Source organism: Ailuropoda melanoleuca, chromosome 14 (assembly GCF_002007445.2).
Source record: "Ailuropoda melanoleuca isolate Jingjing chromosome 14, ASM200744v2, whole genome shotgun sequence".
NCBI classification, from domain to species: Eukaryota; Metazoa; Chordata; class Mammalia; order Carnivora; family Ursidae; genus Ailuropoda; species Ailuropoda melanoleuca.
The window spans coordinates 23,121,856-23,255,890 of NC_048231.1; the positions used below are offsets into that span (position 1 = coordinate 23,121,856).

At 35.1% G+C, this 134,035-nt stretch overlaps 2 pseudogenes; both read right to left on the bottom strand.

Moving 5' to 3' along the window:
• Nucleotides 1-47,256: 47,256 nt before the first annotated feature.
• Nucleotides 47,257-69,492, bottom strand: LOC109489901 (annotated as a pseudogene).
• Nucleotides 68,974-121,546, bottom strand: LOC100464997 (annotated as a pseudogene).
• Between the last annotated feature and the right edge of the window lie 12,489 nt (nucleotides 121,547-134,035).

The window sequence follows — 134,035 nt, forward strand, 5'->3', positions numbered from 1 at the left end:
CACTATGGGCTATTTATCCCTCAAACACAAAAACACTAATTCAAAGGAATACATGCACATATTTACAATAGTCAAATATGGAAACAGCCCAAGTGTTCATCCATAGATGAATAGATAAAGAAGATCTGGTATGTATGTATGTATGTATGTATATATGTGTATATGTGTGTATATATATATATATGTATACATATGTATAATATGAATATTATATTATATTCAGCCAATAAAAGGAATGAAATCTTGCCATTTGCAACAACATGGTTGAATTTAGAGGGTATAATGCTAAGTGAAGTAAATCAGCGCTAAGTGAAGTAAATCAGTTAGAGAAAGACAAATACCATATGATTTCACTCATGTGGAATTTAAGAAAAAAAACAAATGGAAAAAAAAAAGGGAAACCAAGAAACAGACTCTTAACTGTAGGGAACAAACTGATGGCTACGAGAGGGGAGATGGGTGGGGGGATGGGTGAAATAGGGGATTAAAGAGTCCACTTAGCACGATGAGCACTGAGTAATGTTTAGAATTGTTGAGTCAGTATATTGTATACCCGAAACTAATATAACACTATGTTAAGTATACTGAAATTGAAATAAAAGTACTTAAAAAGAAAGAAAATAAGTAAAATGTTGCAAGAAAGTTTTAATGAATGGACAGATGAATGTTGAGAAACTGAGATGAGAAATGTTGAGATGAATGGTTGATGGAGTGTTTTTTCTAGTTCTATCCATGTGGACATCTTATTCTTCCCAGTAGGCAATATTTGCGGGAGGTGGTTATGTCTAAAGGCAGTATGTTGTAGTATTGCCTGGATTCATATCTCATCTCTACCTTGGACATCTTAGTCATTCGCTGATGGCCTTAGTTCTCATCTATAAAAGAGGTGTTTTGTAAGTAAAAAGTGAGTTAAAAATACCTGCAATGCATAAAACTGTGTCTTATAAGTAAAATGTGATGTATAAATGTTTCTAGTTATAGGTGTGTTTCAGGCTATCACTGAAGGAGATAGGTTATCTATAGTCCCAGATACGCTCACAAAAAAATAAAAATACAAATTTTATCCTAGAGGCATTGATATTATGGAAAATGGCAAAATTAACTAGCCTGCATAACAGAAGCCTGTTACCTCAGAAGAAATCAATATATTTCACGTCATAAGGTGAATTTCACATCTAGAAACAAAAGATGTTTTTAGCTGCCTTAAAGAGAAAATAGTGAATATGCTTGGGATTAGTTGTCTCTCCCAATCCTAAGAAAATGACTTAGAAGAAGCAAATTTGAAATATTACTGCAAATGTTAATTGTAAGAAACATGAAAATTTTACATTTTTGAATTTGTGAAGTAACTGTCTATTAAAAGTCACAGTTGAAGTTAAAACTTAACAAGCCCTGACATACGATAAATTTTCAATGATTTTTAGTGAAATGAAAGATTATACTTGTCCATGAAGTTCGAAAGCACACACACAAAAAATAAATAAAAACCAAAAAACTTTTAGCACTGTTACTTCATTCAGGAAAGAAATTTGGGAAGTATGGTGGAAAGTCTGAAATTAAGATGCAACATTAAGTGCTTTCCTGACAACTTTGAGCCCCAAGGCCAAATCACAATTGTCAGCTCTCACCAGGTATGATCCTCACTCTGGGGGAAACACTCCCCACTCTGCTTATTCCCTTCAGCTGGGAACTGAGCCTAACTTCCCTTCCAGCCTTGAAGAATTATCCAAACAGGCCAATCACATCCTCTAATGGGAACCTGGAGTCACTCCCCCCCCTTGTTACTGCGCAAGAGCCTGCCTCCCACAGCCTCTGCACATTTGTTCTGTTCCCAAGTGCAACGTCTTGTGACTCTGCGTGGTGTGGTGTGCTCTTCTCCCCCAGAGTATGAGCTTATGTGACTGATGAACTGCTGTCAGACTCTGCTCAGTGCCCGGTGTCTTGTGTTCAGCCATCTCCAGAACCCTATGGTGGGCCTTAATGCCTCACCAATGCACGAAAAGGATGCAGACTAAACAGGAAAATAATTTGTGTCATTGTTTTATTAACTTGTTTAATGTTGTTATTGTTATATGATGAAACAGGAAAATCCCCTCTTATTCCATAATCTTCTTCATTCATTAATCAGTGAGGATTTTTTCCCATATTTTCACTCTCACCAAATAGTGAAGAAACAAGCATCCTTATGCATTGTATTAGTTTTCTATTGCTGCCTATCAAATTCTCACAAATGCAGTTCCTTAGAAGAGTATGCATTTATGAGTGCACGGTTCTGTAGGTCTGTGTACACTGCATCATTGGATTTTCTGCTCAGAGTCTCACAACGCTGAAATCGACATATTGGCTTGGTTGCATTCTTATCTGAAGACCAAGACCCTTCTTCAAGGTTGCTGGTTGTCTGGAGAGTTTATTTTCTTGAGGTTGGAGGACCAGCATCCTTGTTTTTATGCAGGCTGTTGGCTGGGGAACCACTCTTACCTAGAGACCTCCCACAACTCCTTGCCATGTCACCCCCTGCCCCCTAAGCAATTCACAGCATTAATATTTGCTTTCTTCCAGGCCAGCCAAAGCACATCTCTCAAACTTCATTTTCTGCCATCATCCAGAAAAATCTCTCTGCTTTTAAGGGTTCACATGATGAAGTCAGGCCCACCTAGAATGATTTTCCACTTAAAGGTAAACTATGATTGTGTTCTCTCTCTCTCTCTCTCTCTCTCTCTCTCTATATATATATATATATATATATATATGTGATTTATTGTAAACTATTGTCCTAGATCATTATGAACTTCCTGAGCTTTATTCTGTTCATGAGCAAAATGAGGATATTGTCAGCTGCTCTGACTTTTGTCAGTTATTTTGAAGACCAAATGCACTAAAGTTTTAAAAAAGATTTTGTATTGTGTTAAGCACTCTGTAAAGATAACACTACTTATAAATATCACTTACTTAGTGGTTACTCTAAGTTACATTCTATTGTCAGCACTTCAAAAGAATTATTGCATTTCATCTTCATACTATCATTACTGTAGTCATTTTATATGTAGATAAACGAGCACAGATGCAACCAAAATTTAAAACCAAACACACTCCAGAGGCCACATTACTAATCAAGTTTTATTTTGGTATATGTAAAGGTTTTATTTGATTTTTGTCTTATTTTTCTCATGTTTTCTTCACTTATCACTCACATTCTACTCAGGTCATACCCAAATCTTGATTTTTGCCTCTTATCCTTTAATAATTTATCAATAATTTTTTTCCTATCTGAAATCTTGCTTCAGTTGGCATCAAACTGTTTCCCGTTGATGATATTTTCTGTTTTTGCATGGTGCTTTTTCTTTCTGCTTTCCTAGGCTTATCCGTGGGGGTGGGGGTGGGGGAGGAATATATATAATAAGAACTATGCTTTTCTGTTTATACATCTGTCTTTTTTCATTGATGGCACTTACCATCAATATCATGTTACTATGAGGAAAAATAAAGCAGAATACATATCTAATGTTTTAAACTCCCAATTTCTATCAAGCAAAGTCTTTAATAGACTATGGGACATAGCCTTAGATCTTGAGCAAGTAAATTATGTAGAGAAACATTGAGTCCTTGTCCTTAGTGAATAAAAATTGTATTACCGTTGGGTTTTAGTTGTATCTGGACTTTATTCAATTTGCTTTCAATGGATTTATTGGAAAAAGAGGAATCTTTGTTTTAGTGACTCAATTATAACATTCTCTTAGAATTTGTTAATTTTATTATTAACAGGGATCCTAATATAACTATCAACCCACTGGACTGGACCAGGTATTATTATTGTGAAACTTAATACAGATAGTTGGGTCTTTTTTAATTGTCTACTAGAATTCACTCTCAGGTATGCATCTAAGATAAAAACGGTCTGCAACATTGGCTTGAATCTATTGTATAAATCATAGCTGAAATGGCTGAAGGAAGTTTCTAGGTGTCAGAGTAGATTTAGTAAAGCTATGCCAGATTGAACAAGGAAATGGAATTCCAATTAGGTCTTGACTATTTTGGCCATATTATGGAAATATTTGGGATATAGGACATGAATTGCCTGTGTTTTTAAACATTTTCTTCAAGGAGCACCTGGGTGGCTTAGTCAGGTAAGTGTCTGACTTTGGCTCAGGTCCTGATCCCAAGGTACTGGGATGGAGCCCTGTGTCATATTCTGTGCTCAGAGGGGAGTCTGCTTTCCCTCTCACTCTACTCCTTCCCCCATTCATGCTCTCTTTCTCCCTCTCTCTCAAATAAATAAATAAAATCTTAAATAAAGAAATCTCTTCAAATGTTAGTAAAATTGACCAAGCAGAGTGCAGCAGTTCTATATAATCTAAAGTACAAAGTAAGAGACACTCAGGATATATACTTATAGCTGGTCATGGGTGTCACAAATTGAATTATAATTTATTTTACAGTGATTGTGAGACTGAAATAAAAGCATAGACTTAAAATTTTATATTATACTTTGCTACTTTTTTTTAAAAAAAGATTCATTTATTAATGTTAGAGAGAGACAGGGGGGACAGGGGCAGAAGGAGAGGAAGAGAGAGAATCTCAAGCAGACTCCCTGCTGAGCACAGAGCCCAATGTAGGGCTCTATCCCAGGACCCTGAGATCATGATCGGAGCCAAAATCAAGAATTGACCACTTAACCCACTGAGCCACTCAGGTGCCCCAAGATTACTTTTAGTTTATTTTATTGTAGATTTTATTTATTTATTTGAGAGAGTGAGAGTGAGATGCTCAACATTATCATCAAATGTTAAAATAAATAAATAAATAAAATAACATAAAATAAAAATACTGGTGAGGATGTGGATAAAGGGGACCCTTGCATTTAAATTAGTATAGCCATTATGGAAAAAAATATGTTTTCAGAAAAGTAAAACTAGAGCCACCTTATGATCCAGCAATTCCACATCTGGATATATATCCTAAGGAAAATGAAAACTGGATATCAAATAAGTATCTGCACTCCCATATTCATTGCAGCATCATTCACAATATCCAAGGTATGGAAACAATCTGAGTCTCCCGATAGATGAATGTATTAAAAATGTGAGATAGCTATATCTATACCTATATACCATATAACAATATCAGATATTATTCCACCATAAGAAGGAAGGAAATTCTGCCATTTGTAACAACATGGATGAACCTAGAGGACATTATGCTGAATGAAATAAGCCAGACAGAGCAAGACAAGTACTGTATGATTTCATTTACATATAGAATCTAAAAAGATAGAACTCACAGAAGCAGGGAGTAGAATGGTAGTTGCCAGGAGCTGAAGGACAGGGAAAATGTGGAGATAGTGGTCAGAAGATACAAAATTCTGGTTATACAATTAATAAGTTCTAGCAATTTAACATGTTGACTCTAATAAGTAATATGTATTTTATACTCAAAATATTTAATTTTAAATTAGAACTATATGTACACATGATTTCCAGGAATGGTGATATTTAAAAGATATTTTCAAATAATGATATTTTGTGAAGCAATTTATTCATTGGTTTATTGCTTAATTGATTCATAGACTCAACAAACAGTAGCACCAACAGTGAACCAGGTATTATGTGCCATGTGGCTTAGAGATTAAAAAAATCACTTCTTTCCCCAAAGGGTTTATAGTTTATTGGGCATGTTGGTGAAGTTGATATTTACATTGTTTTTTAAATATATGTGATTTAAATAGCCTAAGCCTTCCTTTACCACCTGTAGATTTATGAGTATCACTTTCATGATAAAAGTGAAGTAAAATATAAATAAAATATTTAAGTTGCTTCTGTGAAAATTTAATTATTTTGTAAATAAACAGTTTTACTTGTTTAACAATTTTTGGTTTAAGAAAAATTGCTTCTCAGAATTTTTCCTTATTATCTTTACTTTCATCAATAGAATATCAGGTAAGTTTAAAATAAATCCTTTAGAGATTAGTTTTGTATAAGACATAGAAAGAAAAATACAGCAAATAAGCTAAGGTGGATAAAAGAATAAATGTACCTATTTTCCCTATCTTAACATTACATATAGTACAAACAATACTTTTCAATTTTAATATAACTGATTTATTTTTATTCTGTATATAATATTTTGTCTATTCAAATTCATTATTTTGAAAAGCAGTCCATGTCCTTCACCTTATTTTGAGAAAGGTCCATGGCACAGACAAGGTTAAGAATTCCTGATAAAGGATAGACCAGGAGAAGAATTGGAAGACTTTCATATCATAATATGTTGAAGAATAGTTCTATGTCAGACAAAGAAAGTCATGCAGAAGGACCATTTTAGGGAACAACATATGCTAAACATAGATGATTGCAAAGTACCAAGGTGTTCAAACTACAGTCTCTTAGGTTTATTTCTTATCCTTTTTGAAAATGTTAATTGTTATCATTAGTTCATTGTCATACTGAATTTCACCATAAAATATCAAGTCACGTGTAAATTCTTCTGCTATTTTAATCCAGACTTTACCAAGGAAACAAATTTGGGGAAAAATGACTTCTTCCATGAAAATGTTTTGTCTAGTATTGTTAGGATGAATTTCATGCTGTTTCACAGCTTTAGAATTTTCTTCACATACCTCCACGTCAGTTGCTAGATTAGTTGGTAGGTATTTCAGCTTCTATTTCTTTCTTGCTGTTTTAATTGTAAAACAATTAGATCCATTTAGATTTTAATTTTCCACCTGTTGATTTTTGTGTTTAGGAAAGCTATGTGAAAACTTTTTATCTTTGATAAAATTTTTTTATTGTTACTAGTTTTAAGAATCTCATCAATATAAATAGTTATTTTTTTCTGTGTCTAAATCTCATACTTACACACTTTCTCTCTCCATTTCCTTTTCTCTCTTCTCTATCAATCTCTCTCTTTCTTCCTCTCTCTCATTTTTCATTATGCACTGCTGGGATCTACAGTGAAATATACTAAATAGTCATAGTAGTTTTAGATATATTGCCTTTTCCTTGAAGTTAAAGAAAAAAATATTTTATAGTATATATATATATATTTTTAAAGATTTTTATTTATTTACTTGACAGAGAGAGAGACAGCCAGCGAGAGAGGGAACACAAGCAGGGGGAGTGGAAGAGGAAGAAGGAGGCTCCCAGCGGAGGAGCCTGATGTGGGGTTCGATGCCAGGACTCTGGGATCACGCCCTGAGCCGAAGGCAGATGCTTAACGACTGAGCCACTCAGCCACCCCTATAGTATATTTTTGATAAAAATTCTTTATATGGTGAAAGAGTTCTACTACTACCTTTCTATGAGTTACTATAAAATTAATGGATATTTTATCAAATTCTTTTTCTAAAACTATTGAGATGATAATATGTTCTTTCTTCCTCTTTTATTTTTTTAATCCAAAGAGTTAAGACATTTTTTAAATGTTGGAACTTTCTTTCACTTCTAAGAGAAATTCTTAATTAAGATTTGTTTCCAATACATTCGTAAGAGATAGTGGTTGCACTGCTGGTGGAAAGTGACAGAAGAGCATGTTAGAAATTTTATAAGAAAAAAAATACGTTCAGAAACTTTTTAAAAAGCTGAAATTAAAAATATTACAGATTTTAAATAAAAGCAATTAAACATGTATGGTTATTACATCTGAGTTTTCTGGCTCTCTTACTTTCTTCATTTCAATTAGCCTCGAGGATGTGAAAGATGAGAACTTGAGGTAGCTAGGAACTTAGATTTTTTTCAGTATTGTTCCATCATGCCAACTCTCATGATGAGAGTTTAGAAGAATTAAACTTTTGGCCCATGTCTCTTTATCTTAGGTTCATCTCTTCCTTTTCACCAAGGGAATGATGTACCAGCTACAGTAGCTTTTCTAATGAGGTTCATTCCCAGTATTTGTGGGGAGATTAGTGAAAGTGGAATTAAAAATTAATATAGAAGTGCTAATAAGCATACTTTTCATAAATAGTAAGTGCTCGGTATAATTATAATTATTATTATTTTTTTATAGTGGAGATGAACATGACTTTTCTAAAAGAGAAATTAAGGACTTCCTACTTACCTGGCATTATGGTTTCTAATTGTCTTTATTTTATATTTATATTTTATTTTATGTATTCACCTATATCTCTCTGATTACTATGCTCAAGTTTAGTGTATGAAAGTGTTTTTCACTTTCTCATAGTTGACTTCCTAAAAAGTTCTTTTTTTACCACATTTTCCAGGAAAGGTCATGTCTTTTATTTCTCTTAAAAAATAAAAGTCAATTGACACATCTGAATTTATGAGGAGATCTCCATCCAATATTGCCTGTATTCCAAGGGACCCACAATCATGTTTTTGTTTGTTTATTTGTTTTTGTTTTTATACGGTTGGTGGTTTAAATAGAGTCTCAATAGTCAGGGTCTCCAAACAGTATGCAAATTTTTACAAACACCATTAGCTTGTATTTACTATCTTCACTTTAGTATCTCTTCATTTCTGGCACTTGGACAATTACTTTCTTTCTAACTTTAATGCTCTTTTTATTTGTGGTAGGTTTTATGTAGCATTTCTGTATATTTATAACAGCCTTAATTCACCATCTTACTGAAATTCTTACAAATTTCTTTATCATTCATTCCTCACATCCAACCCATCAATAAACCGTTGTTGATTTAAATTCCATAGACTTCTTAAATTCATTCATATTCTTCAACGTGAATGTAAACCATTAAAATCTAATTCACTAGTATCTCTTGCTTGGTCAGACAAAATAATCTGTCTGGAATATAGGAAATGATTTTGTTTTCTTATCACTCAGAATTGGCCAAACTGCAAAGTTTTGAGTCAACTATCAAGTTCAGATTGCACGTAGTCTTCCAGAAGATCATTCTCACTTTGACACAAACTACACGCTTGAGGAGTACCCAAAAATCATCCTCAGACTCCATAATCTGCTAGAAAGATGCATAAAAATCAGTGAAAAGCTGTTATACTCATGGTTATGGTTTATCACAGGGTATTGATACAAATTAAAATCAGTCAAAGAATCCTATGAATATAGGACAAAGACCCAAAAAATTTCAAATGCAAAACTTCTGTTTTTGGTTTTTTCTCAGAAGATATTACCCTCTTGAAATCAATGTGCGACATTCCCATAGAATATTGCCAACAAAATTCAGCTTGCTGGAGTTCTATTGTCCAATTTTTCTATTGGGGTTCCATTATGTAGGCATGATCCACTGATTGATTTCCCATATGGTTGACCTCAGTCTCCAGGTAAACTGATACTTTGTGACCCAAAGCCCCTACCTGAAATCACATGGTTGGTCTTTCTGGTTTGGCCAGTCCCAAACTAAAACCATTGAGTAAAACTGAATTCACCCTAAAATTCAGTATGGCCAGCGCCTGCCCTAAACAAAGATAATCTTATCATGTGTGACATAGATTACTTTTGAGAAGCTAAGGGCAATGGCCAGATACCTCCTTAGGCAAAACCAAATTCCTTATTACATACCTTTGAATTTTTTCTCTAAACTGGATTCAGAGTGAAATGTTTTAAATGCAAACATATTGATGACTGTCTGTACTTAAAACAGTCTCTTCATTAGCTTTCCCATTACACTGAGGATAAACTCCAAATACATAAGCATGGCCCTATAAGGCTCTAAACATTCCTAAATTTGTCTATATTAATCATAATTCATTCAATTATATATTGAGCATCTATACCAGACTTCTCAATGTAAGAAGTATTTTTGGATTCTCAAGAACCTTACAAAAAGAACCATACAAATAAATAAATCATAAGGTAACTTTAGATCATAACTGAGACTTCATTTAGATTTACTGATGTTAAGAAGTTACTTATGAAGAGACATGAATGTGTTGAATGAGGGGCCATGCTAAGTTCTAGAGAAAACACATTCTCCACCATGGGGGATATTTAGTGAAAAGGCATTGACATGGAGATTATTTTTTCGTGGTTATGAAATAGGAAGTGACCTAGTATGCATGAAGTATACAAGTGTGAAGTGTGTATGAGATAAAAGTAGAGATGTATTCAGGGGCCAAGTTATAACCTCGCACAGAAGATCAAGCAGTCTAAATTTTATTGCAATGTGATAAAAAGATATTCAAAGGTTTTAAGTATAACATTTATATTTAAATTTAAAAAAATACCCAGGTTTCTGTGTCCAGAATGGATTATATTAGAGAAAGATTCAAAGCAGGTGACATAATTGGAGAGTGGGAATATTTATGTATATATAAGTGGCTTGGAATATGGAGAAACTGGAGATAGCATTACATAGAAAGCAATGGATTTAGAATATTTTTGAGAAACATGATTTTATCATTGGAAATTGTATATCATTCTTGGATATGGGGTTTGCTGAGATGTTGAAGCCTGAATAAAAAAGCATTTTGGGGGGATGGGAATCAAGATTTATGTTTTAGTAATATTAGATTTATAATATTTCTCAGACATTAGTAGAAATTTAAACATAGAAGTTGTATTTCTAACCATGAACAAAGGTTTACATTTTTCAAATATATTTATAGATAATGCTTAAGTCTAGTAATTTTAGCAAGTCAAAAAAAACTGTGGAGAAGCAGTTGAGACATCCGAGTTGAGATATTGAGACAACCAAACTAACAAAGAAAAAGATTTGGAAAAAGAGACTGAAGAGAACCAATCATAAAATAGGATGAAAAACAGAATCCAAGAAAATTCAAGTAAGAAACCATAAGCAATGATCAACTATAAAAATGGTACATTGTGGATAAGAAATAACACAGGAAAGCAGCCATTGTGAGGGCAACAGAGAGGTCATTGCTGGCCATAACAACAGTAAAAAGATAGATTACTGACTTACAGAATAACATAGTTAAACCTCAACACATTCTAAGTAAAAGACTAGCACACAAGAAACTATATATTATATGGCTACATTTATAAAGAATATCTACAAAAGTTAAATTTTTTAGTGAGGCCACATTTGTAGAAAAGGCAAAACTAGAGAGACAAAATGTGTTTGCCTGAGCCTGAGAGTGGGACAGGGATCCACTGCAGACAAGCAGGAGAAACCTTTGTTAGGGAATTGTTCTAGAATTGTGCTAATGGTTGTATGTACTAAAACAAACAAAAGTTTACTAAACAAACAAGCAAAAGTTTACTAAACAAACAAACAAATAAAAACCCATTGCATTCTACATTTTTCAATGGGTGACTTTTATGGTATGTGAATCATGCTCCAGTAAAATTTTTAAGTATATGTAAATAAACACACAAACATGGGAACTGCTGAATGGTATTCCATCGTATGAATATACTGCATTTTGTTTTTTCATTAAACAGTTGATGAGCATTAGGATGTTTTGTGGGTTTGGTCTATTGCAAATGAATCTGCCACAAACATTCACTCTTAAGCCTTTGTATGAATACCTGCTTTCTGATGTCTTGGGTATACACCCATGCCTAAAAAGGAATCAATCATATGGAATGTATATATTTGAAGGTTTAGGAAAATGCCACATTATTTTCCAAAGCGGTTGTAGCATTTTACATTGAAAACAGGTGGCACTTGGTACAATCAGATTGTTACTGTTTTTCATTGCATCCATTTTTTAAATGTGTGGTATAGCATCTTATTGGGATTTTAATTTACATTTCCCAAATGATTTCCCAGATAAGCATCTATTCATGTGCTTATTTTCTATCTATATGTCTTCCCCGTTGAAGTGCCTGCTCAAATAATTTCTCCTTTTATATATTGGAGATATTTTTTTGTTAGTTTTGAGTTCTGAGAGTTTTTAAATACATTTTGGACAGAAGTCATTTATAAGATATATAATCTGAAAATATTTTCTTGTCTGTAGCTGGTCTTCTAATTCTTTTCACTGTACATTTTGAAGAGAAGTTTATAGTTTTGACAAATTTAATTGAATTATGGTCATGACTTGAATCCTTTTGAATTTAACAAGAAATGTTTTATGGCCAGACGGTAATATGGTTCCATGTGTACTTCTGCTGCTTTTGAGTGGAATGTTTTATAAATGTGTATTAAGTCCAGTTGATTGATGGTGCTGCTTAGGTTTTCTACGTCCTTGCTGATGTTTTTGTCTACTCATTATATCGATTACTGAGCAAGGAACATTGAAATTTCTGACTATAACTCTGAATTTTTCTAAGTTCTTTTGGCTTCTGAGTTGTTTTTTTTTTAATAGCTATGTTGTTAGGTGCATAAATGTTCAGAATTGTTAGTGTTCTTGGTGAATTAACCCTTTATTATTATAATATGTTTCTCTGAATTCTACTTTGTTTTGCATTTAATTATAGCCACTCCAGCTTTCTTTTAACTAATGGTATATAATTTTCCATATTTTGACTTTCAATTTATTTATTTATCTATTTGTATTTAAATGTATTTCTTGTAGGCTTCTGTTTTGGATTGAATTCTGTACCCAAAATTATATGTTGAAGTCTGAACCACTGGACCTATGAGTATACCTTATTTGAAAATAGGATTTGCAGATGTGATCAATTTAAGATGAAATCCTATTAGGTTAGGATGGACCTTAATCCAGTAAAAAGTGTCATTTAAGAAGAGAAAATTTGAACACCAAGGTACACATGTAGAGCGGGAACACCATGTGAAGATGGAGGCAGAGATTGAAATAATGCATCTGCAAGCTAAGGAACAAGGACCAGCAGAAGTTAGGAAGAGACATGGAAGTTTCTGTGGCTCTGTGGACACCTTGATTTAGGACTTCTAGCCTCCAGGTCCGTGAGATAATAAATTTTCTGTTGTTTTAAACTCTCTAGTTTGTGGTACTTTGTTACAGCAGTCCTAGGAATCTAACACAACAGTATATAGATCGTGTTTTTTATTCAATCAGATAGTGATCCCTTTATTGGTTGAGGATTTTCTTTAAATCTTTCTCATCCTGCAGGTCTGCTAGTGAAGAATTATTCCAGAGCTATCCGTCTATCATCTACCGTCTAGCTATCTATCTATCATCTATCATATACCTATCACCTGTCTATCTATCATCATCTATCATCTAGCTATCATCTGTCTATTTCTATCACCTATCAGTTATCATCATCTATCTATATAACTTTCAATCTACCATCTGTTTGTCTATTTTAATGCATTTTATATTATTTTTGTTGATTTTCTTTTTTCTATTTATTTTTGAGAGATATTTTCACTGTATGTAGAATGTTGTTTTACTAACCTCTCTTACAGTCTCTCTGTTGAAAAATCTGTTGCCATTCTTATCTTTGTTTCTCTTTATATATGTGTCCTTCTCTACCTGCTTTTTAGATTTTCTTTCTATTATTTGTTTTGAGCAATAGCTTATAATGTGTCTTGGCATGGTTTTCATAGTATTTCTTTATCTCAATGTTTGCTGAGCTAATAGATTTTGTGGTGAAAAAACGTTTTCTTGTCATTGTGTATCTACTAGTATTTTTCTCATGAAGTATGAGGCCCAGCCTTCTGTTCAGAAATATTAAGAGAAAGATGATGTCAAAGGAGATTTATGTTCAGTTTGAGTATGTAAGAGATGATGTAAATTGTGGTCTTTAAAAATTAGAGCACAGGTGTGCAAAGTAATTTTGATATTTCAAACAACAACTTTATCCTTTTTTTAAAAAGATTTTATTTATTTATTTGAGCGAGAGAGAGGGAGAACACAGAGGGAGAGTGAAATGGAAGAAGCAGACTCCTCACTGAGCAGAGAGTCCTATGTGGGACTTGATCTCAGGACGCTAGGATCATGACCCAAGCCTAAGGCAGACACTTAACTGATTGAGCCACCTAGGCTCCCAAACAACTTTATCCTTTATTACCCTTCAGGGATGCCAGATTTCCTCCACCTTATTTCAGACATTTCTTCATTTCAGCTTCAATGTTACTTCCTTAGAAGTTGCCCTCTACTTCCAATCTAAACCTGAGCTATTATTATTTGTCATATTCATTTATGATATTTTATAACATATGTGTCCATATGTATCTAGTGTTTTTCTTTTCAACTTAACTGTAGTCTCCATGAAATCAGAACTTTGTCAGTTTTGTTCTCAGTGCCTAGCATAGTACCTACTCCAAAGAAGAAATCATACAAAGGTATGTAGAGTTTTGAAGAATGTACATGAATTTTCTAATTCACCCTTCCTCAAAAAGAGAATCATTGAAGCTAAGGCTCTGACAGCAGAGAAATACATACACAAAAATGTGAAATAATAAAATAATGCAAATACTTAGAAATTTACAAGACATTCTTTATAGACCAGCATTTGAGCAAATATGGGAAAAACATGTTTGAAAATGGAAAGTATTATCCTAGTCATGAATATTAAGGGATCTGCTATTGATTGGGGTTTTTCAAAATCCAGTGTTCTGCAAAATGTCAATAGATTTTCTTGTGCAACAAATCATTTTGTTATCAAACATTTTTGGGAAACTCCAGTTAAATACATTCCTTTATTGAAGGATGTATCCAAACAATTAGTGAATATCGTGAATTACCAAATGGGATGTGATGGTATAAAGCATTCTTGTTTAGCTCTTGAACTCTTTCTTACTGAACACATATTAACTGGTTAGTAAGCAATACTGGTTCTAACATTCTGAAATAGTAAAAAAAAAAAAAAAAAAAAAAAGGCATGGTAATTATCAAGGTTATTTACTTTTCATTGAAAATAAAGGCCTAATTTTTAGCTGTTACCTTGTTAATTTCCTTCTTCCTTTTTTTCCACTAACTTTTGATTCACTTTTAAAAAGCATAAATCACTATAATTACAAACCAACCATCATCCCTAAAAACTTTTCAAGGTTAAATTAAAACTTTTAAGTAAATACTTTTGTTGGAAATGGAATTTCTACTCTCAAGCCTATTTAAGAACACATAATTTTAAGTAAGCTAAGTACTTGAAGTCAAGTGTGGATCAAATTAAAGTACTACATCAATGGTATGATAACAACAGTCCAAAAATCAAGGATATCTTTAAATCAGTTATCTGCACCCATTCTTATCTGACATTCCAAATTTCAGCCATTGACTTCATTTGAAAAAATAAAAATAAAAATAACAATACTCTTTAAGGAAAGCACAGATAGTCATTCCATCTCAAGTAACCAACTGGTAAATAAGCTTAATCTGGAACAAATTCACCAAAGTTTCTGTTAAAAACACAAAATATGTCTAGGTTCCTGCCAGTGATGTTTAGGATAAATGTAGCTGTGCTTCTGTTTTTTGGTTTTGTTTTGTTTTAAACCCACATCCTCTTCGGTTATTGGAGCTAAAATTACCATGTCATGGTTTCCTATTGAGCTGGCACTGTTACATGTCATCTTGGTTGTTTGCATAGTCCATTTTTCCAATAAAACTTTAAACCCTAGGGCTATTTTTAAGATAAATAAAAGCTTTGAACCAGGAATTAGTAAGACTTTTTCCACAACCTTAAACTAAGAATCCACGAGTGGTATACTTAGATCCAATTATAGACTCTACAGCCTTATATATTTGATTACTTAGGCAGTTGATATTTCTAATACCCTTATCTCTCACTTTTAACCACACTAGGATTCCTTGGTGGTGGTATGTGTGGATTTCTTAGAACAAATGTTGAATTTATTTCGTTGAAATCTGGCAGAGTAGTCATTTCGAAATATCCAAATCTATTAAATCAGCCTTCACTCAGATATCAATCTCTTGGCAAATGTGTTCACTGCTAAGCAGAAAAGGAGCTCTCTCTGGAGATTATTCCACTTGATGGTTTAAAATGATGTCTCTACCACAAAGGGACATGCTGGGAGCTCAGTCAGAAGGTATTATGCAAGTAAGCATTGGGTTGGATAAATAAGCTGTATTTTAATTTTAGATAGCTAATATTGAGAGTTCTTTTGTATATTTTGTACTTTAATTCTGTTAATTTATTCATAAATATATATTATATAAAATATGTACTTATTAATTTAGAGACCATTCTAGTTAGTATATGACAATTTAGGATTGCACATGGAAGTGTCGATTTTACTCAACTCTATTGAATTAAGTGTGGCTATGTGATTTTTTTGGGTCAAAAAATGTAAGTGTAATTGATATGTGTCCCTTCAGGTCAGAAGTTCTAAGAGACAGTGCATTGTGCTTCATTTGCCATGTTCTTTTCACTACTGCAGCAATAGTGGAAACAAGTGTTGAGAGGAGTCCTCCCTCAACCTGGTTTTCTTAGTAACCGTGAGGTGCTGAGCTCTCTGTTGAACTGATAAGACATACAGCAGGAAAGAGAAATTTTTCTTTGTCTTGAATGCCACTGAATTCTTGGAATAGCAAATAATCTAGCCTCTCTTGTTTTATATTTTACCTGTTTTTACTAGGTTAATATAGCTACATTATTTTAAAGATTCATTTATTTATTTTAGACAGAGAGAGAGAGAGAGAGAAAGCACAAGTGGGAGGGCCCGAGGGAGAAGAAGAGAGAATCTCAAGCAGACTCTGAGCTCAGTGTCGATTCCAATGTGGGGCTGGGTCTCACGACCTGGAGATCACGACTGCCAAAAACCGAGTCAGTTGTTTAACTGACTGTATCACCCAGGCACCCCAATATAGCTACATTTTTTTTTTTTACAAACTTCATATATTCTAACATTTTTGATGTATCTCTAGTAAAGATCATAACGATAAGATAAGATAAGATAGGATAAGATAAGATAAAAAACAGGGTGACACCATATTAACTAGTCATTAATATTTGATATTATGGATAAATTAAAATGTTTATCATTATCTCATGTTATGCCTTTTACTTTTCTCATTTGTTCTTTGGTTCTTTACTCTCTTGACTTCTTTAATTATATATATTGATAAATATAAATATATAAATACATGTATTTATATATGTGTGTATGTATGGATGTACATACACATATATATAAAACAATCTATTTTCTCCTCTATTATTTTGGAATTTATTCATTCCTTCAAAATCTTTGTCATTGGCCTAAGTATTTAAAAGCTGAATCATCAAATTATCAAAGGATAATGTTTTGTATAATTCTATCTTACTTCCAGATAGCACAAGAACATTAAAAAACATAACCTCTATTGTGTCCTTTCACAAATTTAGATGCTGTTGTTTATCATGTCATAAACACACAAACATACACACACACACACACACAGAACCATAGGACATTCTTGTTATTATTTTATTGAGTCACTATTCATTTTGAATGTGTAAAGTTTTGCTTTTTTTCACCTGTTAATTTTTCTTATTTATTTGGCTTCCTACCTGGAATCATTTTTATTCTGCCTTAAGAACACCCTTGGAAATTTGCTTTACCATGTGTCTGCTGTAGTGACTTTTCTGGTGTGTGTGTGTGTGTATGCGTGTTGTAAAAATGACTTCATTCTGAAAGATATTTTTCTCAAATTGGCAATAGTTTTCCTTTAGGAGAATCAATATGTTCCTTTAATATATTCTGGCCTCCCATTATTTTAAGTTGAAAAACTTTCTCTAAGGATAATCTGGATTTTCCTCTGCTTTTTTTTTTTTAAAGAATTTCCTTTTGTCTTTGATTTCTAGAGTTTACTACAATGTGTCTACTTATTTTGTTTTACTTTCTGTCCTTGGAATTACTTGATTTATTCAATCTGTGGACTGATTTCTTCAGTCTGTGGATTGTTGTCTGTCTTGAATACTATTTCATCCAATTTTCCCCTTCTGCTCCCTCTGGAACTCCAATTACACTTATATTTGAACTTCTCCTTGTATCCTATATGTCTCTCATATTCTTTTCCTTTTCTTCCATAATTTTTCACTTTTGTGCCACATTCTATACAATTATTTTGACCATATTTTCCACTTATTTAGTTACTTAAAAAATACGTCAAATATCCAGTTAAAACCCATGTATTGATTAAGTATTGTTATTTTTTATGTATAATTTTATTTTATTATATTTACTATATTACCTTTATAGTTTCTAATTACCTAATAAGTTTTTTGCTCAGCTTTAACTTCTTTGAATTAATACTCATAGTTGTTCTGCCTTCTTGGTCTAATAATCCCAATATATCCAGATGTATGAACTGTTTCTATTTGTTTCATCCACTGACTCTCATTTATTGTGTCATATAGTCTACTATCTCTTTCTTTCATACTTTTTAATAAAAAATAATTATAGGGATGCCTGAGTGGCTCAGTCAGTTAAGCGTCTGCCTGAGGCTCAGGTCATGATTCCAGGGTCCTGGGATTGAGTCCTGCATCAGACTGCCTGCTCAGTGGGGAGTCCACTTCTCCCTTTGCCTGCTGCTCCCCCTGCTTGTGCTCTCTCTCTCTCTGACAAATAGATAAACTCTTTAAAAAATTATTTAATATAATTAAAATTATTTAATATAATTATTTAATATAAATAAAAATTATTTAATATAATTTAAAAATTATATTAAAAATATAATACAAATCCTGAGATAATGATATTATCCTATGAGAAAATTTTTGGTTACTTCTCCTGAGTAATTTAAGTACAATCAGTGGAAGATCATCTTAGTCTAAATACAAAGCTTTCAGTACTCTATACAGCCAAAATTATTGGAAGTTAAGCCTCAAGTTCACTCAAGGGCTGTTTTATCTCCCTTTGACTCATCATTTGGATTTTACCCTTGATATCCTAGTTTTATTGAAAGTTGTTTAATGGGTATTTGACTTTGATTTGTCTCCTTGTTCTGTGCTGCTTTCCAAGTCAGTTTAGCCACGAACTCTTTCCTTCATCATCTTCTTCTTCTTCTCATCCTTCTTCTCATCAGCAAGTGACTTCAGGGCAAAGAGAGTTCTGAGTGTTAGTGTTATTTTTCTGAGTTCTAGTCTGATATACTGAATTTTTCCTAGCTATGCCTAGTATCTTGCTAATATTTTTGCACCTTGAAGATAATTGTAAACGTATTTTGTTCAGATGTTTTAGCCATCTTCAGCAGGACAACTGTTCTGAATTACCTACAATTATTATTTGACAATATATTTCTGACTTTTTATTCATGATTTTATTACATCTTTCACTATAGTCAATCTTATCTCAGATGTACTACATATTTTAAAGAGGATAATAATGAAGGTGACATTATTTATCATACTGAGATGTTTATGGTGTAGGGGCAATGGAAATTTTTGAGGGCTCTCAGGAAGATAACAAGAGATAAAGGTCATAGTTTCAGAATTCTGCTGCTTTCCTCTTGTGGAGATCAGCCTTCCACTGGGTGCCATGGAAAATCATGATTTTAAGTGTAGTAGAAAAGGCAATTTTAAGTTGTCAGAAACTCCACAACATTCTCTTCCCACAATGATTCAAGAATATTATTATTTTCCTATCTCTTTCATGTCCCAATCTACACTCTTAGAGTTTAGGGAAAGACCTGAAAAGTTATTTCTCCTCACATACATATTTGAGAAATGTATAGCAGGCCAAATAAATGTCAGAGTTAGAAACTTGAATCACAAGATTTTGTGTTTTTAAATAATTTCTACTACTTGAAAAGTGTCAACTCTAACCACAATTTAGGTTATGGGTATACAGAAGAGAATTTAATATAAATATGGAGTGATTAGAAATAAAATACCTATATTCTTGTAAATATAGCTTTCAATTTAAAAAGGCCTGCCTGGGGCGCCTGGGTGGCACAGCGGTTCAGCGTCTGCCTTCAGCTCAGGGCGTGATCCCGGCGTTATGGGATCGAGCCCCACATCAGGCCTCCGCTATGAGCCTGCTTCTTCCTCTCCTACTCCCCTTGCTTGTGTTCCCTCTCTCGCTGGCTGTCTCTATCTCTGTTAAATAAATAAATAAAATCTTTAAAAAAAAAAAAAAAACTTTAAAAAGGCCTGCTTGCATACATTGGTATATCTATAATTTCTATAATTTTTTTATTTTATTAAGAAGTTATGATGATAACATAAAAATAAAATTATTTAGTTGGTTATTAACAATGTGACATAATTCCATAATTATTATTGGAAAAGTTGAAGAGAGAAAAGGATGGTTGCTAAGGACAGAATTTGGTATTCTTAAAATTTATAATAAAACTTCTATCCTTGATGATGCATTTTTTAAAAGTTAAGGCTGATCTAGCGCTTTTGTATAGATATAATCTGTCAATCCCTCAATCTTCCCCACACCCCCAAGCCTTTCTTCAGAATTGACAAGAACTTTTCTGATTATCATGCAGAAAGGAGAGCTACAATTCAAGCAATCTATATTTTAAAACTGTGTTAGAACCACGAGGAATAAAAATGACAATGGAAAAGAAAGCCTGAAATTTTTCAGTTCTCCTGTATAAGAATAAAATGTGAGATAAAGATTGCAATTAGGAGAAAATACTAGATATCTATGGAACTAAAAATATTCAAGAAAGCCTGCTACTCTGCAAATGGCTCTCTGAAAAATGTGCAGTACCCAACCATCTCAACCATGTGTGACAGCTGTGGTTGTGGGAAACTTATCTTAAAAAAAAAAAAACCCAATCTTTAAGATCAGTTCCAAATCCTCAAGCAAAGAGACTGAGTAGAATACACAGGACATGGGGCCCTGTTTGGGTTTGGGTAAATGCTCTAGAACAAGGATCAAAAATGATATTGACATTTAAATCTTTTGTGGGATGTTGATCATTAAATACAACTCCATTGTGTCCTATTGACAGTCTCTATTCATAATATTTTGAAAAGGAAAAGGAATGAATGAATTAAAAATAGTTGGGAGGCAGAGTATTGGTGATACAAGACAATTGTGATGAAATGCATCATTAGTTTCAAAATAGATTTATATGGGGGAAGATTTCTTTCAGACATAAAGGAAGCTATTTTGAAAAGCATGGGTTAAAAGATGAAGAAAAAGAAGTGAATATCAGAGGGAAAAGAATCTTTAATTCCATACCACATAATGAGAAGAATTGACTGGGTAACACACAACTAATTAAGGAGATACAAGAAATGAAACATTTGTTAACATATACTAGACAATGATCACACAGTCATCCCATTCCAAATTTAGAGTAGTTATATGTGAGAATAATTGCTAGTCTGTAAGGCTGCTATTGGGATTTATTAGCTGTCAGTCAGAATATTGGCATGACTTTCTTAAGAAAACTTAATATAAACTTGAGGGGGGAAAGGAGTATTGTATTTCCTAACAAATAAGTGATTATTTACATTGTTTTAAGACTTTCCACTTCAGTAGAAAATGATTGTGCTTAGAAAGTAAAAGAAGGAAGACATGAAGAAATTCAAGTATTACCTGTACTGAAGTAAATAGTATATTCTGTTTCTATGTTGTCTTTTTTAAACCAAGAGACTCTTTCTCTTTCCTCCCTATCTACTCCTTACAAAACAAATCTACACCTTTGAATACCCCTATCATGGTTTGGCTTTTTCTATTATCTAACCTTCAAAAGTATGTGTACTCTCATTTCTAAAATCAGTATTAATGCTTAACCCAGAGGATCATAATGGGAATTAAATGCCATAATGTGTTTAAAAGATTTTTTAAATATCATGTCATTCCAACATTTATTTCCCAATATTTTCCTCTAAGAACTCTGTTAGAATTACATGTGATATAATTTTATTCTCATATTATTCTATATGTGCAAATTGCTTGATAAATCTTATGTTGTTGAGAGCTCAGTTTTTGTCTTTTATTTATCATCTATGACACATAAGGCTCATTAGCTTGTTCTATTGATTTTGTGAAGGAATTCTGGTATTTTTATACTCATACTGTACATGCAGCAGATTATTGAAAATTTTTTATTAAGTGCTATTAAAAAGTATAGAGAACTTAAAAATAAGGCTAAAAGTTAGTGTAGCTTTAGAAGATCCTATGGGGAGGAAGAATTTCCTCTACCCTTCAAGGTCCTCCAGCCTAAGAATCAAGTCAACATGAGATAGATTAACAGGAGAAAATCAAATGTAATTTTGTATGTAAGGGGAATCCACACAGACATTGAAATTCCAAAGACAATCAGGCATATAAATGCCATTCTGAACTAAAGAAAAGGAAGTAAGGGTCTGGGACTTCAAAGGGAAGGAATGAAAGGAAGCTGAAAAAAAAAGTAAATATTTGGTAACCAAATATTTGAGGGCCACTCAGAAACAATGGGACATAGAAGACTTTGATCAAGCAGACCTTGCCACATTCCACCCTGTCTACCATACCTAGTTCATTTCATAATGTCATTATCTATAATGATAGCTGTCTTCCTGGAGCAGGTCCTTTATCTAAATTCTTTTAGGTAGTTGTAGGGAAGGTAAAGAGCTTTTCCTGAATCTGCTAGGTTTTGATTGCTTTTAACTCAAAAAGAATCTTCAGCACAATGTGACCCATCTTGGGGCAGCCTGCCCTTGGCCCCTAGAGTCCTATGGGGCCAAACTCACAGGAGGATTGGCTAAGAAGACATACGTTGCTCTAATTACTCTTTACCATTGATTCAAGGTGTGAAACTTGGTAAAATTACGTTTTAACTTGTAAATTTTTATCTATATTAAGGTTGGTACCTTCGCTCCAGTAGAAAAGATAACTACAAAGGTTACATTTTATTGCCTTGTAGGACAACCAGGAACAAATTTGTATCTCACCCAACAATTTTATTCTAATATTAACACATGAATTGCCTATAAATATATAGGTCTTCAAATGCTCTTTGAATCAGCCTTAACATTTTATTTCTTCACTCACTAACTAATGAGTTGAATAAAATATTTAATATATGCTCTATTATTTATAAGAAAGTCATAAAAAAAGTCATCAGTCATACTTTTTGAAAATTGTACTTTACCAGTGCTATGGCCCTGTGTTGAACTACATGCAGATTTTTAGGTTTGTAAGGTTCTTTTGCCCAGTACTATGGATAGCAATAGAACATGTTCTAAATCCCAAGACAGAAAAAAATATATTTCTTGGCTCAGGGAGGGTAGAGATCATGAAAATTGAGTAAGAAAAATATAATTTTGGCGAAATAGATAGTAAGGATGATTAGAAGCTATTTGTTAGGTTGCTGAGCTCTTTTTTTTTTTTTTAAGATTTTATTTATTTATTTCACAGAGAGAGAGATAGCCAGCGAGAAAGGGAACGAACACAAGCAGGGGGAGTGTGAAAGGAAGAAGCAGGCTCCCAGCACAGCATGGAGCCCGAAGTGGGGCTAGATCTCAGGACCCTGGGATCACGCCCTGAGCCAAAGGCAGAAGTTTAATGACTGAGCCACCCAGGCGCCCCAGCCACTGAACTCTTAATAGTAACACAGAAACAGGACATAATGAAACTATGCGATAGGAAATTGGTAAAATATTTATATATGCACCAAAATATCTCATTTAGTTAATATCTGATAATGACAAATTATTTTTGACCAAAGGAATCCCATATGCTGCTTTAGGAGGGGAAAAAATGCATAAACACTTCAAGGTCTTGTTTTAGTTTTACTTCCCTTAAATAAAAAAACAAACTCAAAAGAAGTTGGAAGATCTCGTCAGATCCAATACCTTCTTCCCTACTTCCTTTTATCTATCATTCTTGATAATGGCAGTCTGGGATACGGAAATTGAGACTATCTTTTCCCAGACATGCTGCTTTCCCAGGGTGGGGCTGTGAGAAACACAGTAGCATGCCCACTGAATGCCAAGGATGAAGAGAAGAGCAACTTCAAGTCATTTTGATTATGATTATCTGCTTAATTTCAGGTTCTGGTTGGGTTTAAAAGGAGAGATAAAATGTACATAATCATACAGGAAGAATTAGTCCCAATATTCCCTGTTAATTTATTCCTCTTTTTAATAGATTGCATTCATTAATTATAAATGGTCCTATAACCTAAAGCAACCTGAGCATCTGGAGAAAAGTTTTGGCAATAGAGACAGGTTCTGCTCCCACTCAGGAAACTGTAAGCACAGTTATTTGAAAATAATTCTTTACTTCAGCACAGGGAATTATTCTTTGGTAGTCAGTAAAATGAATGTAACATCTCAAGGCAATATTATACCATGTGAAAAACTGTAGAGGATAATCATACTAGAAGCAAAACTATCAAGTGCTTTAGCATTTCTCCAGACATAAAACTAACAAGGAAGGGTTAACTAATTAAACCGTGCTCCATTTCTTCTGTCTCAGGTTCTCTGTTTGGTGTCTCATGTTGTTTAAAAAAAGTCTGCACATAAATTTAATATCAAGTAATTTTTGCGACTTTCAAGAAGATAAAATAATCTTGTAGTAACACATTTACGTTGATAAAACATAACAGTTCATTTTCTTTATAAAACACAATGCCACCTTGAATTACTTTTCACAAAGTACATTTATTTCCATCTTAGGAAAGAAAACACTTATGATGAAGTGTATATTTTAAACTAGAGGTTTCTAGTACTCCGGCAGATACCATTATTTCTGGTTAATCTCCATATTTTATCTTCTGTAACTAAATGTGTGACTTGCAGTCACATTCGAAGTTTATTGAGAGTTATCTTTATTTGTGAAAATTATTTTTAAGAAAAGATAACCATGTTTTTGATGTGATTTAGCCATTAACATCCCTGAAGGCAAATGACTAAACTAGTTGATTTCTCAAAGTCCCTTTCAAATAGTTGGTAATACCATCTTTTAAGTCTGTCACTGCAATATAGAACAGATGCTCATCTTTGTTTCTATCAGGTTAAAACTTAGTAGGGCAGCTTAGAGGGTACCCAACAACACACTATAGCAATCTGCCACCCTGTTCACATGTCATTCAGCCTTCCTTGTGTCCCTTCCCACCTCACTTTAAATATCGCTCAGTTCCAACTGCAAATATAGAACTAACTTTCTTAAATCATGTTTATCATATAGACAGCCAATCATAGTTGTGAAATCATACCCATAGAGAATAAATCCTTTGAGACCTCCGTTGATTAAAAAATTTTGTCAAAACAGTTTTATTGGGTCTCTATTTTAGATTTAGTTTAAATATTATGATGATTTATATCTAAAGCTGTTATTTAATTTGAAGGGATAAAGAAAAGTCCATTGACAAAGTCCTCAGGATTTTTTTTTTTTTTTACTGATAAGGAACTAAAAAAAAAAAGTTTGATGATTGCAGAGAGGGGAACAGAGTTATGATAATTGTTCAGTAATTATAAATCTATTAGGACCAATCTGAAAAGTACATTAGAAAGGTAAGATTTGATAGGACAATGGATAGTAACAACTAACATTCAGTCTCCTCATTCAATGAAAGAACTGAATATACACAATATGTCAGGCATTAGTCATTTATAAATTCATTAAAAAATATGTACTGACTAAGTACAATATAGTAGACAATGCTTGCTGCCAGGAAAACATCAAGTTGCTTACAAACCTGACAGACTAGCAGAAAGCCCAGATGATTATACAGGTCACTATAGTGAATTGTAAAGATTGTCTTGATAAAAGTGTCTCATGGGAGCATGGGGCTAAACTGGGGGCTCTTAGCACAGAGATAAGGTCAGGAAAGGCCTCCATGGTCAGAAGACTCTGACTCTCAAGGTTGAAGAACATGTAAGTTAAATCCACGAAAAAGGAAGAGGTACATGTATTCTAGAGATAGAAAATCATAAGGGGAATTGTACAGAAACTAAGAGATACATTTTTTTTTTCTCTCACTGGTACAATGAATGTTTAGAATACACTAGCAAGAGGGGATAGAAATTAATTCAAGACCAGACTGTTAACAAATCTTAAGGGTCGTATTTGTATTAGCACTTTATCTTATATCACAGTAGGGTGTTAACTAGACAGTAAGATGTTCATATTCATGTCAGAAAGGTCTCTTTCCTAAAATTGTGATGAATGAATTCGATGAGGACCAGAATAAAGGTGAGAACACAAATTAGAAGGTTATTGCAGTGGGATGTGAAGGAAATAAGAATGAAAGCCAAATAGATAGAGTGGGAGGGGGAGATTTGAGATATAATTAAATGCAGGAATGACAGGACATGGTTATTCACTGAATGCTGATGATAAAGGAGGAGTTAAGGATTCTACTCACATTACTGAGTTGGATAACTGAAAAGATGGTTGTATTATTTATTGAAAATGTAAGCAGGTGAGATGAAGGGGAAGTAAGTTGAGTATGATAGGTACTGAGTTTGAGATATCTGTTTGATAGTCATTTGAAGTGAGCAAGAAACAAATGTATATATTGCTGTGCATTTAAAAAAAAAAACATTTTTGAGCAAGAGAGTGACGTTGGAGACAACCACCTCTAACATTGGTAATTGAACCTGGGGAAGTGAATTAAATTGACCACATGGAATATAGAAAATAAGAAGAAAGAGGATTTAGGACAGAAGGCTGAGGTATGTTATAACTTAATTACAAGTAAGAGAGAATGAGTTGTGTAAAGTGAGAATGAGAACATAAGTAGTGTGGTGTTAAGAAAGTTAAAGAAAGAAAACTTCAAGGGAGGCATCCAACTGTCAAATGTTGCCACAGCAAGACAAAATAAGGATAAAACTGTCCATGGTGCAAGTGAATAACAGCAGTGCTAAGAGAAGTTTAGTGAATGGATGATGTCAAAATCAAAATTGTAGTGAATTTAGGAATGAGTAGGAAGTTGAAAAAGCAAAAAGAATAAAAATAAATGATATACTTTGATTTGCTCATAAAAAGTTGGAAATGGCATTATGATATCTAGAAGCAAGGGTGTATATATATATGTATGTACATATATTCATATATAAGTATGAATGCACTTATTTATTTTTATTAAAAATAAGAAAAATGAACATGCATGAATAGAGTTGTAAAGAATGAACTAGAAAGTCTTGAACACTTAAGTCAGCTGGGATAATTATTATTAGAACATGTCTCATTAGAAAATGGAAAACAATGTAATAATACAGACAGGAGATAATTAGAAATAATAATATCCCCATCTTGCTGTGGGTATGCACTGGAAGGATTTCAGCAGGATAAAGAAATAATCATATGTGTATTTTAGACATACCATTCTGGCCTCGCTGTGAATATGAATTGCCAAGGGGATAGCCTGGAGGCAAGGAAGCCAGGTAAGACTGTAATGCAAAACTTCAACTAACAAGTGATCAAGACATAAGCAGAGGAGGTCCTAATAGAGGAAGGGATAAGGGGAATAATGCTGAAGTTATTGAGGAAGTAAATGGAATCTATGGGACTTAGTTTCTGACTAGATATGGTGAGTGATAAGAAGATGAAGGTAAATGATTAGACGGAAACTTCTGCAATTTACCAAATTTGATGACTAGATAATCAGAAAACAAGTATTTATAAAGTGCCGTATTTATTTGAGTGTTATATATTTATTGTGTACTCTATCTATTCTAGGGCTGGCGGGCCAAAGCTTAACAGAGAGAGAATGCACAAACACATTAGGTAGTGTCTTAAAGATAGGAACAGTGAGTAAGAAAACTACTAGAAACAATGTTGTAACTTGCGGCGAGTAAACACAAGAAGGAAAAGTTTAAGACAAATGGAAAAAAGAGGGAAGTGTGTGTATACGGCCACTTGCCAAGAACATTGACCTTTGGTGGAAGAACCAATCAACTGAAGCAAGGGTTTCAAGAGGTGGAGGGAAAGGATCTCTCGACCTTACCTTCTTACTTCCTTTATTATTTATTTTTCTAGTGGTTCCCTCATAGGCTGAACTCAACAGAAGCAAGAAGAGCCTACTGACACTCATTGAAGAGTAGAGGGTGGGTCTGGTGAATGAGTAGCATGTCTAGCATAGAACAGTCAATATTGGGTATACTAAATTTGAGATAATTATGAGACTGTAAGAGGAACTGTCATATATTAGAATCATGGAAGTCAACCAAGGCATTTGAGCTAGAAACTACACCTGTACACTGCTAGTTTTCAAGAGATGACTTTGCAGGTAGTAATTGCCAGGATGTCCCTTACCGGACTTGATATAGCTTCAAATATTTATATATTTATATAACTTCTTTCTATCATAAAAACTCTACATTTACATCTGAAAAAAACGAGTTTAAAAAATTGCTTAAAATTCATGCAAATAAGCAGCATAACTAGATGTGTTTAACACCAAAGTCTTTCTCTGCTCTCACTTAATCCCTTCAAGACCCATGTGATACTTAATATTATTTTTCTCCCAGATTAGAAATTTAGTCGTCCAGGGAAAATCTGAACAGGATGATATTTTTGTCTCTTTTTTCAACTAAAATATCTTGAGAGTTTGGCATATAATAGGAACTTCATAAGTATTTTCTGAATGAACTAAATAAATTGGCTAAGATTTTATACCCAGCAAGCAGCCAGGCCAGATTGCTACCTCACATTCTTTCCCTTTGTGTTACACCTAACTACCAATGCCATGATGAAAATTCTTGGAAAATAATGGTTTTTAAAAGGATATGAATTACAGTGGAGGAATATAATGTGAAAAGATTTATATCATCTGAGCAGCCAGAGAAAATGATACATCACATATATTGAGGGCAAGGAAATCTAAGCACTTATATTGTGGGAGAAGCAATGTCTTTATTAATCTAGCAATTAGTCATCATGCTATAGACAGGTTCCCAGCTAAATCCTCTGAAAGCAGGTGGAGCTGGCATTATAAAGAATTTTTGTTCTTAAAGTCAAGAAATTATGATCTGGAAATAAGTCAGCAAGAGTAAAAATACAAAGTTATACTGGCATTCTCTCTCTCTAATATTCCTAATGACTTAAGTTTGTCTTATCTCTTTGACAACTCATAATTGTAATAATGTGAGAAAATAATGTGAGAGTCAACTGTCATAGCTAAATTTTCCTTGGTCAACTTTTGTGTATCAGCGATTATTCTCTGAAATATGTCAAGGTCTGGCAAATACTGTATCTTCTCTCTAAATTTGTAGGTGTTTTTTTAATTGTCAACTATGGGCAAAAGTTTAATCTTATTATCTAACAACGTGTGCTTGTGCATAAATCTGTGCATGAAACAGTGTCTGCTATCCTTCTGGTGACATACATGTACATGATCTAGAATGTATTCTCAAATGTTTTCTTTTTCGTTTTTAAAACATATTTTTATTTTATTATTTGAGAGAGAGCGAGGGAGTGTGAGCACAAGCAAGGAACTCTGGGGTCATGACCTGAGCTGAAGGCAGACACTAACGCAGGTATCCCTCTCAAATGTTTTCTTAACCAAATTACCTAAAACAGTACTTCTTGGCAAGGTCTTTCTCTCTTCTGTCTCTGCCTCTTTTACTCTTCAGAGAACTTTTCCTTGTTTGACATTATATATAATGAATTTATTGGTTTATTGTTTATTTACTATTAGTCTTCAAACTAGAATGCGAAATCTTTGAGGGATAAACGTTTGGTCTCTTTTTTACCAGCTTTTAGGTGTTCATTAATACTTGTTGAATGAATATTTAAGAACCCAAAATGCCTTCACTAATCTTCATTAAGTCAGTTTGAGTCATTATTATGGTAATTGTGATCTAAGGTAAGTTTTTAGAACATCAGGATTGAAAAGTGAATTTGGGCTTATAGTCAAAATTCACATCTTTGAAATAGGAATTCAACATCCAGATTTTTAGACTAAAATTTCCCCCTACCCCCACCCTTACCATTCCCTGTTATAAATGAGATAGTTCAAATACTGTATGGAGAATTTACTAGTTGAGGCATACTTACTGTGGCTTGGGTACAGAGTCCCATCCAGTTCTATTACTATTCCTTGTGATTGCCAAGAGACAACTGAGAATCAAGCCTATATTAGTCATCATTTACTGGGGTATATAGTGTGGTTTAGGGCATGTTGAATGTGATTATGAAATTGTGCCTGAAAATATGAACCCTGACTGCTTGATGATCGTCAAACTATGAAGATATAGTAAGTAATAATGAATCATCATATATTGAGGACTCATTGTGTACCATGTACACGGGTGTTTTGACATAGACTATATAACCTCAACTTCACAATAATCCTACTAGAGTTGAAATATTATTATCTTCATCTGTAAACTAGAAAGGTTGTTTTGAGAGGCTAATTATCTACTCACTGTGTGAAATTACTCAGTTAAACTAAACATATATGTATCTCTTGTTCCAAAAAATTCCATTCTTAAGTATATGCCAAATAATTATGTACAACTGTTTCTCTCTATATATGAATATTCATGTTATTACTGTTAGCAATAGTCCCAAAATACAAATAAACTTATGTTCACTATTGCCAAAATAGGAAAATATCTTCTGATCTATTCATGTAATGGAATAGGGTACTCCCATGAGAATAAATTAATTGTAACCGTACACAAGAACAGGGATGACTCTCATGAAAGTTGACATTGAGCAAAAGGAACCAGACACAAATGTACATGTTATGAGTCCATTCACATAAAGTACACACAGGCAAACACAATCTCTGTTAGAGGTTAGCATAGTGGTTACCCACAGGAGGTGTCGTGACTGGATGGGGCTATGGGCCAAGTGGGTAGGGGGATCATCCGAGATACTCATTTGTTGGATTGTATCAGGTTAACTTGATTAACCCATGTAATTATAATTCCATCCCCTTTCCGTATGGTTCCAAGTTAATATGAAACAAAAGAGGAAGTTGAACACCAGCGAATGCCATTGTTCTTGGAAAGTTGTCACAGTTAGATCTGGGGATGGACAGACACAGTGGTGCCTACAGGTCCTAAACTATCTTTTCTCTCATCTACTCTACATTCAGCTCATCTTTCTGACTGCTAGCCCAAATGACCAACAGAGACCCTGCGCCCACCACCAGATACCTGGCTGTAGAGCATCTGGCAGTCGCTGCATCAGAGCAACAGTATCTCAGAAGCCCCTTTATGCGATTCCCACTCATAGTCACATTTTGGCAGCAGCAGACATTGATTTTTTTTTTTTTAATCTTACTAGTGTCTCAGGTTGACTAATAACTTTTTCTATTATCCTCTGAATTTTCATTCCAAACCTTCATTTTCCCAACTCCTCCCACATTTGTAAAGTATAACCTCACAATAAGTTCTTTATTTACTTATTTCTGATAGTAAGTCTACTTCCTTAAGGGAGCCCTTACTGATTCATGGTAAGGTTCCTGATCCATGGTAACCTTCCATTTCTTGACCAGGGTTTTTGTTACATGGATTTGTTCACTTTTGGAAAAATTCAGTAAGCCCAACACTTACATTTTTTTGTACATTTCCAATTATATTTTATGCTTTAGCTAAATGTTTATTTACAAAGCTGCTTCCAGAAATGAGAAAAGCATTTATCACAGAATTCAATTTTATTGTCACAACAGAGAAGCCCAAACTTCTCTGTTGAGAGTACATTCTTCCAAAGGAATAACACTGTTTGCCTTTTCATCTAAGACATCCCTGTATCATTTATCAAAAATTCTAAAGTAAGAAATTATTGTGTAGTATTGCCTAATGTGGTTATCCCAAACCTCATTAAATGCCTTCTGCAATGCCAGCTGTAGAAAATTGTCCTCGGTTTCAAAAGATGCATTGCCTGAAAGTACTAGGTGTTTTATTTTTTTTTTTAAGATTTTATTTATTTATTTGACAGAGATAGAGACAGCCAGCGAGAGAGGGAACACAAGCAGGGGGAGTGGGAGAGGAAGAAGCAGGCTCATAGCAGAGGAGCCTGATGTGGGGCTCGATCCCATAACGCTGGGATCACGCCCTGAGCCGAAGGCAGACGCTTAACCGCTGTGCCACCCAGGCGCCCCGAGTACTAGGTATTTTAAAAACTCAGGTACATTCATGTGTTATCATCAATAAAACTGAGCTGGTTGGACACCTAATAATTGAATCCCAGGCTCTGCACCTAGCAGTTTACTAAGCACCAAGGAAATATAAAGATGAAGCATGATGTGTTTTTTGAATAACAGTTATTGAAAGGCCTCAAGGAGTTAAATACTAACATTCATGAGGAATAAATGTACCTGTAAACAGAGAGGAAAAGAAGGGGGAAAAAAAAAACCTCAAACAGAAATAATGGTAGATACTATGCACTCTACTAACTTAAACAGAGATGGGATCCAGACAGATGGTGAGGTGGTTTTTTTTTTTTTTTTAAGATTTTATTTATTTATTTGACAGAGAGAGACAGTGAGAGAGGGAACACAAGCAAGGGGAGTGTGAGAGGGAGAAGCAGGCTTCCTACCAAGCAGGGAGCCTGATGCGGGGCTCAATGCCAGGACCCTAGCTAGGATCATGACCTAAGCCGAAGGCAGATGCTTAACGGCTGAGCCACCCAGGTGTCAGATGGTGAGATTTTAACTTTACAGAATTAGTAGTCTTAATCTTGGTTACATCTTTCATATGAGTCCAGGTAACCTTGGTCACAGGATACTTCTCCCACCGGTGACAATGATATTACAATGAAAAATCCAGGGGCACCTGGGTGGCTTAGACTGTTAAGCATCTGCCTTCAGCTCAGGTCATGAGCTCAGGGTCCTGGGACTGAGCCCTGGCCAGGATTGAGCCCCATGTCAGTCTCTCTGCTCAGCAGGAAGTCTCCTTCTCCCTCTCCTTTGTCTCTCTCCACCACTCTTGCTCTCTCTCTCTCAGATAAATAAATAAAATCTTAAAAAACAAACAAAGAATCCAAATATAATTTAACTAAGCCACAAGTAGATACAAGGTCACATTTGACATTGTAACTTCTCCGTGAGAAAGTTTAAAGGTGAAATTTGCTAATTATTTGAATCACTGAACAAGAATGAAATCAATGTGAGAAATATTTTAAATAGTATATACTTATATATCATAAATTTGGTGTGTCTGAATATCTATCTATGCTCAGAGATCTAGATTTGAGCCTGTTCATTTTAGGTTAGAGATATTGTTGTAAACCATTAGAGGTTTGTTCTAAAAATTATTTGCATTGTTAGGTGATTCCTATAAGCCATTTCACACATTCCTAAAGTCCTACAACTGGTATCAGGTAATAAGGGTCTTTAGAATATTCTCATTTTTTTATTCCTTCATTAAGACTTTCTTTGCTGGATTTTTGCTATGCTCCTAGTTTTTCAGTCTCCGACTTTTGTTTTTATGTATAGACTTGACTCAGTCTTCTAAATTATTCACCTCATTCACTTTTCCCGATTCACACTGAATAATAGCTAGGACTGCCACTTGGATTTATTCTCTGAAATACGCCTCAGGCCACTCTGGTGCAGGAAAGGGTTAACTCAGCAGGACCATGTTGCTCTACCTAAGTTTCCCAGAAAGGCTTACTTTAATGACTATAACTGAGCTCTTTGAATGTTCTGTTTCATAAGGTTGTTTGTGTATGCCTGAGGCCTTGTGACATACTGTACCAGTTTATCCAAATAGTTTATACTAATAATGTTATTTATGGTGAACACCTGCTTTCAATCTGGGGGTCTGGGGCTTCAGTAACTAGAGTCAGTCACACAAGCACTGTAAGACTACATGATTGGGACTGACCCCAGTAATTTCTGGAAAACCAGGCTCAGTTGAACTTCTCTGGTTGGTGACACTTTGTGCTTGTTGCCATACATCATTGCTGGAGGAATTAAGCTCATTCTGTGTTACTCCACTGGGAGGGACACCTAGAAGCTTCCGCCTGGTTTTCTCTGGACTTTGCCCCATGAGCCTTTCCCTTTGCTCATTTTCTCTGTATTCTTTCATTGTAATAAACTGTAACTATGAATGTAAAAATGTTTGAGTTCTGTGCATGCTTGTAGTGAATCATCAAGATTGAAGGCAGTTTTAGCAACTCCTTATACACCTTTTGCCCAGATATACATCAGCAAAGTTTTTCTCGTACACTCCCACGGATGATGCTACATTCTTGCTCATTTCTCCAACAAAGTACTGAACTGAATGTGATTAGAACAAAGAGAAAATGATTGAGCAGAGGGTTATTCATTAATAGGAAAAAGAAAACCTGTGAGTTATCCCTGCACCTCTCTTAATATCTTTCATTGGTTTTACCTTATTATGTAACTGAGAAAAAGCTCTTACAAGGAAGGGATTAGTCAACCGACTTTTTTTGTTTCTACTTAAGTTTGCATTATATTCTTATTTGTATTCCATGGTTTCTTTGCAATAATTGTTTTAGCCTAGTTTCCTTTTTGTGAAGATAAATTAAAGTAAGATAACATAGTCTCTGTAAATGTTCTTTAGAAAGCATAGGTAGAGATATCTTAATAGGCAGGATTTGTGGCTAAATTTTGTCCACCCGCAAAAAATTCACATTTTGATGTCCTAACCCTCAGTACCTCAGAATGTGACTGCATTTGGAGAAGGGGTCTTTAAAGAAGTAATTAAGGTTGCATGAGGTCATTAGAGTGGGCCTAATCCAGTTTGATTTGGGCCCTTGTAAGAGGAGATTGGGACAGTCAGAGGAAAGACCGTGTGAAGATAGCATGACAAGACAGCCATTTATAAGTCAAAAAGAGAGAACTCAAAAAAAAAAAAAAAAACCTGACTCTGCCCATGCTTTGATCTTGAACTTCTAGCCTCCAGAATTGTGAAAAAAAAAGTTTTGTTGTTGTTCAGCCATTCAGTCTGCTACTTTGTTATGGTGGCCCTAGGAAACAACTACATCCTCCAGACTATTAAACTACTGATGGACCTTTAGAATAAAGTGCAAATGATATGTGATTATCTGGTATACCCACTCAGTGAGGGTGCAATTATCATTCTGATATTACATATTAAATACTGAGAAACAATTCATTTCTTAGCATTTTATTTATTTATTTTTTTAAAGATTTTATTTGACAGAGAGAGACAGCCAGCGAGAGAGGGAACACAAGCAGGGGGAGTGGGAGAGGAAGAAGCAGGCTCCCAGTGGAGAAGCCTGATGTGGGGCTCGATCCCAGAATGCCGAGATCACGCCCTGAGCCGAAGGCAGACGCTTAATGACTGAGCCACCCAGGTGCCCCAATTTCTTAGGATTTTAGAAAAAAAAAAATGATACATCTGCTATAGAGTTTTTATAACCCAATTTCTGTATCAGTGATTCCTAACCTGTAAGCCACTGCCCAGGTGACTGAAGATTGAATACAGTGAATTTATGAATTCATTTCTATATCAAACAATAATTTTTGAGTGAATAAAACCTATGTAGATCAATATTTTAAACTTTCAAATAAATGTAGATGACATTCTGAATTCAAGATACAAAATCTTTTATAAGTATTTCTGAATGCATTGTAGTGCTGGGTCATTAATCAGTGAATTCTAAGAGAAAAGTCATGTAGGAGACCATATGTTTTTCATGTTATAAAAAAAATAGTCAGGGGCGCCTGGGGGGCTCAGTTGCCTGAGCATCAGACTCTTGGTTTCAGCTGATGTACCGATCTGGTGGTGATTGAGCCCTGCATTAGGCTCTGCACTCAGACTGCTTCAGATTCTTCCTCTCTTTCCCTCCCCCTCCACTCCTCCCACTCTTGCTCTTTCCCTGTCCAAAATGAGTAACATCTTAAAAAAAACTAGTTATATTGAGCATACAGAATCTACATAAGGATATCATCTTCGATTTTAAGTAAGCCTGGAAAATGTGTTTTTTTCCTTTTGAAAAATAGCACAGGACATGACCTAGAATCCTAGAAGAAAAAGGTATCTTCTGTATTACTGATTTTAAAATCCTTATTTTGCACATGAAGGAAAAAAAAGCCAAAAGACTTTTATTGTTTCTCAGAGTCAAAGACTTAGTTCTTGCTTAACTGAGCTACTTACTACCTGGGTCATTTAATCCAGTAAAGGCAGTATAGAATAATTGTTGGTTTAAATATGTTCAAATTCCAGCTTTACAACTCTAGCTGTACGATATTGGGAAAATTAAATTAACATCTACATCTCGATTTTCAAACCTATAAAAATGGGGATGATGAGTTCTCCTCACATGACAACTCAGAATTGAAGGAGAAAAACACACAAAATGTTTGGCACAGGGTCTACTAACACATACTGAGCAAAAGCTAGTCTGCCACGTTTTCCTAGCATTATGCTGACTTTTCTAAGCCCTGTTAACTGCACCCACTCACCCAGTCAGCTTCCTCACTTACCGCCGAAGACAGACTCAGTGATACTGAGAATGTTCTTGAGACTTAGGAAAGGAAAAGTCATAGCTTTCTGGCAGGAAGCAAATCAATTTAAACCCTGCTAATTTCCCTGAACCTAGGTACTTGGATTTATAGCTACAGGATATCTTCTTTCTGTGATGCACTTCAATGACTCTTGTGAAATTCCTAATTTTTTACTGAACCCTAAGTCTTTCATGAAGTCAAAACATGACAATTGAAAAGGATTTTGGCATTGACTTCAAAATCTCTCTCTCCGTGCCTTTATTCCAACAATGCTTTGTGATCGTTTTCTTTTTGAAAACACAAGTGGTAAATATCAAAGAGAAAGAATTAATGTGTATAAACCTCCTTTTAAAAAAGCACTCATCTTTGCCATCCTTAAATGAGACATACTACTGTTGGGAGAGAGGATAATGTCACCAGGTTAACAATTTAATTTATGAGAGGACATATGCAATTGTGTATTGCAAAGGAGGCTGTGCTTTCTCTAATCTTCAACTAAATCAACACAGAATGATATGGAAATCAGCCCTTTCAAAACTATCAGGCAAATTATTACCCAATCCATCAGATGCAGAACATTTCTTACTCATTCTCACTGCTAAAGTTCAACAGAATACTTTAAATGACTAATAATCAGTTACTTACTAATATATTTGGAATTATTTTCTTTCATTTTACACTAGTGTATCTTACCATATTAGATTGTTTCTACCTTTCTTCACTCCAACTAAAATATTTTGGAATAAAAATTTTTACATTTTTATGGTCTTATGACATTTCCAATTACAGACTATTCTCATTCGTGAGAACAATGGCTGGTAAATTCATAAAACAAGACAGAAGCCCATAAATTGAGTAAGATATTTATAGAACATTATTTCAACTGTGTATTGCAGAACATTTGAGTGTATAACTAAAATTCTACTGAGTACAAAGACATTGATATATCTTTAAAAGCAAGCAATGGAAACTGGCAATGTAATAAATGTTTTCTTTCTTTCCTTCCTTCTTTCTTTTCCTTCCTTCCTTCCTTTCCTTCTTTTCATTTACTTTTTATAAGGAGGAAATTATGTAATAACAGTAGTGCAGGTACTAAGAAAAATCATCAAAAACTTGAAAATAAGACCAAAGGAAACCTGTATGATTTTCAGCCTCCTCTTGGTGCATTGTTCAAAAGGCCTATATATTGGCACAATATATATATATATTTGTTTGACCTTCTATTTCTTATTCATCAGGAACCCCACATTCTGTGAAGTTAACATGTTAACATGAAGATGAAAATTACTTTTGATGGGTAGTAAAGCCACCCAAGAGGTTATAATTTTCTTGCCCTTCAGGACCATAACTTATTTTATATGTAATTTAGTAATCTTATTTCATCATTATTTAAAGTGCCTACTCACTTCTCAGTTCTGCTTCTTTATCAGTTTCCTTCATTAAGGAGTTTAATCTTTGACATAAATTCACTTTATAATGGGAAGTATGTTACAAACACTTTGAAAATGATACCTTTATTACTCTTATTTTTATTAGGAATAGTTTGAATTTAAATTTTGAATTATAATTATAGCTTGAATTTATATTTTTATTTAGGAAAACAGTAATCGTGTGTAAAGTAAGGTAGTTCCTATCTCTAATGAGTAAAAGCAGTTAAAAGAGAGTAAGAGACACTTATATCAAAAGAATCAATTGGGGGTTCCTGGGTGGCACAGCGGTTGAGCGTCTGCCTTCGGCTCAGGGCATGATCCTGGCGTTATGGGATCGAGCCCCACATCAGGCTCTTCTGCTATGAGCCTGCTTCTTCCTCTCCCATTCCCCTGCTTGTGTTCCCTCTCTCGCTGGCTGTCTCTATCTCTGTCAAATAAATAAATAAAATCTTTAAAAAAAAAAAAAAGAATCAATTGGGCTTAAGATATACTAACCTTCTTTGTAGCTTTATATTTGCAAAGAACCAAGCATCCTAACATTGTCCTGAAATAGCTCCATCGACTCTAAACTTCATCTAAATTTCCTGTTAGGGTTTTCAGATTTTTCTAATTTAATCTGTTTTCTTCTACTTAAAAGAAACTCCTTGATAACTTTTTGTTTTGGAGCCATTCTCCTAAACCTTCAAGTGGCAGGTAATGGTATAAGTAAGTTAAGTACAAGTTAAGTTGTGCCCCTTCAAAAGGGGCATAAAGAGGGAAAAGAGAGGACATTATCAAGACTTGGTGGGACTGGCCCTTTGGACTCTGACCTTCCTGAGAAATGTCTCCCAGAAGTAGTATGAGAGAGTCTATCACTGAAGAATGATGAAGAAGATGGTTGGGAAGGTGATCAAGATGCTCATGAGGGGCTCACAGTTCTGCTTAGAGACCTCCATGTCTTCAATTTCATCATCAAATGGAGCTTAGCTGGATTAAGTGGAAGCTTAACCACAAGAGAATATTTTCATCGGATTCCGTTCTGCTTTAGTTGGACTTCCTCCAGCATTTGTTAGAGTGCTGGGTCCAGTTTCAGTCATGACGGGGGAGAGTACAGGCACATCTAAGTGAAGAAAAGTTGGTCCACAAATAACTGTTTTAGGAGCTGTTTGGGGGTTTGGTTTGGTTTTGTTTGTTCATTCTTGGTTTTTAGCCTATTAGAAAGTTTCAGAAATAATTACTGTCAGCATGTAATTGGTATAGAGTCATTTCGAACATTGTTATTTGTCCCTGTACCAATGAAAGAGCACTCAAGAAGTTGTGTTGAAAGAGGAATCCTTAGAGCTTCGCGTCGTTCAGATCCGAAATGGCATTTTTTTTTTAATTTTATTTTATTATATTGTGTTAATCACCATACAGTACATCCCCAGATTCCGATGTAAAGTTTGATGCTTCATTAGTTGCGTATAACACCCAGTGCACCATGCAATACGTGCCCTCCNCCTCAATGTGAGACAGGAATCCATCAAAATTCTAGAGGAGAACATAGGCAACAACTTCTATGACATCGGCCAGAGCAACCTTTTTCACGACACATCTCCAAAGGCAAGAGAAATAAAAGATAAAATGAACTTATGGGACTTTATCAGGATAAAGAGCTTCTGCACAGCCAAGGAAACAGTCAAAAAAACTAAGAGACAGCCCACGGAATGGGAGAATATATTTGCAAAGGACACCACAGATAAAGGACTGGTATCCAAGATCTACAAAGAACTTCTCAAACTCAATACACGAGAAACAAATAAACAAATCATAAAATGGGCAGAAGATATGAACAGACACTTTTCCAATGAAGACATACAAATGGCTAACAGACACATGAAAAAATGTTCAAAATCATTAGCCATCAGGGAAATTCAAATCAAAACCACACTGAGATACCACCTTACGCCAGTTAGAATGGCAAAGATAGACAAGGCAAGAAACAACAATTGTTGGAGAGGATGTGGAGAAAGGGGATCCCTCCTACATTGTTGGTGGGAATGCAAGTTGGTACAGCCACTCTGGAAAACAGTGTGGAGGTCCCTTAAAAAGTTAAAAATTGAACTACCCTATGACCCAGCCATTGCACTACTGGGTGTTTACCCCAAAGATACAGACGTAGTAAAGAGAAGGGCCATATGCACCCCAATGTTCATAGCTGCATTGTCCACAATAGCCAAATCATGGAAGGAGCCGAGATGCCCTTCAACAGATGACTGGATTAAGAAGCTGTGGTCCATATATACAATGGAATATTACTCAGCTATCAGAAAGAACGAATTCTCAACATTTGCTGCAACATGGACGGCACTGGAGGAGATAATGCTAAGTGAAATAAGTCAAGCAGAGAAAGACAATTATCATATGATTTCTCTCATCTATGGAACATAAGAACTAGGAAGATCGGTAGGGGAAGAAAGGGATAAAGAAAGGGGAGGTAATCAGAAGGGGGAATGAAGCATGAGAGACTGTGGACTCTGAGAAACAAACTGAGGGCTTCAGAGTGGAGGGGGGTGGAGGAATGGGATAGACTGGTGACAGATAGTAAGGAGAGCATGTATTGCATGGTGCACTGGGTGTTATACGCAACTAATGAATCATCGAACTTTACATCGGAAACCAGGGATGTACTGTATGGTGACTAACATGATATAATAAAAAAACATTAAAAAAAAAAAAAGAAGTACAGCTGAAAATGTCTGCACGTCTGGAGTCTAGAAGCAGTCCAATCCAGTGAAAGGGAGATCCTGTTTCTCATTGAAGTATTAGCTCACCTATAGAATTCCCAATTTTTTTCTCCAAGGTCTACCTCTTTCCAGGCTTTCCAAAAATGAGAACATTAATCTGACATTTGGGATGAGAGCATTTTTAGGCTATAACCAAAATGTCACGATTTTTGGAGTTTTAGCAAGATGTACTTTTACAGGACCTGGGTCATAGTAGGTATTCAATAAATATGTGATGATTGAATAAATGAATGACTAAAATAGATATACTATTAAGCATAATGACTCATAATTATATTAATTAGATGATTGCTTACATGATTAACTGTGTAAAGTGTATTTTTCATACTAGCGTATAAGCTCTAGGAGGTTGGAGAATATATATGCCCTGTTCGTAACTGTATCCCCAGTTCCTGGCATATGGTAGGACTTTAATTTTTATTTGTTGATTGAAGACTTAACCTCATACCTTATAANAGACTTATCCTCATACCTTGTAACAGATTTGACTCAGTTTAGATTAATCCTCAGACTGAGGAAGGGGTACATTACTAATTTCTACAAGATTAAATCAGATGATATACACCCTAAATTCTACAAAGTTCCCCTAATTTTAAAGCTATTATTTTAAAATTGCTTCAAGTTTGACAACTTCAGCTTTCAGGCAGATGTTCAAATGGTGGCACAAAATATCTTTCTTTTTTTTTTTTTACTGATCTCTATTATTAATAACTTAATACCCTGGATTTTTTTTCTTAAACTTTGAATTCATGTAAAATCTGCTTGAAAGAGGCTTGCTTTTACAAGGCTTGAGAAAAGTTGAATGTATAAGTCTTTCTCCTCTACTGCCCCCCAATGAAACATTTAAATCAGAATTTTGTTTCTATTTTTTTATCACTATATATTTTTGGATTCCCTACCTAAGTTCAGTGAAGTCTACCCATTGCAGTTTTGGTACCTATTACTGAATGCTAACAGTTGTTTTAATTTTCTACTAAAAATAGCTAGAGTTTAGTCACCAGACGTTTTATCTAAGTGGCTTTAATTATGTGTCTGATAATCTTTTCTCTCTTTCTAGCAAAAAAAAAAAAATAGATCTTATTATTTAGGTGAATATAAACAATATCATTAAAATGCTTTTTGAAATAAAAATTAAACATAAGATTAAAATATAACAATGACAAATATGAACAAGTGAATTAAAACAATTTTAAAAACTTTTGCTGAAATACAATTTGCAAATCAAAATATTCACCCACTTCAAATGTGAAATTCAATGACTTTTAATAAAGTTAGAGAACTATACAACCATCTTCACAATTTTAGAATAATCTCCTTATTCCATAAACACTCCTCATGTCTATTTACATTGTCTTGGCATCCTTGTAGAAAACTGGTTGAACATAAATGTAGGGGTTTGTATGTGATCTCTCAGTTCTGCTTCTTTGGTCTGTATGTCTGTCCTCAGGGCAGTACCACAGTCTTGATTACAGTAGCTTTGTAGTAGGTTTTGAAATCAGTAAGAAGGTGGTCTCCAACTTTGTTATTCATTTCAAGATTAGTTCGGCTACTCTGTGTCCCTTGCAATTCCATGTGAATATTAGGAGCAGCTTGTCAATTTTTGCACAAAGAAAGAAAAAAGCAGCTGAGATTTTGACAGGGGTTGCACTGAATCTGCAGATCAGTCTGAGAAATGGGGTCGTCTTAATGCTGTCTTCTAGACCACGAACACGTGATTTTTAATTCTTTTAAATTTTACTCCCAAATCCAATTTTAAAAATTTGTTTTTAAAAAATTGTGTCTTTAAGAATATTTCCCTAACATATACCAGAAACTGGTGACAATTGTTGCTGCTGGGGAAGGACTTAGGTGTATAAAATAGGCAAGGAGGAGGACTTATATTTTACTTTATACCCCTTTTCATATTTTGANGAGGAGGACTTATATTTTACTTTATACCCCTTTTCATATTTTGAAATACGTTAAATAAAAATTGAATTTACTAAAAACTTGCTTCCAGTTTCTTGAAGTGAAATAAGATGCGCAAATATGGAATAAGGTGTTAGAGGGGCCAGATTTGTGTAATTCATTCCTGTTTTAACTTAGACTTACCTGTACATTGGCTCACCTCTAGCCATCCTACTTTTATTTCTCAACACCTGTCCATTTCCTCTTCTTTACATTGACACACAATCTAATCTACTTTCTTGCTCTTACTTTTCAAACATTTAGTTAGTTATTGGCTAGTTCAAGTTCTCCTGGCTTAAATCAGTTACTTATAACCAAGTATATCTGTTCTCTGCTCCCTTTTCTTGCCTATACCCTGTTTTCCATCTCCCTCTAATACTCTAAGATACCCCCAATTTTATCTTACTTTTATAGAATGATGCCCTGTCCTAGGAAGACTATAGTTCATACACTTTCTTACTCTTTTGGAATCATTAATTTGATTTCCTGATTCTTTCATTTCCTTTTATGTCTTGAATCTTGCTTTTTTTTTTTTTCTTCTTTCCAATGTGTGTCTTCTTATTGGGTAGTCAGACAACATAATCTCTCTGTTAAATTATTTTTCTTTCAAAGCCCAAGTATTAAATAACACTTTATACCCAAGTATTAAAATATCAAATAAAATGATCCATGTATTGAGTAGGTATTTGTGAATTAGCAAGTTGATAGTGAGATACAGATACAGTATCTATTAGAATAAAACATTGAAAAGTATTTATCACTTTTCACATATAAAGAAAATATAAACAATATTTCAAGCAATATATGAGCAAGATTTAAACAAATATATTTGTAGAGGTACTGTGAGTCCATTCTTTTTAATTGTTTTTTATTATAAAGTAATTTATATTTATAAACAAATTCAACCATTACAAATCTAAAGAATGTCAGTGTAAACCCACCTATTATTCTAATGTCTAAAGATTAACAGATTTTTTTTTTCTACATAAGTACAAAATGTATCAGTAGAGGAAGCTCTCTGCTGTAATTAAATACTGGACCATTTGTGACTTACATTTAAAAGGTTAAATTATTTCACATAATCAAGCAGCTTAAAGAAAAGTTCTTCTAGGGCTAGTGGGTCAGCTCAGTGAGTTAGGACCCAGGCTCCTTCCTCCTGCTTTTCTCTACCTGTTTGCTTTTTTTTCTCCCTAGAGTTCTTGTTTCATGGTTATAAGGTAGCTGCCACAACCTCAACTGTCACATTTTATATAAAGGCATTACTGGCAGGAGAAAAGGCTGAATGGAGAAAAGGGTCTTCCTTTCATTAGGGAGGAAAAATAATTCCATAAATCTTCCATATCCTCATTGTCACTTTTGCTGCAAAGAAGGCAGAGAAAATGATTATCTAGTAGAGGGTAATGGAATTGACATGAATTCATTTGCTCACATAATTTTTGGGGGGGGGGCTGTCTAGGAAAATTGTTTCTAGAACAGAATTATGATTTTATTTTTTTAAGAAACAGGGGAAGAGGGCTATCGAGTAGGCTACTAGCAGTACTTGCTATATACATTATATCAATACATGTGTAAAGGATTAGGTTTGCTTGTAAGTAATACAGGCCCCGGGTAGCTCTGATTTAAATAAGAGGGAAATTTACTTCTCTGTAAAAGTTCAGAGCAGATAGTACCAGGAGTGAGATTCCTTATAGGTTGCCACTTTGCCATCCCTAAATAATGGGCCTCATCTCTGTAGTTCAAAATGGCAACTATATTCTGAACAGTAGGATTAGAAAGGGATAAAGTAAAAAAGGGCCAAAAGGGCAGGTGCTGGCTGTCATTTAGGTAGGGTCCCTTAAGGCTGCTCTGAAATATTCTGTTTCTGGTACATTGTCTGATTCTTAGTCATGTGGCCACACTGCACTGTTAAGGAGACTGAGAAATGCACCTTTTATAATGGATGGATATGTGTTTAGGTAAAAGTTAGTGCCTATTAAAAAAGAAGTCTTCAAGGAAGAGAATGGAATGGAGGGACCACTAGTAGTCTCTGCCATGTGTGGGAATAAAGGAACACTCAGTATTATCATTGTTGTAAAAATGGCATCATCCTGAACATACTTATTACTATCTTCTTTTTATTAAAGGAACTNCACTCCCGAAATGGCATTTGACATTTGAAGGCAAAGGAAGAAACATAGGTTGAAAGTGTACAGTGACCTACACAAGGCCACACAGTCAGTAAGGAGATGGAGAAGGGGCAGCAGATTACAGAGAAACACTTTACTGAAATGGGAGAAGCCTGAACTCCAGAGCTCATTTTGCCTTCAAAATTCCTTTTCTCAAATACAAGCAATGACATTAAGACAATCACTTCAACACTGTTTTTTCTGCAAAGCCCGATCTGGCCTCAGGCTACCTCTCAATCTTGGTATCAAATATTTTCAAGTTCAACAACTCTGCTACTGAAAGAACAAAGCACTTCCAAGGATCATAAGTATGATTGGTTTTATTTGATGCCTTTGGAATAGACTGCAGATGTATTTATCATATTTATGTGTCCCACAGCTCTTGGTCTGAGGTTCAGTTGAGGTGTGCATTAATAACTAAAATTAATTTCCCTGTCCTACTCTGTGACAGCAATTTTGAAGTACTGTAAATTCCAAGACGTGTTCATCAACTATAAGTAATTACTAATAAGTGACAAGCAAATAATGTGTCTGTAATTAGTAATTGCAGAGTCATATTTCCTAGAGTGTAGAGTGATAAAAACAAATAGTTTAAATCATTTTAAGATTACTTTTTTGTTTTGAGGGAAATTAAGAATGAAAAATTATAGTGTGCAAAACAACTAAGTAGATGTTTCCAAGAATTATGCCATTTTAATTGAAACTAAGAAAATCTGCATTCAATTTCACCGAGCCACATGATACTACCACATCTCTCAAACAGATTTCAACAGTTTTCTGCTTTAATATTACATTTCACTTTTTTTAATCCAAGTAATCAGAATCTTGTTTTGAAAACAAGCCATTTATCACTTGGGATGTGGCTATTTATTACTTCTCAGTTATGTTTTGTAGTCATGTAGTAGAAATGGCAGTGAACAGATCATTTCTCTAGCAATTTGGGAATGAATAATAATGCAATTGAAACAAGAGTGGCAGAATGAACAATTAATGTTTTTCAGAAGTATGTTAGTAAATCTGCACCAGAAATGGAGACATATCTACAACTATATCTGATATATTTGTATTTGTTTTCCATGTTTTACCAGAGGACATCTGCCAAGCAAACATAAAGACAGCAGAGATGTGGGAAGTAGTTTAAGTGGACCAATTTCCTCATTTTTCTTACAGATGTGTCAATATTTTAATTTAATTTGAAAAATCTAGAATGACAAGTTTAGTTATATCATGGAAGTAATGCTGATGAGCAGAAACAGGACTCATAATAATAAAATAATCAGAGAAGGTGGGGATGATGGGGAGGGTAGATGCTAATGATATAAACAAAAAGTCAAGGCTAGATCATGACTTTTAATGACAGAAAGGCTTGATGTTGATTCTTGACTGTCTTTGAAGAAATTACTTTAACTGTTTGGTCCTCAGTCTCTCCTTTATAAACTGAGAAAAATAACAACTTTGAAATACAATGTTTGGGATCACCAAACTCTTAAAACACTTCCACTGTTTTTGAGGATTTTCATCAAGTATTAAATTCTACATATATTTTAACATTCCATGCATATTTTAATTCCCACAGGGCATTTCTTGTCTTGGAGAAAATATGTTTATACTTATATCTACTTATATTTCTATATCTGTATTTCTATTTAAGGTTATTTCTATATTTCTATACTATTTATAGTTCTGTATTTAAAGCATGTGATAATTTAAAAATATTTATGCTGAAAATTTTAATAGCATTAACATTATTTTAATTTTTTTCAATCCTTTCCAGGTATATTAGATAAAACTTGGTGCCTCTAAGTGGAAGATTAATGGCCATTTGTTTAGTATTCAGGTAAAAAAATGACATAATTCTTAGAACCTATGACATAAAATGCCAATTCCTTGGTAACAAATACTATTTTCAAGGGAGGTGGTTTATAATCTTTGCTTTAACTGATAGCAAGAAGACCTAATTGAGTTGTAAACTAATGAATCAGTGCAGATAATTTTTAATAATCGATCATGTTTTAATTTTCAGCATATACCTCAGATTTTTAAAAATGAGTGAATTTGATAGAAAAAAACTATCACTTCTTTTTATTTCTATGAATACTAATTCTTAGCTGACAGCATTTATAAAACAATTAATAGAAATAAATTTATGCAGAAATATGATACTTGGGATATCTGGGTGGCTCAGTCAGTTAAGCAGTTTCCTTCGGCTCAGGTCATGATCTCAGGGTCTTGGGATAAGAGTCCTGCATCGGGCTCCATGCTAAGCAGAGAACCTGTTTCTCCCTCTGCCTGCTACTCCCCCTGCTTGTGCACTCTTATCTCTGACAAATCAAATCTTTAAAAAAATGACACTTTTTAGCATTGTTATTTTAATCAATGGATGCAAAGGCTGATGGGGAAAAAGATCATTTATATCATTAAGAAATATATTTCCAATTAATTTTTATGTTTAATAAATGCTAACAGTTTTTCACTTATTTGTTTTTGATTAAATGTGTACTAATAACAATTATAATACTGTCTGAAAAATTTTCATTTTATCCTTGTCTTATGGTTACAGAAAGAATTTAAAAATTTTCATATTTTGTGTAATAAAATTATAATAGAGTGAGAAAGAAAACATTTTACATCTAAAAATAGAAAGAAAAAAATCCTGTGTAGGACTTAGAGAACTACATGCTCATTCAAGAATAGGAAATATCAAATATATGAATATTAGTGAAGTTAATGTTTATGTGTTTTTAAATGAATGATGTTCCATTTTTAGATTCCATTAGTATATTTAGGAGTATTATATAGCACTTTAATTTATGTAGTTTTTGTTATTTAAAATATGTTAGAAAGTAGTTCTTTTCGTTTATTTAATTTTATGATGACAATTTTTATTTTTTTTCTCATTAAACTTTTGTTTTAATGGGTCTCAAAATTCTGTGACAGACTATTGGTCAAGTTGTTTCCATTAAAAAGTACAGATTTGAAAAACTAATAACTTAAAAATGCCACACACAGAACAAACGGTCCACAAAATATTCTCCTTTCCTTCCGAAGGTTTTGCAATGCACTGTTATACTATCAAACCTAAATGGCCAATTTCCACAAACAGTTCTGAGAGTGTTCTTCCACTACTGATTATGACTGGGGTGGTAGGTATTAGGGATAATATTCATTTAGCCTTCTGAGCTTTCTGGGCAGACTTGGCGGCCTTGCCAGCTCCAGCTGCCTTCTTGTCCACTGCTTTGATGACACCCACAGCAACCATCTGTCTCATGTCATGAACAGAAAAATGGCCCAGAGGAAGATAGCCAGAGAAGCTTTCAACACACATAGGCTTGCCAGGAACCATATCAACAATGGCAGCACTACCAGATTTCTAGAACGTGGACCATCTTCCAGGTTTTTTCCAGAACAATGAACTATCTTCTCCTTCAGCTCAGAAAACTTGCAAGCAATGTAAGCTGTGTGACAATCCAGCACAGGTGCATATCCAGCACTGATTTGGCCGGGATGGTTCAGGATAATCACCTGAGCTATGAAGCCAACTGCTTCCATTGGTAGGTCATTTTTGAGGTCACCAGCTCACATGTTCCACAAGGAACATCTTTGACAGGTACTGGAGCAAAGGTGACCACCATGCCAGGTTTAGGAACACCAGTCTCCACTCAGCCCACAGGGACAGCACCAATACCACCAATTTTGTAGACATCCCGAGAGGCAGACTCAAGGGTTTGTCAGTTGGACGAGTTGGTGGCAGAATGCAATCCAGTGCTTCAGGCAGTGTGGTTCCACTGGCATTCCCATCTTTACGGGTGACTTTCCACCCCTCGAACTAAGGCATGTTAGCACTTGGCTCCAGCATGTTGTCACCATTCCAACCAGAAATTGGCACAAATGCTACTATGTCGGGGTTATAGCTAATTTTCTTGATGTAGGTGCTGACTTCCTTAACAATTTCCTCGTATCTCTTCTGGCTTTAGGGTGGCTCAGTGGAATCCATTTTGTTAACACCAACAATTAATTGTTTTCTACCCAATGTGTAAGCCAGAAGGGCACGCTCATGGGTCTGCCCATCCTTGGAGATTCCTGCTTCAAATTCACCAACACCAGGAGCAACAATCAGGACAGCACTGTCAGCCTGAGATGTGCTTGCAATCATGTTTTTGATAAAGTCTCTGTATCCCTGGGCATCAATGATGGTCACATAATACTTGCTGGTCTCAAATTTCCACAGGGAGTTACCAATGGTGATACCACGTTCACATTCAGCCTTCAGTTTAGCTGAGACCCAGGCATACCTGAAGGAGCCCTTTCCCATCTCAGCAGCCTCCTTCTCAAATGTTTCGATAGTTCTTTTGTGGATCCCACCACATTTGTAGATCAGATGACCAGTAGTGTTAGACTTGCCCAAATCTATGTGTCCAAGGATGACGGTGTTGATATGCATCTTTTTCTTTTTCATTTTGGTTTAGGTTTAGCAGTGGTTTTCATGACACCTGTGTTCTGGAGGCAAACCTGTTGTGAAAATTAATGACAATTTTTAGATATCAACTTACACATGTGCAAAGAAGTGCAGAGGTTTTTTTATTATTAGTTTTGGTCTGCAAAAGCAAGTGTTAGAAAGCCAATGATATAATTGACCTCTCAAGAGTAGACTACTTGCATAATTTTATGTTATTCTTTTTTTGTTATTTTTTATTGAGGTGGTATTTACATACCATACAAATCCAGAGGTCATGTTTTTAATAAAATGGAATTCATTAACAAGAGGGTTAACATTAACACAGATTGACATGTGTTTTAAATTGATAGACTGTATTTTTTAGAAAAATTTTAGATTTACAGAAAAATTCAATAGAGAGTACAGTCTTCTCATTTACTCTTGTCTTGGTTTTCCCTATTATTAACATCTTCCATTAATGTGGTACATTTGTTGTAATTGATGAACTAGTATAATATTATGTATCATAATTAACAAGAATCTATAGCTTACATTAGGGTTTACTCTTAGAGTTGTATATCCATGAGTTTTGAAAAGTGTGTAAGGATATGTACCTATAGGGGGAGAGAGGGAAAAAATAAAATAAGATAAAATCAGAGAGGGAGACAAACCATAAGACACTCTTAATCATAGGAAACAAACTAAGGAAGCTGGAGAGGAGGGGGTGGGGAGTTGGGGTAACTGGGTAATGGACATTAAGAAGGGCATGTGATGTAATGAGCACTGGGTATTATATAAGACTGATGAATCACTGACCTCTACCTCTGAAATCAATAATATATGTTAATTGAATTTAAATTTTAAAAATAAATAAATTTAGTTTGGGGAAAAAAAGGATATGTATCTATTATTATAGTATCATATAGAATAGTTTTACTACTCTAAAAATCCTCTGCTATCCTAGTAGGTGTCAAGCAGTATCTCAGGATTTTGACTTGCATTTCCCTAATGAGTAATGACATCGTGTATCTTTTCATGTGCATTTTGGGCATTTGTATATCTTCTTTAGAGAACTATCTATTCAAGTCTTTTGCCCTTTTAAGTAGGTTGTTTGTCTTTTATTATTGAGTTTTAGGAGTTCTTTATATATTCTGAATATTAAACCTGTGCTGGTTAATTTTATGTGTCAACTTGACTGGGCTAGGGAATGCTCAGATAGCTGGTAAAATATTACTTCTGGGTGTGGATTAACATTTGATTCAGTAGATTGAGTAAAGAGACATCACTTTCACCAAAATAGGTCAGCATCATTCAAACCTTCAGGGCCTGCGTGAAACGAAAAGACAAATGAAGAATGAATTTTCTCACTTTTCCTGAACTGGGATGCCCATCTTTTAACTCAAGACATCAAAGCTCCTGGTTTTCAGACTTTCGGACTCTGGGACTACACCATCAGCATCCCTGCTTCTCAGGCATTCAGACTCTGACTGAATTATACCGTGGGCTTCCCCTCGTTCTCCAGCTTGCAGATGACTGTGGGATTTCTCCACTTCCATAACAATGTAAGGCAATGCCAATACTAAATGCTCATTTACATTATCTATCATCTATCATCTATCTATCTATCATCTATCTATCATCATCATCTACCTATTATCTATTCATCTATCTATCTATCATCTATTATCATCTCTATCTATCCATCTATTGATCATCTATCTATCTATCATCTACCTATTCTCTCTCTCCTATTGGTTATGTTTCTCTGGAGACCTGTGACTAATACGAAACCCTCATCAGATATGTACTGTGCAATATTCTTTCCCATTCTGTGGATTGTCTTTTCTCTTTCTTGATAATGCCCTTTGATGGCACAAAAGTTTTTAATTTAATGAAGTCTAATTTATCTATTTTTTTCTTTGTTGATTATGTTTTTAGTGTTATATCTAAAAATCCATTGCCAAATACAAGGTCATGAGTATTTCTACCTATGTTTTCTTCTAAGAGTTTTATGTACTTAACTAAGTTGTTGATCCATTCTGAGTTTTTTTGTTTTTTGGGGTTTTTTTAGGAGTAAAATAAGGTTTCAGCTTCATTTTTTTGTATGTGGATATTCAGTTGTCCTACCACCATTTGTTGAAGGGATTATTTTTCCGCCATCAAATGGTCACAACACCCTTGTTGAAATCCATTAACTATAAATGTATGTGCTTATTTATGGAGACAGTTCTATTTCTTTGGTCTGTATGTCTGTCCTTACACCAGTACCACACAGTTTTTATTACTGTACCTTTGTGTTTTTTTGGATGTTGTTGCTGTTGTAAGATTTTATTTTTTTTAATGTTTTTTTTTTGTTATGTTGTGTTAGTCACCATACAGTACTTCCCTGTTTTTGATGATTCATTAGTTGCATATAACACCCAGTGCACCAGGCAATACGTGCCCTCCTTACTACCCATCACCAGCCTATCCCATTCCCCCACCCCCCTCCCCTCTGAAGCCCTCAGTTTGTTTCTCAGAGTCCATAGTCTCTCATGCTTCATTCCCCCTTCTGATTACCCCCCCTTTCTTTATCCCTTTCTTCCCCTACCGATCTTCCTAGTTCTTATGTTCCATAGATGAGAGAAATCATGATAATTGTCTTTCTCTGCTTGACTTATTTCACTCAGCATTATCTCCTCCAGTGCCGTCAATGTTGCAGCAAATGTTGAGAACTCCTTCTTTCTGATAGCTGAGTAATATTCCATTGTATATATGTATTTATTTGAGAGAACACATGCTGTGGGGAGGGGCAAAGGGAGAGGGAGAAGCAGGGAGCCTGATGCAGGACTTGATCCCAGGAATCTGGTATAAAGACCTGAGCTCAAGGCAGATGCTTAGCCTACTGAGACACCCAGGTGCCCTATTACTGTAACTTTGTAGTAAGTTTTGAAACTTGAAAGTGTGAATCATCTAACTTTCTTTTCTTTCAATATTGTTTTGATTATTCAGGACCCCTGTAAGTTTCATATGAATTTGAGAATCAGCTTTTCCACTTTTGGGAAAAAAAAAAAGGCCTTTGACATGTTGATAGAAATGGTGACTATCTATAGAATTCTTTGGGTAGTATTGCCATCTTAAAAACGATAAGTCTTCCAATCCATAAATGTATGATACCTTTCCATTTATTTAGGTCTTCTTTAATTTTTCTCACCAGGTTTTGGAGTTTTTCAACCTCTCATTCATTTTTATATCTTCCTTTTTCAATTCCTTGAACTTCTTTGTTATTTCCCATTGTCTTCTATAGTTTTATACCCATAATCCAGTTTTTATGCCTATCATTTAGCTGAGTCACAACCTTTTCCCCCTAGCTTTTCTTCTTATTTAAGCAAATAATGTTTTGTTTAGCATCATATGAAAATAGGAAAAAATATGATTATATTTTTAATATGTAGCCTTCCCAATTTAAGGAAAATTCAAAGGAAAATGTAAAGGGCAATTGCCCACAATTCTAAGTGCAAAAACACTTGAAATATAGTAAGTGTTCAATAACTATTTTTGAAAAGATAAATGAATGGGTGATTTCATGAACTTCCAAATCATAAAACAGTGTTTTTACAGTTAAATTCCTTTTTAGCCTTTCTTCATAAAATTACTTAAGTACTTCTAATTATGGCTGGGGATATATTTTATTATAGTTTTGTCTCATTTAGAAACATATTTCTTCATGTTTCTATATAATATTCATTATTATGCTTTTGAAGTGCAACATCATATTATGATTTTTTTAAGACTCATTCATTCAGGGTTATGGAAGTTTAGGGCCTTAGGATTATGCAGAGCAAGATAGAGACATATTTAACTAAAGTAATCTAACATATCACTACATTTCTTTCATAATTTTAAGGCAATATCCTATCTCAGGATTTTCTTGAAGGAAATTTCAATGAACATTTTATAAAATCCAATTTCCTCCCAGGAAACATTCTCTCCCATCACTATGCTAAGGCAAGTAATGATAATTACAACTAGAAAGATTTTTTTTTTTTTTGATCCAAAGTCACCCATGGATTTGTCTTGGTTCTGAAAATTCTAAGTTAAAAATCATCACATATTAGCATGACTGGTTCCTGTCAAAGGGATGCAGGAAATCTTGTTAATATTCTAAATCAATTAGTTGACATAAATAGAAAAAAAAATTAATAAAAAAAGCCGTTATGAAAGCATCTGGCTGATCTGAGGAATTTGCCAATGAGGAAATAATGCCACATGAAAAGGTAAGACGACTAAAATATTTTCCTGATCCTTTGCATTTATTTTTCTATCTGCTTTCAGAGATCATGTTCATTATAAACCATAATGTTTTAAAATTTATATTAATCTATATATTAATTTATTTAACTATTCATTAGTGACAATAAGGAACGATAAGCTTTTAAATTACTGTTACACAATGCTGAATAATGTCTTGTGATAGAAATGGACACAGGTCACCCAAAACCTGAATGAAGTAACAAAAAAATGCATTTCTGAGGAGTTTCTAATAGGAATTTGATTTTCATTCAAATCGTCTGCATATAATTAGCCATAGGGGCAGAAACTAGCCTGCAAATAATTTTACTTGTAATGGGTTTTTTGAGTAATAACCTTGCTACCTGTTCCCTAAAATAAAGGGACTCCTTTCCAATCATATGTGCAAGTACCTCATTATGAAGTCCATTATTTTCAGCATGGGCAAAAGATTTTGGCATCAAAATGGGGAATGTGTAAAGGGCCAACACTAATAATGTACTCACTCTGGTGATCTTTTGCTGCTACTTTACAAACTACCCAAACTTCCAGCCTGAGCGATAACCATTTACTAAATATTATGATCACATGGTTCAGGAATTTGCCAGGAACCAGTTGTCCAATTCTGTTACTCCACATGGCACTGACAGTGGTTATTTTATATTGTGGGTTAGCTGACCATACCTTACTTGCATACCTGGCACCTTAGTGGAGATAGCCAAGTAATGGCACGGAACTGGAACCAGAGACGAAAGTGCCAGCACAGGGGCACCAGGGCAGTTGGCATTCTTATCCTGGGGGTTCACAAAGGCCAGATGGACTGTTCCAGAGAACAAAGAAGGAGCTGCATATACTTTTGGTCAGTTCTGAAAGTCATTACCATCACTCCCGTAATTTTTTGGTTGAAGTAATTATAAGCCTTCCCAGATTGAAGAGGAGGGGAGTAGTGTTAAAAGAATTTGTAGCCATGTCTAAAAATTGGCATGAGAGCCTAAGAAAGAAAGATGGGAAATACAACAGAAAAAATTTGAATGAATAAGTGAAGAATTCATCAACTGAATGCCAAAATTGAAATAGAATAAATTACTTGTTATGAAAAAATGTGTTATATCTTTATCATGTAGAAAATATAGGTATGGAAACAACAAACTACAGAGAAGCAAAATACCATCTTGTTTAAAATGTCAGAGATGCTTCGTAAGTTTTTAATATTTTTATTACGTGCAATAGCCACAATTTATAGATCATGGGCTCTATGCCAGGCACTGTATTAAATGCTCTGAATTTATTATCACATTTAATTCGTGAAACAATGCAATAAGGATACTAGATTTTATCTCTGTGTCACAGTTTAGAAAACTGACATATGAAAAGGTTAGGTAAACACATCAAAGACCACATAATTTGGTAACAGAAACAACCATACTATATCCCCAGGTCATCAGACTCTGAAATGCATTGTTTTAACTACCACATTTTACCACCTTTAATTGTTTTGAAGGATGACTTTTAAGTAAAGATATCTTCAAGATTTTTTTTTTCTGATATGATTACTGAAGTATCAGAAAATTAGCTTTAATAATGCATGTCCCTGGCCTTTCATGGGACAAAGCTATTCTGAAACTTAATTCAAAAAGTGGGCTCAGAATTGTAGGAAGAAACCTACATTATCTCCCATGCTCATTTATGCTAATTTTACCAAGAATTTTTGTAAAGAAGCTATCATTTTGGAAATTTTGAGTCATCGATACTTTGAGATGGAAAAGAATGTAGAAATACCTCGAATCAAATAACCTAATTTTATAGTCGGTTTAGTTGCAAAGTCATGAAAAGGCATTAAAATGATACCTTCTACAGACTAATTCAGAGTACTGAAGTTTTCATTAAAAATTGTAACTTCCCAAATTTACCTATGAACTTAGATTTCCTAAAATATTTGTAACCTTGAAAGTAGTTTTTAGTATGTGTCCTCAAAAGAAATTTAAAAAGTTTATGAACACCTACCAAAAATGTTCCTAAAGGAGTGTATTTTCCAAGGACTCTGGTGATATATTGATCCACTTTTCTTAATATACCCTGAAAACCTTTTGGTTAAAAAAAAAAGGCTAAATAAATAAAATATCAGTCATGAATTACACACTAAGATATAAGGCACATTCAGAATTAATTTGCAACAGGCATGACAAATTAGTGATATTCCTTAAGAAAAGACAATGCAAGTTGACTTGAAAGGCAAAATTACAGCCTGTCATCTGAAGTTGTTGAAAACTAAAATCATTTAAGCAGGACAGAGAGATTTTCCATAATAAACACAGCATGACAATGCTTTGTTTTTATAGCTCTATAGAAACCCAAATCTATCAGGGAATGAAACAGGAACTGAAAACTGGTTTAGCATTTCCATTTTGCAATATTATTTCTGTAAATAATTTATAGCTCCAATGTTTACATATCTACACTTATTTATGTTATATCCTGGTGGTAAAAGAAATATAGTCTCTAAATTTCTCCTTACACCATTCTAGGCTCTTCCTGGACAGGCATTTAGTATTTTTCCCCCAAGTAGAGATCTTAGCCTAACCACACAGGGCTAAAAAATGTCACCTTCAATAAATTCATTGGGTATTCTGAAATTGTTGCTCAATTAGAGCCATCAGCTTAGTATGACCTTATAACTATTTGCCTGTGGGAGACTTGCTTCCTTTAAAGGATTATCTAAAAAATCACTTCCTCCCTGAAGCCTTCTTTCATACATCCTCCTTTACTAAAATTATTTCTTTTTTCATACATTAACACTGTCACTTAGCAGATCCCTTTGAACTCACTGAGGGAGAGGCAGAATCACTTCTATCTTGTATCCAGCAAGGTCCTTAGCACTCTGTATTGCTCCCATCACAGATTTTCAATCAGTACATATGCAGCAGATAGAAAGGAACAGAAAAGAAAGAAGAAAAAGAAAGTATAAACACAAAATGAAGGATGAAAATGGGCTTTAAAATTCTGATGTAAGGGGTTGGTTAAAACTAATATCAGGCATAATTCATGTCATGTGCAAGACTGAACAACTATATTCTTAGATTGTTGAGTACCAGGAGGATAGGTACAACGTCTGTCTTTCTCAGTATGTTTCCCAAAATTCTTAGATAATAGATTAAGGATGTTGAGAAATCTTAAAATGTGCAGTTGGCAAGCTAGAGACCTAAGAGTATCAATGGTTTAGTTTTGGTCTAAAAGCCAGCAGGCTCTAGAACCAAGGAGTCCCAAAGCTTTAGTTTGAGTTTAAGGGCAAGAAAACAAACAAAGAAAAAACCCAAAAAACCCCACAATGTCTCAGCTCAAACAGTCAGGCAAGAGATGCTCCCTCTTTGTCTCAGGAGGGTCAGGCTTTTTGTTCTATTCAAGCCTTCAACTGAATGGATGACGACCATCCAAATTAAGGAGGCCCATCTGCTTTACAACAATATTAATCTCTTCTGAAAATATCTTCACAGAAACACTCCAAATGTTGTTTTACCAAATATCTGGGCACTCCATCACTCAGGTAAGTTGACTCATAAAGTTGATAATCACAAGTACATCCCTTGTTAACTTGCCACCCATATGTATCTCCTTTTAATCTCCAAATAAGTGCAATAACAAGGTCACAATTCCACCCACCATGATACAACTATCCTGCAAATGGCTGGGAATGCACTAAAACTCTTCCCCAGAAGATGAGGTAAAGTTCTTGGATTATATTTACTCTTCTCTTTGATATCTTATATCTTAAATACTATAAAGTCAATATATTTTATGTTACATGATCAGGGAACAAAAGAAAAGAGAAAAAAAATATATTGGCATTGCATACACACCTACACATGAACACACACACACAAACATATTCATAACAAAATAATGTGGAAATACGGATGACAATTACAGTCCTCCTTTTTGTAACTAAGCACATAGCCACAGCTGGTATTTATAGTTTCCTTTTTTTTTTTTTTAAGATTTTATTTATTTATTTGAGAGAGAGTGCGCACACTTGCACACAAACGGGGAGAGGGGCAGAGTAAGAGAGAGAAGTAGGCTTCCTGCATAGCAGAGGACCTTGAGATCTTGACCTGAGTGGAAGGCATACACTTAACTGACTGAGCCACCCAGGCACCCTATAGTTTCCTTCTAATACCCATTTGATATCCCCTTTGGCTTCAACAAGCATCTCATCTGGTTGTGGTTCTTTACCTCGTGGCATGTCTCAAATCTTAATTTCTGAAGAGTCTAGGACATTAGTAGTCCTGCCAGGACTGGGTTGTAGTTTTGCACTGACCTGAATTATGGGGCATGGAAATCCTAAGAGACAGTCTAAGGAATCCTGTATTCCAGTCATGCTCTTTCTTACCTCCATTGTGGAGAAGTAATCCAATTTACCCTTGGTACTCAGGCTCAAACATCCCAGTGAGTATATTAACTCCCTTTGCCTATTGATTTAGAGGCATGAGAAAACTAAAGTGATCAGGTGACAGTTTTAACTTCAAGCTCAGTGAAATCTCCTGGTGAAAGCATTGCATGTGGGGAAGATAAATCTGTAACATCTCTATTTCAGCAGGGACAAAATGCTGACTCTTCCATGATGGAAGGTGTCAAGTAATCAACCTGCCACTACATAGGTTGTTGAGCAAACCAGAGAATGATGTCATGCTGGGTACTCAACATTGGCCTCTGCTACTGCAAGCCTAGGCATTCATCAGTGGACATAGCCAGGTCTGCCTTGGAGAGCGGAAGTCTGTTGCTGAGCTCATGAATAACCGCCATTCTTACCACGGCTACTTTGTTCATGAACCTATTGATGATGATAGAAGGGACTGGGGAAAGAGGCTGAATGGTGTCCATTGAATGGTTCATATAATCCACTTGATTGTTAAAATCCTCTTCTGCTGAGGTCACCCTTTAGTGAGCATTTAAATGGGACATAAGTATCCTGATGTTTTTCTCCCCATTCAGAGAGGTTTATCCACATACTTCTTCCCAACTTTCCTTGTTTACTAATTTTTTAATCATCTTCCTTCTAAGTCCCTGACCATCCAACCAAAGCATTGTCCACTGCCCATGAATTAATAAATAATCATACATTTGGCCATTTCTTTTTCCAAGCAAAGTGAACAACCATGTGCACCCCTTAAAATTCTGCTCACTAGGAGGAGTTTCCTTCACCACTGTCTTCCAGGGATGTCCCAGGAAGGGACTACTACAGTGCTACAGCTGTCCACTTTAGGATGATACCTGCATATCAGGCAGAATGATCTATAAAAACAGTCCTGAGTCTTCTCTCCCTCTGTCAAGCGATCATAGGGAACACCCTAAGAAACAATAGGTAGATGCTGGCTGGGAGAAAGAAGGCAGTGTAGCAGAAGTGGGAACCATGAACATTTCAATACGTCAAATGACAAATCCTCTCTGACATTCCAGTCTCTCTAAGCCTCTGACTCCCTTATACTACATTAAACCAAAACATGACTGGCATTTCCAACTCACTCTTTAGGGGCCACCTTTGGGGCCATGCTTCACCAAACAGCCAAACTGTTAGAGACCTTTCCAACTCTGGGAGCTACAACATTAAATGCAGAATCTCTGCTTTATACGTTCATATTAATAAATCCAGCTTTACATTTCTTCTATCGTTATTGTCCCATCTTATTTATTTAGAAGTAAACTTTGCTCTATACAGTTATTGCTCTTCATTTTACCCAACCCTGGTTCTGAGACATCAAGGACATTTAGTAGATATTCACTGATAGAGAAATTAATGAATAAATGTTTTTATGAATGTTTTTAGACTTTTAAACACTAATTGCAATCAAGAGTTGAGTTATTGTTTCTATTACTAGAATCAGAATATGTAGGTAAGGTTACAAAACATATGGATGTGACTAAGAGTTATTACTTCAAACAAGGTAGATGTTTGAGAAACAGCTTATGTTTCAGGATTTCTTTTCCTTTAGTGCCTGTGGTTCTTGGTCACGCCACTTCAAAGGGCGAAGAGGTAGACCAGCAGAAGAGTGGCAGGCAACAAGAGCACAAAACTCCTAAGGAGGATTGCCACCAGAATGTCTAAGTCTAGGGGTCCTTATGGGCTTGTTGGCGGGCTGTTTTAATCTGATTAACCCTCCGTGTGCCTGTCACCCAATCAGGTTTTTGTCCACACACTCATCTACCTATCAGGTAGTTGTTCACTTGGGAAAGGGCGGAGGGCTCCTTTCAGGCTGGTGTGGAATAACGGGGTCTTTTTCCTTTTCAGGGTGGTTTCCTCTTAGGACAGGGGGCCCCTTGCCACTGACTGCCTTTCTTTCAACTATCCTTCATTACTTACACTGGTGGCTGGTTTCTCCATTGTCTTTTATAGTGAGAAGTGCTGGTTTAAGATTTGGATTAAGTGACAGCAAGTTAGAGAAAGGCCAAAATTTAACAACTGGCTTTGTGGGCTCAAGACAGAAGAACAGGAACTAGGCCAAACCTGTGATTAACTTCTGGACTAGAGAAATCGATGGCAGAAGTAGCAAGAAAATAATACAGAAAATAATCTAGAGCAGCTCATCTCCATAACTTTGGAAACTAACTCTTCTGGTTTACAAGAGGGTTGTTCAGGAGGAAGAAGGAAACAGAATGTTTTTTAAATGATTTTATTTTTTAAATTTATTTAGCTTTTACTGAGTAATCACACATTGAATACAGCAGAAAGTTACTAATGTATATCTCATTCTGATACCAAAAACTGATTCATTTTCTCTACTTTAGATCTTTTAAATGCAGAGCGAACAATCAGGCAGAGGAAAGACCTGATGTTTTTACTTTATTTACATTATGTTTCTAATTTGTCATTGAACTGGCCATCCAAAAAAGGCTGGATGGAAAATCTCAAATGCATCTTGCATTCTAGAATTTGCCTTTAAATTTTCCAGAGCAAGAGCAAAGCAAAACATATATGTAGGGTGTATGCGCTCATGTGCACATATACAGGTGGAAATCCAGAACTTTGCCCAAATACCTTTGCATTTTAAAAGCTTATTTTCAGAACAATGAAAAGAGGCAGTTTTGCCCCTGATAAAGAGACAAAGCTGTGGGGCATCAGCAGCACTTTTCTCAAGGCACATTTCTCCTTGAAATAAAGTCTAGAAAATAAATGGGGACAACCTTGGGCTATGTGCTGATTTGCTCCAGGTTGTAACTTTATTGAACTTTGGCTGCAGGCAATTACCTGAAAAAGTAGCAACAGGCACAAAGGGTGACATGAAAGAACAATGTTCATCATGGGGCCCACAGTCTGCAGACATAACAGCTTCAACTTAGAGGGGGGAAAAAAAAACCAAACCAGGAGAGCCCAAAACAACTCTTTGGTGGAAAAGAACAAAATTTTTTTTTAAGGCATATTTTGTCAACCTCAATATGACAGAGGACTTTGGCTGTCTCCATTTTGACCTCAAACTTTCTAGTTATATCCTTCTTTCCAGCTTGTCTCTGGGTCCAGGAAGAAGACCCTGAGGGCAAAGCATCCCCTGCTGGGAACTGAAACTACCCCCTCAAGCAATAAGAACTACCCTGAGCCAACAGGACTCCACCCAGGATTGACTCCAAAACAATGATTCATTTGACTTTCACTGCCTACCTGCAAGTAACCACTCACCCTTGCCCCACATTTTCCTTATATAAACCTGGAAGTATTTTCAGCACCAGTAGACAGTCATTGAGATGCTAGTCCACTGTCTTCCTGGTACTGGCCTCACTGAAATAAATTCCTTTCTTGTTTCACCACCACTTATTTTGTTGCTGGTAGTGGATTGTAAAATTCGTCCGTTCCTGGATTCTTGAAGGAAAGAATTCAGTCAAGAGACTTGATGGAGAGTTAAAGCAGCAAAGGTTTTATATTTAGCAAAGCAAAAGTACACTCCAGAGACAGGAGTGGGCTGACCGGAGGCTGGGTAGCAGCCCACTGAGTTGTGAATTGCGTTTTTTTGTGGGGGCCTATTCGTTCTCTTCCTTCCCATCTTGTCATTATCACACCATTCTCTGGATCTGCCCTGGTTTCCTCCCCTCTAACCTGTTGCCCGTGTTCTTGTGTACCATCTTCCCAAGAGAAACCCCCAGGCTGGGGGTGGGGAAGAACCACAATGCAAATGATATTATAATGATATTATAACAGACTTGGGGTTACTAAAGGAAAAGGCTTTCCTTAAGTGTGCATACTCCAAATTTGGGAACATCTCTGTGGCCTTTATCTTCTGCTCATCAGACTGTGCTAAACTAGAAAAGGGGTTGGACTAAGGGAGACTGGGTGGTCCCTGGCCTGGGACCATCTGCCATCCTCCCTTTTCCTCTCCTGCTCTTGTCGATCTAACTGCCTACTCTAGCAGTTTCCCTGCCTTTGGATTTTGTCAGAGGGGAGAGTGGCTGAACCCAGTCTGTTTGGGGCCCCCAGAGCCCGGTGCTCTTGGTCCCCTGCGCCCTAGCTACAAACATTATTGGGTAATTTGAGCCAGAAAATTCTTTGTTGTGGGGACTTTCCTGTGCATAGTAAAATGTTTAGAGCATCCCTGGCCTCTGCTTATTAAATAGCAGTAACAGCTCTCCTCTACCCCCAGTCTTGATAAGCATAAACTTGTACAGATTGTCAAAAGTATCCAGGGGCTCAAAATCATTCTCACCCCGAACAGCTGCTTAAGTGTTTTTAAGAGAAGAAACACAAAGTATTGAACTCAAAAGAATCATAAGGACAGTCTATATCCTCGAATAAATGAAATACATTTTTAATGCAAAATATAGAGGATTTGAAGCAAGAGATAGCAGTTTAGGTGGCCATGAAGTTAACATTATTAATGCATTCATTCATGTAGTCTATCAATATTTATTGGATGCTAACTAGATGCCAAGTCCGTGCAAGGACCTGGAGAGTTTAGTCTGATGGGACAGATAATAAATCATGGGAGGATCATAAAGCCACATATGGACGGAGTTGAGGGAGCTAACTCATTTGAATAAGAAGCATCTTTCTAATTATTCCTCTCTACAAAATCTCTTAAAATATTTTCTCCTCGGCAGAATATAGAAAATAGAAAGTAGCCCTTTCTACTCTATTTTCCTTACACCACCCCTTTTGTTACTTTCTTGGTCTAATGTGGAGCTTAAAAATGCAATTAGTTTTGTTCCTTGGCGTTAGCAGCATACGGCCTCGTGTGGTGGCAGCTTGAGCCTCTGGGAACACGCTCTCTCTCTCTCTCTGAGAGCAGCCGCAGAGGAGCAACTGGCTTTTAAACAGAATCATATTTGCAAGTGGCCAGCAGGCTGGAATGTGATAACAGCCAGCAGACACTTCACATGGGTTTTCTCAGCCAAATCTGTGAAGCTTCTGTCGGACACCATTGTGAAGTGAACAATCAAGGCTGGTCTTGAGGGAGGGTCCTTTCTCACTGCCACTGGGCCTGTTTACTAGACTAGCTGAAAGAAGAGCGGAAAGCCATATGGATTAAAAGAGAAAGAAGAGTTTGATTTTCAGGACAGATTGCAAATTTTGCAGGCATTTCTCAAAAATAGAAGCATTTTGACTATTCTGCCTCAGTCTGTGTTTTGTACCTAATCTCTTTCCGTGTGCCAAAGAGATTTAATTAAAGGCAATGATGGGGTAGCATCCTGACTCAGCTTTTTGTGGAATCCTTTGTAGCTTTTCTTTCAGAACGTGCTAGGGTGGGGAGACTGTGTCTGTGTTAAATTGTCCCAATCAATTTGCCGTTTATGGAACGAATTCTAGTACTTTTAAATATAAAAGTAATGATATTAAAATAATATTGACTGTTTTTAGTCTTGTTCCCCTGTATTTCAAATGTTAATGAGTTCAAGTTAGAACATCACAGTGTTAAATTGAATGAGATAAATAAATGTTAAGCGTGGCGAGTTGAAGATTTATAAGACAAATTCTTTGTGTAAATTAAAATTAGTCATCGTTGTTTGAAGCCAGACTATGTCACCAAAATGATTTGGCACCAACTCTAGGGTTTTATGGTCAGTGAGCCCTGGAAGGAGAAGGCTAAACCAGGAATGTCAGAGTCAACAGGAACCTCTATTCAAAATAAATAAATAAATAAAAATAAAGGCACACTAATGAAGTAATTTACAATTGTTATTCTCGAAGAGGAGCTTCTTAAAATTGGTCCACAACCTGCGTCATTATTGAAAAAAACTGCAGAAGGTGAAGAAATATGTTTACTGCAGAAATATAAAGTAGAACTTAGAAATTTTGCACCTCTTTTTTTTTTTAAATGATGTTACTAGTTTTGCTTCTAGTAAAATAAACCTTATTTTAGTGGAAATAAAATGGCATAAATGTAATTTACTTTTCTGACATTTATGTGTTTGTTTTCTTTCCTCATTTAACTTTACGGGAACTATAAAACCGAATTAGTTAGAAAACCACTCCTGTGTTTAAAAATGTTGTTTGTGTAATTGGTGTATATTTTACTGATATGAGATCACCATTAGTAATAATATTAGTAGATGTAGACCAGCTTTCATATTTAAATGGTATCCCATTAACAATATCTAATCAGATATTTATGATATTGGTAATGGAATACATTTTATAAAACCGTGATTATACTTTGCAGAAGTATTCTGGAGAGTAGTATTAGACCTTCCTTGAAAAACATGTCTAAAGGACACAAGAAGTGACCAGAGTTTCTTAAAAGGAGTCTCACTATTTTATTAAAAGTGTATCAAACTGGGGTGCCTGGGTGGCTTAGTGAGTTAAGTGTCTGCCTTTGGCTTAGGTCATGATCCCAGGGTCCAAGGATGGAGCCCCACGTCAGGCTCCCTGCTTAGTGAGGAGCCTGCTTAGTGGGGAGCCTGCTTCTCCCTCTCCCTCTGTCACTCCCCCGGCTTGTGCTTGCTCTCTCTCTATCAAATAAATAAATAAAATCTTTAAAAAAAAGTGTATCAAACAAATGTTTAATATCTTTGTTTTGGTATTATCTGATTGGTTTTTTTGCATTTAAGTATGAAAAATAATTTTTTAAAACAGCAATATATTATCATTTTTCAGCATACTTTGAGTAATTACTGCATCTGGTCCTTGGGACGATGAGGTAGACAAGGCCTTCAGTGATAGTTGTTTTCATGGAGGAGGAAAATTAACATCTGAGAGAGAGCTATCTCACTGAATGTATGGGTCTGAGCCCCAACAAGATCCAACAGTTGTATAACAAGGCAGCAGTGGTAGATTGACCAGGGAGTGATAGCAATATATATGGATACTTCATAAAATTTTTAAAAATAATATGGTTTCTATGTAAATGACATTATATATCACAGACCAAAGAAAGAAACTGTGGATTACAAATACCTTGAGGAAGAAAATTAATCTTCAGATTACTTAAGCAAATCATCAATTGAAATTAATCTAATCTATTCTTCAAAATGTATTTATTGAATGCCTACTCTTATCCAATGTTTAAATACACGTATCCAATTTTTAAATATTAAAATATGCAAATCAAAACAACGTAGCTTATCAAGCTGTTATTATTGAATGAATAGTTTGGTCTACTTTTTCTTTGGAATGGGCCCAGTAGAGGTTACTATGTATGTACACACACATACATACACACACGGAGCAAGTACAGAAGGAGGAGAATTATATTCGTTTAACAGAAAATCTTCTGATGGGTCATTTTGGTTGTGGACGGTTGGCTCTTAATGCACAACTATAAGGAAATAGAGCAGACAAATCAAGACCTAAATTGCTCTATAAAATAAAGTGGGAAACGATTAGAGATTTTAATGAAGCAAAATGTGAACATAGAAGGGAAGGCTTTAGGATGAATTTTGAGTAAAAGAGGGACATCATAGAGGGAGATGAATAGAGTTTAGGTGGAAAATTTGCCCGTTTTTCATCAGGTATTGAGTCTATATCATGTGCCAGGCACAATTATCAGCACTGAGAAAGCAGAAGTGAACAAGACATAATGTTCCTTACAAGCTACTGGTGAGAAATTCCCAATATTGGTCATAAGGGTCTCCTATGAAAACGGATGTCTAAAGAATGTCTGATCAGACATCCTGCCCACTTGAAATTGTCTTATTGTCTCTCTTTTATGCAGAATCTCTGTGCTGTTTTGTCTGTTGCTTTTAGGGCCAAGTCTTTAGGTAAATTTAACACTACTGCTGGTGTGTGTAGTATTTTGAGGAGAAAAAATTAAGAAAGATCAGAAAACTATAGCTTTAGATTTCACAAGGAAGTAAGAAAGGAAGAGGCAGAAAGGCCGAATAAAATTTGATCAAGGGTTTAGTATGAATAGGAAATCATAACAAAGTTGATCATAAGAATATAAAGCCCTGAATAGTCACAGAAACATCAGGGAAAGTAATGGAATTCTGTTAGCCAGTAAACAGAATATGAGCAATTAAAAAAAAAAAGAGGGTAACTTCGGATAATATCTGGCTTCATACACTTCAGAGGGTCACAATTAAGATAAAATAATAGACTGTATTTAAACAGTCTTAAAATGCCTGGCTTTGTAGATCACCAAAAAGGCAATGTCTCTTCCATTTGAGTCTTAACTAACTAATATTAGGCCACAATAGTGATGAAATCCCAGAAGTAAGAGTTTTTACGTTTCAAAGTGAATGGGTTGATCACTGACTTATAATTCTATCACAATGATGCAGGTATGACCTAAGTGTTTACAAGGTTAGGAAATAAAAAGAAAATAAAAGCTTATATGAGAATTTTGGAGAAAGGATCATCACTTTACATTTCTTTTCAATATTTTTCAGTCTGTAGTCTTATAACGCTGGGTTTTAAGCGCATGCAGAATTAAAGGTCTCATAGCTTTCTCACATAGACTTTTACATCTAATTGTGCAACGTGAGTCAAAAGCTGAGAACAATAATAATTCTAGAACTGGCAAATGGCAAGTTCTTAAATATTTTCAACAGTATATAGAATTTTCCGTGGAAATTATGACAGGGAATATGTTCTAAGAATGTTCCCAACATCAATATATAAAATTACACACATATACACACACAATATGCAAAACAAACTCTCATGTATTAAAATCAGAAAACACAGATCTACTCAGTGGGTGGGAATTTCATATAAAACACTTGTTCTTTGATTTTGAATTTAGGATTTTGCCTAGTCAAACAAAACAAAACAAAATAAAACAGAAAACCTAAAATTAGAATAAAGCAGGTTGTGAAATCTAAAAGGAGATCCTTTATTTCTAGGGGTGGTTGTCTGTATGTTCTTGAGAGACAGTAAGAGAGAAATGTAAGCAGAGTATAAATTCAGAGCAATATTCACAAAGGTTGAAACAGGGTCTTTCCTAAGACTATAAGGATATCATTTCATAGAAAAAGAAATTATGTTCCCTATTTCCAACCAGGTCATTGTAAGAGAATCAAAACGAAAATAATAAAATCTGAAAATATGATTCTTTTAACATTTTTTATACATTGATTAAGATGCTTTGTTTAGGGCACATCATCAAATATTTTTAATAGTCAAAGAGAAAGTAATGTTCAAATTTCTCCTAATCGATGGTCTGTTGGGACTGAAACTAGTCTACTTATAAAAAATACTTGGATTTGGGGCGCCTGGGTGGCACAGCGGTTAAGCGTCTGCCTTCGGCTCAGGGCGTGATCCCGGCGTTATGGGATCGAGCCCCATATCGGGCTCCTCTGCTATGAGCCTGCTTCTTTCCTCTCCCACTCCCCCTGCTTGTGTTCCCTCTCTCACAGGCTGTATCTGTCTCTGTCGAATAAATAAATAAAATCTTTAAAAATAAAAAAAAAAAATACTTGGATTTTATTTTCTTTCCAAGGGCTTTTGAAATGATTTACGTATGTGGAAATTTTTAAGTACATTTAGATATTGAAAAATTAAAATGATCTCCAAGAATGATTAGATCTTCAAGTAGCCACAAGAAAGCTGCCCTGTGTAATATCAGACTTAAGAGCATTCTAGGCCTGATAATTTCTCCCAAGTGTTATTAAGGAATAATACTGAGTGCCACTAAAATATTTACCATTTAATTATATATTATCTTAAATGGTGAATTAACATCAGAATGGTGTGAGCTAAGATTTACTTTAAATATGACGTATATTTCAGATCATGTATACTTCAAATCTGGAGACACTATTCACATTGTCATCTATGGGTATTGCCCCTGCCGGAATTGGACATATGCTATGCAAGAAAATGCATAATTTTAGTATAATGGGGTCTTAAATATAAATATGGTGATTGGTGAATAACAAAAACAGCCCCCAAATGTGGGAAGCTGCTAAGTATTTGATAGGAACTACACTAAGAATGAAATATACATCATCTATCAGATCCTCTGAATATTTAATCACCAGCAAACTATCTAGTGCATGATAAGCATTTGATATATATTCATTAAAAAAAATGAATCCCTATGTTTGGAGTAGGAAACTAAGATGTGGATGCTTAAGTAACTCATCTAAGGGATTCGAAACTCCATCTTTCTGATTCCAAATTCAGATCTTGCAACCATAGAGAATTTTAGTGAGCAGAGTTCCTACTTCAAATCCCAAATAATCTATGGATTGCAAGCTTGCCTTTCCTTCTAGGTCTGACCATCTCTGATTTAATAGATGGATGATTCTCACACCATGACCAGTCCAGCTAAGTCTTCATTAGGTATCATCATTTCATAGATTGTATCAGAGACTTAAGAATAACTGCAATTATGGGTGAAGTCGCTTTGTGTTAGGCACTAACTAGTTTAAGAGTAGAACCTATTTTCTCACATAGTGCTAAGAAGAGTCCTCTGAGGTTGGTAATATTGATTGCCTTTTTTGCATGTGAGGAAACTGGATTTTAGATTGAGCTAATAGCTGAAGTCCTAACCTAGTCAGGGATTCAAATAGCACCCAAACCCAGGTTTTCTGACTCCAAATTCCTTCATATCGACACCGACACCGATGCTGTATTCAGGGTTCTTAGGCCACAGCCCCAGTGAAGAATTTCACTGCAATTTCACCGTCTGATACAGGTACTGATGCCTCTATGGTCAAGTGGAAAGTGACAGAAAACAGGTCCTCGTAAATATAAGCGATTGGTTTGTCTAATAGATCTCAAAAGTCTCCAGATAGTACAATTCTGATTATTAATGTTTATCTGTTTACTCTAATAATGTCAACAAATAATATTTTGCGTGCTAATTGGTGGATGCCAGAGTTTATCCTAATATTATGTATTCATGCATATTTTTCCCTTGCGGAGTGGTATATTATGATTCCACCCCACAAGGAAGGTGGGTGAGCCACAGTGGCACATGAGCCATAAGTGCTTGACAGATGTTTGCCTTGAGTACATGCAAACGGTGCAATATGGTCAAGAGCAAAAGGAGGAGGCTGAGGCATCACCCAATAGGGATCACAGAATTGGGAACGAGGCTCCAGTGATGGGTCCCCAAAGAGGCCTCCTCTCCCTAAACTTTGTGGGAAGAATAGGAAAAATAAGATTTGTACTTCTTGTAAAATGCCCATTTGCTGGGTATTTTCTTTCTCATCTTGAAAACTAATAATAATTATGATAAAAACACACACCGAAAATAAAAATCTCAATAAAGGAAAGGAATAAAACTCTAAGGCGGCAAGATGGGAGGCTAGAGGAAGCCTGACCATGGTAGGGGGTGTCTGCCTCCTCCCTTCTTGACCCTTAGAGTCGGTCAAGCCCCACAGTCTGGTCCGTGAGAGGAGGTGCTAGGCCTAGGTGGGGTCTGAGGTGGGGGACAGAGGGTGCACAGGCTGGAACAGAGGAAAGAGACCCATTGTTCCTCTGGGCTCAGTTCAGGTTTGGGACCAGTGAGTAGGAGGTCCCCACTGGCCTGTGACCTGGGCAGAAGTCAGCAGTCACAGGTATAGCTTACCGGTTTTGATGTGCTGGAGCTTCTCAGGTAGTCGCAGGAGGGAGGGCCTCAGGGCAGAGTCTAGGTGCCTGCAGTTCTCCCTGATCTTGCGCACTGCAGGTGGGCAGCCCTGGGGGCATCCATCTTGTAACCCTTCGCTTGAGGGACAAGGTCCTTCAGGGGAATTCTTGGACCAGACGCTGTCTCACTCAAAGGCGTAGATTTCCGCAGAGAAAGATTCCAAAACTCCAAGCCCCAGACTGGGTGGAGAATTTCTTCTCTTTCAAGTTCTCAGGGGCTGTTCACTTGACTTGAAGCTTGCCTGTGTCCTGAGAACGAGGGGCCTTTTCTGTGAGGTGAAGTCAGTGACCTTGGCCACGCTGTCCTTGAACAGCAGCACGTTCAGCCAGGTCCCAGTGCACAAAGTAGCTGTCCTCCAGGTATTTCACGGCCTTTCAGACTTCTAGTGAGAGAACCTGAGGAGACGTCTGTGAGGCCGGTAATCCACCAGGCTCCCTCGGCCATGTGCTCAGTGCCGATGTAGTGACCGCCATTCTCCTCCAGGATCCCCCGCAGAAGCTGGGCCTGTTTTCCGTGGCCAAACCGTGGCACGACCGAGGATTCAGCCAGGAAGGCCTGGGCAGTGGCGCTGTTCTTCACGCACTGCACAGTGACTTTGTTCCTTTGGTAACCAACCACCCGGCATTGGTCTCCAACCCCCTTGCCCAGTGGTCTGCAGCAGCTTCAGGTCGCTGTTCAGCGCCCAGCTGCGGTGGAAGAGCTCCTCCGGGGCCACCCCTGTGCGCTCCGTGACCTCCGGCTTCCCGAGGCGAGAGCAGAGGCGTGGTCTCCACCAGCTGCAGGAGCTCCTCGAACTGCACCTCCTTGTCAGAGCTGAGCATGCTAGTGTGATACACAAGGCAGTAATGCTCCCCTTGCCAGCACACGCCCCAGGGCGTGTAGCCCATGCGGGGTAGGCCGGGCTCTTCCGCACTGTGTGCGACCAGGCCTGGCTCTGGCAGGCGCAGAGCTGTCTCCGCCCGCTGATGCCAGCAGACACTCTAGGTGGCGCTGCAGCTCAGCTGGGGGCTCCACCTCCTTCAGTGATGGGGGAGGGGGGACGGCGGGGGAAGGGGGGGCTGGGGGAGGAGGGTTAGCCCGGGGCAGGGCTGCCCCCCACCTACCATCAACCATTGCCAGGGAGGGTAACACAATTGATTTCATTACAACTCTGGAGTCCTTACCGGTTTACCTGGCCCGTGCCAAGGCCTGGTTGGGACTGCTCTCCTCCCGGCCCCAGCCGACTCTGTGGTGGCCTGGCCTTGGAAAGGAGCCAGGCTGTCCTGGGTGGGTCATAGGGTGGGTCGGAAGGGCGGGGAGAGCATACCAAAACGCTGATTTCGGAAACAAAATTACATATGACATACCATTTACGTGTTTTTTTCTATTAGTCAAGTTTCATCTATGGAAATGTATATTTGAAGACGTATTTTACATATAACAAGAGATGCCTATGATTTATAACAACACATAAAATGTGGGTATGTGAATTGAAATATTTCAAAATAAAATACGAGGAAAACTTAAGTTTATCATAAATATTTGGAAAGATTACTAAGTGAATTTTGCACGTAGTGTTTAAATGTCTTGAAAATGTAATTTATCCATGCTGACACAGGTCTAATTCACCTATAGGCAGGGGATTTGAGATATAAGCTAATTCTTATCATGGAATTATTAAAATGTCCTTTATTAAAGACAGTCATTTTTAAAGAGACATTAAACTTTCATTCTCCCAAAAAGTGTTGTAATTTTAAGTGTGATGGTTTAAAATTTATTAATGGCCTAATAGGGCTTCATTAAGTTATTCAGTAAAATTTCACCGAGCAGTTACTACAGGCCAAGCCTAATGCTTGGTTAGGAGAATAAAAAATGTACAAGTGATAATCCCTGTTTTCAGAAAGGCAATAGCAAATACAAGAAGGCATATGGGTTCCCAAAAAATTTCAGTCAAATATGATGAGTATTAGGGTTATAAACAAGATATTAAAATAGTTCAGAATCAGCAAGTTATTTTGTTCCAGTTTTATTGGGGTATGATTGTATTAATTTAAGGTCACATTATGATGTTTGATGTATATATATGTTGTGAAATAATTACCACAGTCAAACTAATTAACAAGTCCTTCACACAGCCAGCTTTGGTGCGTGTGGGGCACATTTAAGATGTACTCTCAGCAGTAGGAACTGGAAGTCTGAACCCTTTGACCAAGTTATTTTAAGTGGCCAGTTTACTCTTTGTTATATATTCTTTTTTGTATGTAGATTTAAAATATATTTTGTATCTAATTTGTAGTTGGGCACGTTCAGAATGATTTTTTTACATCCCATCCGCGCCCCCCTGCGGGGAATGGCCAGCAATCCCTGCACCTACGGAGGAAAGATTACTCCAAACTTTGCCGTGAAAGAGAGAAGGGCAAGGAGGTCAGGGTTCAAAGGCAAAGACCCTTTGCTCCTCTTTGCTCCCGCTTTTATTGGGACTTCAGGATAATCACAAATCCTTATCACTGTTTCTCAAGCACGCGATATTGACAAGGGGGATCTTACTAAAAACTGGGAGATCTGTTTACCAGAAAGATACGATATGCTAATTTCGGCTTGTTCTACAAACTCTGCTAAACATAGCCTAAGGGTCAATGCCTACATCTCTTAGATCACAGGGTAACTGTTTGGGCTCCGAAAAAGTTTCCGGAAGGCAACTCCCCGAGGCTTTCCAAGGGCAGAGAGGTCACGTAGGCCTCGGCCTCGGCATTCCAAAGGCCTACTCCCTCTCTGAAACCTTCCCTGCCCTCAGGGGCCTAGGTGTTACATTTTAGCAAGCCAGGTGTTATGGCCGATTTCATGCTCTAGGTTAACCCCAACACCCCTGACTCCCAGGCCCCAAGAATTTTACCAAAAAGAAAAGAGGTAACATCTTGCATGAACCAAGCCTGAAGTGGTAAGGTAGCCCTCCTCTTGCAGCTCCCCCAAAGGCAAAGAAGTGAAAGGTGATGAGCTGGGATAAAAATTACAGATAGGTTATTGTCAGAAGAATTTCTCATGCATTTCTATAGCTGCAAACACTCATTCCCCTCCCCCAAGTCCTTTTTATCTGCCATTTAGCAAGAATCCAATTACTGAGCATGAGCTTACTGCCTCATAAATAACATCCTCTTAGCTTTCCAATCACACCATTACAATGCTGTATTTTGTCAGCAAAAGTCCTGTTTTTAAAAATAATACTTCGGCCATCTGCTTACCCATATGTGCTACACATCACTGAATGTTAGATTCTCTGCAAATTTTATAGAAGGTACCACAAACTTTGAATGTGTTTTCTCTCATAATTAGCATTTTACAACCACATTAAATTGATCACAGGTAAACTGTTTCATTTTGGTGTGTTATTTTGATTGTAATCAGACTACTTGCTGGAAAGTGATTTTGTAGCCAATATATTTTAGTTATAAAGAGTTTTCTTTCCTCTTTTATAGCAAATACGTTATTTTAAAGGTCACACTTGTCAGACCCATAAACTAAATCCCAGACTTGCAATGTAAGGCATCCCTCGAAGGATCCATCAGTGTTTACACTGGGGTGAAAAATGTTATCTTAGCAGCTTCATCAATTTCAGTGACTGATGGTGTCATTTGCAATCTCTACAATTGGCTCCTCCCAAACGAAAGGGAAAACAGCTTGGTCAGGGATTTGGTTTTCGTGTTCTCTTAAGTCATATATATATATATATATATATATATATGTATTTGTGACCGTTTCTTTTCAAAAAAAAACCAAGATAAACTGCAAATAGATGTGTGGTGGAATCTGAAGTTACCATAGTTGTCCAGCTGAGAAATTGTCCTATTTATGGGTGAATTAGGGAATTTTTAAATCCCTTGGAAGCCTGCCAAACTTAGGCTTCGGTGTTTTTGTAACACAACCACGCGGTAGAAAACCTTTCAAGTCCTGTTTTTTTTAATACCCCATATTTCCATGGTGAAAATGTAAGTTGAGCAATTCCACATGAAATGTGCAACACAATAGTTGCAGTTCACAATTTTTAATGCACAGCGTGTTTTAGCTCTCATTCAGTTATAATGAGTCAATTCCTCTGTTTTATGTTTTGACCCATGAGCATATGAGTGTCAGCTTCCGGTTACCAATTTGCAAGACCGTTTTCCTTCTTTCCAAAGCTTTGTCTCTTTCTTGTTTTCTTTTGTCCTGGAGATTATTTAAATTTTGTCCTGGAGATTATTTAAATTATTTAAATTTTGTCTTTACAAAATTGGGAATTGTGCAATGTGGTTCTTACCTGAAGCTACCTGGGACATAATATCCTGCTCGCTTGCCTAGTGCAGATAGGTAAGAAAAAGTTCAAACGCCCTAGGTTTAATTACCGACCTTTATGGCTCAACTTTACTTTGGTCGAAGTGCCCAGGTTTTCTACTTTTACTTTAAGGTCATCCTCTGTGAATTCCTTGTCATCGTTCCTGGTCATTGATTCAGTTCAAATGGTGTCTTCCTACCCCTCTCCCCATGTTTTGTCTGGATCTCAATTGTTTTTACTGGGGTGGTTGTTTATAGTTATTGCAATTTTATGTTTTCTTTAGAAAACAAGGACTGAACAACTGAGTAAGGCTAGCCTTGAGAGTAATTTATGATAAGATTACAATTTACACATTCTTGACATCTTTTCACAAGTAAATTAAGAAAAAGTTCTTATTACCTATAAATTGTCTCAAAAACAGATTTAAGAGGACAGGCTAATGGAAAGGTTTATATAACTTAACTATAGTCATATTAGCTGCTAAGAATTCTTAAGAGATTTGGGACTCCAGGGTGGCACAGCGGTTGAGCGTCTGCCTTTGGCTCAGGGCGTGATCCCGGCGTTATGGGATCGAGCCCCACATCAGGCTCCTCTGCTATGAGCCTGCTTCTTCCTCTCCCGCTCCTCCTGCTTGTGTTCCCTCCCTCTCTCGCTGGCTGTCTCTATCTCTGTCGAATAAATAAATAAAATCTTAAAAAAGAAAAAAGAATTCTTAAGAGATTCAGTCATAGCTAGATTGTAATAAAATTAAGGACTCATATCCTGAATGTGTTCTGGTGGGGCATATTGGGACACTGAGGACAGCTATTACACTGAGAGTCTTCTAAGTTCATGCTCTAGCTAATGACCGTGAAAGGATTCTAATTCAGGACTTTTGACTTCTTTTTGTCATTCTTTTCACTAATGCTAGCTTCAATTTTGTTTGCTTAAATTTATCACGTAAGTGCTGTACTATACTGTAAAAATAATCATCTTATTTAATCTTGAAAACAAAATAGTAGCTGTAAAGCAGCAACTATTTTCATCTTATTTTTCAGATAGAAAATTGAGGTTTATAAAGGTTAGTATTTGCCTTTCCTGGATTCACATCACAGGAAAGTAATATGAATATCATTTGTAGCCATTGCTAGACTCTCTAAAAGCATGTGTGTGTGTGTGTGTGTGTGTTAACAGCTATATTTACAGTCTGTCCTATTACATGCCCAAAGGCTCTTAAGAACCACATAATTAAAAAGTCAGTTTGTGGTGATGAGGTTTAGGCTTACAAAAGAGTCTTAAGGAAGTCTGGGTTTATTCTAATTAAGTGAACTACCAGGGTGCTAAATGAAATTCTGTGCTTGGCAAACTCTCTTTGCTTTTGCATGGAGTTATATTTGTGGATGAAATATTCTGAGGATGAATGTTAAAAGCCTTTGTGACACCTAGACCCTCTCCAGAATGATTTTCTGAAAACACTGTGCAGTTTGGCAGCTGCTTTGCAACCTGGGAGTGCATTTTAATTGGCATCACATAACTTTATGACTGAGGGATTTATTCCTCTCTCCACAAATTCCCTCCCCTCTTTTAGCCTATTAGCTGAAATGTTTGAGTTAATATTACAGGCATTTCCCCTTTAAACTCTTTGAGGCCATAGTGCAATGAGATGTCCAGTTTCCCTTCAGAAAACAAAACAAAACAAAAAGTAAAAATCAACCTCTGCCAAAAAAGGGAAAGTTTTGTTAATTTTTAAATTTGATTTTCCCCTTTCATCGTTTTGTTTTGATCTTTGCTTACTGTTATTTGCCCAGTGTGACTCAATAAAGTTGAGCGAGAATTTACTTTGATTATCTTGTCAATATTAGCATATCAATACAATTTTCATGGAAGAAATATCTTTCGTATTACTGTCCACTGGATTTGTCTCAATAGCTCAGACAATTTGAGGCTTTCCACTAATTTTGAGTGAGCAGTTCTGCTTATTTCCCAGAAATAGTAGCTCACATCATCAGCGACATAACTCTATTTTTTGAGGCTAAGCTTTCTCCTATTGCTCCCTTGATTTATCTTTAATGAAGCACAATGTGGAGTAGGAGTATAGCGACTAAGAACCTAACCTGGGCTTTCAAGTAAGATGGCTTTTGTGGCTTGATGTCTTTGGACAAATTGTCCTCTTTCCTGTAGTTCCTTCATCAATAAGTCGAGGATGAGAATGTTAAGAATGGATGAAGAAATCTAAGCAAAATAGCTTAGCACAGTGCCTGTCAGACCCTTACCAGGCAGTAAATTAACAGTAGTTACCTATTGCAAGAAAATAACAATACAAGAGTTAGTAATATTGTAAGCCATGAACAGATAAGAAACGAAGTTCAGGGTAATTGTCTCACTTGGAAAGAACTAAGAAGAGAATCATAGATTTGTGGTATCTTGGATCTTGCATTAGGGTAGCAAATAAATTAAAGAAACTTGCAGGTGAAGAAAAATTTTAAGAACAACTAGAGTTAATTAGTTTCAGATAGATAACGATGTTATTTTAAATGTTTGCAAAGCATAAATTGTTTTGTGAATGTAAAATAATAAGGCACTATGTTGAATTCATCTCATTTGATGAACGATTTGAGTGCATTTTATTGTTATCATTTGATACCCAAGAAAATTTGAAGACAAAAACAAAACCAAACCAGGTTCTTCTTTTTGTTAACTAGTATAATAGCCAGAGCAGAAGCAAAATAATGTAAAACATGATTAATGGAAATTCTCTGCTTCTGGTGTTTTAATTTAATTGTAGAACATCGTGGTTCTTAAATTCAGGTTTAGCTATAAAACTATGCTTCCCTCCATGATTATATTATTTCTGATACTTCCACCAATTGTATTAATTGGATGAATCTATTTTTTTAAAGATTTTATTTATTTATATGACAGAGAGAGAGAAGCCAGCGAGAGAGGGAGCACAAGCAAGGGGAGTGGGAGAGGAAGAAGCGGTTCTCAGCAGAGGAGCCTGATATAGGGCTCGATCCCAGGACTCCAGGATCACGCCCTAAGCCAAAGGCAGACGCTAAACGACTAAGCCACCCAGGCGCCCCTGGATGAATCTAATTATTTGATAGAGTATGTCAGTTCTAAATATTACACAAGATTTTGAAGAGTGATAGAGGCTGAATTAAAGGTAACCTAGGAAAATGGACCCTTGGACATTCATCAGATATTATATTCTATTTTTCCTAACAAATATCTGATAAAGGGAAATCTGTATGGAGCAGAAAATATTATATTAAATGAAATACCCTGGCATTCAAAGTTTCTATCTCATTGATTTTGATTTACTAATCAAATTATTTTAAAATTGTATCTGTATAATTTATATGCTTTTATATGCAGTTATATATGTATGTATATATATCTGTATATATGGATATGTATATATATTTATGCATAGATGTATGTATACATACACAGAGAAATATAAAACAAATAATATATAATGTTTTATATAATACATACAATATATAATATGTAGGTGTGTAATATAATACAAACAAATTGATCAAAATTGTACATTACATCATAATTAATAACTGGAAGAACATTAGCAATTTTATTACATAAAGTTATTTTAAAATTTCTAATAAATAAATTTAAAAAATAAAATTTTAAAATTAAAAAAATAAAAATCTATATTATAATATTGTGGCAAAAGATACTAAAAAAGCTTTTCAGTTTTATATACATTTCTTACCAGTTCCTATCATCAGGAGGTAAATTAGAATGTATTGGTTACCTTTTATATGTCAACAAAATATGAAGTTAAGAAATAAGATATGGCTCCTACCATTTAGATATGTACTGTCTGGATGGAAGAGATTACATGTATGCAGTATAAGCTTCCCTAGTAAAGAGTAATGATGACAGTGAAGTTAAGCACATGGATTGTATGCACTGGAGAGGATCTGGATAAAGCAACATTACAAAAGATAGGGTTAATAAAAGAAGCCTACAGAAAAAGGAAACAATTGAGTTGGGAAAGTTCTATCAGTATTTGAATGGAAGAAAGAGTAAGAAAGTGGTTTAGGCAAGGAGGATGAGAACAAAGTTTTTTAAAAAATCATATTAGGGGATTAAGACTACACTTACCTTGATGAGCATTTTGTAATGTACAGTAAGGTACGGAATTGCTGAATCACTATATTGTACCTCCGAAACTGATATTACACTGTATGGTAACTATATTGGAATTAAACAAACAAATAAAACAAGAACAAGAGAAAACACAGAATAGACCCAGACTCAACCTGTCTTAAATTGAGCCCAGCCAAGGCTAGCCTGGATCAGCTGATCTCCAGATGTATGAGGAACAGTAAATTATTGTTTACACACACACACACACACACACACACACAATCATGTTAGAGGAAGAAATGGCCATGACCTACTTTTGGAAGAGCTAGAAACTGTTCTTAGTTGCTTAATTAGAGACACTATATGAGTGACGTGTAATGAAAACCGTAGTATGAATAATTAAAGAGGGAACCACAAGAAGGGACTGTATCTCTTGCAAATGTTTCAGAATACCACCAACATCCTTGCCATGTGCCGGGTGTTAAATGGTGAAGATTCCTGAGCCCTACTCCAGAGTACTGATGCATTTCCTAGCGGTTAAGTCCAGTGACCTGCACTGTTAACACCGACCCAGGTATTCTCCATCCTAAAACCTGAGATCTCTATTATGAAACATCCCAAAGGCCAATCTAAAAATTTATCTTCAAGTCATAAGAAATATGCAGTAATCGTTTCAATATTTATTTGACTATACATTTGGAATTGAGATAAATAAATCTTAAATTATATTGATAGACATATGAGTTCAAATCAAAGGAAACTATGATACTGTATTTTATGCTCATTATCTATATCTCAAAAATTAGAAGGATTTTTGCCAATGCTTTATGAGATAAATATTAATAAATTAACATGTACCCAAAAGACTATGACAGTCACAGTCTCCAATCTTATATAACTATTTTTTTTTTTTGCAAATTCCTGAATCAGTTACCACTGTTATTGCATGGTTACAAAAAATAAGATGCTTGGAAAATGTATTGACAAGTGAAAGCACATATTTTTATGGGTATAGTCATATCTAGCTTTTAATACAGGAATTCATAAGTTAAATCTGTGTGTGTGTGTGTGTGTATGCTATTTTGTTAAAAATTATTAGTAGCAGATTGAGACGTAAATGAACTAAATTAATTATGAAAAATTCATCTGAGAACACATTTTATATACCAAAGAAAAACCTTTGAAGTCTTAAATTATGTCTCCCAGCAGTGATCACGTTCTCTCCAGATTTCACATTTCACATTAAAATCAAAGCATCAAATTTGTGTTGATACATATTTAAGATATTAGATAGTTAATATCCACAAGGGCAATTATGTATGTGTTAGATATTAGATTTTTTTCTCTGAATCAGTTATGTGTTTCACTTATTCTCTATATTTTCCGAAGTTTTGTCTCTTCATACTTCATTGTGGATATTGTCCCATGACCTTCCTTTTCAATCAGTAAGTTTATCTTCAGCTGTGTCATATAGGATTTTAAAATAATCCATCTATTTATTTCTTCCTTTTATTTACCTTACATTTCAGGTCTAGGGATTCTATTTGGTTCTTTTTTATAGATTTCAGTTCCTGAAAATTCTTAACTATTTTTTTCTTTTATGTCCTTAATAAAGGTACCTATTTAATCTCTTTTTCTAATGTGGGTAATTTATTCCCACCTCTTTCTTTCCCTTTCTTTCTTTCTTTCTTTCTTTGAGAGAAAGAGGGGGGGAGGGGGAGTTAGGAGCAGAGGGAGAGAAGCAGACTCCCCACTGAGCACGGAGCCCTATGCAAGGCTCCATTCCAGGATTCTGAGATCATGACCAAAGTGGAAACCAAGAGTCTGATGCTCAAGGGACTGCACCACGCAGATGCCCCATTCCATCTTCTTCTTCTTCTTTTTTCTTTCCTTTTCTTTTTTTTCAAATATGATATATTAGTCACCATATAGTGCATAATTAGCTTTTTACGTAGTGTTCTGTGATGTCCCATCCCACCTTCTTTTCTGTTACATGATATTTTCTTCTCTTCTTTGTTATTCTGTTTTTATCTTATAAAGAAAAATTAAGTCTAACAATTATTAGTTGTTTTTTTTTTTTGAAAAAAAGTTAAAGCTAGTCTTCAGTTGTTGCAATTGTATCTATTTTTGGTTTACTCTTACTCTCAGAGTATAATCTACTGGAATCCTAACTCCTAAGTGTAATTCTTTGGAATCCTAATCCAATATAAGGGAGGTTTACCAGAGCCTCCAAATCCAGGGGCCCACATTCTAATCTTTATGCAAGTAATGCCACAGGGTTGTCAAAAGCAATGTGTAGGTTCTCATCCTCTCAGATATCTCTTCTACAAATGACAGATGCACTGGGATAAGATCAATCTCCAATGTTGGCCTCAACTTTTTGTTTTCTTTTCTTAGATCTAACAATTATTCATGGCCATAATTCATCTTTGGCTTATTAGCTCCATGATATCTCTATGTCTTGTTAAAATATCTTATTCTCTAGAAGCAGGAATCATTTTTGTTTGTTTGTTTGTTTTCCTCACTATTAAATCTCCTATTTCTAGCACAATTAAAATAGTCACATTTACCATATGGTTAATATATCCTAAGCAGTGTTCTAATTTATTTCTAGCACAACAATTGTGAATAATTACTACTATCTCTATTCTACCTACATGAAAACCGAGGTGTAGAAAGTTTAAATAACTTGATTACAATTGCATAACGAGCAAGTGGCAAAATCAAAATTTGAACCTGGAACTCTTCCACAAGAAATCAAAATCTTAACCACTGTAGAATAAATTAAGAGAATAGTGGTCTGTAACAATGTCTTTTGAATAAACTAATCTAAAATTTAATTTTATGCTTTTATTTATGTTGAAAAATTTTCTAAACTGTGTTTTTAGATTACTATCTAAAATAAGCTATGTTCAGGTTTTTGCAAATCTTTGGCATTTAACTTGAATATGAGTAAAAATTATGTGTTATTTTGTTGTTGGAACAGAAATTTAAGAATGCTTATTAATTCATAAGTATTATCTCTAAGTTCTTTTTAGATTGAAATATTGATAACATTTGTTTTCTTACCATTTTGTACACTGCATAAAAACTGAAATATAGTTTAAAAACCTTAATTAAGTCTTTCTGTTCTTTGAGTTTTGGTTTTATAGAACTACTGTATATGTTTCTCATTTTCAAAAGATTTTTTTTTGTAAAGCCATAAAATATAATATTTAAGGGCAACAGTTTTTTCTCTCAAACACTTAGATATCTAATGATTAATAATCTTTATTATTGTTGCCAATTAACATTTATTGAGTGTCCATGGATTATACTTCACTATACTGAATATTTTCTTGATGTAAAGGTGTATTCTTTTGTATTTAATACTGTATATGTATTCAACAAAAGGGAAAGCATATGTATTGGGCATAAAAAGCTTCATCATACTAGCAAAAATACAAACACATTTAAAAAAACTATACCACTATCATAAGTAAATTTTATTTATATTTTTATAAATCACTGCAGGAAAAGACCAGGACCTTTTCACTTTAAATGTTGCATTAGTTTTGGTCTTTATAACTATTGCTGTGTATTAGATTTTATATAATATTATGGATATGTTAATTTTATTTCCATTCCATATGTTTTGCTTTATATAATTTTCTATACAAATTTGATCAAAATTATTATGAAAATTTTGTAATGTTCCCTATTATGTTTCTATATAGTATATATGTTCATTGTTTTTACAGTGGTAGTATAATCAAACAGATGTACAAATAATTTGCCTATTTCCTGTATTACAAAATATATCATATACATCACAATACATCACATTTCTAAATTTTACAATCACAAATGGTATATAATGCATAATTTTATGCATTTAAGATTATTTACCTAGGATAAGTAGTAACATACATGATTACTGAATCAAAAGATTAAGACTGTTGTTGATTGTTATTGACAAGGAATAAAATTATTTTCTAAAATTGTATCAATATGCAAATTAAAAAGCAGCAGTAGTTTTACTGCCCTCTTGCCATCCAAGGGTCTTCACTTCAGCATTTTTTCTCACTTACTTATAACATCTAAAAACTTTTTATTAACATTTAAAACTATAAATATCATTTTTAAAAGCAAAGTTTTCTTCAAAAATACGTATGATTATATGTTATTTATGTGTTGCCATGGAATAGATTTCAAACAACAAACTGGAGATCACAGACATGAATTTCCTCCAATTATCTAATGAATCCATCCAATACTAATGTAAAAAGAAGCCATTCCACCTCAGATCTTTCATTCACAGAGATACAAAAAAAATATCTGCATTAGAACCTACATCAGAATTAATTTGATCTCAACTGGTGAATGACAGTGATGAAAGTTGATGATCAGTCTAATGTTGATCTTTGACCCCTGAGCACCATAAAATTTCATCTACTGGTCTTCTAGGTGCCTAATAATTATAGCAGATGCCTTCAGTTTTCATGGCTTTTGCTTGGTAACAAACTGTGTGTCTAGGCCTGATTCATGTTGATTCCTTGTCAGTTCTACTTCATTCCAAAGAGACCTTAAATCACCCAGGGTTCTTTTTTTGAAGTTGACTAGAAGCAGAGAGATCTTGAATCCATTGTTTTCAGGACAGAGGTTAAAAACAAGAGGTGAAGTTCAACAATCCTGTGTCATATTTTAACATGTTCCAGAATTTCTTATAAGTCTTCCAAAGTGAGAGGTTGATGCATTAACTCTTTGTGGTCCTGCTTTTGATTTAGGTTTTTTTGTTTTTTTGTTTTTTTTCTGACACAAACCAGCTTCAATTGTGAATTTAAACAACAACAACAAGGTGACTCAGTTACTCTTTTCCTTCAGGTCACAATATTAACAGAAGTGTTTTAGCCAATGTTATATAGAACTCCCAGAGGAACAAACTTAGAATGCTGTTTAACTTGACTGAATGTTAACAGCTATTTTCCCTAAAGGTAGAGGGGGAGACCCAGGTGATTGGGGGCTGGAGGCAAATGATACATTAAAGATTATTCTGATATTAGTTTACTTTGAGCTAATCAGGTCCAGGTGGACCCAAATTATTGCTCAAGACCCAAATGTCACCAAAACTATGGCCATAGCACTCACTTTGATGCTAAAGTGTAGAGGTGATCCATCCCAGGATGTTTTTCTGTTGGACCCTTAGCTCCCAGATTAAATTATATTCAACCAGAAAAGTCAGCATTAAAAAAATTTCTGACTCTGTACATGTCTATAAATATCTATAAATCAGTATCTGATGAAATCATGACAAAATCATTTTTAACTCTGAGTCCCATCTGTCAAGTGGCAATATGTCCAGGCTACAATATTTTACGCTCATAAAATTTTTCTTTCAAATACTAAAAGTTGGTCCTTCTTTATATTGCTTAGACATGTACAAAACAAAGGGACAATTGAAATTATATTTCTACATGGAAGTTGTAGGTATGTACTTTAATCAAAGAGCCATTCTATGAGTTTGTTAAAAAAAAAACAAAATAGCTCTTAAGAGAAATTAGGGTTGTCTTTTGAGAACACGGTGTGATAATTGCATGAAGCTAAATAAATTAGAATGCAACCTGTAAAAGTCAGTTAATAACTATTGATATGAAAGATGTTGATATCCCATGTATGACATTTATCCAACCTAAATAACCAAAGAAACATGATTAAAATAATGTTTATTTAGTTAGTCCCCAATGAGAATGATTTATGTCTGAAAATACTTCAGAATTGTAAAGAAGTAAAGAGGAGAGTGTTAATAACTGAGGGGAGGGAAACACATGCTAGGGAATATTGTCCATGTAAGTCTTTGCTAAATGCGTCGTTGAAATGCTCACAGGGGTCTTACCCAGGATAGTCTCAACATCTTTTCATAATCAAATAGATATATTTTAAGGAATTGTCAATAAAATAGGCTTAAAAACCTTTCCTAGAATAAAAGTTGAGATAATCTTTCCTCTCTAAGTTGCCTTCTAGAATTGGAAAGGATAGAATGAAGGTTTGAGAACAGGTGAGGACAGATCACTCTGGAGTCCTGCTGCTCAGGTTTGAATTTCGCCTCCCTCAACTTCTAGTTGTGTTACTGTGGTCCTGTTATTTGATCTCTCAAGGCTCTGTTTCCTCATCCAGAAAAAGGATAATAACAATTCCTATCTCATAGTAAGTTCAAAAATAGGCAACTATTACTATCCAAGAGAATATGAATTCATCAACTCAAGACATTGGGATAAAGAGGGCTCTCAAGTTATAAATAATAAGGCTTCAGTTGAAGAAGAAATATACTCCTGTGTTTGCTCCAAGAGTAGAGGGCCCCGTTGTGTTCCAAATTATGTTAATTGTGGCTTTCAAAAGTTAGTGGATTTCCAAATTTCAGATAAGAGATTATAGAGATGAGTCCTATGGGGAGAGCATGGAGCAAGAAGAGCCAAGCCCTGGTAAGAGAAAAACTTTGATTATCCCCAAATGAACCAATCCATGTGCAATTAATTTATAGTTAAAGTTGTGTGTATTTCATTGTTTTAAGATTCCTGATAGAATAATTAAATCGTTTGAGAGAAAATTTAGAGTATTATAAGACAGTCCACATTGCTTGGGCAATTATCTAGACAAGACAACAATATTTACCTGAATGAGTATAATTAGCTTGCTGAATTTTTGTTCAAGCTTGATTTGAGTAACTCTCTCACTCCTTCCCTTTCATGTCACTCAGAGGGAATTGTAACAAGCAATGTTACCAGCCACGTTCAAAAATCATCATGATATATGATTCTTTCCTTGGGAAGGAATAATCATTCTATGTTGGTCATGAGCAGAGGGTAGAGACATATGATTGAGCACTAATTCCTGGTCATTGTTACATCTTAAAGTGAGCGGATGGTGAAATCAAAATTAATTTTTGAGAGTGACAAAAATATGGCCTTGAAAAATAAGTATAGTATACATTGAGAAATGCATCATTTGCTTTGTATTATAAAACTCTTAGGCATAAAGTAGTCTATGTGATGACAGAATCCATTTTATAGATTTATATAATAGAATAATAAAACTGAAAGTCAAACTTAATCCTCAAATATTTCACAAAGGAAGTTGGTCTCCCCCCAAATCTCTTGAAATTGATTTTAAAATAAAATCACATATTGGAGAAAGCATTCAAGTATAAGACATTGATAACCTATAAATATCCTTTAGTTACAACTGAGAGTCCATAAAAAATAAAATGAATGATTATTGTATTTGAAATATTTACAGTTATAATTTTTCAGTCTTTACTGATGTAGTCTAAACTAATTTTAGTTAATGTCCAAGGGGTTTTATAGTATTAAAGTATTTTGAGGAGCTGTTTATTCTTGCATATGTCTCACAGATTCCCAACTTTTCCCTCCACCATTTTTTTATTCACCCTGTTTTCTCTCCTGCAAAGCTCTTCTTGTCAATCACATATTGGGAAAGTTTTCTTTTCCATTAGATACCATTTAAAAATTTATCCCTATTCTCTAAAATGTCTTTTGATCCCCCTATCTCTCTTGCAAACCCTTGGAATTAATTTCACCTCAGAAGTTCTACAGTGGAGAAGGTGATATGATAGCCTGTATTTTAAAAATACCTTATGTTATACTTTACAATATCTCTGTGTGTCTATATTTCTCAGCAGACTGTGTTCAATTTTCATCATTGTACCATAGCAGCACATAACATAGCAGACTGCTCAGAAGTGCAAACAATGGTTGCTTAAATTCATTGTTCAATTGTCATATTAGACCAATTTCGAGAAAATTGTTAGGGTCTCTGCAGTCCATGTGAATGAAACCAGAACTCAACTGAGAAAAGTCAGATGAATGGTTGTAAGAAAATATATTATAGAAAGCAAAAAACCCTTTGATAATAGAAGAGACATCCAATTCAGCTCTTGGCAATATTGTATTTGTACAATGCCCTGGGTTGAGTTCCTGTAATAGAAGTTACCATGGGGAGTTAAGGAAGGTCATGTGACAAGCAGCTAAACCAGGCACAAGTGGGTGAGGGAAGGATGCCTCTCAGCTGACACCTGCAACATGAAAAATTAATTGTAGGAAAGAGTGGTTAGGACCAAGGTGTCTGAGGGGATGTTTCCGTCCCCTTATCACTTAGCCATCATCTCATATAACCACCTAGTTTCTGGGTTAAGATGTGATATTTTATGAAGTAGATAGGGATTCAAATTAGTTTTTGTCGTAGCTGCAATAATATATTCATTTACTTGTCTCTTTATTCCTCTGATAGAGTAACTTTCACCCTAAATCAATTATATAATATATATATTACATATTATATGTAATATATATTATATGTAATATATATATTATATATTATATGTAATATATATATTATATGTAATATATGTATTATATATATATATATAATATGACCTGCAGCATAAGTGAAGAGATACAGCTAGTTCTAATATAGTACCTGATATTTTAAGGGGTTTATACATTCCTGAGAATTTTACTTTGCTTTGGTTTTGTTTAATGGCATGAGTCAAATACTCAGTCTCCTTAAAACTCTGAAAGGTGAGCTATTTATGCTCCCTTTTATATATGCTTCTGGACTTTTGATGGCATTGGGACAGAAATGGCAGAAAACTAAAGTGAATTATTATTAGAGTCTAGAATGATAATCTTTGTAAGTATCTTTTTCTCAATATCTCAGCAAACTATTTTCACCATAATAGAGAGGGATTATTTTCAGGTAGGAAATTTCCTTCCATGGTGCTTCCACTGCCCCAGTGGTAATGCTGATGAAGTTACTTGAAAATTGTTACAATATCCCAGTGGAGGAGAAGCAGAGCCCAGAGAAAACTTGGATTCATCTTATTGAAAGGTTATTGGATCCTTTTTCATCCCTTTTCTACTCTAAAGAATTTGGGGAATGCGATAATGATAGTGTTTACCTCAAAGGGAAGTTTAGTAGATTAAATGTTATAACGGATGTGATTATCACAATGTCTGGCATATAGTAAGTGTCCATAAGGCTAGCCAGTGCTTTTATGGATACACTAAATGTACAATCCTGTTTTTCCTTTTTTTCCCAGTTAATCTGCTTCAGAAAAAAATCAGAATGGAGAAGAAACCGAAGAGAGGATTTGAGCAGCCTGCTGGTTTTAAGACTTGCTAACCATCATTGTGTACATGATGGGGTAGGTGAAGCAGGTTATAACACATTTGAACTCATTCCAGCAGTAGTGACCCTTTCTCAAACCCAGATGTTTAAATGACTGCTCAGTGGGGATGTTTGGGATTATAAATATGTCCCATCTGCTGCTACCGTCTGCCTGCTCTTGAAAGGTGTAAAATCACCCACTGCACTCGACATCAGTAGCAATCCCCATTCCAATTTACAGGAAAATTAAAAGGTGACCAGAAACCTTCCTCGTGGCAAAACCTTTCAACATTCACCTAAGGGGAATAAACGAAGGTCAGGGCAATCACTTTGTTAATGTGCTATTGGACAGAAGTGCTATTGGAAATATTTTATGTTTTAATTGACAGATGTGTCAATCTAAATAATCATAAACAAAAATGAGAATACACGTAAATTTTCAACTTTAGAAACCTGAAGGCATCTTTGCAACACTGTACTGCACACGTAATCCTTTTTTATCGAATGGGTTCATAGCTGTAATTATTTTAATACCTTAGGAAAATAGAAGCTTGCAGCTTGAATATGTAGTCCTAGTAGTATTATTAATACTAATGGTAGTATTAATAGCAATGATGTTCAAGTTAGGCAGTTCCTCTGCCTTCCATTATTCCGAATTTTAGCACCCCAGTTTTCGTGGTTATTTCCTTCATACACTTTGCATTTCATAATTACTTTATTATGGATTTGTTTACTTGTCATCAGCTTTCCACTTTATTAGGTAATATTCTCCAGGAGAGTGGGTATTTTATTGCTCTCATCTCCTCTTCCACATTACAGCAAAATGACTGAATAGAGTAGACATTCATTAAATAGTGTAGAATATGTTAAAAATTAATAAAGATCATTTAGATTTTCTAAAATTGTTCCAAATATCAGATACACTAAACTGGACATCAATAGGAAAATAATTCCAGATTTCCAGATACTTCAATTCCCCCTTTAGTTCTTCCTTGAGCATAAGACCACATGGAGTAGCCTTTATGGAGTACTGAGATCTGAATTTGTGTTGTGTTCTCTTAATTTAAGGAGATTACACATTGAAGTGATTCTAGTAACATCAAGAAGAAATCACCATAGACAAATGATGGTAGACGATAGATCTTTCTGAAGTTAACGTCTGAACTCCTTATAACAATGGACAGGATGTGAACTCAGATGACCTGAATCTTACTCTTATTCTATCAGTTAGAAGTTTGATCTTGAGCAAACCACCTGGCCTCAATTAATATGTACATTCTCATACACGTGTTCTCATCTGTTAATTAAAATAAAATCTAGCACATGATTTTCGTTAGCATCAGATAACAAATGACATGTGAAAGCAATTTGTAAAATGGAAAGTAGTAGCCCAATAGTGACCAGTTTTGTACTCTTAAATCATAGGCTTGCTAAAAGACTCTTGATGACCTTTGTCAGAAAGATGAAAATGGTTTGATAGAAAAATAGAAAAGTTTAGCTATTAGGTTTTGGCTGAAGGAAGGAACTAAAAGAATCTAATGTATAAAGCTACAAATCAGAGTGGGAATCTAGCTGCTTCTTTTTTCTTCTTTGGAATCTAGCTACATCTATTACTCTATGACTGTATATTTTATTTGTAAAACATGGGGACAGTAATAACTAACACTTGTCTCTAATATTGATGTTGCTCATGTCCTTTTATTTACTTATTTTTTAAGCTTTTATTTTTAAGTAATCCTTACTCCAGTACTCTCTTCAAATAGTGTTGTACTTACACGAGTTGGTTTCTGTGCTGGGAACCAGAGAAACCCTAACTGATACTACTCAGCGATAAACTGCAGATAGTGAGTAAAAGTGAGGGAAAAGATAAAATTATGGGAGAAGATAGAAATCTCAAGTATCTTGTTTAGTTAAATGGATGCTGGTTTCACACACTCTGAGGGATACAAGAGGTAGGTTTAAGAAGGAAAATATGTGGGGCGCCTAGGTGACTCAGTTGTTAAGCATCTGCCTTCAGCTCAGGGCGTGGTCCCGGCGTCCTGGGATAGAGCCCCACATGAGCCCCACATCGAGCCCCACATGGGACTCCCTGCTCCCCTGGGAGCCTGTTTCTTCCTCTCCCACTCCCCCTGCTTGTGTTCCCTCTCTCGCTGGCTGTGTCTCTCTGTCAAATAAATGAATAAAATCTTTTAAAAAAAAGAAAGAAGAAGGAAAATATGTTCAGTTGGGGATATATTGAGTTCAAAGCATATATAGGACATTTAGGTGGAGATGCCCAAGAGAACTTAACTGGGGAGAAAAATTAGTTATTTAGTAATTGAAGATGAGGGAGTGGGGAATGCAAAGAAAGAGCAGGTAGAGTGACAAGTGGTCTGAGACTAAAAGCTCATATCAGTTTAATTAATTTATTTAATGAAACGATAATTTATTTTTGAATATAATTATGCAATGATATTATCCATCCTTTCTCCATCAGTATTTGAAATTTGCAATGCTTTTTAAACTTACACATGTGTAAAAGTCATCTGAAGAGGTGATCTCCACACAGATTCCTGGGCCCCCTTTCTAGAGATTCTGATTCAGTGAAGCTGGGGTGGGGCCTGAGTCTTTGCATTTTAACATGTCTCTAGACGATACTGACAACGTTGGCCACCAAAGCACTGTTCTAAGAGAGTGACTGTGAACAGGAACCACTATAAGTGATTTCCTCCCTAATAACAATATTTCAAATGAATATTGCCCTATTTTTAATGAGATTTGGAAAATTTTGAGAACATTCATGTTTTTGGCATGGATACAGGCAAAAATACATTTTGGAACACACATCGTGTAGGCTGGGTTCCTCAGGAACCAAACCCTAAGGCAGAGATTTGAATCAAGGAATATTCATGGAAGGTACTTTAGGAGTGACAACTTCAAAGGGATGAGAGGGACATGACTGGGTGGAGCAAGAATGTAGAACTGTGATGAAGATGCACCATGGGACATAGAACCCTGCCAGTTCTACGGGAACTCTGGCCGCACAGCTCCTCAGAGCTGTTTCCATTCAAGACAGCAGGTCAGGCCCTTTAACCCCCATGTCAACCAGTAATTTAATGTAGGTCTACTCTGGGAAGAGAGTAATATTGGGTGAAAAGATTTCCTCCCAAATTCCTCTGAAATTTCTGGTGATGGATTCAATTTTAAACCCTCAGAAATCGACACTTCTGGCAGCTTAGGACAAGAGTGCCTCGCACAGAGAGAAGGAACTTGGAGGGCATGACCCAATTCACTGGAGACTGTCTATTTGATATTTTGAATTAGTTTCATTTCTCAGGGATCCAGGTATTGAAGTTTATACTTCAGTTGTAGATTAACTTGGATAAAAACGTATATTACTTCCCATCTGAAACACCTAAAATTTGGAGTCAGCAAAAGTAACCAGAACCTCATAAATGTGTGTACCCCCACCTTGCAATATTTTTTTATTGTTTCCTGCTTTTGAATGAACTGGAAATAGCGTATCAGCACTTTACTTTCAGAACTGTTTGTATAAAAATTGTGACATGAAAAATGGTGAGGATAGAATGTTCCTTGAACTATTTCTCCCTTTCATAAAAGCAATATAGTAATTGATTTGGCCTGGAATTATAGCATTTGCCCTAACCCACCCCACTAACCCAACAAATACATTAATTAACTATGAATCAAATAGGATAGTTTAGACAATCAATTTAAGTGAAATAATTAAACTTGTCAAATTGTTTTATTCCAGTATTCTGTATTACTTTTATTGATGTGAGAAGGCACAGTATGGATTGTCTGTTTCTGTTAGTTTACAATGTGTATATCCATTCGCCTCCTTGTCAAACTTTCTTAGATGTTTTAAATGAAAATCAAGCTAGCATGTCCGAAACCAAAGTTAATGATCTTCACTGCAAGCCTGTGAATGATTTCTTATGAAGTTATGCAATGTAATAATCTTTTAAGATTCATCTATCTGTGAATGTCCCCAGCTGGTATGCAGCCCAGATCCAAAGTTTAGTCCATGACCTTTTCTCCCCCATGTCCAGTTAGTCATTGAGTTCTGCCCCTGTATGATACATTTCTAAGACCTCTATACCTATCTTATATAAAACTTAAAAGATTATACAACTAATTGTGTATTTCCATGATGATGGAAAACTCCTTCAGTAGGCTGAATTTGCCATGGAATCATTGGCTGTCTTCATCCTGCTTGCTATTGAAGCTCTAGTATATAATGCAGTGCTGGCATATAAATGATGCTTAATACACACTTTTTCAATGAATTAACAAAACTTATAAGTAAAATAAAAAAGTCCTATAAAAATGTCTCACATGTTTTTTGGGGGTTATGTGAATCTTTAAGAGATCACTCTTATCTATTTATAATCACAACCAAATATTTTATGTTTTTTTAATTCAAGTACATTTACTTTGATCACTAATAAACATACTGAGTTTAATGGGGCCATTTCTACTTCAACTATGTGGAGAAATAAACCAATTAGACAAATAAAACTTCTGACTTATTTCAAATATTTTGATGAAACAACAGATAGCGGTGTTTAGACAGAGTGCATATTATCTTACACATTACAGTCATTTAATTAATACTTCTTGAATAAATACTTAAATAAAAGAATGAATGAATAATATTTTCAGTAATATAGGTCACAGAAAATATATACCCAATTTCTGATCTATTTTGTATAGCACCCTCTCTATGACTGTTTTTAATACAGCATTACCTTGATTAGTAAGGTTAAGGAGATTGGCCACATTTCTATCAAGTTCTTTCCTTGTCGATATTGCTCTAAGTTTATAAAAGCCTAAATAGCATTGTAGGCAAATAAGAATTCAAGCCTAAATATCCACAAGCAACATTTTAAGTATTTTTTTTTTAAGATTTTATTTATTTATTTGACAGAGATAGAGCCAGCCAGAGAGAGAGGGAACACAAGCAGGGAGAGTGGGAGAGGAAGAAGCAGGCTCATAGCAGAGGAGCCTGATGTGGGGCTCGATCCCAGGACCCCGGGATCACGCCCTGAGCCGAAGGCAGACGCTCAACCGCTGTGCCACCCACGCGCCCCATTTTAAGTATTTCTTAATAGCTTGAATTTTAGTAAAATGAGTCTTCATTCTTGGAAATCTTTGTCAGTTATGAACTGACATGATTAAAGTAGGTGTCAGGAATTCAGTTTCTCTCTGCCTAAATGTTTAACCTTATTCACCATGTTTAACAGGTATTTAATTGTTGACATGTGATGCAGTTACACATTTGCTTTAATAAAGCAAAAAACTCAAGGAATTTTAACAAGGTTAGGATATCTTCTATACATAAGGCAGCATATTTGAATCTGGGTAGCTAGAAAGAATGAATCATTTTTCCTAAAGGAATATACAACTGTGGAAGAAGACATATATGTCCAAAATAATCGTGCAAATCAAACTAAAATGAATATAAGAATAAGACAGATATACAAAAGAAGAGAAATCAATTCCAACTATGAGAAAGGGTACTCAATACAAAATTGAAAGTATAATTTTCCAAACTAAATTAATAGCACAAGTCAAACAATGGAAGCAAGGGGAAAAAATCAGAATATTTTGACATCATTCAGTTCAACACAAAACCAGCTAGACTTTGACAAATTTTGAACAACTGCTATTTACTGATCAGGTATTTTAATGTTAGAGTGGCACAGTGATACAAATAATCACTATAATATTAATGGTTTAATGAATTAAAAAATATTGCAGAAGTTATTTGTTTTAATTCTTCCTTTTTAATTGCCCAAATAAATAGAATTGCAAAGACTATGTAAATCTATTCTTCATTTCTGGTGATAACCGAACTGTTATTTTGTTGTCAAACATCTGTCTGGCCATAATAACTTCCTATTTTAGTCACATATTTGAAGAAAAAAAACCCTCCTACTTCCAGTTAACACCTTGTATGATGAAATAAGGAGATCTATTAAACGAAACTAGCAGATTTTTCATAAATGGACTACTCATTAATTATAAGTCAGTGTTGGCCGAGTAATTACATTCCAGTGTTGTACGTGATTTGCCATAGCAAGTTTTTAGTTTTATGAGCTTTATTTGGGCAACTCTAATGAAATTAGTTCTGAATTTATCTGAGCAATATCAGCTATTAGAACGCATTTCTTCTCAATTTGCTTGAAACTTTTCACTCCATTCAGCTCAATGACCCACAAGCAGACACCATATTTATAGATTTTTGTATTTGCAACAAAGGGAGAGTCACATGTATATGTTTGCTTAGCTCTTTGTATGAGTATTGGAAGGTCCTTCTACATCTTCAGTTTGGGTTGACAGAGTATAGGTTTGCCTAAAAATCACTATTTAGCCAGAAATAAGTTTGACTTGTTATATGAAAAGAAGCTTGATATACTGAGAAGACACTTTGTACAATCACATTTATCTGGAATTTCCTAACAGTGCCTGGCATATTGTAGGCATGATCTATATATAATCTTTATATATGTACATATCTATATTTATATGAATATCTACATTCATATCAATTTAATAAAGAAATGAATAAATAATGCATTTTTACTGAAATAACATTTAAAATATAATTATACGTTCCAGTGAAGTACAAAGTTTGATTGAAATTAAAATCCTTTGCAACAGTATAACTGGATTTAGAGAAAACAAACATCAAAAATACTACAATATCAAAGAGAAAAATCTGGCATACCTCCAAGAGAGCAAATACTTTAAAATTTATTTCTTTAAAGGTACTATGAGCATAGTCTTGGACAAAAGTGATATAATTAAGCTTGTATAATAAGTGGCTCTTTATGTAAGTATATATAACAAACCAGCACCAAAAATAACTGTAGGTGAACCACGAATACCAAGAGCTGGCTTTCAATCAGCAGCCAGACCCTTTTTTTTGCTCTCTGCATTTAAAAAATACATTTCTGAGCTTGGAGTTATGGGACCACTGTGCAGAGTTGGAAGTTCAAATGTGATCATAAATGTTACTTATTTCATAAAGGAATCAGTTTTCCTCCCTCAGTCAATCAGCTATAGACATCTAGACTTGAGGGGCTGGCATGATATTCTTAGTGACAAATTGAAAACCAAGTATTCCATTTTATTACCCTTAAAGATCTTCAAAAGCTGTAGCTACCTTAATAAGCAAATGAATACTTTGGCAACTATGTCAGCAATTTGGTTTTGCTTTTGTATTAAAATAAATATGTGGCACCATGGTGTATAGCCTGGTATGAGATGATTTGCCCATGAGAAATAAAGCCCATGAAAAATATGAGGATTATGCTCATTCCGGTTTCTCCCATATTAGTACAAGCTACAATGAGTCTAGCAGAAATAACCAAATCTTTGACCTTATATTCATAAGATCTTAAATGAGAAACATTACTGAAGTCTTTGGGCTTCTATTTCATCATTGATACATAGAAATAGGGCTCTAAATCCTTCCTACTTACTGGATATTTGAGAGGATCAGATCACTTGATAAAGAACTTTCAACATTATGTGGCCAGCTACTTATTTATTTATTTATTTATTTATTTATTTATTTATTTATTATTTTGTTTTACAATGCACATTAAATGCACATCACAACACTCAAACAACTGGCTTCTAAGATGTCCATGAGCATTTCAGATCCCTATTCACCTTATTGTCCTTGGGTCCATATCATGCATCAAAATGAACTTAGAGGCTATACCTCTGATAGTGCAACATATCCTGGGGCAGAAATAGACCAAATAGTGATTGCAATTTGAGATGTGAATCAGTAATAAGAAGTGGTATGGATAAGAAGGAAATTGACAGTAAAGCATCTACATAATCGTGGGGAGAATTCCTAAGGAAAAAGCCAAAGAGATTAGATAATAAGGGCAAAAATGTCATCTAAGGAGGATTTATCCATATGATGTGTCTGTGTGTGTACAAAGTTTACATGTTACATGTTATACATGTTTACATATACATACATAAATAGAATTTTTGAGCATTAGAAAAGAATAAGAAAAGATGCACCAAGTGTAATATAATAGGAGAAAATTATCCAGAGCTTAAGACTTATATCTGCCAATCAATAGGCTCACCAGATCCAAGGAAATTTGAAGACAGAAACTCTTATATAGCAGTTCTGTGAAATTTTTGAGTTTCAAGGAAAGGGAAAATTCTTTGCTCTGATTATTTCAGTTCTGGAAATTAACCTGAAGAAATATTCAAGAGTACTGCAGAGATTTACCTATGCATATAATTCTTATCAGAATTTGTATAATAATTAAAGTAAAAAGTAACCAAAAGGGCCATAGTAAAAAAGAGAAATACATCATGATTATTACATACTATTAAAAAGTGCACACATGCCCCTATACGCACAAACACATACCACTTACCACTTTTCTACAGAATGTATTTACCATATTCTTTTTTTTTTAAGATTTTATTTATTTATTTGAGAAAGAGTGAGAGCAAGAGAAATCACAGAGGTAGAGGGAGAAACAGACTCCCTGCCGAATGTGAAGCCCAACCTGGGGTTGGATCCCAACACCCTGATAACGTGACCTGAGCCAAAAGGCAGGTGCTTACCTGACTAGGTCATCGAGGCACTCCTGTATTTACCATATCCCTAAAAGAAATATCAGTAACCAAAGTACTAATAATTATTTCTATCAGAAATACTGATAGAGGGGCACCTGGGTGGCTCAGTCGTTAAGAATCTGCCTTCGGTTCAGGGCGTGAGCCCAGAGTCTTGGGATCGAGCCCTACATCAGGCTCCTCTGCTGGGAGCCGACTTCTTCCTCTCCCACTCCTCCTGCTTGTGTTCCCTCTCTCACTGGCTGTCTCTCTCTCTGTTAAATAAATAAATAAAATCTTAAAAAAAAAAAAAAGAAAGAAATACTGATAGATGCTGGTTTTGTTTTCTTTGGGTAAATACCCAGTAGTGGAATTATGGGATCATATGGTAGTTTTAAATCAAACAGAGTAGCTGGCCACATTGATTTGAATCAAATCACTTGATAAAGAACTTTCAAATTAGAAAGCAGTTGTCTGAATGTTGTGATGTGCATTTAATGTGCATTGTAAAGCAAAAAAATATAAATTAAATATTGTGGGTAATTTTTATTTTCTTCTTTATGTTTTCCTACTTTCAGATCATGTATTTTTTTTTCTAATCAGAAAAAACAATACTATAAAAAGTTAAATATAAGAATCCATGAAAAAATAAATGATAAAAAATAATTCATAAGCATATTAAAAGAAACTATCTTGAAATAACAGTTTTTATAAAGTAAAAAAAAAATCAAAACATATTAAAAGATGAACGGTTTGGATGAGCAGAGAATGGTGGTTGCCAGTAGCTGAGGGAGGGGGGAATGGAGAGGTATTATTCAAAGGGTACAAAGTTTTGGTTATACAAGATTAATAAGCTTTAGAGATCTACCCTACAACATAGTGCCTGTAGTTAGCAGTACTGGGTTGTATACTTAAGAATTCGCTAAGAGGGTAGGGGCGCCTGGGTGGCTCAGTCATTAAGGGTCTGCCTTCAGCTCAGGGCCTGATCCCAGGACCCTGGGATCTTCCTCTCCCACTCCCCCTGCTTGTGTTCCCTCTCTCACTGGCTGTCTCTCTCTCTCTGTCAAATAAATAAATAAAATCTTAGGGAAAAAAAAAGAATTTGCTAAGAGGGAAGATCTTAGCAAGCACAAAAAATAACAATAATAATAAATAAGGAGGATGGAAGGAAACTTTTGGAGGTAATGGGTATGTTTATGACATAGACTGTGGAGATCCAGTTGTATACATTGAATATGTACAGCTACTTGTATGTCTATCACACCTCAGTGAACTGGTCTAAGAAATCTATGTGAATATCAACAATTGTTACATAGAGCTATATACCTATAAGTAAACTCTTAAATAAATAATATATAAACATGCCAGTGATAGTGGTAGATAAATGATAAAGCAAAAAATACTCTGAAGTAATACAAATTGGCAAGTATTAAATTGGGCTTGGTACTAATCAAAAGAATTAAAATGAGAATTAAAAAAACAATCAAGTAATAAAAAGAAGAGGATTGATGAGTTCAAATTGATGAGAACTTGGTGAAATGGAACAGTCGCTGCTGGTGAAAGCAAATTGCTATAATTGTCTAGAGCACTGTGGGAACGTATATATAACAAGACTTAAGACAGCTTGATACGATTGACAACGTCTCTTCCAAACATCCCTAATAAAGAGATTTTCAGATATTTCCCTAATTTTTCAAGGAAAAATTATTCATTTCATTTTCAGGAGCATTATGAAAAATAAAAACTTGCAGCTGATGTAAACTGTTACATATTTTGAACTAAGGCATTGGGGAAATTGATGTCATCAATGTGGTGGAAAGTACCTTTCACACCACTTAATTCAATAAACTCATTTTGTAAGTGGCAGATTTGGGCCATAAAATAACAACACTACAACAACAAAGAAACCTCCCTCTTTCTCTCTCCCTCTTTCTCTCTCTCTCAAACACACACACACACACACACACACACAACTACACACACATTGGTTCAGAAGAAAATCTCAGATCATTATGTGAAATACAATTTTTAAAAAATAACAAAACTTACATATGTTACTCTCCCACTTAAAATGGGAGGCAGACTTATACGAGAATATTTTGTTGTATTTTTATTTATTATTGTTTTAATGGTGAAGGCACTTGTTCTGGCAGTGAAAAATCAGGTGCTTTTATGAAAACGGATAATTTTTGTGGCTAAAATTGAGTGTAACTCTCAACACTGTGTTCAGATAACGGTTGGGTAGATTCCTCCATGACATAGCCCTTCAGCACCATGCTCAGTTCCATTCCATTACCTGCGTGCCAGTCTTTTCTCAGTTCCTTACAAGTAGATGCTGGCTAGTAGTTGTGAAACAAATTTGGTGCTGGCAATCAGATTCTTTCCCCATTACGCTCCCGTAGCGCTGCTGCCCAGACAAATGGCTTCACTCCTCGTAGCAGCCACACTCCAGCAGATGGATTCCAGGATTTGCTTTGCTTGACATTGAAGGGGAAGCCACAGACTCCAGTGGACTGCTCATCATAGTATCAGCAGGAGGGGCAAGAATTTCATGAGCAGTATGACACAGAGGATGGGTCGCAACATACCCTACTTCACAGCCACTGAACTGGAAATATCTTTTTTTTTTAGGGTCTGGCATCTTTCAGTCCAGTTTTTGTGACAAGCATTTAATATGCCGTTTGCCATTGGTTATCACCTTAATCAGCAATTTCTGCAGAAAAATCAATGACTCAGTATCTCCTGTTATTAACTGTGCACTATTATCTAAAACAACCCCCCCAACAGAAAGAAAGAAAGAGAAAAGGAAAAACAAATCAGATGAGATTATTTTTATTTTTTCAGGTTGAGTGTTCTACCAATTATTCACTGAGCTGCACCTGCTTACCACTTATAGCTTAATCATGTCCTTTGGAGCTCACAGGGCTCGTTAGTATTCTACCCGCTCCCCCTGAACTTTGATGTCAAAACAAAGCCATATATCCGTCATACCTGGAGGTCTACAAATGTCTAAGTGGGCTCAGAAAGGGATCTAAATATCAAAGGCAAAACAAGAGACTGACACACTATCCCAAATCCCTGCTTTATGTTACTTGAAGTCAAAAGATTTTCTTTAATTTTTTGGCTTTCATGGATTAACCACTGCAAGGGAAATGCTATTTTCAGGAGAAGATTAATCTTGTACACTGCACATGACCCTTTTAAAAAATCTGGATGACAATGAAAACAGCAAAGGAATAGAAGGGTGCCTCCAGCCCTTCGGAGGAAATCTGTGGCAATCAGGCCTGAAGGAAATCCAATTCAGGTTATGATATCTTAACCAGGAAGAAAAGTGTGGAGCATGAACCAGGAATTTGGCTACGTTATTGTGTCTTTCTTGGTTTTTGGTTTTGCTCTGAGTTTTAGAGGTTAAATATCCATGTGTATGTTTGCTCTTTGGAGTTTGGAGAATGTTTATGAAAATGTATTCTAAAGACACAGAGTTTATCATCTTAGAAGAAAAAACTACAAGTAAAATAAGAAATAAGATACTGACCTACAAAAGGTATTTTCTTTATATGTTTAATTTCCCAAACTACCAAGAAGTACCCATATGTGAAATTATGATCCATGAAGTCCTATGAGAGAAGATGCTGACCATGAGAACAGCATTAGTTAAGACAATTACATAGGAGAATGCACTCATGAAGCCGATGACAGGCTTACGTTTTCTTCTCTCAGTGAATGACTGAATCAGTACACAATATTGCACATAAGCACTGCCTATTTTTAATGGAATATATTTTTCTCTTTCAGATATATTTTCATTCAGTCAGGAAAGCTGAAAAAAGGGTAAAGCAAAAATCAGCTTACGACTTAGGAGGATACATTGCCATCATTTTAGTATATATGATTCAGTTCTTTTTGAGACATGTCATTTCATGATGTGAATATATAACCAGTGTACTTAAAATCATATGCCCTTACTACTTTAAACTTTTTTCACTTAATAAATTTTTATACTAATATTTAAATATTCTTCCCTCTAGAAGAAGTTTTCAGAGCTTTATTGTGTTATATCAAATAGCTCTTGAGCCATTTATGTTGTATAGATTTAACCAATTTTTTAACCAATACTTTAATATAAGACATTGTTTTTTCCCAACTTTTCAGTATAATAAAGGTTAAATTTTTTTAAAAGTTAAATTTTTAATAGAAAAATATGACCACCAAAGGAATTGTCAGATATAATGACATATTTTAGAAATTCAATGTGCTTAATTGCCCTCTGGGTTTTATAATTTGCAATTAAAACAGAACCATACAAGGGCTCTTAATACTTCACTTTTGCAGAAATACTGGATAATATTTCTGTACGTGAGATGTAAATTAACCTCTTTGTATCTTGTTCCTCATCTGCAAAATGGGGAAAATAATAGCACCTGTTTGTGTCAGGTGTTTGATGTTCTTGAAGATAAGTTTGTGTGAAGAAAAAGTTATTTAAATGTTATTTTGATCTTAGAATTTATATACAAATTTTCCAGTTGCCTTCCTTTTCCTTAAGCTTTTGTTCAACCTATGATTTTGATGATTCTATTTACAAGTCTAAGAAATTTGAAAAACATTTTAAAGTGGCTTTTGAATAATGCTTGGCACCATTAATATACATAGTGCAGTTAAGGCCAAACGCTCTAAATTAAAATTATACCATTTGTTTTCATTTTAAGTCATTTAATTACTTGTATTAGACACAATATTTATAGTTTCCTCGGTAATTATTAAAAGTATAATAAATTTCTAAGTATGGTAAAATATAAGTTATTAGAAACATAAGACTGTATAAAATAGTAAGATTTCAAATTAAAATAAAACTGTAAATAGATTGCTAAACAACTTGTTTTAAATTGTAATTAGGAAGCTAGTACACTAAATTTACAAGCCAAATTTTCGTAAAGTAACTGTTTGCACTTAACTTATTTCACAGGTTTAGATTTCTGTTCTCCAGAAAAATAACAAATATTTAGTTTTTAAAAATATCGCCCCATTTTTTTAAAAATTATGATATGTTAGTCACCATACAGTACATCATTAGTTTTTGATGTAGTGTTCCATGATTCATTATTTGTGTATAACACCCAGTGCTCCATGCAATACGTGCCCTCCTTAATACCCATCACCAGCCTATCCCAATCCCCCATCCCCCTCACCTCTAAAATATCTCTTCACTTAATTCTATTTTTTTTCAGGTTTTAACTTTGTTCATCCAGAGGTAAATAATGTTTGAGGGCATATCTTATCAGTGCAATTTTTTAAGTTATTTAAAAAAAATCTTCATTTAAAGTTAATGTAAATTAAAAGGGACTCTTGTGATCTATAATTCTATGATTTTTAACACTTGTGTAGAATCATGTAACCACAATCAGGATACAGCATATTTTCATTACCATTCCCCCCCAAATTCTCATCTGCTGCCCTTTTCATCACAAATTCCCTCTAATTTTAACCCTTGGAAACTACCAAACTATTCTTTGTCACTATAGTTAAGCTTTTACAGAAAGTTATATAAAAGAAATCATACAGTATACAATTTTTGACACCGGTTTATTTCCTTAGCATAATGTCTTTGGGATTCATCTATACAGTTGTGTTTATCAATTGCTCTTTCCTTTTTATTGTTAATATTCCATTGTATGGATAAAGCAAATCTATCCATTCATCTACAGAAGGACCCTGGGTTGTGTTCAGTTTGGAATGCTTATTAATACAGCCACTCAAAACATTTGTGTTTGGATTTTGAGTGAGCATAAGTGTTTATTTATCTAAGGTATGTACCCAGGACTGGGACTGCTCCAGCACAGGGGATGTTCAGGTTTCACATTTTTAGAAACTTTCAGTTTTTTGTAAAACTATTGCATTTTAAGGAAAAATTTTGCTTAGAATCTATCAAGATAAGCCCTTTTATACAGTTACCATGTTCTTTGACTCTAAAATTTAAGAAAGTAGAAACCTACATCTTTGAGATTAAGTCATCTTATTACCCAATCTCCAGCGGAAATTATAATCAGTATCATCAATCTAGGTAGCGCTACAATTTGATGGATTCCACTAGCCTATTTACAGCTTCATGGGATTCTGAATTATGTTCCCAATTTTTCTGTGTATTAGGGTTATTACTATTATAGACATTTAAAGGATAACTGGAATTTCTTCACTGCAAACTTAGAGTGGACTCTGGTCACATAATTTGATGGCCCTTCCTATATAAGGATATGACAAGACTGACTATAGTTAATAGTGCATAGAACAGCATCCAGCAAAATAATAGAGCCTCAAACCGTGTTGGTTATTATGATTACCTATTATTTCATTTTTGTTTCTTTGATTGCAAGTGTAACCTTAACATCTAAGAACTAATAGCCTGTTTCTACAGAATAAAATTACATTTGAATTTATAGACAAAATCGTGGAATTCTGCCGAAAGAGATCAGCTTCTGAGAAAGTAATTTGCTCAATTTCTCAAGGGCTTGCTCCACACATGCCTACCAAGTAATCTGTTATTCTTCCTTTTCTACTCCTATTCCTACTAAGGCATTGCTATAGAGTCTCTGCGTTGACCACTGGCCAACATAGGAGCTGCAATGTGCCTGCTTGCCGGGGGCAGTCTTTGGATTTATTCAAATCTCTCCCTCCTTAGAGGATTTATTCAATTCTCTCCATCCTTAGAGTTTCCTAGAGACAGGTCAGGACAGCCCCTTCCCAGCTCAGTCACCTGCATCGCACAGGGAATTTGCAGTATCAATAGTCTCGAAGTCCATCATGAACAATTCCATCTGTTTGGAGCGCATTCTCTTCTATCCATTGCAGACCAAAGAATTCTCTAGGATCAAAAAATTATGAGATATCATTCATTCCTTAAACTCCACTCCCTTCAATTTATCTACTTGTCTTCTTCCAAAGCCAAATTACCATCTCTTTCTCCAATTAAAAACAAACAACTTCTGACCCCCAAAGGTGCAAACATCCAAAGTATTTCTATTTCAATGATTAAAAGCATATTCTGGGAGAGTAATAGACTCTCCATTAGCATAATGAAGTGGAACATTTTTAAAAGATTGATAACCTTTCATATTTCTTTTCTTATACAGTCTTGCCAATATTCTCGGAATATTTAATTGAATGGTCTTTTAAATTTATTAGTTAATAACATTATTTGAGTAGTGTTTATATAATTAGCTATTACATAACAAAAATGCACCTGGATTTAGTGAGGGAAGTATTGAATAAATGACATCGAGGCTAAAGCTAAAAAGTCTGAAAATATATTGCTAGATTTCTATCTAGCAATATACTACAAAATATTTTGCTGCTGAGTTAGGAAGGGTAAATACATAAATCTAAAATAAAATAACTAGAAAAAAATCTGTGAATAATTATTTTCACCTCAGGTTGATGATTGCTTTTCTATTTATAAAGTAAAAGAAGAAATATAGATGCTTCTGTGTACATAAAAATTTACAAACAACAGAAGAACAACAATTAATTTCCCACAAAATATTTGTGTGTCAAAAAATGAAGTGAAGTTAAATACCAAGCAAACATATGTGATATATAGATATGTATCTGATCAGTCATCTTATTTTATTTATTCCTTTTCTACTATTAAGATTTCCATTAAGATAGAGTATAGATTTACATATTTGGTTTTTTTTTTTTTAAAGATTTTATTTATTTATTTATTTATTTATTTATTTATTCGACAGAGATAGAGACAGCCAGCGAGAGAGGGAACACAAGCAGGGGGAGTGGGAGAGGAAGAAGCAGGCTCATAGCGGAGAAGCCTGATGTGGGGCTCGATCCCATAACGCCGGGATCACGCCCTGAGCCGAAGGCAGACACTCAACCGCTGTGCCACCCAGGTGCCCCCACATATTTGGGGTTTTAAGACACACACTCTCCTTCTTTTAAAATTAGTTTTGCTATTTTTAACTGTAAATCTTTGTGGTGGATTTTAGAAAGAAAATTCTTTGTCAGGTTCATAGTGTTTGTGATTTTGATTTTCCATGTTACATTGAGATTTGGTTATTTTAATTGGATCTGCAAAGCTCCATTTGATTATTATATAAATCTTTGAGATGTTTTCATTATATAATTTAGCCCTGACATCTTTTCTAGGTTAATGTTGTCTCTCTGGAGTTTACTAGGTATAATGCAGAAGAAGCCCAGCTACATCTCTTTCCACTCTTCAGTGCTTCTGTGATTTTATTGTTTTTACAACTCAGAACTCTTACACTCATGACTTCTTTTCTGTTGCCCTAGGTTTGGGTAGTAATTTCTTGCATATTATCTTGAGGATCTGTGCTTCTATTTTCTGATCTTTCCAATCCATCCTTCACACTGAAGACAGATTGCCATATTTTTCTAACTCCCCATGGCTTGTTTAACCAAATCCAACATATCAATAAGACACTAAAGACCCTTGTCTTAGTCTGTTCTCCATCTTCCACATTACACACTAGAGTACTTATTCCACACTGCAAACTCAGAATCATCTCCATTTGACAATATTTCCTTTGCACAATTGTGCATTTGTGTCTGGTGTTCTTGAGATTGAAATGTCTACCCCATGTTTTTGTTTTTGGAATTTTCTTCTCTATAAAGGAACTATCATTTAAAAAAATTTTTTGTATCAAGTTTTGATTTAAATTCTCGTTAGTTAGCATATAGTGTAATAATGGTTTCATTAATTCATTTAGTGATTCATTACTTACATATAACACCCACTGCTCATTACAAGTGCCTTCCTTAATACCCATCACCCATTTAGCCCATCCTCCCCCATCTCCCCTCCAGCAACCCTCAGTCTGTTCTCTGTAGTTGAGTCTCTACAGTTTGCCTCTCTCTCTTTTTTCCTTTCCCATATGTTCATCTGTTCCATTTCTTAAATTCCACATATGAGTGAGATCATATGGTATCTGTCTTTCTCTGACTGATTTATTTTTCTTAGCATAATACACTCTAGTTCCATCCCTGTCCTTGCAAATAGAAAGATTTCACTGTTTTTGATGGTTTAGTAATATTCTAGAGTGTGTGTGTGTGTGTGTATTCCACATCTTCTTTATCCATTCATCAGTTGATGGACATTTGGACTGTTTCCATAATTTGGCTATTGTTGATAATGCTGCTATAAACATGAGTGTATGGGCCCCTTCAAATCAGTATTTTTTATCCTTTGGGTAAATATATAGTAGTGCAATTGCTAGGTTGTAGGGTTGTTCTATTTTTAACTTTTTGTGGAAACTCCATACAATTTTCCAGAGTGGCTGCACCAGTTTGCATTTCCATTACCAGTGTAAGAGTATTTCCCTTTCTCCACATCCTTACCAACATCTGTTACCTGTCAGTATGGCTAAAATTAAAGACACAGGAATCATCTCCCTTAAAAAGAAACAGTAAAATCAATGCCTTTGAAAACTTTCCAATGAAGGGAGAAAATTCACACAACCATGGTAAGTTAAAAGTTTTAGGCAAGACTGTCCCTCATGATTTGTTTTTCCATAGGGTATTTCTTATTTTTCACTCCAGAAAAACAATAAATGTTGTCAGGTAACAACTGAATGTTGAACCTCAGGTGCTAAAAATGTAACCTGCATATGTATCTACACCTAACTTTCTCTCTCTATGTGGAAATTAATCGTTTAGTGCTAAGCTTAGAGAATGTGGATTTTATTGTTTATTATTATTTTATTTTTCAAAGAAGGAAGTTATTTAAATTTTCATCCACAAATCCTTCTTCAGCCTCCCCAAACAGGATTGAATCCCATGCTTCAAGAAAATACTTTCTTATCTCTGTCATAACTAATAGCTCTCTACCTTATAATGAGATCTGTAATTGCCTGAATTACATAGTAGACTATGAGTAACTCAAGAGAATAGATTCTACTCTGTTCACTTTTCTACATTTTATTATTATTTATGTTATTTTGCAAATGTTAAATCCTCAATATACAATTGTAGTTGAAATGAACTTTAAAGAATATCATTAGTTATTATGTCCATTTTTGAATGTTGATTTTGGAAAATTACTTTATGAATAACTGAGACCTGAGCTTGAATTTCAACTCTAATATTGCCCAAATGAGATCACCTTTGACATTATTCTTGGCTCTGGCAAAAAATCAAGGAGAGAGAGAGAAAGAAAGGGAGAGAGAACTATATCCTTACTTTGATGATCTAATTAGATGAGAGATAATAAATAAATGAAACTTATATATAAGTAGTATAGAACTGATAAAATCTGGAAAAATCAAAAGTAGAACAATGTAAGACACTTCCATCCATGCTAAACTCTAGTTTCACAATATTATTCTTGCTATGTTCTCTCTTACATTTTGTTGGTGCTATTACAGCTTTCAGGAATATGCTTTCCCCCAATTCTCCATCTGGGAATATATGATATATTAATTGATTTATCCATTCTTCTTAGTGCTGGCACAGACATTGTTTCACATGCTGTTGCTACATAAATTAACAAAACCTCCTTCCGTGGTCTTCAGGGAAGTCAGCGTGATGAGGCAGATTGACATTAAAACTCAAATTACAATATAATGTAATATATGCAAATGTGTTATGAAAGCATCGAGTATGATCTGTGGTCATTCTGGAGGATCTAAGAAACCACATAAAGGGAAGCAACTAAAACATAGGATGTAGGCTGGAAGGAGTAGAATGATAAAGTTTTAGAGAAAAAAGGGGTTGTAGAAAATGTCATTTCTTCCAAGCCTATTTCAAAAATCGCCTCCTTGACAAAGCTTTCCATAAACTCAATACCCCTCATTCATTCCCTTCTTTGAACTTGGAAAGCTTTTGAGCGTACACTCTCTATATAGCACATATTAGAATCTAATTATCAATTCATATTACTGTCTCATCTGATAAAAGGCATGCTCTTAACAGCCAACCACAGTTGATTGACTGTAATAAGTGGCCCATTCTTTCCTGCACTGACTTAAATGTTGAAGTGATGCAATGCCAATCATTCTTTTGTTTGTTATAAAAACAATGCTGCCTATCATTAATAACCACCTATAGATAATACATTAAATCTATTAGGCTCCTAGATACAGTCAGAGGTCAATTTATGTTTGTTATTTTTAATTATAAAGTTTTACCTAAAACTGGTTGAATGCATATAAAACTCTCCATCATACAACTTTTGGTGAATTGATGTATTTGAGTTTCCATATTGTGAATATGGTGGATGACATATAATAAATGTAACTCTACATGTGTGAAAACCATTTTGTTTCCTCAACTAGAAGCATGCATGAAAACCTAGAAAGTGAAATAAATTTTACATTAAAGGAACATAAAATTGGATCAACTCTGAAACATTTCCAATGTATTAAAAAACTATTCCATAAGTTTAAACATGTTTTATAAATAATATTTAAAATATGCTATTGGTTCCAAACTCATCACTACTTGGAGCTTAATTTCAAAGATTCACTAAAATGATCAATAAATTCAATGAAATAATAAAAAATAGATTAATTTAGAAAGCTTATTTATAAGAATGTAAAAATCTCTTCCTTTTGCAAGCAAAAGTTAACATTCACTTTTCTAGGAGCAACAAAAACGGCTGTTACTCCTTTCAAAGGAAAGCCAGTTTCAGACACCTGGGTCATCCTTCCCTTTCTGCCCTAGCTCATTTTAGTCTCTCAGTAATCAGCGAAGAGAGACTGAATTTGACATGGTCAGTTTTTCTTTATGTGGACCTGAAAAAATTTTACGTAATAAATATTTATTACATTATACTTTGAGAAAATGTAGAAGAAAATTGGCTTGAGCCTTCAGCACACACACACCCACGAAGATTGAGAATGGCAGAATTTTTTATTTTGTTTTAAAAAATCATTTAGGGGCGCCTGGGTAGCGCAGTCGTTAAGCGTGTGCCTTCGGCTCAGGGCGTGATCCCGGTGTTTCGGGATCGAGTCCCACATCGGGCTCTTCTGCTATGAGCCTGCTTCTTCCTCTCCCACTCCCCTGCTTGTGTTCCCTCTCTCGCTGGCTGTCTCTATCTCTGTCGAATAAATAAATAAAATCTTTAAAAAAAAAAAATTAAAAAAAATAAAAAATCATTTAAATGTTAAAAAAATAAAGTGTTTTTCAATGTTTTAATTCTCACTTTCACCTACCTAATTTACATACCTACTATGAATTATTACCATTATAACTATGATGTTGGTAATTAAAAATATATCCTCACACACACCCTCATTACATTTAATCCAGCATTTTACCTGTCTTAGTGAGATTGTTACGGATAATAAAATGTCAAGTGTTTTTGTTTGTTTGTTTCTTAGTTTTCTCTTCTCAAGAAATCTCAAAACCCATTCTCACACTTCCTAATTTTAAGGCTTACTACAAAGCTGTAGCAGTCAAAACATAGTGGCAGTGGCATGTAGACCTGTTTGCAATGACAGACAGTTATATAGAGCAATGGAATACAGAGTCCACAAATAAACCTTTATATAGATAGTTAAATGATTTTCATAAAAATTGTCAAGACAATTTAATAAGGAAAGGACAGTCTTTTCAAAAAATTGTGCTAGGAATACTGGACATCCACATAAAAAAGATTAAAATTGGACCATTACCATATACTGTGTACAAAATACAATTCAAAATACATCAAAGACCTAAACATGAGAGTTAAAACTATAAAACTCTTAGTAAAAAGCATAGGGCAAAAGCTTGACAGCACTGGATTTGGCATTTTTTGGCTATGATACCAAAGGCACGGGCAACAAAAGGGATAGATAAATTGGACTTTATGAAAATTAAAAAAAAAAAACTTTGGGCTTCAAATGTCAAGTGTACTAACAACAGAGTAAAATAACAACCCACAGAATGGGAGCAAATATTTATAAGTCATGAATCTGGTAAGTGATTGATATTCAGACTATGTAGAGAACTTCCAAAAGTCAACAACAATTGCAACAAAAAAAAATTCAGAAATGAGCAAAGAACTAGAATAGACATTTTTTAAAAAGAAGACGTACAAACGACCAATACACACATAAAAAGATCTTCAGCGTCACTAATCATTGAACAAACTGAAATCAAAACTACAATGAGATACCACTCACACTTCTCAGGATGGTTACTACATAAAAAAACAAAACACAGAAAATAACAAGTGTCAGCAAGAATGCAGAGGTTTTGGAACTCTTGTGTGGTGTTGGGGAGAATTTAAAATGGAACAGCTGGGGCGACTGGGTGGCACAGCGGTTAAGCGTCTGCCTTTGGCTCAGGGCGTGATCCCGGCGTTCTGGGATCGAGCCCCACGTCAGGCTCCTCCGCTATGAGCCTGCTTCTTCCTCTCCCACTCCCCCTGCTTGTGTTCCCTCTCTCGCTGGCTGTCTCTATCTCTGTCAAATAAATAAATAAAATCTTTCAAAAAAAAAAATAAAATGGAACAGCTGCTACGAAGAAAGTATGGTGAGTCCTCAAAAAATTCAAAATAGAATCACCATATGATCCAGCAATTCTATTCCTTAGTATCTACCAAAAATAATTGAAAGCAGAGTCTCAAAAATGTATTTGCACACTCATGTTCATAACAGCATTATTTACATTATCTGAAGCATGGAGGCAATGCATATATTCATTGATGGATGAACAAAATGTGGTATATACATACAATGGAATATTAACCAGCCTTAAAAATAAAAGGAATTCTGACATGTACTACAAGATGGATGAACCTTGGGGTTATGTTAAGTGAAGTAATCCAAGCACGAGAAGACAAATATTATATGATTCCACTTACATGAGGTGTGTAGAATAGTCAAATTCATAGAAAGTAGAAAGGTGTTAACAGGGATTGGGGGAAGGAACGGATGGGAAGTAATTGATTAATGTGTATAGTTTGAGCTTTGCAAATGAAAAGACTTCTATAGATGGATGTTGGTAATAATTGCACAGCGGTATGAATGTATTTGATACCACTGAATTGTGCACTTAAAATATTTAAGTTAGCAAATTTTATGTTATTTATGTTTTACCACATTAAAAAAAGTATTATTAAAACATGAAATTCTTTAAACTTATAATATGGTATCGCCTTTATTGCAATTGTCATTAAACATTTCTAATTTTTTTTTTAAATGTTACGCTATTTCTTTTTCACTAAGCCGTTCCAAAAAGGAGGTCAGTTGTCGGAATGAAATAACCAAATTTTTAACCATTATGGAAGTCACTGGAATGACATGATTTTATTTCATCGCAAAATGCTTGCGGGTTTTCCTTGGCGAAGAAAGGTTCTACTAATTTGCTTTGTCTATTGTCAGTTCTTTTGGGACCATGAACTGACCTAAAAGGCTATTTCTGGTCATACCTCTATGCAGATTCTTTGTATATTCACTTTCTTCTGTAAAAGGCCTGAGTATATGAGTGAAGAAATGAAATGCCTGGAGATGTGCTGGCCTCTGGGCAGATAGAGATACATCAAGTTTAAGAAGAGAAAATGACACTCATTGTATCTTATTCAGAACATTCTCAACTACTTTTTTCTTTTCTTTTTTTTTTTTTAATTTTATGTATTTATTTGAGAGAAAGAGAGATAGAACAAGCACTGGGGAAGGGCAGAGGGGGAGAGAGCGCGCGCGTGCGAGAGAGAGAGAGAGAGAGAGAGAGAGAGAGAAGCGGACTCCCCACTAAGCAGGAAGCCAAATGTGGGACTTGATCCCAGGACCTGATCCTGAGATCCAATCCCAGGACCCTGGGATCATGACCTGAGCTGAAGGCAGACCTTAACTGACTGAGCCACCCAGGAGCCCCTAAACTACTTTTTTCTAATGCATCTTTTGAAAAATGGTCTGAAAATTTCTATGTTGAGCAGTACGTGTACATGAATGTGTTGGCTGAGTTTATTTGTGTGGAGAGAGAATCATGTGACTTAGTTAAAATACCCAAAACTGACGTAAGAGGTGGTGTAATTAAGCTAAAATTTCCTTGTACAAGTCAAACTGACTTTCATCCTTCTTCACCTCTTTGAAGAATTCTTATTTTATCTAGATTTGTTTCAAAGAAGTGTTTTCACTTTTTAATGGCAATTAAGCAGATCCTTGTCAGAAAAATCCACAGCATCTTTCCCAAAACACCATACAGGGGAGGTGACTCATGTTCACACCATGATGAAAGCTTTATTTAGATTGTATCTTGATTTTTTTAGCTTCATCCAAGGGTGACACTATTGTTGAGTAAAGCTCAGATAAAAAGGAAGAGAATCACATAAAGAATACTACAATTTTACTCCCAGTGGGAACTGCCACATTGGCTGCATAATTTTCATCTTTTGAAAATATGAGAATCAAAATAAAGCAATAGCTGATGAAAGTTATACAAGCAGCCCATCTTATCATAGAGTTTTGATGAATGAATTTTATTAACAATAGACAAAGTTAATGCCCATACCTTAGCAAAAAGTTCTATCAAGACTTCCAATTGCATATATTTATCTGAAACATAAAGTGTGCAAAAAAATAGCTTTCATTCTATATGGGGTGACTCTGGGAAGGAAATTGAAAGCTATCATAAAGCATATGGGAGGAAGAATTAATCTTCTTTGCTTTTTGAGGTAGAAATACTAATGAGTGTATTTTATGTGTTTAGATTGTAATGACAGATCTTTTAGGATTATAACAGTTGCAAATTGGAGAAAAGCCAATCAAACTGGCTTAGGTTTTTGGGGTTTTTTTTTAAAGATTTTATTTATTTATTTGAGAAAGAGAATGAGAGAGAGAGAGAGCATGAGGGGGGGTAGGGAGAAGCAGACTCCCTGCTGATCAGGGAGTCAGGTTCGGGACTTGGTCCTGGGACTCCAGAATCATGACCTGAGCTGAAGGTAGTCACTTAACCAACTGAGCCACCCAGGCACCCCTGAGCCACCCAGGCACCCCCAAACTGGCTTAAGTTAAGGAAAGAAATATATTGGTTTATGTCACTGCGATGTCCAGAGGCATAAGGGCATTCATTAAGTAATGAAATCATATTCAAAATTTTTAAAAATATTTTTATTTATTTATTTGAGAAAGAGGTGGGGGAAGGGCAGAGAGCGAGAGAGAGAGGGGGAAAGAGAGAGAGAGATAGAGAATCCTGAAGCAGACTCACGCTGGGCATGGAGCCCCGAGTGGGGCTCTATCCCAAGACCCTGAGATCATGACCTGAGCTGAAATCAAGAGTCGGCTCCTTAGCCGACTGACCACCCCAGGTGCCATGGACTGAAATCTTATTACCCACTTCTGTGCTCTGTCTCCTGTTCTATTGTCTTTTTTCTCAGTTTCCACTTGGTTACCCAAGTAGCTCAAGTTTTACATTGTTCTTATGGATAATGATTCCAGAAAGAAGAACAGTCCTTTCTCTAGAGCTGTGGTTCTTGAGTGGGGACAATTTTGCTTCCCAGGGGACATTTGGCAATGTCTGTACCTATTTTGTTAGTCACAACTGGGTTTGAAACTATTGGCATCTAGTGAGTAAAGGCCAGGGATATGGCTTACCACCATCCTAAAATATCAATGATGCTCAAATTGAAAAATCCTGCTTCAACTCTAGATCTACTTCATCCAATATGGTAGCCACTAATCACATGTGGCTATTGGACAATTGAAATGCAGCCGATCCAAATTGAGGTATGCTCCAAGTAAAATACATAGCAGATTTTGAAGCCTTATTATAAAAAAATAATGCAAAATATTTCATTAAAATTTTTTATACTGATAACCTGTTAAAATGATACTATTTTGGATTTATTAGGTCAAATGTTTTATTAAAAATAATTTCAGCTGTTTCTTTTTACTTTTTTATTGTGCTATAATTTTAAACTACCAATATTTATTTTGAACAATGCTGGTTTAGATGAACTGTGGTAGTACTGTCCAATAGAAATTTCTGCAATGATGGAAATGTTTTTGTATATTTACTCTCTAACATGAGAGCCAAGCAACTGTGGCTATTGAGCACTTGACTAGTATAGCTAGTGTGACCGAGAAACGAAATCGCTAATCTTATTTAAATTTAATTAATTACAATTTAAACTAGTCACATTGGGATACTGCCCACAGTATTTGACAGCACAGGTTTAGAGTCACATTCTAAACAAAATGCTAATTGCTATTAATGCCTCAGCTTGAAACACATTCGCTCATGACTTAATCATAGGGCCAGTATACTGTATTGCTCGGATTGCCCAGCCCTTAGTTACCTGCCCAACCCTAGAGTTAGGTGAATTCAGTTTTGGCAGAAGCTCATGAACTGAAGAATGGATGTTGGCATGGGAAGAAAGATCAGATAAGCAGCAGTGACCACAGACACCTTCCAAAAGAGATGATCTGTGAAAGTATAAATGGAAAAAGAGAGAGAGAATTTTGTCGTTATTTTTTTGCATTGTTATATCTCATTATCTCAGATGATCTATCCTCATTCAGAAATTTAGTTTTAAGTGAATTAGCAATGGGAATTAGGTCTTTCTCAGCCTGATGAATGCACTATGTGAAAGCATGATTCAAGCACGAAAGTATTCAACTTTAGGAAAGCAAAGGGGTTTAGAAATTAAATTTAAAAAGTTTATAGAATAGTCCATCAATACTTAAAAATTTATTTTCTTCAAATGTAACTTGGATCTCAAGCATATTTTGTTCATCCTATTTCATCTTTTTAATTTAAATAAAGAAATACATAAATTTATGTAGTTTAAATGAGACAAAAATGTAATTTATGTCACATATAAAATAATACCATTTTAATGGACACAAAATTTATATATCATAAAATCCACCATTTAAATAATTTTAAGGTGCATAATTCAGTGTTTTTTTTTTTTTTAAAGATTTTATTTATTTTTTGACAGAGATAGAGACAGCCAGTGAGAGGGGGAACACAAGCAGGGGGAGTGGGAGGGGAAGAAGCAGGCTCCTAGTGGAGGAGCCTGATGTGGGGCTCGATCCCAGAACGCCAGGATCACGCCCTGAGCTGAAGGCAGACGCTTAACGACTGCGCCACCCAGGCGCCCCTATAATTCAGTGGTTTTAAAAATATTTACAGTGTAGCACAGCTATTGCTACTATCTATTTCCAGAGTATTTGCATCACTGAATGTTCATATAAATATTGGTAAATAGAAAACTGACACCATCTAATTTCCTCCTCCTCCTTTCCCCTGGTATCTATTAATCTATCTCTTGTTTCTAGAGTATTGCCAATCCTGGACATTTCATGTAAACGGAATCATACAATATGTGGCCTTCTGTGTCTGGCTTTTTTCACTTAGCTTAATGTTTTCAAGGTGCATGGACATTGTCGCAAATTTCAGTGCTTCAACCCCCCACATTTATTTTTTCCTTGAGTTCAGAATTATTTTTTCTTTTTTTATTGAAGTATAGTTGACACACAATGTTCCATTAGTTTCAGGTAGTGCTTCATTCCCTTTCATGGTTAATTAATCAATAAAATAGATATACCACATTGTATTTATCTACTCATAAGATGATGGACATTTGGGTTGTTTCCATTTGTGGGCTATTGAGGCTAATGCTGCTATGAACACTCCTGTACAAGTTTTGTTTGTGATTCTCCTGGATTTTTCTGGATATCTAGAAATGGAATTCCTAGGTTATATGGTAACTGTACCTCCCTTTAACTATTTTCCACAGTGGCTGTACCATTTCACGTTTCCACCAGCCAAGTATGAAGGCTCCAATTCTCCCTATCCTCACCAACAATTGTTATTTTCCATTTATATGTTATAGCCACCCTAGTGTGCGTGAAATGATATTTCAATAGGGTTTTGATTTCCATTCCCTAATGACTAATGATATTAAGATTCTTTTCATGATCCAATTTGTGTATCTCCTTTGGAAACGTTATCTATTCATGTCCTCTACCCATTTAAAAAGAAAAAAAAAAAGGAGTTGTCTTTTTAATATGCATTTAAGAATCCTTTACGTAGTCTGGATTTTATGAGATATACTGTTTGCAAAAATTTCATCTCATTTTGTGGGTTGTTCTTTTACTTTCTTGGTAATGCCTCTTGATGCACAAACTCTTTCATTTTGATAAATCCAATTAATCTATTTTTTCTTTTACTCGTTGTGCTTTTGGGGTCATATTTAAGAAACTATTACTTAATCCAAGGTCAGAAAGAATTATCTCTTTTTCTAAGACTTTTATTTTTTTAGTATTTGCATTTAGATGTCGATCAATTTTAAGTCAATTTTTTGTATATGATGTGAGAAAAGAATTCAACTTCATGCTCTGGCATTTGAATATCCAATCATCCTAGCACCATATGTTGAAATGATTATTCTCACCCTATTGAATGGCCTTGGCATATCAGGCCAAAAATGAGTTGGAAATATATTTATGGGTTTATTAATGGACTCCAAACTATTCCATTGATCTTTCTTTCTTTATGCTCATACCACACTGTTTTGTAAGTTTTCAATTTGTGAACTGAGTCCTCCAGCATTGTTCTTCTTTTTCAGGATTTTTTAGAATCATATTACTGATTTCTACAAAAAGGTAGTTGGAATTTTGTAGGGATTGGATTCATTAATAAATAGGGGGAGTATTTTCATTTAACAATACTAAGTTTTCCAATTCATGAGCACAAATGTCTTTTCATTTATGTATCACTTCTTTAATTTCTGTTAGGACTGTTTGGTTATTTTTGGTGTACAACTCTTGCACTTCCCTGGTTAAATTTAATCCTAAATATTTAATTCTTTTTAATTTTCTTAATTTCATTTTTGAGTTTTTCATTTTTAGCATATCGAAATACAACTGATTCTTGTATGTTTTTTTTGAATCCTACAACTTTGCTGAATTTATTAGATTTAATAAATTTTTTAAATGTATGAATTTATTAGGATTTTCCATATATAAGCTCATGCAATTTGCAAATAGGTATATTTTTACTTCTTCCTTTTCAATTTGGGTGTCTTTTGTTTTGTTTTTCCTTACCTCATTTTCTGGCTAGAACTTCTAGCACAATGTTAAATAGAAGTAGTTAGAACACACATTCTTGTACTGTTCCTGATCTTAGGTGAAAGCTTTAAGTCTTTCACAATTAAGTATGATGGGAAGTGTGGGTTTTTTGTAGATGCCCTTTATCAAGGTAAGAATTTTCTTCTACTTCTAATTTGTTGAGTGTATTTATCATGAAAGGGTGTTGGATTTTTTCAAAATCTTTTTCTGCATCCTTCGAGATGATCACTTTTTTTCTTTATTATAGTAGCACAGTATATTACACTGATCGATTTTGTAGGTTGAACCAACTTTGAATTTCTGGTATAAATCTCGCTTGGTCTTGGTGTATAATCATTCTAATATGTTTGCTGGTATTCTGTTGAGGATTATTGTATCTATATCTATAAGGGATATCGATCTGTAATTTTATTTTCTTGTGATGTTTTCGGTAGGTGTCAGGGTAATGCTAGCCTTGTAGATTGAGTTAGCAAGCATCCCTCTTCTATTTTGAAGAGTTTGTGAAGGACTTAAGATAATTTTTCTTTAAACATGTAGTAGATATCACCAGTGAAAACTTCTGGTCCTGGACTTTCTTGTTATTGGAAGTTTTTTGATTACAGACTCAGCCTTTTTACTAAATATAGATCTATTCTGATTTTCTGTTTCTCTTTTTGTCTGTTTAGGTTCCATATGTGTTTCTAGGACATTATTCTGTACTGGTCCCCATACTGTGGTATTTTCACAGCTATCACTGTTGTTTTCAAGGCTACCACTGAGTTGAAGTATGGAGGATGGAAATAAGGTCAAATTAAAACAACAAAAAGCTCGCTGTTTTTACTGTGCTTCAGTCATTTTGTTGAATAAGTGCTTCCCATGCTGCTTTTGGTAATTTCCAGAGTTCCAAAAAAAGTGATTCTGATGGTTTTGCCAGTCTCTCAGTTGATTTAATGGAAGGATGAATTTTGGAGTTCCTCACTTAACCATTTTGTTGATATCATTCTACAGTAGTTTAATAAAACTGGACTGTTTCCTCTTTCTGTGAAATTTAAAACAAGCAAAAGCTATTTTTATCGATAAAAATTCTTTTAATTTCTTACTGTGAATAGTTTTAAGTATTTCTAACATAACCTTAAATTTGACTCTATTTTAATTATATTTACATTTTCGGAATAATTATTATATCTCTTATTGCACTCTTATTTACACAAAGGTAAAATAATAGAGACTAAATACAGATAGAAGATAATTTTTGGAAATATTCTGAATCCGTGAACATAGGCAGAACTGATTCAGTTAATGGGAAAAACTACAAAATCACAATTTAAATTTGCTAGCATGTTATCTATATCTGTCAAAAGTCATTGTGATTTAAATTTAAATTAGATTTTACCTTAAGATTTATTGTAATATAATTGGTTTTTCCACACCACTTGTAAATATCTAAGAAGTAGATTTCTTTGTCATTTCACTTATTGCCCCCCTGGATTTTCTTGTCCAATGCAAAAATATATATACCTACAGCTAAGATGGAAGCATATATTTGGAAAATTATAAGGTTTACTTTTTTTCTTCTGGGATAACAATTAAAATATGTTTTATTGGAGAGTGAAGGAGAGAACAATTCATCACAAATTTGAAAAATAATAAACCTTCTTCATTCATTTTTTAAAAATGATTTGTTAGTATTTAATTGTGTGTATGGACAGGAGTATATTCAACCAATCTCTTGTAGATGGATGTTTGTGTTGTTTTCAATATATTGCTTTTACAAATAACTTGGCATATAAGTTATTGGTAATTTTGGCATAATATTTTCAAGATGAAATTCTAAAAGTGGGATGCTGGGATAAAATAATAAAAGGCCACGAATATTTGTTAAATATTTCCAAATTCATTCCTATAAGATCTGCTTCTTTTCCATTCTCAGGAGCATTTTAAGAGAGCTAGTTTTTCCCTCATCTGCCTAAAGAGAGTATGTTGACAAGATTTTGGATTTTGCCAATCTGAAATATAAATAATTATATCTCTGTAGAAATTTATTTATTTTGTATCAGAACATCTTTCCAGATGCTTATGGGTTATTTGAATATTTTAATCTCTGGGAGCTGTGTAGTATTTTGCACAATTTTTAAAGGGACTTCTAATCTTTACCTTCTTGATTTTTTGAGTTTTACCTCTGAGATACAAGTTACAGATATTTTCTCCCAGTTTGTAATTATCTTTTCCTTTTCCTTCTAGTATTTTATTCAAAACATTTCCCTTCCCCTTTGGTGGAGCCAATTTATCAATACTTTTTTTTTTTTCTGGATTTCTCAGCCCAATTTAGAAAAGTTAACTATAATAGCAGATAACAAATTGTTTTTTGCTTACTTTGCATGCTTGTATGATTTTACTTTTACATTTAGATTACTGAAATTATTGAGGTTTATTCTGTTGTCTGGTGTGTGTTGTGGATCCAATTTTTCTTTGCATGAATGTCTCTACAGTTGTCCCAATACCATTTTTTGAAAAGTTCATCTATTTTGCATCATTTGAAAGGGCAATCTTATCCTAGCTGAAATTTTCAAGTGTTCTTGCGTCTCTTTCTGAGTCTTTATTCCATTGCATTGCTCTATCAATTCACATGGCTCTACACTGTTTTAATTTTAGAGGCTTTGCAAAATGTGTACATATCTGGTAGAGTTAATCCCCTCTCATTACTTTCTTTTTCAGGACATGCCTGCCAGACACTAACCTTTGAATAAGAGCACGTAGCAAAGAGGGGGAAATCAGTGTGATTTGGAATCTATTCCAACAAGCACATATTAGAGAATATACAGACAACTTTATTTTTCTGACACTGGAATTCACCACACACAAAGTAAGGTGCAATTTTTTTTTTTTTTTAATCATGGCACAATCATTAAAACCACAATGCATAGTCACAATCCCTAGGGTATCTAAGCTCCAACTATTACCAATTAATTGTAAGATCTTGGATAAATTATACCCTTTAAGCCTCAGCTTCATTATGTTAAAATGGAAAAATAATAAAACTACACTTAATGTTGTACTGAATGTTAAGAATAGAAAATGCATATCAATAGTTTAACATGGTGACTGGCAAATAAAAAGCTCTCGATAAAAATAATAGTTTATTGAGCTGGTATGGAATATTTTTCTATCTTAAATGCTGTAAGGATAGAATTTAGTTGTTTTTATGAGTAGCTTATTTATTTATTTTTATTTATTTTCAAGATTTTATTTATCCATTTGACACAGAGATAGAGAGATAGAGAAAGAAAGAGCACAAGCAGGGGGAGTGGCAGAAGGAGAGGGAGAAGCAGGCTTCCCACTGAGCAGGAAGCCAGATGTGGGGTTCAATCTCAGGACCCAGGATCACGACTAAGCCAAAGGCAGACACTTAAGCCACTGAGCCATACAGCTGCCCCTAAGTAGCTTATTTATACACACATCTATGTACACTAAATATCTGCAGGTTATCAACAAAATTCTCCAAAATTGAGGGCTCCCAACTCATCTCATTTAATGATCTAACTTCACATAAAAGGAAACTGCAGGGCAGAGAGATACATGATTTGCCTAAGATCCCACAGAAAAATAATGGCAAAGTCTTCTCAATTTCTCTTCTCCCTCCCAGAAGCTGGGGGTAGAACAAGATGGTATATGGATTATTTTCCAACTCCATGATTACATTTAAAAAGCAGATATACTTGTCTTCTCGTAGAAAAGCTGACCGTTGTACTGCTTTGGTTTTAAAAATCTCTTGTATTTGTACATTCTCTTATTGTTATATTTTTTTCCATTTCATTCTATTTCATGCACAGTATGAAGTTGGAAAGTTTAAATAAAATGATTAGAATATATCCTCCCAAGCTCTATCACCAAGTAATACAACCTGGCTCCTATGTTGGCATTATTAAGTTTCAACTTCACACTAACAATTTAAACACTCTTCAGTTGGAAAGCTGCTCCCACAGTATAATTTATCTTCATGTTTGGCTGATGAAGTCTAGAAAAAATCATCACATCGTATATTCTCGCATATCTCAGTGCTGTCAGCTTCATCAGACCAGCTGCACCATTGTTTCTGTAATAGGCAGTAGTCCACAAAAGGAGTGGATATGCAACATGGCATATTTCAGAACACATTGAGTGCAGTTTTACACTTTGTAAGTGTTTATCTCTAATACGAGTTATTGTCCCTCTGCACAGTTAGGAATCATCAGTGGAGGATTTCTTCCTCACTGACATGTGTCTGGGTTCTGTAGCAGTGGTCTGCATGCTACAACATGAAAGTAGAAGGGAAAGCTAAAAGCAGCCCCCAAACTCAAATCTCTCTCATCATGAGTATGCCCGTGCCACATGAGAAGGGTAAGTCAACAAAGAGTAACACTGAAAAGTAAAATGTATTTGGGAGACTTTTCATATTACACATTGATTCTTTGCGGACACCTGGGTAGCAGAGTTGGTTAAGCTGGACTCTTGGTTTCCATTCAGGTCATGATCTCAGGGTCATGACATGGAGCCCTGTTTGTTGAGTCTATTTATAGATTCTCTCTCTCCCTCTCTCTCTCCCTCTGCAACTCCCTCCCACTCCTTCTCTCTCTTTCTCTCAAATAAATTTAAAATCTTAAAAAAAAAAAATCCATTCTTCAGTAAGACTCGAGCTTGAATGTGATATGCAGATTAGCTCTGACAAAACGCATGGTTCAGGCAGAAAGCATCGCTGAGGGTTTTGTTAAAGAGAAACAGAGAGAGAGAGAGAATGGCAAGCAGCTGGACTTGTTTAAAAATACAGATAGCCAGGCTTTCTCTAAACATTTTGATTTAGTAGGTAGTGGAAGTGGCTTGAGAATTTAAATGTTTACAAACATCCCAGGTGCATCTGACACATAGACTCCAAATGTATCCACTCTGAAGGAGACATTTCATGATGTGAAAGCCTTGGTGTAGCACCTGACTACCAAAATATAAGAAGAGACTTTATGGTTTAACTTAGAATCCACCAGCAATGATTTTAGCAGTGAAGCAATTATATGAAGCAGTGGTTCACAGCCCTAAGAGCATATCAGAATACCCTGTGGGATTTATTCTTCTACAGAAGGCTCTGATGAACACCCAGACTTGAGAAGGACAGGTGATATTTGTCTAAGGACCAGAACAAGTGTGAAAGCTTCTGTTTACATTTTATATTAGAAATCAATGTGAGTCTCCATTTATTACTAATATATGGAAAAAGTGTGATGGCATGAAGGTATACTAGGACACTTTTGGTCTAAGTGTTCATCTTGACAAATATAATAGCATGAGTCATGTATTACTGTGACACATCAGCACAGAAAAAAATTTACTGTAAAATCCACTTTATTTTAGTATTTGATAAAAGTACTGCTTCAGCGATGTGATAACTCTCTACAAGGTTTTATTACACGGCACATCTCCTCTCTCCAATATTAATTTCCCAAATAGAAATGTATTTCCAGAAGTGACCTCATAACTAGGGGGTGTTCAATCCAGCGTTTAGCCCTGCAGTCAGTGTTAAACAGATTTTTGTTCTAAATAGCACAGAGAAGAAAATTTGTTTTAGGTTTTACTGACATATTTTTGGTTTTGTATATATCATATATTGCTGTATATTTTCAAAATCTTTGATATATATTGATCTTACCATTTACTTTCACAGCTATGTCTTACTTTGCAAAAGAAAAAAGTATTTGAAACTTAATTATGGAAAGATATAAATAGAAAACAAAGTGACAGAAAATACTTTTCTAAAATCTGTGATGCTTCCTATCAAGTGGAATGAGTTAGTTTTAGATTAGAAGTACTTTGTTTTTCCCTTCATCTTTTTATTAATTATGTGTTGTTTCAAAACAGGTTATCACAAAATAAAGCGGCTTAAAGTAAAAGCAATTTATGGTTATTCATGACTCTGCTGGCTAACTGGTCTCAGCTGGGCAATTCGTCAGATGGTCTCTCTTGTGTTCACTTGTGAAGTTGCAGACGGGAGCAGCTGGTCCTGGCAATCTCAAGATGGCCTTATTTACATGCCTGGCATTGATGGTGGCTTTTGGCGGGGGCCTCTTGATTTTCTTCCATGTGGCTTCTTGGCCTCCAGAGATCTAGACAAGCTTCATTACAGGGCACTATTTGGGTTCCAGAAAGCAAAGAAATTACAGGTATCTTAGGAACTAGATTCTGGAACTCGCACTTCATCATTTTTACCATATTCTGATGGTCAAATCAAATCGTGAGTCCAGAACAGGTTCAACTGGAGCAGAAGTAGTCGCCACCTTTTGATCAAAGAAGAGGTATAAAGCCACAAAGATGGATAGAATTTTCGTGGCCATCTTTGTTGACAATCTACCCAATCTTGAATGAATTCATACAATGCATTTTTATGTATTAGCAAGTTGATCATTATAAGTAAATTCACTAATCTCCCCTTGACAAAAATATTGGACAGAATTTAACATATACTTGTGTAACACTTAATTTTTAGCAGAATTCATAGCTATACTTTCAGAAGTCTGAATTTTAGAGAATATAGGAGGTAAGAAATGGGAGCTAAAGATTTACAAGAGAATCTCTTTGCTTTTTCTTTAAAGAAAAGCAATATATCATTTTTAATTTTGAAGGAGAATGTATAAATTAAGCATGTAATTAATGTTCGAATGTATAAATTAAGCATGTAATTAATGTTCTACTTGATTTATTCACTATTTTTAAAGGACTATGTAACAATGTATGTGACAACTGATGTCAATGTATGGTATTAAATTTAAGCTCTGTTAGACATTTAAAAATATCTAGCGAGAAAACAAAATCAACAGGATTGAACAATCCTGAGTATGGGTAAAATGTAACCTCAAAATATGAAGAAATATCTAAATTCATTTCACATCAATATTTTGCAGTCCCTCCTCAATATCTTTGAAATTCCAACCCCACAATTCTTCCCAAAGTAATTCTGACTGTACTTTAAAAAGAAATCATGAAAATAAAAATGTGATTTAATTATGCCTATTGATGGGCATAGTTACTGCAATTTTTCTTTTCATAAATTTGACATGTTTATTTAACAGCCACTCAGGGCTCCAGAAAGCAGTTTTCTCTTTGATACAGTTAATGGAAAGGGCAAAGAGAGTATAGGATTCCAACTCAATAAGCTAAACTAATATCTATCTATCTATCTATCTATCTATCTATCTATCTAAGTTCATTGTTTTCACCTGGGTTCCCTATGGTAGTTTGGTAATTCTCTGAAGAGGTTTATCATTAAACAGGCAAAAAAAAAAAAAAAAGTGCATTATCTATAGCTACGTCTTCCTCTTTTCTTCCTTATAGAAGATTGTGTTATTTTATTTTGCAGTGGTTTATGTGGAAAAGTAGTAAATGCTAGCTTCTAGGAATTGCGTCCTTTGATACATTATTTCCATTGATGGGATGTAAAGAACTCCTATACTCAGAATAGAAGCTAAAATGATGGCTGGGTTGGAGCTCCCATGGGGCTTTTCACTTCTGTGCATAATAAAGACTCTGCTTGAATAACTTTAATCTATTTAGTAGGAACTAATCTCAACCTTTGCAAGTGATATTAATGGTATAACATAGAATAAAGTGACACAAAGGGGAGTATGCTCTTGGAATAGAGAATGACAGAGAATGGCATAGGAAAAAAGAAAAACAAAATTATTCCTGCTTTATTGCTTAGAAAGTTACCTTTTTTTCATTAAAGAGTCATTTCATGATTGTTGAAAATGATCACAAAACAGAACTGCATTTTATTGCAGTGCGTATATGCTGATTTGTGAAGAAAGGTAAACACTGAGACCTCAGATACATATTTTTAATAGGCATTCAGTGAATATAATTTTCATCAGCCCTGATTGTGCTCAAACGTTTTTAAGATTTGGCAGTTAAACATCTCTTTAACTAATAGTTGTTGAGAAGAAACTATGTGCCAAGTACCATGAAAAACTCTGGGCCTACAACAATGGAATCTCTGCTTTTAAGGAGCTTAGAGTCAATTTTGGTAATGGAAAAGTCTTGATTATTAAAGTCCAGTAATTTAAATAGTGTTCTAGAAGAAAGCACAGCAAATTAGAATACCTACGTTATGTATTATCATGAAGATCTTATATCATGAAAGCTTCCACAGAAGGTATGTCTTGAGTTAAGAAGAGTGATTTTATATTTAACAATTAAATAATAAATAAGCAGGATATTCTAGATGGACAAAATAGTATGCACTTTGATGCACAGCATCGAAGACTGTGACTGTAACACATGCAATGGTGCCTCTCTCATGGCCAGTCAAATCTCCACTCTAGTACATGCAGATTGAATCTTAGGGCTAGTATCTGTGGCTTTTTTGGTTTTGTTTTTGAGGGCTCTTTCTTGATATGTGCAGCATGTGGAATTAGTGTTCTGGGCAACAGCCCTCGGCCAGTAATGATTACCATAATTTCCTTGCATTCATGATGAGACATCTCCAAGGTGTGTTGCAATTTGTCTCCCAGAGTTCCACAAGAGGATAGTCTGTCATGGTAGCTTGATCTTTTATGCAACCTGTATTGGCTTCCTTTCCTTCCTTATCTCACATATCCATCCTCTAGAAGTGCTTTTTGAGATCAACTCCCAAATAAATTACTTGGTCTTAAATCATTGTCTCGTTTGCTTTTGATAAAAGCCAGCCTAAAATAATATCAACTTTTAATAGCCTCATATGATTGGAATGAAGAGTATGGGTAAAATAATACTAAAAATCTCATGCAATTTAAGATCTACCTATCTATCTAATCTATCTATCTATCATCTATCTATCATCTATCTATCTATATCTATCTATCTATCATCATCTATCTATCCTCTTTCTATCATCTATCTATCTATCTTAGAAAGAGATCCAGTCCGAGGCGGGGGGAGGGGGCGCACAGGGGGTCACGTGCCCCCCCGCGAGTCACGTGACCACCCCACCAGAAGCTAGGGGCAAGAAAAATCCGATATCAGGATCATCAGATGAAGCTCTGCTTCAAGCTCCCTGTTCAGTGGGGAGCCTGCTTCTTCACCCCTCTCTGCTCTTCCCCGCAGCTTGTGCTCTCTCACTATCTCAAATAAGTGAATAAAATATTTTAAAAAATAGTAATAATCATAATGTTTATTTTGTGTTTGGCACTGTACCATCGGGCACTATACTGCAAGAATATTGTATATTTTCAAAATACTAAGTACTATTATAACTCCCATTATACTGAAGAGGGAACTGAAGGCTACTGATTTTAAAAGAGAACAAGTAGGACCTGCAAGGAAGAAAGAAACTTTAGAGCCGTGGGGTTTATACTATCATCTATCATTTATTATCTATCTGGCTGCCCTATTTACATTCCTCTTCTCAAAATTCTATCATAGGTAATAAAGTTGATTTGAAAAAAGAAAGAAAAGCATCTTATAATGTAGTAGTAGAACCATCCACTTAAGTTTAAGTTACACTTGTAGCATAAGGATAAATAAAATGAATTACAACCATCACATAGCAGAGGGGAGAGGAGAATTCAGAATGCTCTGTTATAAGGCTTTGTGTTACATGTGAAGTGCTGTGGTGTTACTGCATGAGGAACTTAGATTAGTAAAAAATGCATATTGGGGGATGCCTGGGTAGCTCAGTCAGTTAAGTGTCTGCCTTCAGCTCAGGTCATGATCTCAGGGTCCTGGGATTGAGCCCTGCATCAGTGGGGAGCCTGCTTCTGCCTCTCCCTCAGCCTCTCCCCCTGCTTATGTTCTCTCTCTCAAATGAATAAGTAAAATCTTTCAAAAAAGTGTATATTGGATGTTCTAAGGAAAGTACCATTTTTCAAAAGTTCAATTAATATGACAAGAGAAGAGATAATATAGAATCATAGAGCATACATCTTTAAAACTAGAGAAAAAAAGGGAGGAGGGGAATAAATGCAACAAATAGAAGACACTTTCATTGTAGATATTAATCCACGTCCATAAATAATCACTTTAAAAATGAATTGTCAGAATACAAAAACAACAGAGATTTTTCAGAGTGAATAAAATAGTATTAATAATAAATTAGTGATTCATATAATAATCAACAAAACTAATTAGGGGCGCCTGAGTGGCACAGCGGTTAAGCGTCTCCCTTCGGCTCAGGGCGTGATCCCGGCGTTGTGGGATCGAGCCCCACATCGGGCTCCTCCGCTATGAGCCTACTTCTTCCTCTCCCACTCCCCCTGCTTGTGTTCCCTCTCTCTCTGGCTGTCTCTATCTCTGTCAAATAAATAAAATCTTTAAAAAAAACTGATTAAACATCACTAATAATTAATATTATTCATTGATAAACAACAACACTAATAATAACCAACACAAGACAGGTCTATTGAAACCCACTTTATATATAAAGATTCTAATTAGTAAAAATAAAAGCTTAAAAAAGATATACCATAATAACACCAATCAAAATTAAGCTGAAATGGCTATATTAATTTCAGACAAAACAACTTCAGAATAAGGGAAATTATTAGGGGAAAGCAGGATCCTTACATAATGATAAATGTGTCTAATCTACAAAAAGACATAACTACTTTAAATGGGGATTCAACTAATGTCAGAATGCTGAATATAGGTGGAAAAAAATCTGGTAGAACTACAGAGAAAAATAGAAAAGTTTCAGGATTACAGTTGAAGACTTCAGTGTTTTTGATAGATCAAATAAAATATGGTTGACCTAAGCATCACTGTCAATCAACTTGATCTAATTGAAATTTACATATTACTCTGCCAGCAAGAGCAGAATATGTATTTTTCTCTTGTTCACATGGAACATTCACCAATATACACTACATTTTGGCCCAGAAAATAAACCTGAAAAAATCTAAAGGCAGAAAGGTTTAATATCAATAACCTAAGCTTTCACCATAAGAAACTAGGAGAGGAGAGTGATTTAAGCCTAAAAAAAGGAAAAGGGAAGAATTAATTTAAAAAAATAGAGCAGAACCCAAGAAATTAAAAATGGAATACAATAGAGAAAATCAGCAAAAACAAAATTTGGTATCTTGAAAAGATCAATAAAATTTATAAATTTCAAACCAGGCTGACCAAGATAAAAATAACAGACATAAATTATCGGTATCAGAAAGGAAATAGACCTCATCACTATTGATAACTTGGACATTAGAAAGTTAATAAAGGAATACTATGAATAATTTTATGTCTACCAAGTTGAAATAGTCCAAATTGTTTTAAGACATAAACTACCTAAATTTACAAAGGAGGTAGATATTTAATAAATGATAGCAATTCTCCACAATGTTTTCCAGAAAATAAAAGCAGAGAGAACACTTCCTAACACATCCAATGAGACTAACATTACTCCAATATTAAAGTGAAATAAAGGCATAATAAAAAAAAAACCACACAGGCCATTAACATAGACACAAAATCAAATCTAATAATGTATAGAAAGAATTTTACATTATGGCCAAGTGGATTTATTCCATGTTTGGTTCAACATTTGTAAATCAATATAACCTACCACATTAATAGTCTAAAGAAAAATCATAAATCGTATCAACTGATGCAGCAAAAGCACTTGAAAAACTCCAATACCCCTTCATGATAAAAAGTCCCAGCAAAAAAGGAATAGAAGAGAACTTCTTAAACTGGATCATGAAAGTCTGCAAAAAATACCTACGGCCACCATCATACCTGCTGATAACAGACTGGATGAGTTACTACTGAAGTTGAGAGGAAGCAAAAATATTATCTCTTTACACTCCTATTCAACATCATACTGGAAGTTCTAGCTGGTGAAATAAAACAAATAAAATAAAATGGAGTAAAATAATATAAAATAAAATGTATACAGATTGGGAAGGAAGACATAAAACTTTCTTTGTTCCCTGAGTACATTATATACATGGAAAATCGCAAAGAATCAATAGGAAAACTTCTGGAACTTATAAGCAAATATATCAAGGTGGCAGGATACAAATTTAATACATAAAAGTTAATTGCCTTACTATACATCAACAATGAACAATTGGACTTTACAATTTGAAAAAAATTTGAATCAAAAAAGTGATTCGTACGTTATAAATCTAATGGACTATTTAGAGTTTATATGGGGAAAGCTATAAGACTCTGATGAAAGAAATTAAAGAATATATGATAAATGGAGAGATAAACTGCATTCTTAGTTTATATTGTTTTCTTTTTTCAAGATTTTATTTATTATTTGAGAGAGAGAACACAAGCAAGGGGGAGGGGTAGAAGGGCGAGGGAGAAACAGACCGCTGAGCAGGAAGCCTCATGTGGGACTGATCCCAGGACCCCAAGATCATGATCTGAGCCAAAGGCAGAGACTTAACTGACTGAGCCACCCAGGTGCCCCTGCTCTGTCTTCTTAAAGAAATATTCTGTATCCAAAGTCAATATTGTTAAGATGTTTACTCTTTCCTACTTGATCTATGGATTCAATTTAATCCTTATCAAAATCTCAGAAAGCTCTTTTGTGGATATAGACAAACTGATTGTAAGGTTTGTACGAATAAGCAAAGAATCAGAATAAGAAAAATGAAAAAGGAGAACAGAGTTGCACTGGTATCACCCAATTTCAAGACCTATTAAAAAGCTACAGTGATCAAGACAGTGTGGTATAGGTGAACGAGCCCAGAAATACAGCTGTGGAACAAAACAGAAATAGATCTACACAAACATAGTGAGCTAATTTATTTTAAAGCAGCAAGTCAATTCTATACAGAAAGAATAGTTTTCTTTTTTTTTTTTTAACACACAATGTTGGAACAATTGGATGTTGAATGCAAAAAAAAAAGAATCTTGGCATGGAGCTTTCACCTTTTTCACAAAAATAACTCAAATTGATTACAGACGTAATTGTAAAATGCAAAACTCTTAACACTTCTAGAGGATAATGTAAGAGAAAATTTGGTAACCTTGAGTTTGGCAATGAGCTTGATTGATTGATTGATTAGCAATGAATTTTTGGATACAACATCAAATGCACACTCCATGAAATAAATATTGCCAAATTGAGCTTTATTAAAATAAAAAAAAATTTACGTGAAAGGCTGTTTAAAAAATGTAGGAAAAAGACGCAGGCAGGAAAAATGCTGCAAAACACGTACCTGGTAAGGTTCTTGTATCCAAAATATACAAACAAATTCTAAAAGTCATCAGTAAGAAACTAAACAACTCCATTTGAAAATGAGCAAATGATCTGAACAGACACTTCACCAATGAAGGTATTCACATGACAAATAAGCATGTGAAAAGACACTGAACATGATTTTCCATTATAGAATAGCAAATTTAAACAGCAATGAGATACCATCACACATCTATTAAACTGACTAGAATCTAAAATACTGACAATACCCCTTCCCGCAAAGATGAAGCACAACAGGAACTCTCATTCACTGCTTATAAAAATGTATAGATATACGCTTACTTGGGAAGACCATGTCATAGTTTGTCACAAAGGTAAATACAATCTTACCATACGATTCAGAAATTGCGCTCCCGATCTGGAAATGTGTATCCATACAAAAACCTGTTTGTGAATCTTGATAATCAAAATATGGAAGCAACCAAGTTGTCCTTCAGCAAGTGAATACATACACAACTGGTGCATTCCGACAAGACGATGTTTTTTTGTCAATTTCAAGTGTGAAATATCATGCCACAGAGATACATAGATGACTCTTTGATGAATATTGGTACATACAAAAATTCCAACTGGAAGTTTACATAATCTACAGTTCCAATTTTATGGCATTCTGGAAAGGGAAAAACTATAGCCATAATTTAAAAAAAAAAAATTCAGTGTTTGCCAGAGTTCCAGGGAGCAGGGGTGTTGAATGGTGAAGCACAGGGGATTTGCTAGAGTAGTGAGACTAAGTATGATAGCATAGTACATGCATCATGACAATGTGCATTTGCCAAAACCCATAGAACATGACGGCACATAGAGTGAACGTTTATGTCTATAAATTAAAAAAAAAATCATTTAGGAGGTGTGGGGTACCAAAATAGAATGTGGATCATGACCAATCTAACTGCGTTACAAATGTATGAAACACTTTCACTGAAATTGCTGACCTAAGTAACTGGAAATAAGTCAAGTTTCTTTTTTTTTTCTTTTTTTTTTTTTTAAAGATTTTATTTTATTTATGTGACAGAGAGACAGCCAGCGAGAGAGGGTACACAGCAGGGGAGTGGGAGAGGAAGAAGCAGGCTCATAGCGGAGCAGCCTGACCTGGGACTCGATTCCGGAATGCCGGGATCACGCCCTGAGCCGAAGGCAGACGCTTAATGACTGCGCTACCTAGGCGCCCCTGGAAATAAGTTTCTAAGAGTCAAGGTAAAATAGACTATACCCTGGTCAATAAAAAAAAATATTTCCCACGTGTATATGAGTAAACAATTCTGATACTGTTATTCATGTATACTGGAAATGAACAATTAAGTAAATGAATGGCAGATTATGGGAACCAGAGTTCTCACTGATGCACGGGGAGGTTACCGATAAGCAAGTGAGCGAGGCTAGAATGATCCCTGTGATGATGTATTATGGTCGGTGATATCAGTATGAACTCATGTTTCACTTAAGATAGACTCAGATGTTTACACATAGGCATATTTACAGATATGTGCACATATGCAGGTTAATACACACAATTTTTCTTCTTGCTCTCAGCTGAGAGCGGCTGCAGTCAAGAACAGCCCAGTAGCAACAAGCATACCCAGGACCCAGGTCTTGGTTTTTAATACCATTCTCCAATAGAAGGAACCCAGGGTCCTTAGAGAAATGACTAATTGTAGGACTGGGAGGAAATGTACAAGATGATCCTGGCATATCTTGTTACAAGAGAGGGCTAGAAACCCCCCCTCCACGCTCATATAAATAAGTGATTTAATAAAGAAATAAGTGGAAGAGAAAAGAAAAATCTCTAGTGCAGAGTGACAATTTATGTAAATAGTTTGTTTTCAAACAGGTGGAGTTTTGTCTGACCTGAACTGAAACCAAGAGTTGGACGCTTAACCCACTTAGCCACCCAGGCACCCCCAAAATAAAGCTTATTTAAAAAAATACATGGCTGTGTGTAAGCTATACTCAAAACATTTTAAAAACTAAAAAATAAAGTATATGGGGCTTAAGTTAACTATGGGATTAAGTGCACAACATTCAAAAGGTTTGACAGCAATAGATAAAAAAGAAAGCAAAGAAAAATGCAGCACAATCTGACATCTGTTAAATGGCTAAGAAATGCCTACATGCTATGGCAAATTTCTCTGTATCTCAGAAGAGCTCACAGTTCCCAATGGGAATGAACACCACTCTCTTCTGGCCCACCCACTCGAGTGAGAGGGTGGGAGAGTGTGGGGGTTTATCTGAAGGGTTGTATGAATTTGGGGAAGTGGAAGGTGGGGAACCCCAAATCAGATTGCACGCTGTAACACCAGATGTGAATGGGTGTGGTTCATGACATGAGAAGTGAACCATTGTAGCTGGTAGTGGTTTGAGGGGTCTGTGTGTGTGTGTGTGTGCACGTGAGCCTGTCCATTTTGTTTATTTCCACTTCCCTTCCTTCCCCTGGATACAGTTTTCTGCGTTTTCCTAGTGTTTCTTGCAGAGAAATTCATGCATAAGCAAACATGAAATTCACGTTATGCTCAAATTGTTCTCTAATATATCAAACATATTGGAACAAATTCACATTTTGAAAACAAGTGTTGTAGCACAAGTGACTGTACAAGCAAATATGAATACAAATAGACATTTTTCTTCCCCCCTTTGTACACAAAAGTAGCTTATTTACTAAAGGTAATCTGCTCTTTATTTCTTCTTAGGGAGTGTTCAAGGTGTCTGAGGATGACCAGGATTAAAAACTGAGATTTCAGTGGCATAATATTTATAGTACAGTTTGATGCTGTACACTCTAGACACTATTGTCAGACATTAACGTCCAAGTAAGATATTTACAAGTCTCTCCCAACACCTGAACTACCTGTGTTAGCTTTGTAAATAGAAAGATCTCCGAGCCTTACTCTACACCACTGTTCTTCAAACTTTGTTGGCATAAGAGCCCTTTTTAATATTTATTAAAAATGTGCATTATCAAACGTTTCTCCAGAACTACTGCATTTGAATCATAGATGTAGGTGAGGTCTTGAACCTATATGCTTAGCAAACAAACAAGGTTATTTTTAGGCAAAATAAATTTTAGAAACATTGTTTTAGACCCACTGAATGAGAATAGCTGAGGCTCAAGTTCTGATCCCCCCCCTATATATATACACACATATAATAACCACAACTGATGGTTATCATGAACGTCCAAATTTGAGAACTGTTTCTTAGTATTGCAAATGCAGCTCAGCAACATTCTTCCTGCCCTGAAGCACATAACCATGATTCCTCTGGTCAACTGTTTTGCCTGATGGTCATTTAGCAGAATGTTGGTCAATTTTAACCATCTTCCAATAAGAATTAGCATGATTTATAACAAATAGTAGAAGTGTATTTTAAAGCTATAAAGCATAAATGGTTTCCTAAAGCTCACTTGTAAAAATCAGGGTAGAAAAATGTGCAAACCATAGAATCTCTGAAGGGTAAATTGAATTGTGTGTGTATCTTCTTTGCTACATCTGGAAGCTTACGCTTTACTGTCCTGGATTGCTTAGCTGCCTGTAAGTGTGATCTGTCCCACTCATTGTTGGCTGGGGTCTGGCTACATGGTTTGCTGATACTGAAATCATACAAGCTGTTCAGATTTCCTTGTCACCAATTTTAAAGGCTTTTCTGTCTTTCTCTTTTATTTCTATTCTCTTTCACTTTTTTTTTTCCCCTTATTTTTTTTTCAGCCAACCACCTTTAAAGAATGTGAACTCCCCATCTGCTCAGACCAAGCAGAGGCTAGACCAGATGTGACCTGCAATTTGCTGAATGGGAAACAAACACAAGGAATGCAGCCTTCTGCCTTCTGTTGATGCAGAAAGCAGCAGGGCATGCCTGGCATTTCAACAGGGCTTCCCCGCTGGGAAATCGAAAGAGAAAAAGCATTTGTTTTATTTTTCCCCTTTCCTGACCTGACAGCTCCTTGGAGCAAGGTGGGGAGGAAGGGAAGACATCTTGCCATGAAACAGTGACAGCTTATATCTAAATGTTGGAGCTCAATACATAAACTATTTTGTATTACAAGTTCTATCCTCGACCCGATTGCCTCGACTTGGTAGTATTGAGCATCTGATCTCTGTAGTTGTCAGAAATGCAGAAGATTGGCAGATTCCCTGCTTCCACATTTCTAATCAGTTTTTTTTTTTTTTCTTTTTTCTCTGAATGCCACTTAGAATGCTCTTAAAGTTAAAGGTAATGAGGCCCCTGCTAACGGCAGATCCAAACAAAGGCAAGGTTTTCTTCTGGATGTAGCATCCTGGTCAGACATGGTCAGAGACCATCTGGTTCACATTTTCAGAAAGGGATGAATGTAATAGAACAAGTTGCCCCAGTGACATAGACATGTTAACTTGGACCCCTCTCTCTCCTCGTCTGATTGTGTGGACTGTGTCATTCCATTTTCAGATAGAATTCTGCGATAGAATTTCTTTCCTGATGCATACTCTTGGTGAAAGTCTCTCTTGGTCACTGGGGTGAACCCTGATGAGTAACAGCCCCTGGTCTCATGAGGCTCATTATCTATCAAAATATGTATTTTAAAAATATATACTTTAAAAAAAGTAAACTTAGTTAAAAACGTCTTTGTTTCCTAATGGTCGTAACCCTGGATTAATAAGTGTTTTCTTTTAAGGAGGGCAGCTGGGTCTTCCTGTCTTCCTGATGCTTTTTCTTACTAAATTTAACCTTAGATTATTTCAAAAGGTGCTCCCTTTGTTTTTTTTTTTTTTTTTAAGATTTTATTTTATTTATGTGACAGAGAGACAGCCAGTGAGAGAGGGAACACAGCAAGGGAGAGGGAGAGGAAGAAGCAGCCTCGCAGCCCAGGAGCCTGATGTGGGACTCGATCCCGGAACACCGGGATCACGCCCTGAGCAGAAGGCAGACGCTAAACGACTGCGCCACCCAGGCGCCCCAAAAGATGCCCCTTTGTATACAGAATTATTATTTTAATCAACAACAAATAGATGTAAAATTGTTATTAAGATGGCATTTACCACTTGAAATAGTAATGATCCTTATTTTCAATGCAGGTGCTGTTCCAAATAAACAAAATCTATCTATCGGTACTCCAGAACCTGAGTTCTCCTCATGTTACCACACGACATGCAACGAGCTTTTGCAATAGGGGCAAGTAAATCACTTCTTCTTTTTTTTCCTTCCAAACAGGCTATAACTATCAAACAAAAACCCACTAAGTGCCAACCACTATAAAATATAGTTGGTATGCAAATATAGGAGTGGTTCTCTTCCCCTGAAGTTTTTGTTATCCCTCCTAGAGGGAGAGGGAAGGCTGTAAGTAAACACAGCTAGGTACACACGATGATATTAATGACACCTGCAAGCACAACATTCTACACAAGGGATCAGAACATTCCTCTAAAAGTAAAAAATATCATAATTGGAGATATCCTCATAAGATGGGTTCTGATTTAATATTTGTTTTACTACTTTTTGTTAAGGAAGAAACCATTCACAGAAAAAAAAAAGCCTTTATTTAAAAAAAAAAAATCTTTGCACAATAAATGTCCTGTAGTCGTAGGCTCTAATTGTAAGATTCATTTCTATAAAATTCTCTATTTCTTTTTCTTTTTTTTTTTTTTTGAGAGAGAGAGAGAGCACGAGGGGGAGGGGG